The 126,950-nt window shown below is 47.0% G+C and overlaps 1 protein-coding gene across 2 annotated transcripts; it reads right to left on the bottom strand.

The window, feature by feature from the left end:
• Positions 1 to 52,026: 52,026 nt before the first annotated feature.
• On the bottom strand, positions 52,027 to 125,050 carry LOC141173063 (guanylate-binding protein 2-like). Of its 2 annotated transcripts, none has more exons than XM_073657701.1 (11): positions 124,986 to 125,050; positions 117,755 to 117,972; positions 101,564 to 101,691; positions 101,192 to 101,301; positions 79,316 to 79,503; positions 78,108 to 78,350; positions 68,653 to 68,936; positions 67,053 to 67,265; positions 66,210 to 66,312; positions 53,791 to 53,984; positions 52,027 to 53,371 (listed from the first exon to the last, which is right to left on the bottom strand). In XM_073657701.1, exons 2-11 carry the CDS (start codon positions 117,945 to 117,947, stop codon positions 53,261 to 53,263), a joined length of 1,767 nt encoding a protein of 588 aa, XP_073513802.1. In that variant the 5' UTR covers positions 117,948 to 117,972; positions 124,986 to 125,050; the 3' UTR covers positions 52,027 to 53,260. The 2 variants fall into 2 exon arrangements, with proteins under 2 accessions (XP_073513802.1, XP_073513801.1); XM_073657700.1 differs by having other exon boundaries at positions 52,028 to 53,371; positions 124,974 to 125,047.
• Positions 125,051 to 126,950: the final 1,900 nt, after the last annotated feature.

Raw genomic sequence — 126,950 nt, 5'->3', positions numbered from 1 at the left:
CTGCAAATTGTTTGAAGCAGCGAAATATTATATGTAATTTAAAATGGACAACGCACGTGGTAAGGTACAGCGAAGTGGATGTGATGCTGATGATGAGCACAGAGGCCGAGGCCTTGGGCAAGGTGAAACTGTACCTGCTGCGGGAGCACAACAAACATACACTTCATGTTGACCTAGCTTCCTGTCCCACTTTTTAGGGTCAGCACGAAACACCACTCTTGGAGCCAGACCAGTGTGAAAAGGTTATTAGTTGGATAGCAGATAATGCTTCCAGTCAGTTGCCACCACCACCACCCTGTCTTCCACACGGTCCAGTCTCAGTAGCCGTGAGTCTGGACCACATATTCCTCAGCCTGATGCTTCTGACGCGCCCCCTGGGCCAGTGTTGTTGGGGATACCCGGAGCCGGATCAGATGGGGGTTGTAGTCTCCGAGTGGCGGTGACCCGGTCCGTGCCCAGGGTGTCAAGCTCAGTGTGTGGCAGTCCTTATGATGTTACTAGATGTTCTTTTGTGTCGACTACGCCACCCGTTGAATTGCGGTCAATACGGCCGCCGCTGCAGCAGAGTCCACTGAGGCTGATGATGTGAGTGCAGCTTAGGTAGTATAACCCCCAACGGGAGGGGTATAGCCTCAGGGGGTCAGCCGTGGAGGATGGTGGTTGTGAAGGTGCAGCAAGGAGACTCAGAGGCATAAAATGCAGTTCCAGGGTTTTACTTACTGGTGTTGCTCGGGTCACTGTGTACAGCAGTGACCACCCAAGCCGTGCTGCGTCCACCAGGTCCTGGACTCGGTCAACTCCCAGGCAACTCCGGAGTGTGGTCCTGAGCTCCTTTCTGTCTCTCCCTTCTTCTGGCCGTTCCCACCAGGGATCCACCTAAGTCCGGCTCCCTCGGGCCTCTTGTTGGTCAAGCCTCCTCTGGGCTCCCTGACCCTATTCTTGGTCTGCCTTCCGGGTGGATTTAGTGGGTGTTCGTGGCAGATCCTGCCCACGACCTCCGGTTCCTGGCTAAGGTGTGCTGTAGCCTCTGCCAGCTTGGGATCCGGTACCCTGTTGCCGACCCTTCACCCTATTAGCTCTCTTATGGGCTCTTGGGGTCCCCTCTGCGCCTCTGGGTCTCTCTCTCTTCTCCTCTGCTCTGCTTCTCAGGCTCTCAGACAGGCTGACTGACTGACTGACGTCTCACAGACTGACAACTGACTGACCCTGATCTAAGATGGTGCCCACCTTAAATACTCCCTCTATGTGTGAGCTCAGGTGACCAGCACCCAATGAGCTCCTAACTTTACCCAGGCTGCTCCCCCTATCTGCCCCTACACTACTGGGATGTTCCACCCCCCTCCCACTCCAGCCAGGAACAGACACTGTCGTACCTGCACATTTCTCTAGTGGGAGTACCATCGGTCTGTTCCCCGGAAATGGGATGTGTGTAGTGCATGCAGCCTACTAGCTCAGTTCCACACTCCATCCTTACCCGGGAGTGGAATATCACACCTCTGGGTTGAGGTGCAATACCCCTGTAGCAGCCGAATCCTCAGGGTGCTACATTCCCCCCTGGTAAATCACAGCACGTCCTCGGGCTGTAAAATATAAACATCCAAAACATACAATTTTTTCATAAACATAAACATAGAAAACATCATATAGATATATCAGCAATAAACTTTTCATATAAATAACATTCTTGTTTCTGGTTCCTCCGGTCACGGTGCAACTTGTGACCGGGTAAAGTGCTACAGTCTCTCTTGGAATAAAACAGTTCCCTATAAAACCGGTAGGGGGCGCTTTAGGAAGCGCAACTATATACAAGGGGAATATGGCCGCTCTCAGTCCTCGGCCAGGTATTAGGAACTAGGGACACACGGGCATCAGTTCAATTGACTGGTCCCAACGGGGACTATATTTTAACTAGAACAGTTCTTATACCCTGACGGGTAACTATGTACAGTCTCTCTCTACCGTACTTCAACGACGGCGTCCTCCTGCTCCTTCTTTAGATTCTTCAGACCCGTCCGGATCCTCTTGCTCCTCCTCACACCGCAGCTCCTCCTCCGTCAGGCGATGCACATGGAGGGCGTAGGGTCCTTTGGCACACTTGTGCCGGGTGAAGGTGACCTCGTCCCCTACGTACAGGTCACGACCTCTGTGTCCCTCCGGCAGATGGCTTTCTAAGTCTCTGCGGGTTACAAAGATGTCGCCGGGGGTCTGATGGTCTCTGATAAAGCCCCATCCGTGCTGCATGTTGAATTTTATCACAGTCCCGGTGGAAGGGGGACCATGAGCTGCACGGGGATTCCTCCTAGTCCGGCTCTTCTGCTCCGCGCTCCTTATCTGCGCTTGCTGTTCCCGGACCCGCCTCTCTCTCCGCTCCCTCTCGAAGACCTCGAGCTGCTGGCGGCAGCACTCTGCACGCTCCGCTGCGGCCGCCCGAGTCTCCTGAGTGAACCCCATGAGGTCTTCTCCAGTGGGGTCCCACTCGAACTGTGCCTCCTCCAGCGGGGGCGAGGTCCTCTTTACGGGCTTCGGAGCCGGAATCAGGGGCTCGCACATGGGCCTTGCTCTCTGGAGTTCCAGCTGAATGTACTCCTGGGGCCATATGAAGGGCTGCCCATCCGGGCACGTATGCTGGGCAAATAGATTTTCACCCAGGTGCGGCACTCTAGATGTTGAGGGTGCGTTGATGGTAGCGGCGCCCGGGTTAACCAGGCCTTGCGACCAGGCCTGGGGCACCTTAAAGGCAAAGGGCACCGTAAGAACGGCGGCGCCCTGGGTTATTCGGCCCTGCGACCAGGCCGGTGGCTCCGCGGAGGTAGGGGGCGCTGTTGGAATAGCGGCGCCCGGGGGTACTAGGCCTTGCGACCAGGCCGATGGTATTTCCTGCTTTGCCGCGCTCAGGGTCGAAGCGCGTGACGTCACAGGGGTCGCGGCCGCGGCTTCCGGTTGAGGCCTAGTCTGCGGCGGTGACGATGCAGCGACGGGCACGGCAGGGGGAATTTCGGGCTCTGCGACGGGGAGCTGGGGCAGGCACGCGGTTTCCCGGCTCGGGGTAGAGACGTCCCCTTTACCTGCCTCCGTCCGTTCAGCTCCCTTCTCGGTGCCGTCTCCTGCCTTCATTCCTCCTGCGCCATCCTCAGAGGCGGTCTGTCTCCTCGTCTCAGGTGGCGTGCTCCGCTGACGGGTTCCGGTCTGCTGGGCCATCTCTCGGCTCCACTCCGCCAACGTCTCCCGCTGCACCCGGGCCATCCTCCGTGCGAGGCCCTCCAGCGCGGTCTGTGCACACTCCCGGTCTCGGGGGAGCTGTGCCAGGACCTCCACTAGGCCTAGTGGAGTTGTGGCTTGTAGCAGGCTCCTGACCACTGGGTCGGTGCTGCCTGACTCTCCCTCCATCTCCGGGTAGGCTTTCTCTGGACTCCTCTCCAGACTTCTTGTCTCCGGGTGCGCTCTCTCCAAACTGCTCCAGGCGACACCCATCTTTGTTCTCTTCTTCTGTCTCCGCCCACATTGAGGGTGGTCCCGGGGCAACTTAGTGATTGTCAGTTCCAGGTGCAGTTCTCTCACGCTGATGGACACTTCCAGCATCACAGTCTCTGTTGGTGGGCGCGGTTTCCGCTTTTGGCGCCATTCTTCGACCTGGCCCACGATGGGAGGTGGCCTCTTGCCACCCTCTGGCACGCCCATAATGGCGTCCGCTCTTCCAAGGCGGGAAATCTTTGGAAATGGCGGGAATCGTCTCCCAGTGGCGGGAAACTCCATGGATGGCGGGAAAAAGCTGCAAATGGCGGACAACCGGCGGGAAACGACCTGTGATGGGGTCCGTTGGCGGGGACCCTCCTGAACCGGCGGGAGACTTCTTTTTGAGGTAACGGTGAACTTTTCTTCAGGCACGCAGTACCCGGTTGTTGCGGGCACGTTATCCTGCCGACTACGCCAAAGTTGACGCGCCCCCTGGGCCAGTGTTGTTGGGGATACCCGGAGCCGGATCAGATGGGGGTTGTAGTCTCCGAGTGGCGGTGACCCGGTCCGTGCCCAGGGTGTCAAGCTCAGTGTGTGGCAGTCCTTATGATGTTACTAGATGTTCTTTTGTGTCGACTACGCCACCCGTTGAATTGCGGTCAATACGGCCGCCGCTGCAGAAGAGTCCACTGAGGCTGATGATGTGAGTGCAGCTTAGGTAGTATAACCCCCAACGGGAGGGGTATAGCCTCAGGGGGTCAGCCGTGGAGGATGGTGGTTGTGAAGGTGCAGCAAGGAGACTCAGAGGCATAAAATGCAGTTCCAGGGTTTTACTTACTGGTGTTGCTCGGGTCACTGTGTACAGCAGTGACCACCCAAGCCGTGCTGCGTCCACCAGGTCCTGGACTCGGTCAACTCCCAGGCAACTCCGGAGTGTGGTCCTGAGCTCCTTTCTGTCTCTCCCTTCTTCTGGCCGTTCCCACCAGGGATCCACCTAAGTCCGGCTCCCTCGGGCCTCTTGTTGGTCAAGCCTCCTCTGGGCTCCCTGACCCTATTCTTGGTCTGCCTTCCGGGTGGATTTAGTGGGTGATCGTGGCAGATCCTGCCCACGACCTCCGGTTCCTGGCTAAGGTGTGCTGTAGCCTCTGCCAGCTTGGGATCCGGTACCCTGTTGCCGACCCTTCACCCTATTAGCTCTCTTATGGGCTCTTGGGGTCCCCTCTGCGCCTCTGGGTCTCTCTCTCTTCTCCTCTGCTCTGCTTCTCAGGCTCTCAGACAGGCTGACTGACTGACTGACGTCTCACAGACTGACAACTGACTGACCCTGATCTAAGATGGTGCCCACCTTAAATACTCCCTCTATGTGTGAGCTCAGGTGACCAGCACCCAATGAGCTCCTAACTTTACCCAGGCTGCTCCCCCTATCTGCCCCTACACTACTGGGATGTTCCACCCCCCTCCCACTCCAGCCAGGAACAGACACTGTCGTACCTGCACATTTCTCTAGTGGGAGTACCATCGGTCTGTTCCCCGGAAATGGGATGTGTGTAGTGCATGCAGCCTACTAGCTCAGTTCCACACTCCATCCTTACCCGGGAGTGGAATATCACACCTCTGGGTTGAGGTGCAATACCCCTGTAGCAGCCGAATCCTCAGGGTGCTACACTTCTCCCTCCCACCATGCCGACTGCCCGGAGACAAGTGATCCAACACTTGGACACTCCGAAGAGCTGTTCAGATTTCCATTTATAGATTCTGGGCTCTCGCCCTGCCCACTTCACACGGGACATGAGGAGACTGCATATAGAAGAAGGCGACAGTAGGAAACTGCAATTACTGTTGCAAGAGGTGGATGATGATGATGAGACACAATTGCCAGCCAGTCAGGAGGAGGACCAGGGTGCAGAAGTGGAAGATGAGGTGGTGGACGATGAAGTCACTGACCCAACCTGGGAAGGTGAAATGCATAGCGAGGACAGCAGCGCAGAGGGGGAGGGATCCATAGCACCACAACAGGCAGGAAGAGACAGTGGGGTGGCCAGAGACACAAGGCAGGCAACTGTTCCCCAGAGCACCAACATGAGGGAATTTTTTAGTCCAAAGGTTAGGTCTTCTCGAGTCTGGCGCTTTTTTAAAAACTGTCCAGTTAACCCCAAAAAAGGCCATTTGCAACATTTGCCATGCCAGCATCAGCATGGGCAGCAAAACTACCAGCCTGACCATCACTAGCATGCTCAGGCACATGACAGCAAAGTACCCGACTACTTGGGCCAAACGCCAGGGTCCAGATACAGTGTTTGCGGGTGAGACCACTGCCTCTTTTCCTGTTGTACTTGTACTCCAATTCCCTGTCCATGATGCAGGCGAAGATGCCTCCCTGCACCTGTTGTTGCACACTTGCAACCACTATCAGCAACCATGTCCACGTCCTTATCCCAGTGCAGAATTCAGTTGTCCCTACTCCAGTCCTGCGGAAATACGCAGCCACCCACCCACAGGCCACAATACTAAATGGTCCCATTTTCAGACTGCTTGCAAAATGTTTGCAAAATTGGAGACTGCTTGGAAATGTTGCCATTGTATTCTTGTACAGACAGAAGCTTTCTGCAATCTCATGGCGAAGGCCGGCCGGCCGTCCCTCGGTACTCAGACCCCAGCCGCCACTATTTCTCCTGGTGTGCTGTCCCCGCCTTACACAAGCAAGTGTCCCATAACATCAGCCGTGACCTGACCAATGCTGATACCGGGAAGGTCCACTTAACCACGGACACATGGACAAGTGCTTGTGGCCAGGGACGGTACATTTCCCTGATGGCACACTGGGTCAATATTGTGGAAGCCGGGACCCAGTCGGACCCTTGGACGGAACACGTGCTACCAACGCCAAGAATTGTGGGCCCTGATTGTCACGCAGGGTGTGGGAAAGACTTAGTGCAACACAGAGGGTAGAGGGAAAGGGAGCCCAGACACTAGGAAAAGGGGGAAGTGAAGACCTCCTAGTCTGGTCTAGTGTCACCCTGTCTCAACTACCGGCCCTATATTGGCTCTTCACCAATCGCCACATGTGAGCCTCGCCCTGACTTTCCCTGGTGTATGGCTAAGGCTAGGGAAGGGAGGAGATAAACACTAGTCAATCTCCACTAAACTCTATAGACCACAAGGGTAGACAAACAGGGGGGGATTGCTTAGCTTTAGACAACTCCAGCCAAATGCGCACACGGCCTCAAGCTCCAAAGAGGACGAAGTTCTACTCTTGCTTAAGCCTCACAAGTAGTAATGAATATCGCCGGCACCTCCCTCTCAGAAACACCAGGTATTTATACACTCAGGACAGGGAGCTAATTAGCTAGAGGGAGGTAGCCATTGTGTCTTAGGGACAGCCAGCCTCTAAGAAGCTGTCTGTAATGCCAAACGTAGAGATCTCCTGCAACCAACTGCAGGGCGACTGTCTTTCTCCTCTGACATACCCGTGACACTGGTTCAATCAGGGTTGCCTCCACCTTCTACAGCAGTTCCTGCACCTCTTCCTCAGCCTTCATCTTCGAAATGACAACATCCGTTGCAAGCTGCAAGCAAGTGTAGCACTGCTTCAGCCAAGCAGCATCAGGCTCTGCAGAAGCTAATCTGCTTAGGTAACAAACCATATCAGGCTCTGCAGAAGCTAATCTGCTTAGGTGACAAACCGCACACTGCCTTAGAGTTGTTGAAAGCTGTAACAGAGCAGACAGATCTGTGGCTCTCGCCCCTGAACCTACAGCCAGGCATGGTCGTGTGTGACAATGGCCGTAACCTGGTGGCGGCTCTGAAGCTTGGCAACCTCGCCATGCTTAGCCAACATGCTCAACTTAGTGGTTCAGCGGTTTCTCAAAACCTACCCAGATCTGCCTGAACTACTTGTGAAGGTATGTCGCATGTGTGCCCATTTCCACAAGTCAGCTACAGCTGCCGCTGCTTTGGTGTCACATAAGGTATGGGAAAGACTAAGTTCAACACAAAGGGAAGAGGGGAAGGGAGCCCAGACTCTAGTGAAAGGGTGGAGTGGATACCTCCTAGGCTGATCTGATATCACCCTGTCTCCCCTACCGTCCCTATGTTGGTTTTTCACCAATCGCCACACAGGAACCTATCCCTGTATTTCCCTAGCGTTTGGCCCTGGATAAGGAAGGGGGGGGTGAGCACTAGTTGATCCCCACTAACAACTAAAGACAACAAGGTAGACAGACACGGGGGAAAGATAACTTAGCTTGAGCTGACTTCAGAGAGATAACACACACGTCCTCTTAGCACCAGAGAGGAAGTAAACAGACTGCACTTGCTCCAGGCTTTGACAAGGAAATATGTGAATATCACCGACACCACCCTGTAGCAAAGTGAAACTATTTAAACACCCAGGCAAGGATGTCAATAAGAGCAGGAGGGAGGTAGCCGCTGGGTCCTAGAGTGAAACAGCTAAGAACGTGTCTGTAATGCCAAACAAAGAGATCTTCTGCAACAAACTGTCTGTCACATTTGAGACACCCGTGACAGCACTCTCCCCATCTACGAGTGGCCTCCAGACACTCAGGACCAGGTTACTCAGGATAAGAGGTATCGAATGAACGAATCAACCTGGGAGCGTTTACCTCAGATACTGAAACCCACATCCTCTCCTCTGAACCATAACCCTTCCAGTGCATCAAGTATTGTAGAGAATGACGTTGGAGACGAGAATCTGAAATCCTCGAAATCCGAAACTCCAGATTACCATCAATCATTTCCGGGTGGCGACGGTAGGGATGAGGGCTCAAGAGGTTCCACATATTTCTTGAGTAAGGACCTGTGAAAAACATTGTGGACCTTAAGGGCCTGAGGAAGCTCAAGACGAAACGCTGCTGGGTTAATGACGGCGGTTATTTTATAGGGACCAATAAACCTAGGTCCCAGCTTCCAGGAAGGGACTTTCAACTTAATATTCCTTGTAGACAACCACACAAAGTTATTCACATGCAGGTCCGGACCTGGCAAGCGTTTTCTGTCAGCCATGCATTTATACTTGTCTCCCATGATCTTTAAATTACTCAGCACCCCCTGCTACACTGAGGAGAGAGACGAAGCAAAATGTTCCTCCTCAGGAACTCTCGAAGCTCCTCCCCCACTAAAGGTACCAAACTGAGGATGCACCAAAGAACGGTGACCTGCCAGTGGATTCTTGACGATGATTATTAATGGCAATTTCTGCCAGCGGTAAGTAGGATGCCCAATCCTCCTAATTTTCAGAGACGAAACACCGGAGGTAGGTCTCCAAATTCTAATTGACACTCTCGGTCTGTCCATTCGACTGAGGGTGGAAGGCAGAGGAAAAGGACAGCTGCACCCCCAGTTGAGAACAGAATGCTCTCCAGCATTTAGAAACAAACTGGGTCCCCCGATCTGACATCACATCAGAGGGAACCCCGTGAAGCTTCATGATCTCATTTATAAACACCTGAGCAAGTGTCATGGCATTTGGAAGTTCAGGTAATGCGCCAAAGTGAACCATTCTACTGAACCTATCTACAACCACCAAAACCACCGTTTTGCCTGCAGAAACCTTTAGGTCAGTAATAAAATCCATGGACAAGTGTGTCCATGGCCTACTACAGATAGGTAAAAAGAAAAATGTCTGACCTAGCACCACAATTTATCTAACTGCATGTTTGTGCCAAAGTCCCCATATAACCAAGCAAAAAAAAAAAAAGGAGGACATGGGACATAAAAGGCACCAAACACACCAAATAATTCAATAGGTACGTAATATCGTGAAAAATTCATACAAAATTTATTATTGTTCTCTACTACGGATAGGTAGCGGAAGAAGAGTACCAGACGGACGGGTAAGCGAAACCTTAGAACGCACGCAAATACTACAAGCAGATACGTGATCAATCACATCCTGATGCAACCCCGGCCACCAAAAACGATGAGAGAAGAGGTCTGCGATTGCCTTACCACCTGGATGACCAGCAAGCACAGAGTTATGATGTTCCTTAATTACTTTGAGGCGCAGATTAGATGGTACAAATAACCTTCCTGGAGGGCAGGAAGCAGGCACGTCCCCCTGAGCCTCCAACATCTCAACCTCCAGTTCAGGATATAATGCCGAAATGACTACCCCTTCTGTAATATCGGTGCAGAGTTCTCATTGTCACCGCCACCAGGGAATCTCCAGGACAAAGCATCAGTCTTGACGTTTTTGACCCCTGGACGAAAAGTGACAATAAAATTTGAACCTAGTAAAAAACAGGGAACATCTGGCTGGCCTAGGGTTGAGACGTTTAGCTGACTGGAGATATGACAGGTTCTTATGGTCGGTAAAAACAGTAATAGGATGGACAGCCCCCTCCAACTAATGTCACCATTCTTCGAATGCCAATTTGATCGCCAAAAGTTTCCTATTACCCACGTCATAATTTCTCTCAGTCGAAGACAATTTTTTAGAAAAGAAGGCGCATGGACACCATTTACCAGGGGATGGACCCTGAGACAACACAGACCCAACCCCCACATCCGACGCATCAACTTCCACAATAAATAGTTAGGAAACATCGGGTTGACTGAGTATAGGAGCAGTGGCAAAATAATTCTTTAAGGAAGAAAAAACCTGGAGGGAGGCATCCGACCATTTGGAAAAATCAGACCCCTTTTTAGTCATGTCAGTAAGGGGTTTCACAATTACTGAGTAATTTTGGATGAATTTCCAGTAAAAATTAGTAAAACCCAGAAAACACTGCAGAGCCTTCAGGTTCTCGGGACGGTCCCAATCAAGGACAGCACGGATCTTCTCTGGATTCATCCGAAAACCCGAAGATGACAGCAAGTACCCCAAAAACTGAACTTCCTTAATGGCGAAAACACATTTCTCTAGTTTGGCATATACAGTACAGACCAAAAGTTTGGAAACACCTTCTCATTTAAAGATTTTTCTGTATTTTCTTGACTATGAAAATTGTACATTCACACTGAAGGCATCAAAACTATGAATTAACACATGTGGAATTATATACTTAACAAAAAAGAGTGAAACAACTGAAAATATGTCTTATATTCTAGGTTCTTTAAAGTAGCCACCTTTTGCTTTGATGACTGCTTTGCACACTCTTGGCATTTTCTTGATGATCTTCAAGAGGTAGTCACCGGAAATGGTCTTCCAACAATCTTGAAGGAGTTCCCAGAGATGCTTAGCACTTGTTGGCCCTTTTGCCTTCACTCTGCGGTCCAGCTCATCCCAAACCATCTCGATTGGGTTCAGGTCTGGTGACTGTGGAGGCCAGGTCATCTGGCGTAGCACCCCATCACTCTCCTTCTTGGTCAAATAGCCCTTACACAGCCTGGAGGTGTGTTTGGGGTCATTGTCCTGTTGAAAAATAAATGATGGTCCAACCTAACGCAAACCGGATGGAATAGCATGCCGCCGCAAGATGCTGTGGTAGCAATGCTGGTTCAATATGCCTTCAATTTTGAATAAATCCCCAACAGTGTCACCAACAAAGTACCCCCGCACCATCACTCCTCCTCCATGCTTCACGGTGGGAACCAGGCATGTAGAGTCCATCCGTTCACCTTTTCTGCGTCGCACAAAGACACGGTGGTTGGAACCAAAGATCTCAAATTTGGACTCATCAGACCAAAGCACAGATTTCCACCGGTCTAATGTCCATTCCTTGTGTTCTTTAGCCCAAACAAGTCTCTTCTGCTTGTTGCCTGTCCTTAACAGTGGTTTCCTAGCAGCTATTTTACCATGAAGGCCTGCTGCACAAAGTATCCTCTTAACAGCTGTTGAAGAGATGTGTCTGCTGCTAGAACTCTGTGAGGCATTGACCTGGTCTCTAATCAGAGCTGCTGTTAACCTGCGATTTCTGAGGCTGGTGACTCGGATAAACTTATCCTCAGAAGCAGAGGTGACTCTTGGTCTTCCTTTCCTTGGGCGGTCCTCATGTGAGCCAGTTTCTTTGTAGCGCTTGATGGTTTTTGCAACTGCACTTGGGGACACTTTCAAAGTTCTCACAATTTTTCGCACTGACTGACCTTCATTTCTTAAAGTAATGATGGCCACTCGATTTTCTTTACTTAGCTGCTTTTTTCTTGCCATAATACAAATTCTAACAGTCTATTCAGTAGGACTATCAGCTGTGTATCAACCTGACTTCTGCACAACACAACTGATGGTCCCAACCCCATTTATAAGGCAAGAAATCCCACTTATTAACCCTTACAGGGTACACCTGTGAAGTGAAAACCATTTCCGGTGACTACCTCTTGAAGCTCATCAAGAGAATGCCAAGAGTGTGCAAAGCAGTCATCAAAGCAAAAGGTGGCTACTTTGAAGAACCTAGAATATAAGACATATTTTCAGCTGTTTCACACTTTTTTGTTAAGTATATAATTCCACATGTGTTAATTCATAGTTTTGATGCCTTCAGTGTGAATGTACAATTTTCATAGTCATGAAAATACAGAAAAATCTTTAAATGAGAAGGTGTGTCCAAACTTTTGGTCTGTACTGTAGTTTGCTATCCCTAATATCTGGAGCACCTGTTTAACATGCCCCCGATGTGTCTCCAAATCAGGTGAGTAAACCAAAATATTGTCCAGATAGACCACCACAAACCTCCCCACCAAATGATGGAAAATATAATTTATGAAATGCTGAAACACCACAGGTGCATTGGTCAAACCGAAAGGCATGACCAGACTCTCAAAATGCCCCTCAGGGGTATTGAACGTCGTTTTCCATTCTCCCCCTTCTCTGATTCTAACCAGATTGTAGGCTCCCCTTAAATCCAACTTGGAGAATACCTTAGCTCCTACAACCTGGTTGAACAAATCTGGAATCAGAGGAAGAGGGTATGGATCTCGCATGGTAATTTCATTTAATTCCCAGAAATCTAAACAGGGATGTAGACCGCCATCTTTTTTCTTCACAATGAAGAACCCTGCCACCACAGGCGAAGATGAGGACCTAATGCGTCCCTTCTCCGGACTTTCCGCAATGAAATCCTTCATGGCTTGTCTCTCAGGGCCAGAAAGATTATACAGTCTGGACTTCGATAGTTTAGCTCCGGGGGTCAAGTTAATAGGACAGTCATAAGCACGATGAGGAGGCAAATCCTGACACCCCCTCTCAGAATAAACATCCTCAAAACCAGACAGAAAAGCAGGTAATATTTCCTTAGAGACAGTAGCAAGGGAAATATCCAAACAGTTTTCATGGCAGTAATCTCTTCATTCAATAATCTCCCCGGCTTGCCAGACCACCAACGGATTATGTTTCACCAGCCAGGGAAGACCCAAAACAATTGGGGTGGAAAGACTGTCCAGGACATAGCAAGGAATTATCTCCTAATGAAACGATCCCACCCTCAGTTTTACATTATGTACAATCTGAGTAAGGCTATGTGCCCACGATGCAGAAATGCTCCGGATTTTTTCCTGAGCGTTTCTGCATCTCCCTGGCAGAAAAAAACGCATGCGGATTGTACATGCGGATTGTACATGTGTTTTTTCTTCCAGGGACATGCGGATGTGAAGCGTTCTTCACATGCATTTCCGCATGCGGGTTGTCAAGCACTTTCCAAGCGATTTTAGCATCACTTGGAAAGTGTTTGACAACTTGGTCACACTATATAAATCCATGCAAACGGCATGGATTTATATAGTGTGATCGTAAAGAATGGTAAAAAATAAAAAAATAAATATATACGTACCTTCTGATGGCCCCCGGTGTCTTTATTTGATGCGTCCTGGCTTGCCGGCAGCTCGCGGTACACTAAAGGACCTGCCGACGTCAGCGGTTGCGTAACCCGTCGCATGACTAAATGACGTCATGGCAGGTCCTTTTCAGAACATCCAGCAAGCCGAGACGCATCGCTATGGAGACTGGGGGGGCCATCAGAAGGTAAGTATAATATTTATTTTTTATTCTTTTTTTACAGGTACTATGGTACCCGGGTCCGGAGGAGAGTCTCCTCTTCGCCAAACCCGGGTACCATTCGCACATTGAAACGCATGGATTCCGCATCTGCAGATGCAGTGATGCAGATTCCATGAATTCCAATGCAAGTCAATGGCGGCGAAAACACCGCGTTTACGCAAAATAATTTTTACGTAATGATAATCTGCAGCGGAAATTTCCGCAGCATGTGCACAGCACATGAGGATTATCATTGGGGAACATGGCAGACCTTCTACCAAGCGTTTTTTAAGCGTTTCTGCAGCGGAATCGCCGCTGCAGAAACGCTTAAGAAACGCAGAGTGGGCGCACAGCCTAAATGCTTTCTGTGCAAGTGGCGCCGAGTCAATGGAGAAGATGGAAACAGGCCTAGCTAAAGCACAGCAAGCAAGACCATGAGTTTTCACAAACTTAGCATCAACCATGCTGACTCCGGCTCCACTGTCAACAAACACAGAAATTTCCTCAATTTTGCTCTCTAGCACCACCTCTGCTGTCAGGACAAACCAGGAACTGCAGGTTGGTGACAAATGCACTCCTTGCTTATCCAACTTCAGTCTACCAAGAGTTAATTGAGTCTCCTTTTGTTTAGGCATTGAAGGACAGATCCCAATATAATGTCCCTTTTTCCCACACAAAAAATATGCCTTTTTTCTTGTGAATTACTGGGGAAATGTATGATACAGAGGCATCCCTTAACTGCATGGGTTCCTCTACCTCCCCCAGTAATGACCGTTCCCCCGGCAGAGGTACATTATCCTAACAAGAAGGCCTTGGAGAAGGTGTTCTCAGCCGTCTATTCCAAAGTCGTCTATCAAGACGTATAGCTAACAACATAACAGCCTCCAAGGACTGAGGGGTTTCATTTACTGCCAAAGCATCTTTCACCCTTTCAGTAAGATCCTCACAAAATTGGCTTCTAGGGGCTGAGTCATTTCAATTAGAATCCGTTGCACATCTACCGAATTCAGAACTGTACGTTTCCACTGACCGATTCTCCTGCAGTAGACGACATAGCCTAGACTCTGCCAAGGCGGCTCAGTCAGGGTCATCATAGATGAGGGTCAGGGCCCCAAGAAACCCCTATACGGACAGGAGACAAACCGAATCCTGCGGTAAAGAAAAAGCCCAGTATTGTGGATCTCCCTGCAAGAGTGAGATCACAATTCCTACTCGTTGCTCCTCACTTAAGGAGGAGTAAGGACGAAGTTTAAAATACAGTTTGCAGGCCTCCTTGAATGCAAAAAACTTGTCCCTACCTCCTGAAAACATGTCTGGGAGGGCAACCTTGGGTTCAGGCTGGATAAGCCTACCTGTAGAGACCCCCACATTAGCGCCCTGTAGCCGCTGATGCTGTTGCTGAACCTCACAACGGAGGTCATTCACCTCCAGAGACAGACCGCATAGCCGCTCTGCAACTGAACCCAAACCAAGGTGAAAAAAAAAACCCACCCGAAAAAAAAGAAAAAAAAACACACAATTAAACCCAAGAGTCAGGGGTTTTTTTGTTTCTTTTTTTCTCTAAATGTGCACGGCCGGTGATAATGGCACGCAAGGTGCAGGAAAGACTAAGTTCAACACAAAGGGAAGAGGGGAAGAAAGCCCAGACTCTAGGGAAAGGGAGGAGTGGAGACCTCCTAGGCTGATCTGATATCACCCTGTCTCCCCTACCGTCCCTATATTGGTTCTTCACCAATCGCCGCACAGGAACTTATCCCTGTATTTCCCTAGCGCTTGGCCCTGGATAAGGAAGGGGGGGTGAGCACTAGTCGATCCCCACTAAAAACTAAAGACAACAAGGTAGACAGACACGGGGGTAAGATAACGTCGCTTGAGATGACTTCAGAGAGATAACACATATGTCCTCTTAGCACCAGAGAGGAAGTAAACACACTGCACTCGCTCCAAGCTTTCACAAGGAAACATGTGAATATCACCGGCACTGCCCTGTAGCAAAGAGAAACTATTTAAACACACAGGCAAGAGTGTCAATTAGGGAAGGAGGGAGGTAGCCGCTGGGTCCTAGTGTGAAACAGCTAAGAAGGTGTCTGTAATGCCAAACGAAGAGATCTTCTGCAACCAACTGCAGGGAGACTGTCTGTCACATCTGACACACCCGTGACATTTGGCAGAGCTACAGCAATGTTTGCAACTTCCAGCTCTCAGACTGGTGTGCAATGTCACCATGCATTGGAACTCAACGTTAAATATGTTGTTGGTAAGGCTTTATGAGCAGCAGAGGGCAGTTAATGAGTACCATCTCCAACACGCCTGTCGATATTCCAGTCAGCCTCCGCACATAAGAGCTGATCAGTGGGCATGAATGACTGACATCTGTGTGGTTGTCCGAAACTTTGAGGACTCCATCAACATGGTGAGTGCCAATGACGCTATAATCAGTGCCACCATCCCGCATCTCTGTCTACTGAAATGCTCGCTGCTCACAATTAAATAGGAGGCTTTGCAGGCGGAGGAAGTTGAGATGGAGCAAGAAACTATACAGGGTGATGCTACACAGCCCAGCCTCATCTCTTCTCAATGCGGATTGGGTGATAATGAGGAGGAGAAGGAACAGGAGCTGGTTGCCTGCGCTACAGACGGTACTACCCACACCACCTTCATCCCGTCTGTTCAGCGTGAATGGCCTCAAAACGAGGAGGAGAGGGAGGACAAGGAAGAGGATGGAGAGGAGAACATGGGCAGTGGAGCTCTTGGTGGGGACAGGGAAATCTTGGCTATTGGCAGTCTGGCACACATGGCTAAGTTTATGTTCCGCTGCCTTTCCCGTGACCCTCACATTTTACGTATTTTAGCCAACATTAATTACTAGTTGGTACCTTGCCAACCATACCATTGTCTTCAGTGATTCCTCTGTGCCTTACAGCTATTGGGTATCTAAGCTGGACATGTGGCATGAGCTATCTCTCTACGCCTTGGAGATCCTGGCCTGCCCTGCTGCTAGCATTTTGTCAGAGCCAGTTTTTATTGCTGCCGAGGGTGTTGTAACTGATAGGCGCATCCGCCTGTCAACTAAAAATGCTGACAGGCTGACTCTTATCAAAATGAACAAGGACTGGATTGGGCCAGACTTCTCAACACCACCGGATAACAGCAGCGGAACATAAACTCAAATCCAATGTTTGTTTGTTTTTTCTGGTCTATTCCCATGCACCACTTTTCACCCAAACATGGGTATACGCTTCAGGAATTTGTTTTTTTTATGTAGTCATCCTCTTTCTACTCCTCTTCCACCACATCAACAGGATGATCATCATGCAACCCCCATATTAATTTTTTTAAGGGTGTGTATGATGCCCACATTAATAATTTTTAGAGGCCCACCTCTAAAAATTTTTCATATATACAGTACAGACCAAAAGTTTGGACACACCTTCTCATTTAAAGATTTTTCTGTATTTTCATGACTATGAAAATTGTACATTCACACTGAAGGTATCAAAACTATGAATTAACGCATGTGGAATTATATACTTAACAAAAAAGTGTGAAACAACTGAAAATATGTCTTATATTCTAGGTTCTTCAAAGTAGTGACCTTTTGCTTTGTTGACTGCTTTGCACATTCTTGGCATTCTCTTGATGAGCTTCAAGAGGTAGTCACCGGAAATGGTCTTCCAACAATCTTGAAGGAGTTCCCAGAGATGCTTAGCACTTGTTGGCCTTTTTGCCTTAACTCTGCGGTCCATCTCACCCCAAACCATCTCGATTGGGTTCAGGTCTGGTGAATGTGGAGGCCAGGTCATCTGGCGCAGCATCCCATCACTCTCCTTCTTGGTCAAATAGCCCTTACACAGCCTGGAGGTGTGTTTGGGGTCATTGTCCTGTTGAAAAATAAACGATGGTCCAACTGAACGCAAACCGGATGGAATAGCATGCCGCTGCAAGATGCTGTGGTAGCCATGCTGGTTCAGTATGCCTTCAATTTTGAATAAATCCCCAACAGTGTCACCAGCAAAGCACCCCCACACCATCACACCTCCTCCTCCATGCTTCACGGTGGGAACCAGGCATGTAGAGTCCATCCATTCACCTTTTCTGCGTCGCACAAAGACACGGTAGTTGGAACCAAAGATCTCAAATTTGGACTCATCAGACCAAAAGCACAGATTTCCACTGGCCTAATATCCATTCCTTGTGTTCTTTAGCCTAAACAAGTCTCTTCTGCTTGTTGCCTGTCCTTAGCAGTGGTTTCCTAGCAGATATTTTATCATGAAGGCCTGCTGCACAAAGTCTCCTCTTAACAGATGTTGAAGAGATGTGTCTGCTGCTAGAACTCTGTGTGGCATTGACCTGGTCTCTAATCTAAGCTGCTGTTAACCTGTGATTTCTGAGACTGGTGACTCGGATAAACTTATCCTCAAAAGCAGAGGTGACTCTTGGTCTTCCTTTCCTGGGGCGGTCCTCATGTGAGCCAGTTTCTTTGTAGCTCTTGATGGTTTTTGCAACTGCACTTGGGGACACTTTCAAAGGTTGCCCAATTTTTCGGACTGACTGACCTTCATTTCTTAAAGTAATGATGGCCACTCGTTTTTCTTTACTTAGCTGCTTTTTTCTTGCCATAATACAAATTCTAACAGTCTATTCAGTAGGACTATCAGCTGTGTATCAACCAGACTTCTGCACAACACAACTGATGGTCCCAACTTCATTTATAAGGCAAGAAATCCCACTTATTAAACCTGACAGGGCACACCTGTGAAGTGAAAACCATTTCCGGTGACTACCTCTTGAAGCTCATCAAGAGAATGCCAAGAGTGTGCAAAGCAGTCATCAAAGCAAAAGGTGGCTACTTTGAAGAACCTAGAATATAAGACATATTTTCAGTTGTTTCACACTTTTTTGTTAAGTATATAATTCCACATGTATTAATTCATAGTTTTGATGCCTTCAGTGTGAATGTACAATTTTCATAGTCATGAAAATTCAGAAAAATCTTTAAATGAGAAGGTGTGTCCAAACTTTTGGTCAGTACTGTATGTAAAACCCTCAGGGGTAAATGTTTTCCTGCCCATGCACTTAGTGCATTCTCATTACCAGTCTAGGATACCCACTCCTTAATAATGGAAAAAATGTTTTCTGAGGCCCTCCACTATGTCTCTTCAAAGGGGTATTGGAGTGCCTCCTTCTAATTTTTGGCATACGCTTTACCAGTCTAGGAGACTCACTCCTTAATAATTTAAAAAAAAAATGATAAGGCCCTCCACTACATCTCTTCAAAGGGTTATTGCCTTGCCTCCTAATTTTTGGCAGCCCTTGCACTTACTGCATACGCATTACCAGTCTAGGAGACCCACTCCTTAATAATTAAAAAAAAATTCTAAGGCCCTTCAATACATTTTTGAAAGGGGTATTGGAGAGCCTCCTAATTTTTGGCAGCCCTTGAACTTAGTGCATATGCTTTACCAGTCTAGGAGACCCACTCCTTAGTAAGGGGTAAAAATGCTTTTTTGAGGCTCCACCTTCTAGCTGAGGGAACATTTCTTGAAACCAAAAGAGCCAGTGGGTTCTATTATTATATGATCCAGTGCCTTGTTGTGGTCTGTCAGGTGGTCGTCACACAGGGAATTCTCATACTGAAGACAGGATTTCACAGCCGGGACAGGAGACTTCATACAGTAAGTACAGAAAATCCTGGTCTCCTCCATATCAGGCTGAGTAGATGTGAAACTCTCTGCTATATTCCCCAACCAGATTTATGAAATAACAGTCCTTGGTCCTTCTACGTTAAACTAATAATAGCTTTTTCAAATAGATTCTATTCTCTAATAATACTGCTGTTCACTGAATAATGTATTACAGGCATCCAGTCAGGGATTATTGACTTATAGTCCTTGCTGCTGCAACCGATCAAAAAAAAGGCTATTCTATTCCCTATGAATACCACTGTAAGCTGCATTTAGTATAGGGACAGGTGCTAAGTGGTAGCATCTGCTGGAAATGAGTGTACATTCTGGTCGAATACATCTCTTCCACTGTTTAGCATAAACATGTCAGCCCTATATATGCAGAAAGCAAAACAAAAATTTTTTTGCTAATGAGCCTGGACCATGCCAGCATCAGCATGTACATACCAACCTCAAATGCATAATTGATACAGGAGAAAAGATAAGGGGCATAGAGGTAACAACAGGTATATATAAGTTTATTAAATAATTACTTATAAACAATGAGTATCACATAGTAATCAAACACTTAAATGACACATAATAAATACATACATAGAAAAGGTCACAGCTTGGGCCGTGACATATATCCCAAGTCCACAAGGTTCCCTCCCTTGTCCTTGAGTCCGGCAGTAGAAATTTTTGTGCGGTTAGTGGCTGGTGACTTTGAGAAGTTATCCACTCGCAGGAAATATGATTATCTTACCCACCGCCAAAGACTAGCCATTGTACAGCTCCAGTCCTATACGGACCTTGTCATCAAGCCGGCTGACAAGGGGGGGGAACATTGTGGTTTGGCCTTGCGTGAGTTACGAAAAGGAGGCCCTTCGCCAATTAAGGGATGTTGAAACCTACACTAAGCTGTCATTTAATCCCACGGCCTCTTTCTCTGCGACACTCCAGGGGATCCTGGGTCGCGCATGCGATCAAGGCATTATTAACAAAAAACCTTAGAGGCATTAACCGTTCGGTAACCAAAGACAGCTACCCTGTATCTCCTCCCCAAGATCCACAAGGATGCGGTCAGCTTTCCTGGACGTCCGATCGTGTCAGGTATAGGGAGTCTATGTGAACCGATATGTAAGTATATCGATAGCTATTTAAAACCTCTGGTCGAGACTCTCCCTTCCTTTGTAAAAGACACGACGGACGTCCTTTCGCGGGTTGACGTCATCCTTGTGGAGGATGGCACTCTCATGTTCGCGGCGGATGTTGAGAGTTTATATACATGTATCCGCAACGACCTGGGCATGGAGGCGGTCCGCTTTTTCCTCGGGACCTCCGACCTGGACGGCCCTTCATGTGAACTCAATATTGAGCTCCTCCACTTCGCCCTCTCACATAACTATTTCCTATTTAAGGACACGATATATCTGCAGAGACGTGGCACGGCGATGGGGGCGGCTTGCGCGCCCTTGTACGCTAATCTCTTCCTGGGGGCCTGGGAAAGGGAGATATTTGGCGATGAGGGCGCGCTCGCCGCGGACCAAGTCGTGTCATGGATGCGATATATCGATGATATTTTATTCTTCTGGCGGGGGACGGTGGGGAGCTTGATGAGTTCATGATGCGACTCAATACCAATTCGCGTGGAATTCGATTGACCTATGTGTACCACACCACACGTGACGACTTCTTGGACATCACTCTGGAGGTGGACTCCCATTCCAACATCCAGACTGATGTCTTTAGAAAGTCGACATCGGTCAATGCCTTAATCCACGCAGAGTCGGCACTTTATGCATCAACCATTCGGGCCGTTCCGGTCGGCCAGTTCCTGAGGATGAGGCGGATCTGCTCCACAAATCAAAAATTTGAGGCCCAGGCGTGTGGTTTAACAACACATTTTAAACAGCGCGGGTACAGTAACCGCAGCATCTCGCGTGGCTATGAGATGGCTCGTAGAACCCCTCGGAATAGTCTTCTATATACCAACCAGACTAAACGGGGTATGGAGACACAGGGTAAAATCCGCTTCATCTCATCGTTTAACCACGAGTGGGATGCGATGGGTCCTCGATCGTCACTGGAGTATCCTTAATACAGAGCCATCTTTACGTGGCCATTTAGGCAACTCACCACTCATGACGACACGCCATGCGAGAAACCTCGGGGACCTCTTAGTGTCCAGTCATTATGTTCCCCCAAGGCCTAATCCATTTGGGACCTGTGGGCCAACCGTTGGCTGCTTTCCCTGTGGTCGTTGTCTTGCCTGCGCCAATGTCTCGCGCAGTGCTTCTTTCACGTCCTCCGATGGTTCACGTCAATTTAAGATCGTCCACTACATTTCTTGTGGCACAAGTAATGTTATTTATTACGCCACCTGTGGATATGGTCTGATTTATGTAGGCTTGACATCAAGGGAACTTCGGGTGAGGGTACGTGAGCACGTGCGGGACATTACTTTTCTTATTTATATAATTGATGTTCTCCTGCCGACTCTGTGTTACGTTTTTCGTGGTATTTGTATAATTAGTCTACCATCTATATGCCTTTTTGGCATCTTTTGTTATTTTTGTTTGTAACATTTGTTTTTCTTCTTCAGTGGATATCCTTCATGGAACTTTATATTTGCTATCATACGGACTTTAATTGGGAGATATATATGGGACCTTACTCTTATTATTCCATCATCTGGACATTGGATGAAGACCTTCATAAATGTGACTTGGACTGTGTTGATCATAATATTTGACATATGTGGATGACAATTATGTTAATGTCAACTATATGTATGCTACAGGTCAGCATTTGCAATTAGCAGCTTTAATATACTGCTACACACCTGTTATACACTGTCATGCACTTTCAATATACTGCCATGCTGGGCCTGTTAGATTTACATTGTTTAATAACATTCACTATCTGTGCTTATGACAATTTCTGATACTTACTTTTTTTATTGTCTCATGTCATGATGACTCCAGCGTTAGGCTCTCTACTCTCTGTCTGCCGCTGTGCGCATCCATTTTGCTGGTCTCCCTCTCTCGGCGCGTGCCCGGGTTATCTCTGGCCCTCCGCTCATTTGCACTTCTGCGCATGCGCGGACGGCGTGACGGCCTGGCCGCGCGCACGGGGGGCGAGCTCCTGCGGCGCATGCGCCATCGATAGCGCCAGACTTTCCATACATACAGCCTCACTCCCCAGTGGTGGTCATGTGCTACGTCACGTGACCGCATGTGATAACATATTTAAGATCCTTACATCCCCACAGCAATAGCCTCTTGAGAAAGCCTGAGTGCTGAGGGCGAAACGCGCGTTGAGGCATTTCCTTCAACGGAACCCTTCTCATTATCAGCGTTACTTTACATTCTAGGTAAGGCATTTCCCACTGTCTCTATGGGCATCTGTCATTCCAGTTGACACCATGTCTTGGATTACTTACTACTATAGCCCATGACTTATATCTATTGGTATATGCCTTGCCTCTTTTTCCCCCCTCCCCCTATGCCCGTTCTATTACCTTCTCAAATTACTAATGGCATAGGGATGTAGGGGGCTTGATGTACGCTGTATACTCCTGACCATATACACCTGATCACCCAAGCTGTGACCTTTTCTATGTATGTATTTATTATGTGTCATTTAAGTGTTTGATTACTATGTGATACTCATTGTTAATAAGTAATTATTTAATAAACTTATATATACCTGTTGTTACCTCTATGCCCCTTATCTATTCTCCTGTATCAATCTCTTCCACTGTCTATAACTTGATTGCTTTTCTCAAAACACTCATTGACAGATTCATAATTTTTACATTGATCTGTACTCAGAAATTCATCACAGTAGGCAGTGTTGCTTGTGTTCCTCCACAGTTTGGTGCTGCCACATAAAAAAAAGGCAGGGCCAATTCAAACCTATTCTATTTTCTACAATATTACTATATTACTTCTCTTATCTGCAATTCATGTACGGTGAGTAGTGATGAGCGAGCATGCTCGTCACTACTCGTTACTCGCCCGAGCATCACAGTGCTTGAGCTGCTCGTTGCTTGGCGAGTATTTTTTGAATCTTCGGGCAGGAGCTCGAGTCCCTGCCCCGCATGTTTACCGCTTATTATGCAGTCAATTAACATGCAGGGATTGCCTGACGGTCACTGTAATGGCGTAGCCATGTTGGTTGTGCCATTACAGTGATTGGCTGGCCGCATAGCGTCATCGGGTCTATACATGACCCGGGACCCTATGGTTGTCACAGTCTACCCGTCAAACAGGCAGAGTAGGGAGAGCTGCTGCTGAGTGAGGGAGAGAATTGGCGCTTATTTTAAGCAGTGATTCCACACCACTATTATTAATTTCATCTACACTAACAGTCTTTGTAAGGGCTCATTCTGATGAATATTAATACTGCTGATAGCAGTAGTTAGGCAGAATTTGTGGAAACCTAGTATAGTACAGAATAGGGTCCATTGCATGTTCTTTCAGATGCTGGAACTCCTATCAATAGCCCTAGATATCAGGGCTAATAATATTCTTTTTGCTCTTATTCCTGACAATTTTGGTGAAAAGAAATATAATACACCATTTATACTGCTCCATTTGCTTGCTAACAGCATACAGCCTGATTTTGTTGATTTGAATAGCATTGCTGTATTGTGGAAGCAGAGAAACTTGTCCATCATCTCAGGTGGTCAAACATTACTGCAGTATTAATCATGAAATTTTTTGGATGCTACCAAATATTATACTCCATTTAAAGTGAAGTAGTTCAAAACATACCTAGACTTAGCTGCTGACCAATAGTATCGGTATACTGCCACTGCATGAAAATTTGGTCATCAGACGTGACCAAATATTACTGCAGTAATAATCCTGACATTTTTTGCAAGCTGAAATATATTATACTCCATTTAAAATGGGTAAGGGACAGGGAAGTGATCGTGATGCTGATGGTGCATGCAGAGGCCGAGGCTATGGGCAAATGAAACTGTGCCTGCTGAGGGAGCACAAGCACCCTTATCATGTTGGCCTACCTTCCTGTCCCACTTTCTAGGGGGCCTTGGAACACCACTCCTGAAGCCCGACCAGTGTGAAAAGGTTGTTAGTTGGATAGCAGATAATGCTTCCAGTCAGTTTGCCATCACCACCACCCTGTTTTCCACACGATCCAGTCTCCGTAGCCATGAGTCTGGACCACATATTCCTCACCGTGATCCTCCTTCCTCCCACCATGCCAGGTGCCCGGAGACAAGTGATCCCACACTTGGACACTCCGAAGAGCTGTTCAGATTTCCATTTAAAGATTCTGGCCTCTTGCTCTGTCCGCTTCAAGCAGGGCATAGGGAGATTGCATGTAGCAATGCCCAAATATTTGAGCAGCCACGGTCATACGAAGGCGATGGTGGGAAAGTGCAATTACTGTTGCAAGAGGTGGATGATGATGAAACACAATTGTCAGCAAGTCAGGAGGAGGACTAGGGTGTGGAAGTGGAAGATGAGGTGGTGGATGATGAAGTCACTGACCCAACCTGGGAAGGTGACATGCATAGCGAAGACAGCAGTGTAGAGGGTGAGGGATCTTAGCACCACAACAGGCAGGAAGAAGCAGTGGGGTGGCCACAGACACAAGGCGGGCAATGGTTCCCCAAAACACCAATACAAGGGAAGTTGCCATTCCAACTGTTAGGTCTTCCCTGAGTTTGGCTCTTTTTTAAAGATTGTCCAGTTAACCTAAAAAAGGTAATTTGCAACATCTGCCATGCCAGCATCAGTAGGGACAGCAAAACTACCAGCCTGACCACCACCAGCTTGTTCAGGCAAGGCAAATGACAGCAAATCACCCGACTACTTGGGCCGAACGCTAGGGTCCAGCAACAGTGTCTGCGCATGGCACCACAGCCTGTTCTGCTGTTGTGCATGCATGCCTATTCTCTGTCCATGACACAGGGAAAGATGCCTTCCACCCTGCACCTGTCGTTGCACACTTGCAACCATCACCATCAGCAACCACGTCCACGTCCTTGTCCCAGCGCAGCGTTCAATTGTCCTTACCACAGTCCTTGGAACGCAAGGGCAAATACACATCCATTTACCCACAGGCCACAATACTAAACTGCCACATTTCTCGACTTCTTGCACTGGAAATGTTGCCTTTTAGGCTCATGGAGATGGAAGCTTTCCGCAACCTCGTGGCAGCGGCTGTCCCTCGGTACTCAGTCCCCAGCTGTCACTATTTCTCCCGGTGTGCTGTTCCTGCCTTACACAAGCACATTTCCCAGAAAATTACCAATGCTCTCACCAACACAGTTACTGGGAAGGTCCACCTAACCATGGACACGTGGACAATTGCTTGTGACCAAGGACGGCACATTTCACTGATGGCACACTTGGTTAATATTGTGGAAGCCGGGACCCAGTCAGACCCTGGGACGGAACACGTCCTCCCAATGCAGAGGATTGCGGGCTCTGGGTCAATCAGGGTTACCCCCACATTCTACAGCTCCTGCACCTCCTCCTCCTTCTCTTCAGCCTCCATCTCTGAAATAACCACATCAGTAGCAAGCTAGAAGCACTGCATCACTGCCTCGGCCAAGCGGCAACAGGCTGTGCTGAAGCTAAACTGCTTAGGTGACAAACCGCACACCACTGCAGAGTTGTTAAAAGCTGTAACAGAGCAGTCAGATCTGTGGCTCTCGCCGCTGAACCTACAGTCAGGCATGGTCATGTGTGACAATGGCCGGAACTTGGTGGTGGCTCTGAAGCTTGGCAACCTTGCACACATACCATGCCTGGCCCATGTGCTCAACTTAGTGGTTCAGCAGTAGTGTTGAGCCACCCCCGTAGTGTTCGAGTTCGGTTCGGTTCGTCGAACACCCGTGTGTTCGCCGAACTGTTCGTCGAACTGTTCGTCGAACACCTTCGAACACCGTTAAAACCAATGGCAGGCAAACAAAAACACATAGAAACACATAGAAAACACCTGACAAACTGCTCAGAAGACATAACTAACACATGGAAAAGTGACAAGTACATATAGTCATGCGAAAATAAAAGAGGTGGAGGAGTAAAAGGAGGGGGAGACACAGATATAGGCATGTCATGCCCTTCTAAAATCCAAAAAGTGAGAAGCCGACACGGCCAGTCCGCTCCTGCCTGTGCCACCTCCGTGTCGCCGGGTTTGTGCCAGAGCCGCGGTGAACCCTGACGGCCAGCCCCCCTCTCCCAATACTGGTGCCTGTCCGCTGGTGGGTCGAGCGAGCCCCCCTGTGGTGGAGGCAGCTCTAAGCTTTTTAATTTAAATTGTCTCTCTAATTTGAATGAATACACTTTAAATCCATTTACAAGGATCTATTGGAGGGCAAGTCTCATGCCAGCAGCCGCGGTAATTCCAGCTCCAGTAGCGTCCACTAAAGCTGCTGCAGTTAAAAAGCTTTTATAAGGATCGAGCTCGGCTGTCCACCGCAAGGCATCCTACTGCCAGTCCCAGCCCCTATGCCTTGGGGTGCCTCCTGATGCTCTTCACTAAGTATCCCATGGTCCCGAAGCATTTCCTTTGAAAAAATTAAGTGTCTAAACTACAGGTGGTGCAGCTTGCTTAACAGCCGGGATAATCCGCTCACTAGCAGACACTGCTACTAGGCACAAAGTATTTCCTGGGCTAGATGCAGTTAAAAATTTGTAATTAGATACTCTCGTTGGATGCTGAGAAAGCATTCCATAGAGTCTCCTGGCACGCCATATATGATTCTCTTAAAAAGCTTGGGGTAGGGGTCTAGGGGACCCTTTTATAGCCAAAATCACGGCCCTGTATCGCAATACGTCACCTAGGCTGAAGATAAATGGAACTGTAGCACCCTGAGGGCTCGGTTGCTACAGACGTATTGCACCTCACCCAGAGGTGTGATATCTCACTCTCAGGTAAGGATGGAGTGTGGATCAGGACCCGACACCTGCATGCATTACACCACATTGCCGTGGGGCAGGGCGACCAATATGCCCCTGAGATGGGCATGACAGTCCCTGTCCCTGACTGGAGTGGGGGGAGGGAACACTGAGGAAGGGGAACCCTGTAGTGCAGGAGCAGGGAGGAAGCAGTTCCTGGGTGCATTGAGAAGGGAGTATAAAAGGTGGGCACCATCTTAGTTCAGTGCAGAGAAGTCTGAGCAGAAGTGGCAGGGAGCAGGGGCTCTGCATGAGCTCTGCTCCGGAGGTGGGCCTAGTAAGAGAGGCCCAGGCCTGGAAGAGGGAGAAGGAAGGAAGAGGAGCGGAGAAGGCTCCAGGAACGAGGAATGAAGGGATCCCAGGGGTGCGGACGGGCGAGTCGCCACCGCACGCCCGAATCCACCTGCGTGGAGGGGTCAGGCCAAAGGGGGAGACCGGTCCCCGAACTAGTGGAGGCAGGAAACGACCCTCAGCTAGAAACCGGAGGCTCTGACATTTTATGTGGCGCAGCCCCTCGCTACACCTGCTAGGAAGGCACCACATAGGGTCAGGGAAACTGGCGCCAAGTTTACCAAGAGGAGGCCCGAGGCAGCCGGACAGAAGTGTTGGTAAGAAAGGCCAGACAAAGGACACACAAAGGGGGTCCTGTGAAGTGCTCCAAAGTTATCTGGGAGTTGTCTGAGCCCCTCACCTGGTGAGCACAGTACGACGTGGGCAGCCGTTACCTGCAGACGTGGTCTGGATAATAAGAACTGTGAGTAAAGGCCCTGAACTGCATCACTGACTCCGTGTCGTTACTGCTGCTGCCCTGCACCATCACCCCCATCCTCCGCATACACTGCCCTGAGGCTATACTCCTCCCGTGGGGAGTTATGCTACGCTCTGCTGCACCCACAACACCAGCCTCAGTGGTCTGCCCTGTAGCGGCGGTTCACTCTGACCGCAATCCACGGGTGGTGTAGTCAGACATTTAAACATCAAAACCACATAAATAGTTCCGCCACTGGTTTGACCGCCCTGAGCCACGGAACTGGGTCGCCGCCACGAAGACTACAACCACCAGCATCCACCAAAAAGGGTCCGGCTCCGGGTGTCCCAAGGCCCAGGGGGTGCGTCAGAACATTTTCATCACCTTTCACAATCACCAATGGGACAAGGCAGTGATGTCCTCTGTCCCCTCTCTTATACATCCTAGTGACGGAGCACCTGCTCTCATCAATTCGCCATAACCCCAATATTAGGTGGATTGAGGTGGGAGGCACCGAGTACAAGTGCTCTCTATTTGCTGATGATGTCCTAGTATATATCACTCAATCACATATATCCATCCCTGCTGTTATGGCTGAAATAGATCACTTTGTTACATGGTAAAATTTTAAAATCAATGCAGCGAAGTCTGAGGCCCTCGATGTCTCCCTCCCCAAATCCATATAGGATTCCATCCAGTCCAACTTTCCCTTTGCCTGGCCCTCACAGGGTATCAAATACTTAGGAATTCCTATTCATAGAGACCTCTCCCATCTATGTTATCTTAATTTTGGGCCCTTTATTGAACAACTCCATACAGACCACGGTTGGCAAGTTAGAACTGTAAGATTCACTACGTGAACCACTGGTGTTTTGTGGAAAAGCACATGTACACCGCGTTCCAAATTATTATACAAAAAGTGTTTAGGAGTGATAAGGGAAGAATTTGTTTGTTTGTCAGTTAAACTCATTGATGGTGATGTGTGTCAGGGCTCTTTATATCACTGTAAGCAATTGCAGACACCTGTGCTAATTAGTTTGGCAGGTGTGTCCAATGAAAGGCAAGACTACTTAAGAAGGCTCTCTCACATTATTAAGCAGCCTACATTTTCTGCCAAAATGGGAAAGAAAAAGGATGTGTCGGCTGCTGAGAAGCAACAAATTGTGGAGTGTTTAGGTCAAGGCATGACTACAATCAACATTGTGCGATGATCAGGATGAAGTGTCTTGGCAATCAAGAAGTATGTAGCTGATTCACAGTACACACGTGTGCGTGCTGATAAGGGCAAATTGAGGACTCTTTCCTACAGGCAATTACGTCAGGTTGAAAGAGCAGCGGCAAAAAAGCCTTGTCATAGCAGCAGACAAGTTTTTGAAGCTGCTTGTGCCTCCAACGTCCCCCGAACAACAAGATGCAGGGTCCTTCAGAGGTTTGCAGCTGTGCATGCGCCATCCTGTCGACCTCCTCTATCCACTTCACACAAGCAGAAACGGCTCCAGTGGGCCAAACATTACATGAAGACTGATTTCAAAACTGTTTTGTTCACGGATGAGTGCCGTGCAGCGCTCGATGGTCCAGATGGATGGAGTGGAGGATGGCTGGTTGATGGACACCCCACGCAAACACGGCTACAGCGCCAACAAGGAGGAGGTGGAGTAATGTTTTGGGCTGGAATCATGGGGAGAGAGATTGTCGGCCCCTTTAGGATCCCTGAAGGCGCTAAAGATGAACTCCATAATGTATGTGGATTTTCTCAAACAGCACTTCCTGCCATGGTTCAAGAAGAAGAACCGTGTATTTCACAGCAAGATCATTTTTCTGCATGATAATGCACCATCTCATGCTGCACATAAAACATCTGCATCTCTGGCTGATATGGGCATAAAAGGGGACAAACTTATGGTGTGACCCCCATGCTCCCCTGACCTCTACCCCATTCAGAACCTTTGGAGCATCATTAAAAGGAGTGTCTATGATGGCGGGAGGCAGTTCACATCTAAGCAACAGCTCTGGGAGGGTATTCTGTCCTCATGCAAAACAATTGAAGCAGAAACCATCCAAAACCTGACAAATTCAATGGACGAGAGAGTTCAGAAGCTCCTTTCGAACAAGGGGTCCTATGTGAAAATGTAACATCACCTAGAATAAAGTTTTGAGTTGAAAACTGTTTGATTTCAGTTTCTAACAACCTGCTAATGCTTATAATTTCAAAAATGACCATTTTTTTGGTCTTTATTAAAATGAAAAGGTTGATCGAAAAGTTTGGGGGATCTAAGAGTGTGGCAACCCAGTAGTCATGATTACTTCGAATTCTGACAATATGAGGGTCATGCTGCAGGTAGTGCAGCAAGAAGGCACTTATGTGCCTTGCGCATCTCGGAGCCCCAAAATTATTTTCCGGGCTAGATGCAGCTAAAAATTATTTTTAATTTTAAATCTGGTGGAGCTTATTATAGATGGCCTAATAGGATCAGTGCTGCACACTGCTACAAAGCCCAAATTATTTTCCAGTCAAGATACAGATAAACATGATTAGTAATTTGAAAGCTTAAAACGGTTGGTAGGGTGATTTTAACCAATCATCAAGCTTTTACTCTCCCCAGGATGACACAGGGGTAGAAAAGTCGTTTCGGATCCATGATTTGTTCATCTTTATGAACGTGAGTCTGTCTACATTATCAGTGGAGAGCCGCGTGCGCTTATCTGTCAGCACACCACCAGCAGCGCTGAACACACGTTCAGACAGAACGCTGGCTGCGGGGCATAACAAGATCTCCAAGGCGTAAGTGGCTAGCTCCGGCCATTTATCCAGATTGGAAGCCCAAAAAGAGCAAGGGTCCAGTGACACAGTCGTGGCTTCAATGTTTACTTGGAGATACTCCTGTACCATCGTCTCTAGGCGTTGACTATGTGTCAGACTTCTTGTCTCCTGTGGCCTTGCAAAGGATGGGCTAAAAAAGTGGTGAAATGATTCCGCAAAATTGATGTTACCAGCAGATACTGTGGTTCTGTTACGGTTTGAGTGCTGAACACTTGACGGTCCCACGGTTGGCAAGTTGGAACTGTGAGATTCACTACGTGCACCACTGGTATTTTGTGGAAAAGCACATGTAAGATTCTGCAACAGTCTCTGCTGATACTCCTGCATGCGTGCATCCCTTTCTATGGCAGGAATAATTTCTGCAAATTTACTTTTGTACCGGGGATCTAACAGTGTGGCAACCCAGTAGTCAGGATTATTTCTAATTCTCACAATTCGAGGGTCATGTTGCAGGTAGTGCAGCAAGAAGGCACTCATGTGTGTTGCGCATCCAGGAGCACCAAGTCCCTGTTGTGTTGGTGGCGAGGTAACAATCATGCTTCCTTCCTCTGTCCTCTCCCCCCAACCTCGCACAACAGAAATGTGATCAAGGTCTCCCTCATCTGATGAGTCTTCCATCAGTTCGTCCTCCACTTCTTCCTGGGCTCCTGCACCTTCCTCACTAGTTTGGCTGCTACCATGCGCCCTGGTAAAACCATCTCCCCCACCCTCACATGCCTGCCGCCTTGGTGCTGCCGACCGTCTGGACCTTGCAGATGTTAGCCCTTCCGCATACAACTCCTCCTCCTCTACTTCCTCCACCTCCTCTTGTGCCACCACCTGACTCCGAATTCTGTTTAACATGTGCTCCAGCATGTAAATCACCGGAATAGTCATGCTGATAATGGCATCGTCAGCACTAAACATCTTCGTCGCCATTTCAAAACTGTGCAGAAGGGTGCATAGGTCCCTGATCTGAGACCACTCCTCCAGCGTGATTTGCCCCACCTCTGAATCTCGTTGGCCCAGGCTATACGTCAGAACGTATTGCACCAGGGCTTGTCGGTGCTGCCACAGTCGCTGCAACATGTGCAGAGTTGAATTCCACCGGGTAAGCACATCGCATTTTAGCCGGTGAAGTGGCAGGCCCAACGACTTCTGTAGAGATGTAAGTCGCTGAGCTGCGGGATGCGAACGGCGGAAGTGAGCACACAGCGACCGTGCCCTCTGCAGAAGGCCATCTAGTCTGGGATAGTGGGCTAAAAATTGCTGGACAACCAGGTTCAACACGTGAGCCATACAAGGCACGTGTGTGACATTGCCCCGGCGAAGGGCCGCACCCAGGTTTGCAGCATTGTCGCACACGGCCTTCCCTGGTTTCAGGTCCAGTGGAGACAACCATTCATGAAATTGGTTCTCCAGAGCTGACCACAACTCCTCAGCTGTGTGACTCACATTTCCCAGACATTTCAATGTAAAAACCGCCTGATGACGTTGAGCCCTACTGCCAGCATAGTAAGGAGGTGTGCAGGATCCCTTCTGCGCAGTTAGAAAGCGTATGGCATGACCAGACAGGCTTTGGGTGCAGGTGGAAGACCAAGAGGAGGTTGAGGAGGCAGAAGCAGTGGAGGAACTTTGACATAAAGAGGATTGACGCACAACTCGTGGAGACGGCAAGACTTGGACAGCAGCCCCTTGTCCTGCTGTCACCATAGTTACCCAGTGCCCAGTCAGCGACATGTAACGCCCCTGTCCATGCCTACTCGTCCAAGTGTCTGTGGTGAAATGCACCCTGTCACACACAGAGTTTCTCAAAGAAGCGGTGATGTTGTGTGCGACATGCTGGTGGAGCGCAGGCACACCTTTCTTTGAGAAGTAGTGCCGACTGGGCATCTGGTACTGGGGCACTGCGACGGACATAAGGTCTCGAAAATCCTCTGTGTCCACCAGGCGGAAAGGCAGCATTTCTGTAGCCAAGAGCTTGCAGATGGTGAAATTCAACCTCTTAGCTTTCTCATGGCTAGGAGGAAATGGTCTTTTACTTGTCCACATCTGAGGGACCGAGGGCTGGCTATTGTGCTTAGACGGGGTTGATAAGGGTGTCCCCGGCAAACTGCCGGTCTGTGAGGAAGATGCAGGCGGACATGTTAGGTTGCCTTGATCCAAAGGTGGTGCTATCGATGTCGGACAGCGCTCAACACCAGCTGGTGTTACCACCTCCAAAGAAAATGATGACCTGCCAATCACGCTGGCTGTTGCGGGTAAAGAGGTGGCAGGTCTGCGCCCCAAAACAGGTGTGACTGCTGTCCCCCCAGTCACAGAGGATGAAGAGGCCGCGGATGCACAAGATATGGCAGACGGTGGTTGGCCCGGCCGGCTAGGCCGCATTGTAGCACACTGAGCTTCCCACTGCAACTTATGCTTCATGTCCATGTGCCGGTTCATGCATGAAGTACTCAAACTATGTATTTTTTGGCCTCTACTTAGCTTTTGCTGACAAATGTTACAGATAACACGAGTTGGGTCATCTTTATCGATCTGAAAAAATGCCCAGGCTATGCAAGGCTTAGCACCCATGCGACCTGAAGAGCCACCACGACTTGTGGTGAGAGGCAGAGTTGTGTTTGAGGATGCAGTTGTTGACGTGCTTCCAGTACTACGTCTCTGTCCAGGAAGGCGCAACCTGACCTCGTCGTCACTAGCATCTTCCTCCACCTCCTCTGCTGACCTCATCTCTTGGCTGACTGTGGGTTGACAGTAAGTGGGATCTCCGACCTCATCATCATCACCCTGTGCGTTATCACACCCGTCGTCCTCAGAGCCAACCTGTTCCTGCCCTGACAAAAAACTAAAGTTGTCGCTCCAATCAGGTATTTGAGTCTTATCATCGTCTTCCTCATTGTCTCCACCAACAGGAGTTACAGTTTGGGAATGAGGGTCTACATTATGGTCAGAACCTTCTGCGTCTGGTCCTGGATCCGACTCATAAAGATTCTGGGCATCAGTGCAGATCATTTCCTCGTCTGGATTCACAGAAGCGCTGGAGTCGACCTCTGATTCCCAGGCTATAGTATGAGTAAACAGCTCTGCAGACTCAACCATCTGTTCTACCTCATACTCAGACGGGCAGCTGGAGATTTGGGAGCTGTGAGGAAGCAAGTGCGATTTGGGTGACACCTTTGAGGACTGGAGTATTTGTGATGTTGAAGTTGATGTGGAGGAGAGCCCACTTAAAGGAGCACTTGATATCCGTTGAAGCACCTGCTGTTTTTGTGCCTCATCTGGAATTTGTAGCGATTGGCGTGGCCGTAAGAAAGGGATCTTATCACATTGTCCGCTAAAAGAAGTAGACATTTTAGTTTGGCTGGAAGATGGTCTTTCTTCTGCAGATGTTACTGTTGCTTTAACACCTACCCCACGGACACAACCTTTTTTCCCCTTCCCAACACGCCTATTCCCCTTTCCACCAGCAGCAGGCCTTTTTCCACTCATTTTGGTGGTTAACTAATTCACAACTCTGGAGTTGTTTGCACAAAAAAACAATGGATGGTAACCGAGCAGAGCTGAGTGGCCAAACTGTGGTATTAGGCCAAAACTATTGGCTGGGTTAGATGCAGAAAAAAATTATTTTGAATTTGCAACCTGATGGAGGTCAGTATAGATGGACTAATACAAATAGTCCCACACACTGCTAGAAGCCCAAATATATTTTCAGAGGTACTGTAGATGCAGATAAAAATTATTTTGAATTTGCAACCTGATGTAGGTCAGTATAGATGGACTAATACAAATAGTCCCACACACTGCTAGAAGCCCAAATATATTTTCAGAGGTACTGTAGATGCAGATAAAAATTATTTTGAATTTGCAACCTGATGGAGGTCAGTATAGATGGACTAATAGACCAAGTCCCACACACTGCTAGAAGCCCAAATATTTTTTCAGAGCTAGATGCAGAAAAAAATTATTTTTAATTTGCAACCTGATGGAGGTCTGTATAGATGGACTAATAGACCAAGTCCCACACACCGCTAGAAGCCCAACTATTTTTTCAGAGCTAGATGCAGAAAAAAATTATATTCAATTTGCAACCTGCTGGAGGTCAGTATAGAAGGACTAATAGAACAAGTCCCACACACTGCTAGAAGCCCAAATATTTTTTCAGAGCTAGATGCAGAAAAATATATTTTTAATTTGCAACCTGATGGAGGTCAGTATAGATGGACTAATAGACCAAGTCCCACACACCGCTAGAAGCCCAAATATTTTTTCAGAGCTAGATGCAGAAAAAAATTATTTTTAATTTGCAACCTGATGGAGGTCAGTATAGATGGACTAATAGACCAAGTCCCACACACTGCTAGAAGCCCAAATATTTTTTCAGAGCTAGATGCAGAAAAAAATTATTTTTAATTTGCAACCTGATGGAGGTCAGTATAGATGGACTAATAGACCAAGTCCCACACACCGCTAGAAGCCCAAATATTTTTTCAGAGCTAGATGCAGAAAAAAATTATTTTTAATTTGCAACCTGATGGAGGTCAGTATAGATGGACTAATAGACCAAGTCCCACACACTGCTAGAAGCCCAAATATTTTTTCAGAGCTAGATGCAGAAAAAAATTATTTTTAATTTGCAACCTGATGGAGGTCAGTATAGATGGACTAATAGACCAAGTCCCACACACCGCTAGAAGCCCAACTATTTTTTCAGAGCTAGATGCAGAAAAAAATTATATTCAATTTGCAACCTGCTGGAGGTCAGTATAGAAGGACTAATAGAACAAGTCCCACACACTGCTAGAAGCCCAAATATTTTTTCAGAGCTAAATGAAGAAAAAAATTATTTTTAATTTGCAACCTGATGGAGGTCAGTATAGATGGACTAATAGACCAAGTCCCACACACTGCTAGAAGCCCAAATATTTTTTCAGAGCTAGATGCAGAAAAAAATTATTTTTAATTTGCAACCTGATGGAGGTCAGTATAGATGGACTAATAGACCAAGTCCCACACACTGCTAGAAGCCCAAATATTTTTTCAGAGCTAGATGCAGAAAAAAATTATTTTTAATTTGCAACCTGATGGAGGTCAGTATAGATGGACTAATAGACCAAGTCCCACACACTGCTAGAAGCCCAAATATTTTTTCAGAGCTAGATGCAGAAAAAAATTATTTTTAATTTGCAACCTGATGGAGGTCAGTATAGATGGACTAATAGACCAAGTCCCACACACCGCTAGAAGCCCAACTATTTTTTCAGAGCTAGATGCAGAAAAAAATTATATTCAATTTGCAACCTGCTGGAGGTCAGTATAGAAGGACTAATAGAACAAGTCCCACACACTGCTAGAAGCCCAAATATTTTTTCAGAGCTAAATGAAGAAAAAAATTATTTTTAATTTGCAACCTGATGGAGGTCAGTATAGATGGACTAATAGACCAAGTCCCACACACTGCTAGAAGCCCAAATATTTTTTCAGAGCTAGATGCAGAAAAAAATTATATTCAGTTTGCAACCTGATGGAGGTCAGTATAGATGGACTAATAGAATGATGCTATGCCCAAAAGATTTTACTTCACTAGGTGCAGTAAAAAAATTGGTATTCTATACACAGGTGTTATATCTTGCAACACAGATAGGCTACTCCACTGACTAACACACTCTGCAATAGGCCAAAAAGGATTAGCTTTGCTAGATTCAGCCAAATGCTGTGAAAAAAACTTGCACAGCACTGGCACAGACCTGCCTGGCAAAAACTGATAGGAACTGATGTAACCTAGTCCTGAAAAGGACTCCAATTACAATTAGTCTTTACTCCCACAACCTATCTATTTAAGAGCACAGACCTCCCTGATAAAAGTCGTAGGAAATGCTGTAACCTAGTCCTTAAAAGGACTGCAATCACAACTATTCCCTACTCCCAAGCTATCTGTATATTTGTGCGAAAATTGGCTTGAAATTAACAAGGTATAGCGCACACAGCAACAGCGGTGCCGTCTAACACGCAGCTGCAGCAGTGAGAAAATGGTGGCGACGGGGAAAATGGCTTGGTCTTATAGGGCAAGGACATGTGACATACACTGCCAATGACACATGCCCTTGCTTGTGTGAAAAAAAGCACTTCGCTCCGTGTGTGCGCTGCTGATAGGCTGACAGATTGCACCTCCCCACTGCAAATGCGGGAAAGAGAAAAAAAAATGGAGATCTTCATTGTTCCTGCAGAGATCCATCCCCTGCCCCTCCCCCCACCCCGCTGTACACTCAAACTGCGTATTAACATTAATTTTCATCATTACTGAGAAAAAATCCAGTTATGATTTTGGTGCACGAACAGTTATCGAACATAACCTCGAACAGCCGAATTTTTCTCAAATTGTTCGTGTTCGCCGAACGGCTCGAACACCGCCCAAAACAGCTCGAATTTGAGATTGGCGAACAGTTCGAGTAGAACAACGCTCATCTCTATTCAGCAGTTTCTCAAAACCTACCCAGATCTGCCTGAGCTGCTTCTGAAAGTACACCATGTGTGTGCCCATTTTCGAAAGTCAGCTACAGCTTCTGCCGCCCTGGCAGTGCTTCAGCAGTGTTCGCAGCTTCCAGCTCACCGACTGGTGTGCGATTTCACCACGCGTTGGAACTGCAGATGTTGGGAAGAATTTGTGAGCAGCAGAGGGCAGTTGTTGAGTTCCAGCTTCAACATGCCCGTCGGTATTCCAGGCAGCCTCCGCACATAAGAGCTGATGAGTGGACATGGATTTCTGACATCTGTGCAGTTCTCCAAAACTTTGAGGACTCCACCAAGGTGTTGAGAAATGACGCCATAATTAGAATTACCATCCTGCTTCCCGGCCTACTGAAATGCTCGCTGCTCACATTTAAAGAGAAGGCTTTGCAGGCGGAGAACAATGAGATGGAACAAGGAACTACATACAGGGTGATGCTACACAGCCCAGCTTCATCTTATCTAAACGCGGATTGAGTGATAATGAGGAGGAGGAACAGGTGCTGGTTTCCTGCACTACAGACGGTACTACCCACACTACATTCATACTGTCTGTTCAGCGTGGATGGCCTGAAGAGGGGGGAGAAGAGGGAGGATGAGGAGGAGGACCAGGAGGAGAATGAGGAGGAGAACATGGATAGTCATCCTCTTGGTGGGACAGGGAAGTCTTGGCTGCTGGCAGTCTGGCACACATGGCTGAGTTTATGTTCTGCTGCCTTTCCCGTGACCATCGCGTTGTATACATTTTGGGCACCAGTAATTACTGGTTGGTCACACTTCTAGACCCACGCTACAAGGAGAACTTTCTAAAAAATTAGCATCTGACAACGCTGTCAGCAGAGGTCACAGTTTCTTGGACAACCAGGAAGTATAGGCTAGGGAGACACAAACCAGATGCAGCAGAGGCAGGGGAACACTGTCAAAAGTCTGGGACAGTTTTCTCAGACCCTCCCAGTGCCCAGGCCCTGATGCGCAGGGTAATCTGACAAGGAGGAAAAAGTTTTGGAAGATTCTGAAGGAGTACCTTGGCGACTGTACCAGCGTCTTCCGTGATTCCTCTGTGCCTAACAGCTATTGGGTATCTAAGCTGGACATGTGGCATGAACTGTCTCTCTACGCCTTGGAGGTCTGGGCCTGCCTTGCCGCTAGCATTTTGTCAGAGCCGGTTTTTAGTGCCACATGAGGTATTATAACTGATAGGCGTATTCGCTTGTCAACTGAAAATGCTGACAGGCTGACTGTTATCCAAATGAACCAAGGGTGGATTGGGCCAGACTTCACAACACCACTGGATGAAAGCAGTGTTTTTTTATAGGGAGTCTATTCCCATGCACCCCTTCACACCCAGACATTGGTATGGGCTTCAGGATTTCATCTATTTTATGTCGTCCTCCTCCTTCTCCTCATCATTCACCACCATATCAATAGAGTGTCCATCATGCAACACCAACATAATTTTTTTTTTAAGTATTTATGATGCCCTTAGGAACTATTTTTAGAGGCCTATCTCTAACATTCTATAAAATATATATGCATACCCCCCAGAAGTAAATGTTTTTCAGCCCATTCACTTAGTGTATAAGCATTACCAGTCTAGGACACCCACTCCTTAACAACAGGCAAAAAAAATTTGACTGCTTCCCTCCACTACGTCTCTTCAAAGAGGTATTGGAGTGCGTCCTAATTTTTGGCAGCCCTTGAACTTACTGAATATGCAATATCAGTCAAAGGAGACCCACTCCTTCATTTTTTATACAATTTTTCTGAGGCGCTTTATTATGTCCCTTCAAAGCGGTATTGGAGTGCATGCTAATTTTTGGCAGCCCTTGCACTTATTGCATATGCAATAACAGTCTAGGAGACCCACTCCTTAATAATTTTTAATACAATTTTTCTGAGGCTTTTCACTACATCTCTTCAAAGTGGTATTGGAGCGCGTCCTAATTTTTGGCAACCCTTGATCTTACTGCAAAAATCTATTCTATTCTGTATTGATACCATTGTTAGCTACATTTACAATAGGGACAGATGCTAGGTATCATCAGCTGGAAAAAGCTGGTCACATACATATCTTCCACAGTGCATAACTTGATTTATTTTTTCCATTCACTCATTGACCGATTCATAATTTTTAACAGTAATCTGTACTCAGAAATTCACCAAAGCAGGCAGGGTTGCTTGCGTTTGTTCAGTTTAGTGCTGCCACGGACTAAAAAAAAACCTTCAGGGCTGGTGAAAGTCTATTTTATCTTCAACAATATTACTTCTCTTATCTGAAATTTGTGTACGGGTGAGCTATCGCACTATGGATAGCGTATTACACGGATCTAGCAAAGGATTATTGCCTTATACTGAGTGCTGCAAAAAAAAAAATCTATTCTATTCCCTGTTGATACCACTGTTAGCTGCATTTACAATAGGGACAGGTGCTAGATCTCATTAGCAGGAAATGAGTGTTCATTCTGGACACATACGTCTCTTCCACAGTCCATAACTTGATTGCTTTTTTTCCAAAAATCATTGACAGATTCATATTTTTTAAAACAATCTGCACTCAGAAATTCATCAAAGCAGGCAGGGTTGCTTGCGCTCCTCCACAGTTTGGTTCTGCCACACAGCAAAAAAAAAACCTTTCGGGGCCGGTTAAAATCTATTTTTATTCTAAAATATTACCTCTCTTATCTGCAATTCATGCATGGGTGAGCTATTGCACTATGAATAGCGTATTACATGGATCCAGCCAGGCATTATTGCCTTATACTCCATGCTGCAAAAAAAAAAATCTATTCTATTCTCTATTGATACCACTGTTAGCTGCATTTATAATAGGGACAGGTGCTAGGTGCTAACATCTGCTGGAAATGAGTGTTCATTCTGGTCATATACATCTCTTCCACAGTCCATAACTAGATTGATTCCTTCCATAACTGATTCATAATTTTTAAGGTGATCTGTACTCAGGAATTCATCAAAATTGACAGAAATGTATCATAGTTGACAGAAATTCATCAAAGTTGTCAGAAATATTTCAAATTTGACAGAAATTAATCAAAGTTAACAAAATGTAATTTAATGTGTCCATTCACAGTTTCTCTGTATCTTTGGTATGTAAGTGGTGGGAGACTTGATGCTAATTGAGCTGGAATTACCACTTCAGAACTCTCCAGTGTTTTGTTTCCATCCATTTCTGGGTGCTTCTTGAAGTATGTTTGGGGTCATTGTCCTGCTGAAAGACCCATCACCTAGGATGCAAACCCAGCTTTCTGACACTGGGCACTACATTGTGACCCAAAATCCTTTGGGAATCTTCACATTTCATGATGTCTTGCACACAGTCAAGGCACCCTGTGCTAGAGGCAGCAAAACAACCCCTAAATATCTTTGAACCTCCACCAGTTGAATTATGTGCTTTACCAAAAAGCTCTATCTTAGTCTCCTCTGTCCCCAAGATGCCTGCTGGCTTTCTAAATATAATGGAGGCCACTGCTGGCACTCTATAAATTGTGAGGGCTGCCTGCTGAACCTCCAAGTTTCAAACTTTACAAAACATATACGAAAAAGAAAATTTGACCACCTCAGATGGATGTTTTATTGCACTAGCAATATATGGCCATGCAAAGAATAGCCGCCTGCTGGCCCTCCAAGTTTAAAATTTTACAGTATTAATACGAAAAAAGAAGATTTGCCCACCTCAGATGGATAAATTATATTGCAGTAGCAATATACGGCTATACAAAGCATAGCTGGCTGCTGGCCCACTAACAATAGTGAGGGCCGACTGCTGGCCTTCTAACAATAGTAATGGCCCCTCATGGCTCTCTACAAATAGTGAAGGCCACCTGATGACCTTGTAAAAATAGGTTTTGTGTCGAAGATGGACCCCATATGCGCGTCAGGGCAGACGAGCTGCCAGTGGAGCTTCACTCTCTCTCTCCCATACACTCCTGTTATCTATTTTGTTGGTAAGACATGACATTGTTGTGCTGCATATGTTAATGTCACTCTGCCAGTGTATGATAGTATCCCATATTATTAAGCCCACTGGGCAATGACTACTTTGGGGAATGTCACCAATTGTTGGATAGGGGTGATATATATACTATGTACTATGTGGCCATGATTCTACGACATGAGAGATATATATTTATACTTGTATTATATTATGGACATTCTAAGAATCTGTAGCTCCATTGTTGTACGCTTTATGTTTGCATAACCACTTGCATGATTGCACTTTCTTCTATTTTCCTGTTATTGATAATAACGAATAATCTGTTTGAGATAAAAAATATATTGTGGCCTTTGATCATCCTTTTTTGCATTGTATTCCATGTATGTCTATGACGATTGGCCCCTTATAGTTCAATTATTGGGTAGCTAATATCTTTATTTAATTTCTATACATTGATATATGGATTGTACTGCTACCATTCATATGAATCACCTTTATGGCCAGATAAGGTAGTAAAATATTAAAACTGCATTTACTGGTGGATGTATTTTTCACTGTTGATAGCAATGCGAATGTGCAAAAACCCAGCAAAAGCACTATGTGTGAACATAGCCCAAGGTGTGGAGGAGCATTTTTTAATCTTATTTATTTTGCCTGATATACAGGTCATTATCCTGGAAAGAATGTTTCTTAACATTTTTTTTCAAGGAAAATCCATGTTATTGTCATTTTTGTATACTTTATTGTCAGTCCGTAAAAATGGCGTAATACTCTGACAATATTGTTGACAGCAGTGACCTGGGATTCAGAGATACTTCCAGGGGTCTTCTGTTATGACCTGCAACGAGTACTAAGGAAAGAGGGGAGAAGCTATCCTTAAAGTAAGGCTAAGCTGAGTCCCTACGATGTAGTGGGCTGCCCTTTCCTAGCGAACGGACACACCTTAGTCCTTGGCTAGTCTGAACGAAGACCTATAGAATGAAGGGAGGGAATCCCTACTAGAACTAAGGACTGGGACAAAAATGGGAGACCTCCTAAACAGAAATAATTGTTGCAGAACACCAAAGGAGAAACTGACAAAAGTATTAAAGGTCCCAGAAGGACCAACGAAAAACTGACAGAGATAGGCACCGAAGCACCTGGCTAGCAAAACAGTCTAACAACACTGAAGTCCAGCAAAGCCAGAAGGGTGGAGCTGGAATATATAGGCAGATGGTCACGTGACCGCAAAACACAAGATGGAAAAAACAAACAGGAGGGTTCTAACATCTTCCCCATGCTGTTCTCTTGCCATTTGAACCCTGTTTCCATCGATTTTCACCAATTTTTAGACCCCCTCCAGACATCCGGGGGGGAGTCCGCCGGAAAAATGCTAGATTCTTCCATTGACCTCCATTATACTCATTACTCGGGTCGAGAACCTGAGCATTACAATTTGCTCGAACCGAGTAATGAGTACCCCAGCATCTTAGTGCTCGCTCATCACTACCTATCACCTTTCGGGTGCAGCTTTATATTCTTTTTCCCCCTGTCATTTCCTGCTGGTGGTAGTTTCATTTGGATGTTCATACATTCTGTTGTTGTTTAAAGACAGTCAGTGAAATTTCCAGCTAGGGAAACTATCACACAGTTACCACTCTCTAGTCTTTACAGGAACCAGCAGGGTCAGTTGCAGTTTTTAGTGTGTTACTTATTTTCCTGAGTGAATTGCTACATTAGCATAACAACAGCACATCACTAATTATCACGTTGTGTAATGCCTAGTGACTAGGCTTCACGTGATGTTATGATGCGTGGTGAACATACATGTAAGACATATCAACTTTCAATCATCCCTTTATGGGAGGTACTTTTCTCTTTTAACGTTACAGGTATAAAACATTACGGAAACATTATCAGACTTTCTTCACACACTTATAAAATACCATTAACTCTTTTAGCATCATATAAAACTTTTTCATATAAAACATTCTTGACCAACACGTTCTTGATCTCTGGCCACCGTGCAACTTGTGACCAGGTAAAGTGCAACAGTCACTAGTTCCAAAGTAGAAAAGCAGTTCTTCTATAAAACCAGTAGGGGGCGCCTCAAGAAGCGCAACTATTTACAGGGTGTTGACCGCTCTCAGTCCTCGGCCAGTGGGAATAGGGGAATGGCTGCTCACAGTCCTCAGCCTGGTTGGGGATTAGGGCACACAGGTAACAGTTCTTTAATAGTTCCATACTAGTCCCAACGGGGACCACACTCTGATTAGCAGCATGACAGGTACCCTTACGGGTAACTATATACAGTCCCAGTTACCGTTCATTAGTAACGATGTCCTCCTGCTCCTTCCCGAGGGTAGTCTTCAGACCCGTCCGGGTCCTCTTGGCTTTCCTCGTACTGCCACTCCTCCTCAGTCAGCCGGTATACATGAAGGGCGTACGGTCCTTTAGCACACTGATGCCGGGTGAAGGTGACCTCGTCACCTGAGTAGAGGTCACGTCCTCTGTGTCCTTCTGGAAGGTGGCTCTCGACATCCCTGCGGGTAACAAAAACGTCGCCGGGGGTTCGGTGGTCCCGGATAAAGCCCCAGCCATTCTCTAGCTGGAATTTTATTACGGTCCCGGTGGCGCGGGGACCGTGGGCCGCACGGGGGTTTCGTCGGGCCCGGCGTTTCTGCTCCGCGCTTTGGGCCTGCAGCTGTTCCTCGCGGATCCGCCTCTCTCGCCGTTCTCTCCCAAAGGCCTCTAGCTGTTGACGGCAGCACTCCTCACGCCGGGCTGCGGCCGCCCGGGTCTCCTTGGTGAACCCCATGAGGTCCTCACCGGTCGGATCCCATGCGAATTGGGCCTCCTCCAACGGGAGCGGGACAATTTTGGCGGGCGCCGGTGCCGGGATCAGAGGCTCACACAGGGGCCGTTCCCTCCGGAGTCGGGGGTTGATGTACTCCGGTGGCCACACGAAGGGCAGCCCGTCCGGGCTAGTATGCTGCGCGAAGAGGTCTTCGCCCAGGGGCAGCACTGTGGAGGTAGAGGGCGCTGTAGGGGCAGCGGCGCCCGGGGGTGCTCGGCCTTGCATCCAGGCCGGAGGCATCCTATCTGGGTCCAAGTATGGCACCTTCCGGGAGGAGGGTGCTGTGGGGGCCGCGGCGCCCGGAGGTACTCGGCCTTGCGACCAGGCCGGGGGCATTTCCTGTTTTGCCGCACTCCGGGTCAAGGGGCGTGGCGCAGAAGGGGGCGTGACTGCGGCTCCGGCCGCTTGAGGCCTAGTTGGGAGCAGTGGCGGTGCGGCAACGGGCGTGGTGAGCAGGACTTCGGGCTCTGCGACGGGGAGCTGGGGCAGGCTTGCGGCTACTGGGCTCGGGGTGATGACGTCCCCATTACCTGCTTCCATCCCTGCGGCTCCCTCCGCGGCGTCGTCTCCGGCCTTCGTCCCTCCTGCACCATCCTCAGGGGCGGACATGCTCCACGTTGCGGGTGGAGCCTCCTGCTGGCGGATCCCAGCCTGCCGGGCAATCTCCCTTCTCCACTCGGCCAGCGCATCCTGCTGTGCTCGGGCCATCTTCCGGGCCAAGGCCCCCAGCGCGGTCTGTGCACGCTCCCGATCTCTGGGGAGCTGTGCCAGGATCTCCACCAGGCCTTCTGGGGTGGCGGCCTGCAGCAGGCCCCGGACCACGGGGTCGGTACCGCTTGTCTCTCCTCCATCCCCGGGTGCGATCTGTCCAGACTCCTCCAGGCCGCACCCATCCTCTCAGTTTTGTTCCCTATCCGCCCCCATGGGGAGTGGTCCCGGGGCAACTTGGTGACTGTCAGTTTCAGGGGCAGTCCGCCCACTCTGATGGACATCTCCATTATTGTACTCTCGGCTGGTGGGGGCGGTCTCTGCTTTTGACGCCATTCTGGGGCCATGCCCACGATGGGAGGTGGTCTCTTGCCACCCTCTGGCACGCCCACAATGGCGTCCGCTCTGCCAGGGCGGGAAACCGTCTCAGATGGCGGGAATCGTCTCCTGATGGCGGGAAACTTCGCTGATGGCGGGCAAAGGCTGCAGATGGCGGGCAAACGGCGGGAAACGACTCCGGACGGCGTCCGATGGCGGGAACCCTCTGGAATTGGCGGGAGACTCCTTTTTGAGGTAAATGTGAACTTTTCTTCAGGCACGCAGTACCCGGTGGTTGCGGGCACGTAATCCTGCCGACTACGCCAAAGTTGACTCACCCCCCCGGGCCATGTTGTGTAGCGTTGCGCACGCGGGGAATACCCGGAGCCGGATCCGATAGGGGTAGTAGTCCTCGTGGCGGTGACCCGGTCCGTGCCCAGGGTGTCAAACTAAGTGGCGTTATTGGTATGATGGTATTAGTGTCCGACTACGCCACCCGTTGAATGCGGCTATGAAACCGCCGCTGCAGGGCAGTCCGCTGAGGCCGGTGGTACGGATGTGCAGCGTGGATGGTATAACCCCCAACGGGAGGGGTATGGCCTCAGGGCAGAGGATGAGAATGATGTTGGGAGAGATGGTGTGTATGTCCCAGCACTGATGGTGCCCGTGCGACGAGGAATCACTGAGACGTGCAATTGCAGTTTTCACAGCTTTACTCACAGTTCTTTATCAGGTCCCTTGTGCACAGTTAGGACCACCCGAGCCGTGCTGCGTCCACCAGGTGCGGGACTCGGCCATCTCCCAGGCAGTTCCAGAGCGTGGTCCTGAGCTCCCCTCTCTTCCTTTCTACTGGCCGTCCCCACCAGGGATCCACCTTTGTCCAGCTCCCTCGGGCCTTCTGGTGGTGAAACCTTTCCCGGTTTCCCTGACCCTATATGGTATGCCTTCCTGGTAGATATGGCAAGGGGTCGCGCCAAAACTTGTCCACGACCTCCGGTTCCTGGCTAAGGATAATTGGCCTCCACCAGTTTGGGATCCGGCACCCTGTTCTGCCAACCCTTCACCCGTTATTCCGTGGGATCTTAGGGTTCCCTCTTTTCCTGCGTCTCTGGGCCTTTCCTGGTGTTTCTGTTCCTTCTTCCTCTTACTTCTCTCTCTCTCTGCTTCAGGCCTCCTCTCCAGGCCTGGCTCTGGAGCTGGGCCCAGACTGAGCCACAGCTCCCTGTCAGCCCTCTCTGGCTGAGCTCCTCTCTGAACAGACCCGGACTGCACCCTGATCTAAGATGGTGCCCACCTTATATACTCCCTCTGACACCCGAGCCCAGGTGACCAGCACCCAATGGGCTCCTACCTATGCCCAGAGTCCCTCCCCTGTCTGCTCCTACACCACTGGGATGTTCCTCCCCCCCCCACTCCAGCCAGGGACAGACGCTGTCGTACCTGCACATCTACAGTTATATGAAAAAGTTTGGGCACCCCTATTAATCTTAAGCTTAATGTTTTATAAAAATTGGTGTTTTTGCAACAGCTATTTCAGTTTGATATATGTAATAACTGTTGGACACAGTAATGTTTCTGCCTTGAAATGAGGTTTATTGTACTAACAGAAAATGTGCAATCTGCATTCAAGCAAAATTTGACAGGTGCATAAGTATGGGCACCTCACCAGAAAAGTGACATTAATATTTAGTAGATCCTCCTTTTGCAAAAATAACAGCCTCTAGTCACTTCCTGTAGCTTTTAATGAGTTCCTGGATCCTGGATGAAGGTATTTTTGACCATTCCTCTTTACAAAACAATTCCAGTTCAGTTAAGTTTGATGGTCACCGAGCATGGACAGCCCTCTTCAAATGATCCCACAGATGTTCAATGATATTCAGGTCTGGGGACTGGGATGGCCATTCCAGAACATTGTAATTGTTCCTCTGCATGAATGCCTGAGAAGATTTGGAGCGGTGTTTTGGATCATTGTCTTGCTGAAAGATCCATCCCCTGCATAACTTCAACTTTATCACTGATTCTTGAACATTATTGTCAAGAATCTGCTGATACTGAGTGGAATCCATGCGTCCCTCAACTTTAACAAGATTCCCGGTGCCGGCTTTGGCCACACAGCCCCAAAGCATGATGGAACCTCCACCAAATTTTACTGTGGGTAGCAAGTGTTTTTCTTGGAATGCTGTGTTTTTTTGCCGCCATGCATAATGCCTTTTTGTATGACCAAACAACTCAATCTTGGTTTCATCAGTCCACAGGACCTTCTTCCAAAAAGAAATTGGCTTCTCCAAATGTGCTTTTCCATACCTCAGCCGACTCTGTTTGTGGCGTGCTTGCAGAAACGGCTTCTTTCGCATCACTCTCCCATACAGCTTCTCCTTGTGCAAAGTGCATTGTATAGTTGACCGATGCACAGTGACACCATCTGCAGCAAGTTGATGCTGCAGCTGTCTGGAGGTGGTCTGAGGATTGTCCTTGACTGATCTCACCATTCTTCTTCTCTCCCTTTCTGATGTTTTTCTTGGCCTGCCACTTCTGGCCTTAACAAGAACTGTCCCTGTGTTCTTCCATTTCCTTACTATGTTCCTCACAGTGGAAACTGACAGGTTAAATCTCTGAGACAGCTTTTTTTAACCTTCCCCTGAACAACTATGTTGAATAATCTTTGTTTTCAGATCATTTGACAGTTGTTTTGAGGAGCCCATGATGCCACTCTTCAGAGGAGATTTAAACATGAGAACAACTTGCAAGTGGCCACTTTAAGTAGCTTTTCTCATGATTGCATACACCTGTCTATGAAGTTCAAAGCTCAATGAGGTTACAAAACCAAAAAAAGTGCTTTAGTAAGTCAGTAAAAAGTAGGTAGGAGTATTTAAAACAAGAAAATGATAAGGATGCCCATACTTATGCACCTGTCAAATTTTGTTTGAATGCAGATTGCACATTTTCTGTTAGTACAATAAACCTCATTTCAAGGCAGAAACATTACTGTGTCCAAGAGTTATTACATATATCAAACTGAAATAGCTGTTGCAAAAACACCAATTTTTATAAAACATTAAGCTTAAGATTAATAGGGGTGCCCAAACTTTTTCATATAACTGTATCTGGTGGGAGTACCGTTGATCTGTCCCCCGGAAATGGGGTGAGTGTGGTGCATGCAGCTAACTGAGCCCAGTTCCACACTCCATCCTTACCCGGGAGTGGAATACCACACCTCTGGTCTGAGGTGCAATACCCCTGTAGCAGCCGAGTCCTCGGGGTGCTACATTCCCCCCTGGTAAACCACAGCACGTCCTCGGGCTGGAAAAGAGCAAAAGCAAAATAAAACATACAAAAATTTTAAAGTGTACACTCACATGTAAGACATATCAACTTTCAATCATCCCTTTATGGGAGGTACTTTTCTCTTTTAACGTTACAGGTATAAAACATTACGGAAACATTATCAGACTTTCTTCACACACTTATAAAATACCATTAACTCTTTTAGCATCATATAAAACTTTTTCATATAAAACATTCTTGACCAACACGTTCTTGATCTCTGGCCATCGTGCAACTTGTGACCAGGTAAAGTGCAACAGTCACTAGTTCCAAAGTAGAAAAGCAGTTCTTCTATAAAACCAGTAGGGGGCGCCTCAAGAAGCGCAACTATTTACAGGGTGTTGACCGCTCTCAGTCCTCGGCCAGTGGGAATAGGGGAATGGCTGCTCACAGTCCTCAGCCTGGTTGGGGATTAGGGCACACAGGTAACAGTTCTTTAATAGTTCCATACTAGTCCCAACGGGGACCACACTCTGATTAGCAGCATGACAGGTACCCTTACGGGTAACTATATACAGTCCCAGTTACCGTTCATTAGTAACGATGTCCTCCTGCTCCTTCCCGAGGGTAGTCTTCAGACCCGTCCGGGTCCTCTTGGCTTTCCTCGTACTGCCACTCCTCCTCAGTCAGCCGGTGTACATGAAGGGCGTACGGTCCTTTAGCACACTGATGCCGGGTGAAGGTGACCTCGTCACCTGAGTAGAGGTCACGTCCTCTGTGTCCTTCTGGAAGGTGGCTCTCGACATCCCTGCGGGTAACAAAGACGTCGCCGGGGGTTTGGTGGTCCCGGATAAAGCCCCAGCCATTCTCTAGCTGGAATTTTATTACGGTCCCGGTGGCGCGGGGACCGTGGGCCGCACGGGGGTTTCGTCGGGCCCGGCGTTTCTGCTCCGCGCTTTGGGCCTGCAGCTGTTCCTCGCGGATCCGCCTCTCTCGCCGTTCTCTCCCAAAGACCTCTAGCTGTTGACGGCAGCACTCCTCACGCCGGGCTGCGGCCGCCCGGGTCTCCTTGGTGAACCCCATGAGGTCCTCACCGGTCGGATCCCATGCGAATTGGGCCTCCTCCAACGGGAGCGGGACAATTTTGGCGGGCGCCGGTGCCGGGATCAGAGGCTCACACAGGGGCCGTTCCCTCCGGAGTCGGGGGTTGATGTACTCTGGTGGCCACACGAAGGGCAGCCCGTCCGGGCTAGTATGCTGCGCGAAGAGATCTTCGCCCAGGGGCAGCACTGTGGAGGTAGAGGGCGCTGTAGGGGCAGCGGCGCCCGGGGGTGCTCGGCCTTGCATCCAGGCCGGAGGCATCCTATCTGGGTCCAAGTATGGCACCTTCCGGGAGGAGGGTGCTGTGGGGGCCGCGGCGCCCGGAGGTACTCAGCCTTGCGACCAGGCCGGGGGCATTTCCTGTTTTGCCGCGCTCCGGGTCAAGGGGCGTGGCGCGGAAGGGGGCGTGACTGCGGCTCCGGCCGCTTGAGGCCTAGTTGGGAGCAGTGGCGGTGCGGCAACGGGCGTGGTGAGCAGGACTTCGGGCTCTGCGACGGGGAGCTGGGGCAGGCTTGCGGCTACTGGGCTCGGGGTGATGACGTCCCCATTACCTGCTTCCATCCCTGCGGCTCCCTCCGCGGCGTCGTCTCCGGCCTTCGTCCCTCCTGCACCATCCTCAGGGGCGGATATGCTCCACGTTGCGGGTGGCGCCTCCTGCTGGCGGATCCCAGCCTGCCGGGCCATCTCCCTTCTCCACTCGGCCAGCGCATCCTGCTGTGCTCGGGCCATCTTCCGGGCCAAGGCCCCCAGCGCGGTCTGTGCACGCTCCCGCTCTCTGGGGAGCTGTGCCAGGATCTCCACCAGGCCTTCTGGGGTGGCGGCCTGCAGCAGGCCCCGGACCACGGGGTCGGTACCGCTTGTCTCTTCCTCCATCCCCGGGTGCGATCTGTCCAGACTCCTCCAGGCCGCACCCATCCTCTCAGTTTTGTTCCCTATCCGCCCCCATGGGGAGTGGTCCCGGGGCAACTTGGTGACTGTCAGTTTCAGGGGCAGCCCGCCCACTCTGATGGACATCTCCATTATTGTACTCTCGGCTGGTGGGGGCGGTCTCTGCTTTTGACGCCATTCTGGGGCCATGCCCACGATGGGAGGTGGTCTCTTGCCACCCTCTGGCACGCCCACAATGGCGTCCGCTCTGCCAGGGCGGGAAACCGTCTCAGATGGCGGGAATCGTCTCCTGATGGCGGGAAACTTCGCTGATGGCGGGCAAAGGCTGCAGATGGCGGGCAAACGGCGGGAAACGACTCCGGACGGCGTCCGATGGCGGGAACCCTCTGGAATTGGCGGGAGACTCCTTTTTGAGGTAAATGTGAACTTTTCTTCAGGCACGCAGTACCCGGTGGTTGCGGGCACGTAATCCTGCCGACTACGCCAAAGTTGACTCACCCCCCCGGGCCATGTTGTGTAGCGTTGCGCACGCGGGGAATACCCGGAGCCGGATCCGATAGGGGTAGTAGTCCTCGTGGCGGTGACCCGGTCCGTGCCCAGGGTGTCAAACTAAGTGGCGTTATTGGTATGATGGTATTAGTGTCCGACTACGCCACCCGTTGAATGCGGCTATGAAGCCGCCGCTGCAGGGCAGTCCGCTGAGGCCGGTGGTACGGATGTGCAGCGTGGATGGTATAACCCCCAACGGGAGGGGTATGGCCTCAGGGCAGAGGATGAGAATGATGTTGGGAGAGATGGTGTGTATGTCCCAGCACTGATGGTGCCCGTGCGACGAGGAATCACTGAGACGTGCAATTGCAGTTTTCACAGCTTTACTCACAGTTCTTTATCAGGTCCCTTGTGCACAGTTAGGACCACCCGAGCCGTGCTGCGTCCACCAGGTGCGGGACTCGGCCAACTCCCAGGCAGTTCCAGAGCGTGGTCCTGAGCTCCCCTCTCTTCCTTTCTACTGGCCGTCCCCACCAGGGATCCACCTTTGTCCAGCTCCCTCGGGCCTTCTGGTGGTGAAACCTTTCCCGGTTTCCCTGACCCTATATGGTATGCCTTCCTGGTAGATATGGCGAGGGGTCGCGCCAAAACTTGTCCACGACCTCCGGTTCCTGGCTAAGGATAATTGGCCTCCACCAGTTTGGGATCCGGCACCCTGTTCTGCCAACCCTTCACCCGTTATTCCGTGGAATCTTAGGGTTCCCTCTTTTCCTGCGTCTCTGGGCCTTTCCTGGTGTTTCTGTTCCTTCTTCCTCTTACTTCTCTCTCTCTCTGCTTCAGGCCTCCTCTCCAGGCCTGGCTCTGGAGCTGGGCCCAGACTGAGCCACAGCTCCCTGTCAGCCCTCTCTGGCTGAGCTCCTCTCTGAACAGACCCGGACTGCACCCTGATCTAAGATGGTGCCCACCTTATATACTCCCTCTGACACCCGAGCCCAGGTGACCAGCACCCAATGGGCTCCTACCTATGCCCAGAGTCCCTCCCCTGTCTGCTCCTACACCACTGGGATGTTCCCCCCCCCCCCACTCCAGCCAGGGACAGACGCTGTCGTACCTGCACATCTACAGTTATATGAAAAAGTTTGGGCACCCCTATTAATCTTAAGCTTAATGTTTTATAAAAATTGGTGTTTTTGCAACAGCTTTTTCAGTTTGATATATGTAATAACTGTTGGACACAGTAATGTTTCTGCCTTGAAATGAGGTTTATTGTACTAACAGAAAATGTGCAATCTGCATTCAAGCAAAATTTGACAGGTGCATAAGTATGGGCACCTCACCAGAAAAGTGACATTAATATTTAGTAGATCCTCCTTTTGCAAAAATAACAGCCTCTAGATGTTCCTCCCCCCCCCCCCACTCCAGCCAGGGACAGACAATGTCGTACCTGCACATCTATCTGGTGGGAGTACCGTTGATCTGTCCCCCGGAAATGGGGTGAGTGTGGTGCATGCAGCTAACTGAGCCCAGTTCCACACTCCATCCTTACCCGGGAGTGGAATACCACACCTCTGGTCTGAGGTGCAATACCCCTGTAGCAGCCGAGTCCTCGGGGTGCTACACTTTGCATTCAAGATTTTTATTTTTTATAGTTAACCTATTTTTCTTGTATTCTATTTTATATCTTGACCAGTAATAGTACATCAAAAATTAATATATTTGTTGTGTGTTATTTTACATTACAAAAAATGCACATAAATCAATCCTTGTCCTGATGGAACCAAAGGGAATTTCACCATGTGCATATTAAGGACCATAATGCCCGGACTGACCATGTGTCATGCTTGGTGTAGGAAAGACTTAGTGCAACACAGAGGGAAGAGGGAAAGGGAGCCCAGACACTAGGGAAAGGCGGGAGTTGAGACCTCCTAGTCTGGCCTAGTGTCACTCTGTCTCAACTACCCTATATTGGCTCTTCACCAATCGCCACATGCGTTCCTTGCCCTGACTTTTCCTGGCTTATGGCTAAGGCTAGGGAAGGGAGGAGATGAGCACTAGTCGATCTCCACTAAACTCTATAGACAACAAGGGTAGACAAACGGGGGAGATTGCTTAGCTTTAGATGACTCCAGCCAAATGTGCACACGGCCAGAGAGGACGAAGTACTGCTCTTTCTAAAGCCTCACAAGTAGTAATGAATATCGCCAGCACCTCCCTCTCAGACACATAAGGTATTTATACACTCAGACAAGGGAGCTAATTAGCCAGAGGGAGGTAGCCGCTGGGTCCTAGAGACAGCCAGCCTCTAAGAAGATGTCTAGAGATCTCCTGCAACCAACTGCAGGGCGACTGTCACCTCTGACACATCAGTGACACTATGGGTCTCCTGACCTTAATTTATAGCTTCATATGAGACTTTAAGTTCAGGTCAGGAGATTCATGGTCAGTCCGGGTATTGACGCACATATACGGTCCATGAAATATGTCCGTTTGAACCAGTCTTACAAATATTCAGACAATTTACTGATTTTCTAACAGTACATATATCTCCAATGTCAAAGTTTTTAAAAATTACAATCTAATGAGTTTTAGAGTAGAGGAACAATGCTGTATTCATATCTTTAACCTTTACAAACAGGTTTTAATTTATTTTAATCAAATATGTTTACATCACACTACACTTTGTTTTTTTACAGTTCTGACTCTCTAAGGTAGCAATTTCTTGACATAGGGCTGAAATTTTGTCTTCATTGATTTCATTCATCATTTCTTGCTCCTAAAATGGACACAAAAACAGAAGTAAAAAGAGGCAAAGATTTATCAAAACTGGTGCAAAAAATAAAACTTAAAATGTTGATGAATTGAGATGATATCTTTCAAAAGTTGTTATTGACTCTAATTATATACTTTTACATGTAAGAGTTTGCTCTTTTTTTCACGAGTCTTATAGACATTGTTGGACACAAAGTAGGGGACATTATCTCACTCGAGAGAGCTTCAAAGTCATTGCTGACATTTTTAATGGAAGCACCATAAGGAATCACCAAAAGATGTGATGGGTGAGCAACTAGTACTTCGGTAAAACTGTATCCTGCAACCACCAAAAAGATGATGCAAAAATATTTCCATTTTATGAATCTCATGCAACAGAAAGGACAGTTTGGGGAAATCCAGCTGAGCTTTCCAATACTCTACCTTGAGCTTCTGAGCTATAACCAATTCATTTTGCTGAACCATCATCTTTCTTTCCTGTTCCATCTTGTCCATGAGCATTGCCTTATGCTGCTCATTACTTCTTTCCTGATCTTCCATACGTTCTTTCAGATATTTGTTATTTTGCTCCATAATTTGTTTTTCTCGCTCCATGTTTTCGGCTTCAGCATGTTCCTCTAAAACAGGCACAAGATTGCAATTACCAATCAATAATACTAAATACATAACAGACAGTATATCACAATGCCATAAATCCCATCAATGTGAAGAATGAAGGGGTTAATTTTCCAATGTGGCCCCTTCACTGTGATACTGTACATCCAGCCACCTGTGCTGCCGGGAACTGATACAGATTTATCAGGTGGTGCCGCAGTTATCCGCACAGCAGCGATCCTGGCCATTAACTTTGTCAAAATTTTGCAGGATGCAGCAGTAAGGGGTGTAAGTACTTTCAGAACAAGGGATCTGTAACTGCCAGGGCCGTGCCTCTGGTTGCCTCTGGTTGCAGGGGGAAGACAGACTGCGAGTACAGGAGTCAGGTGACCGGGAAGCTGGGGGCGTTGCCAGAGCTCAGGCGTCAGGTGACCGGGGAGCTCGGCGCGTGTCTAGGAAGAGAGAGAAAAAGGAGATTTGCGCGGGAAAGCAGAGGGTTGACTGTTGGGGTCAAGCCCCACCAGAGGGAGAAGAGATGCAGGGTACGTGGAGCCGAGCAAGTGAGGTGCAATGTTATGGACTAGGGGCTCAGCGGGTCAAACCGGAGACCGCCCGCTGCCGCCAGAAGACGGAGCATTGTTTAGGCGGGGAAGCCAGTAGAAAACAACACTGGCATCAGCCGGCAACTGCCTTGTGGGGAACAAGAGTCAGCTAAGTGTAAAAACTACTGATTACAACCGTGTCGACTCTGCTACATCTAGCCAAACTGTGGATTGTCGGTTATAGTCTGTTACCTGCTACTCCGCTTGTTGTCCCCATATTTCCCCTGTTACTCCCTGCGTGGAGATTGACCCTGTTACACTAAACCCCCCCCTGTTTATTAACCCTGTACTGGCTGCTCTGTGTTTCTGTGTCACTGCATCTAAAGTACCTGTGTTACATTTGGCGTAGTCGGCAGGATGCAGTCTTTAGACTCAGACACTGCAGATCAGTCCATCCTGGGAGCCCTAGATCTAGATTGCCGCTGGGGGCCATGCTCAGCAATCTCCCAAAGTTCACCGGGGACAATATGATGCTTTGGGACTGGGTTGAGAGAGTTAGGAGTATGTTACGTATGCATACGTATACCCCAGCTATGCAAGCCGAAATAGCTCTACTGGCCCTGGACGGCGACGCCCGGCATTCCGTGATGTACCGCCCTCCTCATAACTGGGATACTGTAGAAAAAGTGGTGCGGATATTCGAGGAGATGCATGGGGATCTCACCAATGTAGGAGATCTGAGGATACGGCTGTTTCACCAAGTGCAGCAGGAGGGGGAGACTGTGACGCAGTATGTTAATGCATTACAGAGGGTGCATGCCTATATCACTAGAAAAGATGATATGGGGAATTTGGGAATGGGCCCCCCTGACGTGATCTTAAGGGACCAGTTTGTGGCAGGCCTCAGGGATGTGCAGCTGAAGCAGGCCTTGCAGGAGCACCTGCGCGCTAACCCACGTATGACTTTTCTCGAAGTGAGGGCGGAGGCACGTGTGAGAGAGCAGGAGATGGGGGTGACGGCCCTGGCAGGGATGGTCGGGAGTAACGAGATACCCACCCCGCCTGCAGCTGAACCGGAATGGGCTCGAGAGATGTGAAAGGAGATACAGGAGATGCGGGATGAATGGTCCATTCTCAAGAAGACCCCTGCACCGACACCAGAGATACCCGGATCGATTGCCCCAGTTAGGGAAAGAATTGAATTCAGGCCCCGCCCGTTAGGAGAGTTCCGTAGAGAAGTGAGGCAGCCCTACACAGACAGAAACATGACCTGCTGGAAGTGTGGAGGCGCAGGACATTACGCCAGGGGCTGTGCTAGCTGAAGACGGCCCCTATCGCGGCAGCCGTTAAACTAACAGGCTCCGTGTTTGGGGGACACAGCCCGGAGCCTAAGGCAGAGGAAAGATAAAGAGGGAGTCCCAAGGACCTAGTTTCCACCAGCCCGACTGTCTGGGCCGAAATAAGCGGTCGGGCTGTCCACTGCCTGATTGACACGGGATCCCAGGTGATTACGATGACAAAAGCCTACTTTCAACAGCGATTTCCAGAGATAGCGCGGCCTAAAAGGGGACCAGTAATTAGACTCGTGGCAGCTAATCAATTACCCATCCCGGTCGCAGGGGTGGTGTGGATGAAGATCCGAGTGTGTGGAAAAGATGTGTGAAAAAAAGGGGTTGTCTTGGTCGCAGGGGGAACCGGAAGTGGACCCCCGGTGACCCTCGGAATGAATGTGCTGAAAGAGATCGGGCAAATCCTGATTATTGCACCGAAGGAGATTCCTCTAGACCGGTGGGATCCACGAACCCCCCCAAAGGAGGGTTTTTCAACAATTAATCCGAGACGCCCAGGCTCAGGAGACGTCGAGTGAAGGGAAGGTCCTGGGGAAAATAATAGTACCAGCAGCTACGGCGCTCACCTTACCGCCAGGACAAACGGCACTCACATTATCCACACGGGCCTGCACACCTCTTGAGGGGGTCGAGGTTCAGATAGAACCAACATCGATGGACAAAGTACCCCCTGGACTCCTGTTGGCTCGGACACTGGCCACGGTCAAGGGTGGCAATGTTATAGTGCGGTGTGTTAATCTGGGCGAAGGTGATCTCACACTGCCTCCCAGGGCGGATATAGCCCAGATTCTGGAAATGCCAGAGAAGTTGGTGCGAACTGATGTGGTACAGCTGGACGAGGAGCCCCTGGACTCTGGCGGTCATCGTGCCGCCAGAATCCCACCGTGCTAGTGCTAAGGGGGGACGAAGAATCCTAGAACAAATGCGGGCTGAATTGACGGGACTTTCATCTCGACAGGTGCAGCAGGTTGAGGAGGTACTGGAGCGGTACTAGGAAGTTTTTGCTTGCCATGAGGATGATTTTGGTTGCACTGAAGCCATTACCCATGAGCTTCCCATGGGGAGCAATGCCCCAGTGCGGGAGAGATACCGGCAGATAAATCCCCAGATGTATAAAGAGGTTAAGGAGATGCTAGCCCATATGTTACAGAATGGTGTGATACGGGAGAGTCAGAGTCCGTGGGCAGCCCAGATTGTCCTGGTCAAGAAGAAAGATAGGATCCTGCGGTTCTGTATGGACTATAGACAACTGAATGCCTGTACAGTACGAGACTCTTACCCACTATCCCAAATCGAAGAGTCCCTGTCAGCCTTAGGGAAGGCAAGATACTTCTCCACCTTGGATCTGGCCAGCGGGTATTGGCAAGTGCCCGTGGCCGAACATGACCATGCAAAAACGGTGTTCATATTACCCATGGGACTGTTCGAGTTCAATCGGATGCCCTTCGGCCTGACTAACTCCCCCGGGACATTCCAGCGTCTGATCGTGAGGTGCCTGGGCGATTTGAACTTCGATGCGACACTGATTTATCTTGACGACATAATTGTCTACTGGAGCAAGTACTGAGTCGCCTACAGAGTCATGGCCTAAAGGTGAAGCCCCAGAAGTGCCACCTCTTCCGCAAACAGATTGAATATCTTGGTCATACTGTGTCCGGTGAAGGATTCAGGCCACCCGGGAAAAGGTGGCCGCCGTACAGGAGTGGCCTACCCCGAAGACAGTAAAGGACGTTCGGGCCTTCCTGGGACTTGCCGGGTACTACCGAAGATTCATGAAGAACTTCACCCGCATAGCCAACCCATTGCTGGAGCTACTTAAGGGAGTGCCGGCGGGCTCCAAGAATCAGGCAATTCGGTGGGGAAGCACCCAGGAAGAGGCCTTCCGTGCCCTAAACATGGCCCTGACCGAGGCCCCAATACTTGCCTATGTGGATTTCTCCCAACCATTCATACCCCACACTGATGGGAGCATACATGGTGTGAGGAGCTGCCCAATTCTTCCCTGGGAGGGGACTGATCACAGTGAAAAAAGGAGAGACATGTTTTATGTTTTAGATAGAGTCGTGTGGAAGGATTGAAACCCATGGACTGGCCAGAAGAGGAACGGCAGGGAGTTCGGACTTCACAAAGAGGGGGAGGTTGCCCAAGCCCCCAAGTACGTCCCGTGTTGGGGCGAGGAAGGCTTAACTGCCATCACTGTGGACGCATGGGACACTTTGCCAGGGAATGCTGGGAACGTTCTAGCCCACATCACAACCTAGGATGAGGATTGGTGTGCCACTGGGCAAATGTCATAACCCAAAACCAAAGACCGGTTCGCAATGCTTCAGCCGAGAGGGAGCGGCACTATCTGCAGACTAAACCCCCACCTGTGGTGAGTAATACACAAAATACAATAACTGCTACCATGAAGGAATGTGACCTGGGGGAGGAAAATGACATCAGGGAGGAGGGCCAGGGACTTCGGGACACTGGTTCTACCATCACTCTGGTCAGCCCAGGAATTTTCCCCCCAGAACACTATTTTCAGGCCACCAAGTGACCATCCCCCTAACTGGGTGTCAGCACTCTGGGGTTGGTCTCAATGGATACAAGTTTGGTTCTCATCGGGCACGTGTGGAGTTTCCCAGGACAAACCGGGACCAGGAACAACCACATGAGGAGGGCAGTTCAGTCATGGATGAGGGACAACAGCCCAGGGCTGTCATCCAGATGGTGGAGTCTTGAAACTATGACATAGTGGGAATAACCGAGACATGGTTAGATGAAAGCTATGACTGGGCAGTTAACTTACAGGGTTACAGTCTGTTTAGAAGGGATCGAAGAAGTCGGAAAGGGGGTGGAGTCTGTCTATATGTAAAGACGTGTCTAAAGCCTACAATACGGGAGGATGTATGGGAGGGAAATGAGGAGGTCGAGTCCTTATGGGTGGAGATACATGGGGCAAAAAACAATAATAAAATTATCATAGGAGTCTGTTATAAACCACCAAATATAGCAGAAGCCACGGAAAGTCTATTAATGAGACAAATAGACGAAGTAGCAAAAAATAACGAGGTGATTATTATGGTGGACGTCAACTACCCCGATATAGACTGGGAAACCGAAAGCTGTAGATCTCAGAAAGGAAACAGGTTTCTGTCAATTATCAAAGACAATTATTTGTCACAACTTGTGCAGGAGCCAACTAGAGGGACGGCCCTTTTAGACTTAATATTAACTAACAGGCCAGACAGAATAACTGAGGTGCAGGTCGGGGGGCACCTGGGAAATAGTGACCACAACATTATACAATTCCACATGTGCTTCAGTAGGGTGCCCAGCAAGGGAGTCACAAAAACACTGAACTTCAGGAGGGCAAAGTTTGATCAGCTAAGAGATGCCCTTCACCTTATAGACTGGGATAGTATCTTTAGTAATAGGAGCACGGATAGAAAATGGGACATTTTCAAAACAGTCCTACATAGTCACTGTAGAAGGTACATACCTTATGGGAATAAAAGGGCTAGGAATAGGAGGAAGCCAATGTGGCTAAATAAGGAAGTCAAGAGGGCAATGAAAAACAAAAAAAGGGCTTTCGGTAAACTTAAACAAGAAGGCAGCGAGGAAGCGCTAATATCTTATAGGGAAAAAAACAAAATCTGTAAGAAACAAATAAGAATAGCAAAAGAGGAGACAGAGAGACTAATTGCCAAGGAAAGTAAAACGAATCCCAAACTGTTCTTTAACTATATAAACAGTAAAAGGATTAAAACTGATGGAGTTGGCCCATTGAAAAATAACCTGGGTAAAATCATAGAGGGCGATGAGGGTAAAGCAAACCTACTCAATAGCTTCTTCTCCACTGTTTTCACAAAAGAAAACAATTTATCGGAGGAAATGCAGAGTGATAAAGTAAACCCTCCCCTAAATATCACCCACCTAACCCAGGAGGAAGTTCAGAAACGCCTAAATAATATCAAAATAGACAAGTCACCAGGCCCAGATGGCATACACCCCCGGGTACTAAAAGAATTAAGTAATGTGATAGACAGACCGCTGTATCTTATATTCAAGCACTCTTTATGGACAGGGACTGTCCCACTAGACTGGCGCCAAGCAAATGTGGTACCAATATTCAAAAAGGGGTCTAAAAGTGACCCTGGGAACTATAGACCAGTAAGCTTAACGTCTGCTGTGGGTAAATTGTTTGAAGGATTTCTTAGAGATGCTATTGTAGAATATCTTAATGATAATAACTGTCTAACTCCATATCAACATGGATTCATGAGGGATCGCTCCTGCCAAGAAACCTGATCGCCTTCTACGAGGAGGTGAGCTCACAGCTGGACCGGGGAGAGTCAGTGGATGTTGTATACCTTGACTTCTCCAAAGCGTTTGATACCGTGCCACACAAAAAGTTGGTCTATAAAATGAGAATGCTTGGTCTGGGGGATAATGTGTGCAAGTGGGTAAATAGCTGGCTGAGTGATAGAAAGCAGAGGGTGGTTATCAATGGAGTAAGCTCAGGGTGTGTCAGGGTTACTAGTGGGGTGCCTCAAGGGTCTGTCTTGGGCCCTATATTATTTAATATATTTATTAATGATCTAGTGGAAGGGTTGCATAGTAAAATAGCAATATTTGCAGATGATACTAAACTTTGTAAAGTAGTTAATACAGATGAGGATAGGGCACAGCTACAGGAGGATTTAGATAAATTGGGGAGTTGGGCCAAAAAATGGCAAATGGGGTTCAATGCCGATAAATGTAACGTCATGCACATGGGAAAGAAAAACAGCAGTCACCCATACATATTAAATGGGAAACCGTTGGGGAAATCTGACATGGAGAAGGACCTGGGCGTCTTGGTTAATAGCAAATTAAATTGGAGTGCCCAGTGTCAGGCAGCAGCTGCGAAGGCAAATAGAGTCATGGCATGCATCAGAAGAGGAATAGGGGCATATGATGAGAACATTGTTATTCCTCTGTATAAAGCGCTGGTAAGGCCGCACTTAGAATATTGTGCACAGTTCTGGGCTCCGGTGCTCAGGAAAGACATATTGGAGCTAGAGAGGGTACAAAGGAGGGCGACTAAGGTAATAAAGGGAATGGAGGGACTAGAATACCCAGAGAGGTTGTCAAAATTAGGCCTATTTACGTTGGAAAAGAGAAGGCTTAGGGGAGACCTCATAAACATGTATAAATACATCAGGGGGCAGTACAGAGATCTCTCCCATGACCTGTTTATACCAAGGATGGTGACAAAGACGAGGGGGCACACTATGCGTCTGGAGGAAAGGAGGTTCCTGCACCAGCATAGAAGGGGATTCTTTACGGTCAGAGCCGTGAGACTCTGGAACTCTCTGGGAGAGGAAGTGGTGATGTCCAACTCACTTAATGAGTTCAAGAGAGGCCTGGATGCCTTTCTTGAGAACAATAAAATTACATCTTATGCTTAGTTAATTAATCCAGCGATTTAATCTGACTGCCAGATTGGTGTCGGGAAGTGAATTTTTCCTCAATGATGTAAATTGGCCTATACCGCATGGTTTTTTGTTGCTTTCCCCTGGATCAACGCTGCCGAATAGCTGCAGTGCACAAGAAATAGGCTGAACTGGATGGACGCTTGTCTTTTTTCGGCCTTATAAACTATAAACTATGTAACTATGTAAGATTGGCTGATGATTGGTCTGCTAATTGACCAGGGCAATGTGGAAGTACAGCCCCAGTGAGTCGGGAACAGGAGTTTACAGGGAGGCCATTGAAACCCATGGACTGGCCAGAAGAGGAACGGCAGGGAGTTCAGACTTCACAAAGAGGGGGAGGTTGCCCAAGCCCCCAAGTACGTCCCGTGTTGGGGCGAGGAAGGCTTAACTGCCATCACTGTGGACGCATGGGACACTTTGCCAGGGAATGCTGGGAACGTTCTAGCCCACATCACAACCTAGGACGAGGATTGGTGTGCCACTGGGCAAATGTCGTAACCCAAAGTCAAAGACCGGTTCGCAGTGCTTCAGCCGAGAGGGAGCGGCACTATCTGCAGACTAAACCCCCACCTGTGGTGAGTAATACACAAAATACAATAACTGCTACCATGAAGGAATGTGACCTGGGGGAGGAAAATGACATCAGGGAGGAGGGCCAGGGACTTCGGGACACTGGTTCTACCATCACTCTGGTCAGCCCAGGTATTTTCCCCCCAGAACACTATTTTCAGGCCGCCAAGTGACCATCCCGCTAACTGGGTGTCAGCACTCTGGGGTTGGTCTCAATGGATACAAGTTTGGTTCTCATCGGGCACGTGTGGAGTTTCCCAGGACAAACTGGGGATCAGGGGGAGAATATGGAGGACCCCGTGGAAGGGACAGACCACTGATCCAGCGAACTAAATACAGAGTCCTCATCTCAGGGCTTCCCCCATTGGGAAGTTGGCAGAATCTGAAAGACCATATGAGAGAAGCTGGAGATGTCTATTACAATGACGTATACCAGAGTGGAATGGGGACTGTGGAGTATATTCACAAGGGCAACATGGAATATGCTTTGAGGAAACTGGATGATACAAAGTTTCGTTCTCATAAAGGAGAGACCTCTTACATTCATGTCCGTGCTGAAAAAGTGGGGGAGGTATGTGAGGAGCTGCCCACTTACTAAAGACTATGATACTTTTCCAGCAACGGACCACCATTTTTGTCAATATTATTATTGTGTATTATTAGTGATTTACTTGTTATGTGTTATATAGTTCTGCTTACTTGTCAGTATGTAAGATTCCCTTGTAAAATGTCCAGCATTCCACTAATCTCATCTTTATCTCAGGAGTCCATTGTTTCAACAGCCGTCACCACATGGGGTCTTACATGCAGTCTCAGATGAAGGCTTCTAGAATATTTTTCATTGTTTTAGGGAACAGTGAATGTTTAAGGGGGGAGGGTGTGATCAATTCTTCCCTGGGAGGGGACTGATCACAGTGAAAAAAGGAGAGACATGTTTTATGTTTTAGATAGAGTCGTGTGGAAGGATTGAAGGAAGAGGATGGAGACCGTGGACTTGGAAGGATGAATGGATAAACATGTTACCATTATGGATTATGTCGTTTGGATTTACACTTTCTTAAAAGGACTGCTGCTACTGGATACCTGTGCTTTCATCATTTTATCTGCTGTCTAGAGGATCATGGACTGTGGCTACAGACTATACTGGCTGGAGGTACGAAATCTGTGGGCCAACCAAAAGTTGGGAGACAGTATGGCCTTTTACAAAGCCAGTGGAACTACTGAACCCAGATTGAGAATTTGAGGACTGAGAGAACTGTTTTTTGTCCATTTACCTGGAATTGCTTTATTACCATGGCTGTGATCAATAAAATATTGTTGCATCGTTAACCTGCCTAGGTGATTACTTACAACCCACAACCTCAGATCTTTACACATGGTCTGGGAGCCATGTTATCCCAAGTACAGGAGGAGAAAGAGCGCATGATTGCGTATGGCAGTCGCTCTCTTCACGACTCTGAGAGGAACCCAGATAATTATAGCTCTTTCAAATTAGAGTTGCTGGCTCTGGTTTGGGCAATGACCGAAAAATTCGCAGAGTATTTGTCCGGGTCCGAAGTACTGGTGAGAACAGATAACAACCCGCTGGCTCACCTGGAGAATGCGAAATTGGGGGCCCTGGAGCAGCGATGGGTGAACCCGCATGGCCAGGTACTGGTATAAGATCGCCTACCGGTCTAAGGCAGACAATACTCACGCCAACGCCCTCTCCAGAATGACATATGAACGGCCTGATCATGACAGCGATGAAGATTTGGAGGCGGATGAGGTCCCTAGCTTCCGAAGCTTCGTGGGACCGCTGGTCGCGGCGCAGGGACAGATTGGAGAAACGTTGGAAGAACAAGTGCTAGGGCAGCCAAGAGATGACTGGGTCCGACTTCAACAGACTGGCAAAGAAGTTGCCCAATTACGTCAATGGGTGGCTTTGAGACAGGTCCCCAGTCGAAAGGAGAGGAGTACCCTGTCCCCGGGGGCCCTGAAAATGCTGGGACAATGGGAGAGACTTTGGTTGCGAGATGGGCTGCTGTACCGACGGGTACAGCTACTGCGAGAGTTCGGGATCACTTGGCAAGTGGTGATCCCAGAGAAGTTGGTCGAAGAAGTGGCTAAGGAGGCTCATGAACGAGGGGATCACTTCGGACCAGAGAAGACATTTCAGTGGTTGCAGAGGCTGGTGTATCACCCCCGACTGCGAGCAACAATAGAAGACACTTGTCGAAGATGTCGGAGCTGTGAGCTGGTTAAGGCCCCGGAAAAGCGGGTCCCTATACAAACCATTGTGACTTCTGCCCCCTTGGAGGTGCTGATGATCGATTATTTGACTGTTAGATCAGAGCATCTCGAGTATGAACATTGCCTGGTGATGACAGACCACTTCACAAAGTTTTCGGTGGTGACCCCGACCAGAGACCAGACCACCAAATCAGCTGCGCAGGCCATCTGCAGAGACTTCATTCGGGTGTATGGCTGCCCAAAGAGGATCCATTCCGATCAAGGCGCCTGCTTCCAGGGACGGGTGATGGAATAGCTGCACCAGTTGTACAGGATTGAGAAGTCAAGGACTACTCCTTACCACCCTAAAGGAAATGGGGCCTGTGAGCGCTTTAATCGGACACCGATCCAAATGCTCCGCACGTTGGAGGAAGATCGGAAGGTACGATGGCATGAGTTTGTGGCCGAGCTGCTGTGCGTATACAACAACCGAGTGAATAGTATGACGGGGTTCACTCCCTATACCTTACTGTTTGGGTGAAAGGGGCGAGAGATTACCGAGTTAGAGCTGGACCCCGAGGAGGACTACCCACGGACGGGGATGTCTTCCTGGGTCCGGAAACACTGACATCGACTGCAGACCCTCCGACGGTTGGTACAACAAAAGTTTCGGGAGCTCAAACATCATGAGACATTGCCTCTTCGAGGGACAGCTCTGAGGCCCGGGGGAGTGGGTGTTGGTTCGAGACAGGCCGCCCCGAGGCAAATTTGTTTTGGCGGTGGGAACGGACCCAGCACCGAGTAAAGCGCACGGTTGGCGCTGAAGGGTATGAAGTTCAACCCGAGGGGGCTGAAGGAGCCCCTACCAGAGTGGTTCATCGTAGTATGCTGCGGCCCTGTCTGTCTAAAGATGACGAAGATGAAGAAGGATTACCTGCTTTTGGAGAGAGTCCTGTCACAGTTGCCCCAAGCCACGATGTGGATGAAGAAGAATTGCTGATTCTACTTCCGAGCCCCAGCACTCAATTACCTGCAGTCCCCAGTGCAGGCGGTGAGGGAACACCATCGGTTGAAGCCACGGGGCAGACAGAGATTGGGAATCCAAGTGTCCCTGCACCCCCCATCGGTCAAACTGAGTTACGCCGGTCAGAACGGACAACAGCAGGAGTGCCTCCTCACCGTTACGAATAAGATCAGTTTATATGGCAACGTATCGTCCAGGAAGTCCATGAATGTGAACGTTTGGTGAAGGAACTCTCGCCCGTGGAATGGCGAGTTAAAGGAGAGCGGAAGTGTAAGGGGGAAGACCGGGGTGTAAGTACTTTCAGAACAAGGGATCCGGAACTGCCGAGGCCATGCCTCTGGTTGCAGGGGGAAGACAGACTGCGAGCACAGGCGTCAGGTGACTGGGGAGCTGGGGGCGTGTCTAGGAAGAGGGAGGAAAAGGAGATTTGCGCTGGAAAGCAGAGGGTTGACTGTTTGGGTCAAGCCCCACTAGAGGGAGAAGAGACGCAGGGTCCGTGGAGCCGACCAAGTGAGGTACAGTGTTATGGACTAGGGGCTCAGTGGGTCAAACCGGAGACCGATCGCTTCCGCCAGAAGACGTGGAGCCGAGCAAGTGAGGTGCAGTGTTATGGACTAGGGGCACAGCGGGTCAAACCGGAGACCGCCCGCTGCCGCCAGAAGATGGAGCATTGTTTAGGCGGGGAAGCCAGTAGAAAACAACACCGGCATCAGCCGGCAACTGCCTTGTGGGGAACAAGAGTCAGCTAAGTGTAAAACTGCCAATTACAACCGTGTCGACTCTGCTACATCTAGCCAAACTGTGGATTGTCGGTTATAGTCTGTTACCTGCTACTCCCCTTGTTGTCCCCATATTTCCCCAGTTACTCCCTGTGTGGAGATTGACCCTGTTACAATAAATCCCCCTCCTGTTTATTAACCCTGTACTGGCTGCTCTGTGTTTCTGTGTCACTGCATCTAAAGTATGTGTGTTACACAGCCACCTAATAATTTTCCCAGTATTTGGTTTCAGAAACATCAGTGGGTCAAACATTGTGACAATGTCCATGACATTTGCTCAGGTTTTAATACAACAGCCCATCTCTCACCTGCTAGCTGTCTCTGCTTCTCTGTCAGGGTCTCATCTGCTTTAATGATGGCCGTGTCAACGTCCTTCTTCTGAGAGATATACTCCTGCATCACCTCAAGAGCCTTTGGGTGCGAAAAGTGAAATTAGTTACAAGGCAGATAGGGTCATCTGACATAAATAAACCTGCCCTTAATTTTAACAAAGATGTGTAAAATTACCTTTAAGAGATATTCCTATTTAAGACACAAAAGGCATCAGAAACATCTGATAGGAGAACTTCTCAATGGTGGAATCTGGCATCTGTATCTACAGAATAGGAGGCTGCTGTAAATGTGGAGGTGGCGGCTCATGTTCATCTCTCTCCATTCACTTCTCTAAACCTTCAGGTTTCCCATTACGTAGTTATTTGGCCCTACGTTTTGCTAAGCAGTGTCCCAAGTCTGGCTATCCCTTCTTCTGCAGATCTCTATGTGGTGGTAACCAATCTCCATGCTCATATGAAGATCTTTGCAAGTGCTAGCTATGACCAGTCAATAGGAGAAGATTGGTTGACTCACTACAAAACTGGAGAGCTGATATCTTGGCAGAGGTTCGAAGGGGTCTTAATGTGCCAGGATTTGTCAGCTTTTAGGCAATCGCCTTCCAAATTGCAGTTTCCCTCAAAACAACAAGTCAAATGTAAATATTCTACTGTTGAAAAGTTGACTACAAAATCAACTGAAGGAGGTAATGGATGAAGGACATCACATAATTCGATAGTGGTATGCAATGGGTTGTCCACAGAATACAACCCCTATAAAGCATTTTCAATGACAAGAATTTTTATACAAATTTTGCCTTTATCGTCTTTGCAAAAACTCACCTTTATACCTTTTCCAGGACGTTTGTTATAAGCTTCCATAACCTTAAGTTTATCCATTAAATACAGTTTGTGTCCTCCAGGTACAGAATATATTCCCGCCAATATATTGTTCTCCAAAGGGACACTGAGCTTCTGGAGAAGCTTCCGGCAAAAATTTCTTGAAGCTTTTTCATTCTTTGTAGAATATTTATTCATTTTATTATCAATTAGATCCTGTTATACAAGGGAAATAATGTTTGAAAATTCTCAATAATCTTCATCGAAACTGTAATAATTTTCTATTGGGGAAAAGAGAACGCTTATGTTCCCTGAAATTGAAAGGATCGGGTATTAAAATTACCACTGCTCAATCATTGTCTCCCCCAACTTTATTTGTGAAGGTGGAAGCTGCCACACACACACTAGATGGTCGGCCAGTCTCAACAAAGTTGGCAAGTTTGGCCAACTTTCTACTAATGTGTATTAGGCCTTACGTGATTTAGCTTTTCAATTATATGTATTAATATAATCCAGGGCAAGAACATTCCAAAGTGTTTGGTTCCTCACCTTCACAGACTAATGATCTAGACTAAACAAAGATGACACAGTATCAACTATTGTCATTACTGATATAAAAGTTTGTGTTAGACAAAGAAAATTGGAGCCTGGATGAACTGCAGAAGTGTGCAGAATCTAAGGATGGCCATACACATTATATAGCTGTTGACTGAAAAATGCTTCAGCTTATCATTCAGCCGACAGCCTTTCTCAGCCCACTCTCCCACCACTCATTTGGGAGAATAATGCGATTGACAGTCCTAAATTGGACATGTGCAATCAGCTATGCATGAACCTTGGTTCTGTTCCTGTATCTATGTAATAATCTTGGTTCTGATCGTGTATCTATGTAATAAGCTTGGTTCTGTTTCGTTATCTATGCAGTAATCTTACTTCTGTTCCTGTATCTATGTAGTGAGCTTGGTTCTGTTCTTATATTTAGGTTTTAAGTTCAGTTCTATTCCCGTATCTATGTAGTAAGTTTGATTCTGTACTGTATCTTTGTAGTAAACTCAGTTCTGTTTCTTTATCTATGCACTACGCTTGCCTCTGTTCCCTTATTTGTGTAGTTAGCCTCGCTCTGCTCCTATTTCTATGTAGTTAGCTTTGGTTCTGTTCATGTATCTATGTAGTAAAATTGGTTCTGTTTGCATAGCTATGCAGTAAGTTTTGTTCTCTTCTGTATCCATGTAGTAAGCCTAGTTCTGTATCTATGCAGAAAGCTTGGTTCTGATCCCTTATCTATGTATTAAGCCTTGCTCTGTTCCTTTGTATGTATAGTAAGCTTGGTTCTGTTTGTGTAACTATGTGGTAAGCCTCGTTTTCTTCAAGTATCTATTAGCATGTTTGGTTATGTTCCCGAATATATGTAGTAAGCTTGGTTCTGTTTCTGTACCTGTGTACCAGCCACCGTTATTTTTAAAGTTTTTTTTTTACCCCTGCTGCTTTAATTCAGCAGCCAGATGTAAGCAGGCTAAAAATGGGCCTCCGCAACTCATGGGCCAGTGCATTCTAATTGCCCCCACGGTGAAAGTTTGCCAGTCAGCCCTGGCTAGCGACTTACCTTCAGCTTGCGTTGAAATTTTTGATCAGTGTCATTAAGTGAACGTCCCATGAAGACTTCAATGGCCTCTTTCTCACATTTCATGTGCATTTTCAGGAACTCTTGTTGAGTCTCCGTTGGAAACTTCAGGACATGTTTGTCCATCTCACATTGATATTTGGACATTGCGTCTTCTAAAGCTCCGGTGTTTTCACTCTTGGCCATAACCAGGACCGCGTTCTCCATACAGGGAACTGTTCCGCTCTGGATTGCCGTCACATATGAAGCCGTGAGAATGGCTAACACTGAGACATACAGACAAAATTCCTATATTTAGCTTTGTATAATCATCGTGTTATTTCTTCTTTGATTATAAAGGCTCCTCTGAATGTGCAGATGTAGTTCTATGCAATTCTGCTAGTTTAACATTTTCAGAATGTGATAATATAGTGCAAAGTTAACATTTGGTCACATAAGTTCTATTGGTTATACAGCAGACTACCTCTCCTTGCTCCACAGACTTGTCTTAGGTTATTTCCACCTGCTCTTGTAAAACCATTTTTAGACCACACAAAAAAGCATACATTGTAAGATAACAACATGTAAGGAGGAAGGGGGGAATGTAAAGGAAAGAGACTGTAATTTACATTCCATAGTATATTGCTGCATTCATTGTATAAGTACTGCATCCACATGCCAACATTCAGAGAAAATGGTATTTAAAGTGTAATTGGCATTTCACACAAAACCTGTATGGCTGCATTCATGCTCTGTAAGAAGTTAAAATTGCACATACCAGTCTTATAAATATATTGTAAGATGGCTGCCGGACAGGTCCTTGAGGAGAGATATGTATCATCAAGGATGGTAGGTTTGGTGATGTAAGCCCGGGAAAGCATGCTCCAGCAAGTATAGTGCTGGGAGGGTTCATAGGGCATTTCAGGGCGGGGTTTTACGAGCAGTCATAAGAGATGGGTGAGAATGGCTGCTCACGTATCCCAACCCCAGGGGTGTGATTTGGTAAATAAAATGGAGACCAAGTCTGTCTGTTCAGGGTCTGTGTCTGGAGATGTGTGGATCTCCAGTGTGTTGATCTGTGCTAAGGACTTGAGAACTGGACACTGACCTGAGCGGGCGAACCCGCAAAATTGTATGGACATTTTACTTTGGGTTTCCACTTTGTGCCAGAAAAGGCTGTTTATTTGTTTTGCTTCCTGAGTGGTTTATGCTGTCTTAATAAACCAGCCAGGATATTCCAATGAAAGTTGCCTACCTCAACTGCAGCCGAGTGAATACAAGCCCTGCAATATATATAGGAAGGTTTCCGTCTCTCATAATCTGTAACTTACCAGTTACTTTTTTCAGTGGGTGGTTCTTTATCAACATTCTACAAGCATTAAAGGTGTTGGACCTACCTTTCCCTCATTTTGTCAGCATACATTGCTTTTTCCATTGCCCAATAGCTTGCCTGTGATAAACTGGAAGCCTGCCTGCTTGTTATGCCAGTATTCAGTTTGACAGGCAGTAGAACAGGAGCAGAAAGACAAAGACCCACCCTCACTTTCAGTAAAGAGACAAAGACCAACCCTCCACTTCCTGTAAAAATACAAAGGCCCACCACTTCCTGTAAAGACACAAAGATGTACCCCTCTTCATGTAAAGAGACAAAGCACTACCCCACTTCCTGTTAAGAGACAAAGACTCATCTCCACTTCCTGTACAGAGATAAAGACCCACCCTCACTTCCTGTCAAGAGACAAAGACCCATCCCCACTTCCTGTCATGAGACAAAGACCCACCCCCACTTCCTGTATAGACATAAAAACCCACCCCCACTTCCTGTATAGACATAAAGACCCACCCCACTTCCTGTATAGAGATAAAGATCCACCCTCACTTCCTGTAAAGAGATTAAGACCCACCCATACTTTCTGTATAGAGATAAAAAAAACACCTACACTTCATGTATAGAGACAAAGACCCACCCCATTTCCTGTATAGAGATAAAAATCCACCCCCACTTTATGTATAGAGAGAAAGATCCACCCCCACTTCCTGTACAGAGACAAAGACCCACCCCACTTCCTGCAATCTGTGTCCGCATCACTGCTGATAGGGATAAATTACACTTGACAAGAGACAGTGAACTGCATAGGTGCAATCAACTTTCTGCAAAGTGCTGTTGCAGCCTAATTTTGAATATCCGGGGATTATAAGAAGACCACACCGGGGATAGTGAAGACAAAAAGGAATACACCCTGCAGATGCTAATTAAAAGTTAATTCTCCATACTTTAGTGTTATAAATACAAGATATACAGTTAAAAAAACAGCCCATCAGATAAAACATTAATTGCACATAACCTGACCGACTTCGCCTCATAAAGCTTCTTCAAGGGTCTATATCAGAAACATCCACATCGGGTATTTAAATCTTACTATAAGTAACAACAACAAAGGAAACAAAATAACTATTAAATACACATGAAGTGTGTGAATATTCACTGATTAAATACATAGACCCTACCAAAAAAGTGAATATATATTAGAATATTCAATATAGAACATATTTTTTATTAATGCATAATAATCAAACTCCTTGTGAAAGCCATCTGGCGAAACGAATGTTGTAACTGCTGGGTGCTTATACTCTCTTTCCCTGTGTTATTTATATTTATTGTGGTATATTTGCTGTGGTGTCTGTATATAATCATTTATTTATTAATCCAATTGGGCTTACTTAGTAACATAATATTTATTTATAAATTGACCCTGCTGCTATATCTACATGTAATCTTATATTTCTCAGGGAAAATACTATTTATTTATCATATCGACTTTCTATACATTTTACTTGTGATTTCCCTTTGTAGGATTGAATCCCCTTTATATGTTCTTTCATCCCTTTTGCTAATATGTAATATTACCTTTATGCATTAATCAAAAAATATGTTTTATATTGAATATTCTAGTGTCTATTCACTTTTTTGGTAGGCTCTTACTGTAAGTTATATAAAGGTCAAGGTTCATAAAAAGAGGGAAAAAAACAAAAAAAAGTCCACAAAAAATACAAAAAAAAAAAAAGTAAAAATCAGGAAAAAGGGAGAAAAAAATTATACATTGAATTTACAGTTGGTGATTCTGACATCGTCAAAGGGTTTTAAAAAAAAATTATATTTTTAATTTATAACACAATTTACAATCTCAATATTTAATCCTTCTGGTGTTAGCGTTTTTAATTCGTAAATAATTTTAGTCTTCTTTTGTGATCGCTTTTTAAATATATTCCCCCTTTTATACTACAAATGGTCATTTCTAGCATTAAAATGTGCCAACAATCTACGGGTCATTAAACCTTTCTTAATCTTTCTTATATGTTCATTTATCTTTGTCCTAATTTTTTTCTGTTCTTCATATAACCACAGCCACATTGTAGTGCATAAACCACATTATCACAGCTAATATATGCCCTAATTCCATTGACTTTCGTACTGTTCCTACCATTATATGTTTTTTTCCTACAGGCTTTGCATCTTGTACATGGAAAAAACCTTTGATATTTGTGTTTCCTGTTTTTTTTTATATTTTTTTATGGGTTTTTTTTTGGGGGGGAGGGTTGTTTCCTTTTTTATGATATGAACCTTGACCTGGATATAATTGATAGTGAAGTTTAAATAACAGGTCTAGATGTTTCTGATCTAAACTCTTGAGAAAGCTTAATGAAGCGAAACCATTTGGGTTATGTGCAGTTGATCTTATATCTGATGGGCTGGTTTTAACAGTATATCCTATAAGTATAACATTAAAGTGTGGAGAAGTAACTTTTAATCAGGATCTACGCAGCGTATTTTTTTCTATCCTCTTTATGCCCAATATGGTTTCCTTATAATCCCCCAGTATTCAAAATTAGGCTGCAACAGCGCTATGCAGAAGTTTGATTGCAACTTTGAGAGCTGAACTCTTACGAAGCAAAGCAGCTTCTGTAGAAGTGGATTGGAGACAAGCGTGTATTGATCTGATGGTGCCAAATTGGACAAGAAGGGAAGGCAGTATTATTTACAATCTAAAATACCTGGTTAAAATAAATAAATTGTTCCCAATGACGAATGTTGAGAACTGGGGAGTGAAAACAAAAACTGTTGCCGCAGGAGATTTACTATGGTTAACTATTTAATAAAGGGGTTGTCCACTACTTGGAGCTTTGTAAATAAAGTATCCCCTTTGTAAAATAAAAACATTGTACTGGTACCATTAAAGTAATGTCAGCTCCAGGCCATCCGGGACTCATGTGGTATTGTTATGTGTGACATGCAGAAGTAGTGCTGTTGCAGAGAGTGACATGCAGAAGTAATGCTGTTGCAGAGAGTGACATGCAGAAGTAGTGCTGTTGCTTTAAAAGCATTCAGCAACTATTAGAAGTAACACAAGCACAGGAGACAGGAAGTGTTGTGCTCCAGAAGCATCCAGCAACTAGAGGGGTTAACACAGTCACAGGAGAAGGGGAGTGTTTAAGCAAAGCCCCAGGGGGATTGTGGGGACATTGTTTACTGTCTGACTGGAGCAGAAGAGAAAGGTGGTGTGTGTGTTCTGCATCTGACAGAAGCGCCCCTGCAAGTGAAAAGGATTCAAGTCAGGAATGAAGCTAAGCACAGGTCAGGTAGAGTTCCTGAACTAGCAGTGCGGGGTATTGACAAGCAGAAAGATAAGGACTGTGAGGAATAGTGTCACAGGAATCATCTCCCCCAGCAAACCCTCCCCCCTCCTCCATCTCACTGTGCTGTAAAGAATGCTGTGTTCATTAATGTGCCTTTGAATTAGAACTGTGCTGTCCTGAACTACTGGGAAGACTGTGAATTGCCGTACTGCTAAGGAAACTGTACTGTTTGTCTCTGGAGCCTGTTGCTCATCAGACTTAGCTTGCACTGGCTGTGCGGCTTCTTATTAAATGCTACTGTTCTACCGTTTATGAGGACTCTTGTCAAGTGTGTCTGGTCAGCAAGTGAAACAACCTACGTGTCTATGCCTGAAGGTCAATACCCCTGTGTGCCTGAGAGAAGCTGCAGCACATGGTCTATGGTCGCCCTGAGTAACGGTTCCCCCAGGATTCCAAAGAATTCATGTAACCTGTCTTCCCCCTATCTGAACCTAGCGTCATGCATGTAACATATGTCATGTGAGCCCTGTGGCCAATCAGTGGCCGCTTTTTGGCTGCTGTGCTCTAACTTCCTTTAGACATGTGTCAGACAAGCAGTAGTGAGAGCTCAGCAGTCCAATAGCAGCCGGTGATTGGCTGCAGGGCTGACGTGACATAACAATGCCACGCGAGCCCTGAAAGATCCGGAGTCAACATTGCTTTAATGGCACCAGCACCAGTGTGGGAGTTGAGTAGATATTTTTTATGTTATAAGGGGGACTACTTTTTTAGAAAAGGGGTTGTCCAAATAATGGATAATTGCTTTAATATACTTTCCAACTAAAGCACCAAGCTTATAAGTTGCAGTGTTGTTTAGTTTGTTCTGTACTACCTTTTGGATAGTGGGGTTTTTCTTTTTCTTTTCTTCTTTCGTTAATGTCAAGGAGAACAGCCAGGGGATCCTGCAGATATCCCCCCGCTGTTACCAAGTTGTCACATACCAGCACTCTGCTGCCTCCAATCATTAGGACAATTACACAATTGACTAACGATTGACGGACGAGGCCAAGGCTGCTTTTGTCACTAGGCCAGTTATTATGCGCTTCCCAGTGAATGTATAGTACAGTATACAGTACAGACCAAAAGTTTGGACACACCTTCTCATTTAAAGATTTTTCTGTATTTTCATGACTATGAAAATTGTACATTCACACTGAAGGCATCAAAACTATGAATTAACACATGTGGAATTATATACTTAACAAAAAAGTGTGAAACAACTGAAAATATGTCTTATATTCTAGGTTCTTCAAAGTAGCCACCTTTTGCTTTGATGACTGCTTTGCACACTCTTGGCATTCTCTTGATGAGCTTCAAGAGGTAGTCACCGGAAATGGTCTTCCAACGATCTTGAAGGAGTTCCCAGAGATGCTTAGCACTTGTTGGCCCTTTTGTCTTCACTCTGCGGTCCAGCTCACCCCAAACCATCTCGATTGGGTTCAGGTCTGGTTACTGTGGAGACCAGGCCATCTGGCGTAGCACCCCATCACTCTCCTTCTTGGTCAAATAGCCCTTACACAGCCTGGAGGTGTGTTTGGGGTCATTGTCCTGTTGAAAAATAAATGATGGTCCAACTAAACGCAAACCGGATGGAATAGCATTTCGCTGCAAGATGCTGTGGTAGCCATGCTGGTTCAGTATGCCTTCAATTTTGAATAAATCCCCAACAGTGTCACCAGCAAAGCACCATCACACCTCCTCCACCATGTTTCACAGTGGGAACCAGGCATGTAGTGTTCATCCGTTCACCTTTTCTGCGTCGCACAAAGACACGGTGGTTGGAACCAAAGATCTCAAATTTGGACTCATCAGACCAAAGCACAGATTTCCACTGGTCTAATGTCCATTCCTTATGTTCTTTAGCCCAAACAAGTCTCTTCTGCTTGTTGCCTGTTCTTAGCAGTGGTTTCCTAGCAGCTATTTTACCATGAAGGCCTGCTGCACAAAGTCTCCTCTTTAACAGTTGTTGAAGAGATGTGTCTGCTGCTAGAACTCTGTGTGGCATTGACCTGGTCTCTAATCTGAGCTGCTGTTAACCTGCAATTTCTGAGGCTGGTGACTCGGATAAACTTATCCTCAGAAGCAGAGGTGACTCTTGGTCTTCCTTTCCTGGGGCGGTCCTCATGTGAGCCAGTTTCTTTGTAGCGCTTGATGGTTTTTGCAACTGCACTTGGGGACACATTCAAAGTTTTCCCAATTTTTCGCAGTGACTGACCTTCATTTCTTAAAGTAATGATGGCCACTCATTTTTCTTTACTTAGCTGCTTTTTACTTGCCATAATACAAATTCTATCAGTCTATTCAGTAGGACTATCAGCTGGGTATCCACCAGACTTCTGCATAACACAACTGATGGTCCCAATCCCATTTATAAGGCAAGAAATCCCACTTATTAAACCTGACAGGGCACACCTGTGAAGTGAAAACCATTTCCGGTGACTACCTCTTGAAGCTCATCAAGAGAATGCCAAGAGTGTGCAAAGCAGTCATCAAAGCAAAAGGTGGCTACTTTGAAGAACCTAGAATATAAGACATATTTTCAGTTGTTTCACACTTTTTTGTTAAGTATATAATTCCACTTGTGTTAATTCATAGTTTTGATGCCTTCAGTGTGAATGTACAATTTTCATAGTCATGAAAATACAGAAAAATCTTTAAATGAGAAGGTGTGTCCAAACTTTTGATCTGTACTGTATACAAATCAGATTCCAACTGATAGAATATATATATAAACTTCGGTAGTGACACTGCCAAGCTCCCCAATAATCAAGAAAATCAGCTGCCACAACCAATTGTTTATATAGTCCATGTCATGCTCCTGGATTCGATCCCTTGAGCTTGTGTTCTGTGGTTGGCCTCTTTTTATGACGAGCCACAGCGGGTGCACCTTTTCTCTGGGTGTTTGGGTTTTTCTATTCTGGCTGCAGTCTGTCTAGCTTAACAGAAGTGTTTTCATTTGTCTGCCTCTCACCTTTAGGGTGCAGCTTTATATTCTGTTCCCCCCGCTGGCATTTTCTGCTGATGACAGATTCAATTGAATGTTCTGACATTCGATTGATGTTTAGAGCCAGTCAAGATTTTCGCCTTGCTGTTTCTTTGCTATATGTTGCATCTATCTTCCGTTTATCTTTAGGAAGTAGGCAGCATATTTGTTAACAGCACTTGCTTTATTCTTTGTTTGGTATTTTGTTAATTACTTTACTCACTCTGTTTTCTTTCCTTTGTTCAGCACACTTCTCCTCTTGTAGGTAATTCACACTCTGCTCTGGCCTCCGGTTCTTTAGGAGGAACATGAAGCAATTGATGGCCGTTTAGGGAGTTTAGGTCCGAGTTGCCATCTCCTACCCTGTGGTTAAGGCTATCTCTGCACCCACAGGCACCACTAGGGACTGCAAAGTCAGAATATCTAGTCTGTACAGGAACCGGCAGACTCAGTTGCAGCTTTTAGAGTTTAACCTATTTTCAATAGTGAGCTGCTACCTAGGCATAACAAGCCAATTGGACACCCGTTCTGGCAGTGTACAGCCTCATAAGGCTTTAGAGATGCAGTTTATAGAGCAAGAGAAGCGAAGCTATTACATTTTAAATATTTAATCTGAAATCCCCTATATTAAAAAAGGGGACAAAATAATACAGTATATACAATTACATAAAATAAAAAGGAATAGTGAAAAAGAAGTACTAAACCTGTGATCACAGGAATTGCTCTGATCTTTATGGAGGGAAGCACTCCAATTAGGAAAATGGACACTCTCACAGCGAACTGTGTCTTCCAGAAATAGACTATGACAATAATTCAAAGTCTACTTTTATTAGATAAAGGTTATGCTCAGATACCTCCTCTTGGTGGGCTCATATGAGGGCTGGTCGTTGATTGTGGCTAAGTCACCAAAAATTATGGGATCCCTGGTTTTCAGGATATCTGCTCAGCTATATGTCCCAGTTGGGAGATATTAATGCAATATTTCATATCATGATTTTAGCTGTTCATAGATAGATGGCAAAATTTATGCCATGTTACCTATCTGAATTATATTAATTTGGGCTGATCGAAAGGCCGCACAGTGAATGTGTAAGTAATTGCATTACGTTCGCCACTTTGTTACGACACCAAAAATATGTCTCCCATAACTGTAGGACCTATGTCTGTCACAAAAAAAAAACATTATTCATAATTGGACTTCGGCTCCAAAATCTCTAAGATAATTCCATTGAAGACCAGAAGATTTTTCTCCAGAGGTGATAAATTTGTCACTTCTCAGCCTCTTGAATATACTGAGACCAAAGACTTGGTGTCTGGTGCCAAGCAGATATCCTACTTTAATTACCTGTTCACAGCAGGAGGTCATAGTTAGGTCATCTGTGTGACAGTGTGGCAAATGAGGGATGTTCATGGGCGGAGCCGATTTTTTGGTGCAAACAAGCCGGAACCCGAACACGAACCCGAATTTGAAATGCCGAACAAATTCGCTCAACTCTAGTCATAGTTGAATAGGAATTGGAATGACGTGCGAGATCTTTTTCCCTTCCCAGGTTATCATTAATCCTCAATATGAGGATGACATGTCCTCTCTCAAGAGATGGCTATATAGATTTTACAATTACATCTATGACAGTTAAGTTATACATTTTAACCTCTACAAATGTTTATGTAGTTTTGCTATGTATTGAATATCATTTTGAAATCAAATAATTTGTTGATTCTCTATTTATCTAATAAGGTGAGATTGTCTGGAAGTAAAGAAGGGTGTCCTTACTTATTCATGCCATAATATGTAACTTACTTCTTCCAGTTACTTCAGCTCCACCACCAAGGGCTTTAACACGATTGTGATGTATCATGTAGCTGTAGAATCTTGTAGCCTGTTCCACAAACTCTTCTTCCAATTCACTTTCTTCTAATTCTTCTAGTTTCTGAAGTTTTTTCCTTGATGCCGGTCGGTCAAATACAAAACATTTGTGTGTGTGGAAAAAGTGCAGAATGCACTCGCGGGGTAAATTATACTCCTTAATTTTTTTGTCAGTACCTTGAACAGATAAATGAATAGTGTTAGTATAGATTAAGTGACAATTTAGGCTGGATGTGATCTCGGTATCTACCCAGGGTACAGCCCCCTTCAATGTCTTCACTTGCTTCCATTACTGTACTTTCCATTCAATGTGCTTTCCTACTTTCCAACCACCTATTTCTCTGCTCTCCATAAAACTTGAGATCATTTCCCTCCTGTCCAATGTGGATCTGTGTACCACCATCTAATCACTGCTGCTATCTCTAACTTGGAGAGAAGGGTAGTAGAGAAGTGAGAGCTGTCAGATCCAGGAGCATGAGTTCTGATGGATTTGTATCCTTTTTTGCAGCTTCCTCAGCTATATAAATGACTTACAGACACTCAAAAGCTGCAAAATGATAGAAAATTGTTATTGAAGACTATTTAGGAAGGTTCCTGAAAGTGTTGTCTATCACTCAACAACCCATTATAAATAGGTTCAGGGATGCAGAGACTGATACTCATCTTCCAGGAATGGCGCTGTAGCCAATCTCCAGATGTTGACCAGCGACAGTGCCAGTCTGGGAGGTATATATTAATCTTTTTTTCACCTCCGTAGAACCAATAATAAGAAGTTTTCCAGTATTGAACAACCTTTTTACCTTTTTCATGTCCAAAGCAAATAGACAATAAAAACAATTCTATGAGAAGGGGTACATATAGCTTTTAAGAAAAAGGAAATCTTTGCAATGTTTCCTAAATGCCAATAAATGGCAATAAAATCTGAACAACTTTCTACAGTTCAGTTCTCAGAACTGTAAGGGAACCTAGAAATGATTGATAAAAATAAACAGGAATTAAACTTGCCAACATTATCAACGTTCCTGTAGAATATAGTCTAATGTAATTCTTCAGAAGTAGTATCGAAATACAAGTCTCCTGTTCTTTCCTCAACCACACCATTCTTCTACAGTAAAAAAAAGTGCTAAAATTCTATCTGTTACCTTTCTTGAGCTCCAGAGAAGACATCAGATATTCATCTTCTGTTATTGCTTTTCCATCTTTCTCCAATATCAGAGTGAAGTCTCGGACGCACCAGGTAAAAGATGGCATGTACCTCTTATATTCTCCGGTATTGTCTTCCTCAGTAGACGATTTCAGCTTGATTAGTTTTGTCAGTTCCGTCACGTAACTATGAGATGGTGCGGTTAAGGAAAATGTGACTATGTGATAGATTTTATAAAAATATAGAATAAGGAGAATTCATTTGTGGATTTTGCCTCAATTTTTTGCCACGGATTTTAGCTCTTGCATTACAAAGGGTGGAAGTACAGTAAAAATCCATGCAAAATAATAGTCATGCTAAAAAAATGTTTTAATGTGAATGGGGTTTGGTTAAACACAACACATGTATCGGAAGCATCATAAAGAATCATCTTCCTGCTGGAACGGCGACTCTTGTGAAAATGGCATGGAATCTACACTGAGAAGAGATCTGCCAAGTCATTGGTCAAAGTTTTACCAACTCAGCTTCCAGTTACCAAGATGGCTGGTATCAGAGATAGAATAAAAGTGGATACTGGGCTTTCATCATTGCTTGTACCATCTGTAGCAGCAGCTGAAGCACGAGCAGTATCAAGTAAATGAAAAAGTGCTGCCGCTACACTGTGAAGGTGTAGGACCATGGGATGAAGGTGGCCCATAGGCTTTTTTTGGAAACTTTTCTCTGTCTTCTATAGAATGATGTGATTACAGCACATGCTGCATAAATATTCCCCTGGTTTATTGAGGTACTGCATAAACCAGTGCAGTGTTAGTAAAATAAACATGGCCTAACAGGAAAAACAAAACATAACAAATAGCAAAGTACTTGTTTCTGCGGTGATCCGCCCTTCAGGAAACAAATACAAGTTTCTGCTTTCTTTAACAAGAACACAGCTCTGGAAATCTCATCTCCAGAGACACCGAACACTGAATGTGCCAGAAGTCTGTGTATTTATCCTCTGGACTGCAATCTGGGGTGGAGATATGGTGAACAGCCTCCCACCCACTCTACAGATGTTCGCTAAACCTAGCCCTTAACATGGCCGATTAACCCCTCTCAGCACTTAGTGTGCTGGAGCATTTTCCTAGGTTCATATCACAGGAGCTAAAAACCTCAATGATACATATTTCCCTTCCAGTACTTTGCCAGTGACTTTGTCACATATCTCCCCCTTTGACTAAAGCTGGGGGTTTTGGCACTTTCAGTAACATAACAGGGAAGTCTAGACAGGGCATCTGTATTACCATGAAGCTTCCCAGGCCTGTGCATGAAAGTTGAAGTCCTGTTACTCTAAACACTATACAGTCACCTGGGCATTCTTCCCCTTCCTTTCCCTCATCATTTTCCATCTCACGGGTGCATGATATGACACTAGCCTGAACTACCGGCCAAATATGTAGTACTGTGACACCCTGCTGTGCATGGAGCCACTGATCCTGGAGGGGTGCATTTCAGGTTTTCTCCACAAGAGGCCCTCAGAGCATACACACACCTCCACCTTCCACCTCAGACCACCAGAGGGAGCCTGATAGGGATATAAATAGGGATGGTGGAGCTAGGCAGCCCAGAGAGTGATTCAGCAGTTTCTGCTCAGACACAGAAGGAGAGAGTCTGTGAGTGAGTTCTCCTCAGGAAGAGAGTGGAGACAGAACAGTCTAGAGTCCACAGCCAGTTTCTGCAGAGTGAGACACAGAGAAACAGGTCAGTCTGCAGTGGAGCTCAGTCAGACTCAAGCAGCTCGAGTTAAGTGAGCTAGGAGCGTTGCTGACGCTCAGAGAACAGCAGAAGAGGCAGCCACCTTACTTCCAGTGTGTATAGCCTAGTGAGGGCCCTAGTAGGCCGAAGGCTAGAGGAGTGAGTAGCATTGGGCAGAGGAGCCTTACCAGCTCACCCCAGAAACCATATCCCGGACACTGTGTCCGAGTCTGCAGGGATTCTTTATACCCAGCAGAAGACAACCAGAACCCCTGGCGAACTACAGGTCCCAGGAATACCAAAGGCTGACTGTTATACCAGGGAGTACACCATGGCAAAGGATTTACTCTCATTAACCCTTGCACGCAGTCTCCTGTCCACCCGTATAGATAATTACATTGCCTCCTGCAAGTTTCCAGGTGTAGGATAAGCAATAAGCAGATCCTTAACCCTTTCACCTAGCCCAGCAAGAAACAAACTTTTCAGAGCTGAATCGTTCCACCCCACCTGAGCAGACCACCGACGACGGAAGTGAGTACAATAATTTTCCACATTACCTGATCCCTGCCTCAAAAGTCTCAATTCCGTCTCAGCTGATGAGACACGATCAGGATGATCATACAACAACCCCAAAGCAGAAAAAAAACTATCCACTGATCTAAAGCACGGATCACTAGGTTGGAGAGAAAAGGCCCATCCCTGAGGTTCTTTGCGCAAAAGTGACATTATGAACCCTATGCGCTGTGATTCATCACCAGAGGATCTGGGTCTCAAACGAAAATACAATAAACAAGCATTTTTAAAGGAAAAAAAATCTTGTTGTTCACCAAAAAATAAATCAGGCAATCGTACCTTTGGCTCCACAAAATGCGCTCCAGAACAGCTACTCACGTGTTGTTGGAGCTCGGCCACCTCCAGAGAGAGTCCCTGCAGGCGTTGAGCCAAATTCTGAACCGACACCATGATGGAAACTGGAGGTCTTTCCTTAGAGATATTTTTGGGCTGGACTTACTGTTATGATAGGCTACAAGCTGTAACGGGTCTGGGAGGCGGAACCTCTGAGCAACTATACAAGGGGGCGGTCCTTGTAAGGAAGCGGGTGGCGCCCAGGGAAGACGGGCAGGTAGTCACAGCAAGTGACAGGGACAGTCTCTGGGTAAACGGGCAGGTGGTCACGGCAAGTGACCGGGACAGTCTCTGGGTAAACGGGCAGGTGGTCACGGCAAGTGACCGGGACAGTCTCTGGGTAAACGGGCAGGTGGTCACGGCAAGTGACCGGGACAGTCTCTGGGTAAACGGGCAGGGAGTCACAGCAAGTGACCGGGACAGTCTCTTGACAGGCGGGTGGTCACGGCAAGTGACGGCAGAGCCTCCAGGTAGGCTAGCAGGCTGGTAGCAGGTGGACGCTCCCAGATGAGCGAGCAAGAGTCTCTGGACAGGCAGGTGATCACAGCATGTGACGGCAGAGCCTCCAGGTAGGCTAACAGGCAGGTAGCAGGTGAGCGCTCCCAGGTGAGCGGGCAAGAGTCTCTGGACAGGCAGGTGGTCACAGCACGTGACGGCAGAGCCTCCAGGTAGGCTAACAGGCAGGTAGCAGATGAGCGCTCCCAGGTGAGCGGGCAAGAGTCTCTGGGCAGGCAGGTGGTCACAGCACGTGATGGCGGAGCCTCCAGGTAGGCTAGCAGACAGGTAGCAGGTGAGCGCTCCCAGGTGAGCGGGCAAGAGTCTCTGGACGGGCAGGTGGTCACAGCACGTGACGGCGGAGCCTCCAGGTTGGCTAGCAGGCAGGTAGCAGATGTGCGCTCCCAGGTGAGCAGGCAGAAGGATCCATAGACAGACTGGCAGGGCAGGTAGGCAGACTGTCGGACCGCAGGAATAGTAGCAGGTAGACACGAGACTGGCAGGTATCAGACAGGAAACTGGCAGGTAACTGGCAGGTAACTGGAAACGGGACCTGAGGGCTGAAGCAGAGTGATGAACTGTGCTACAACATTGCTCGGGCACCTCCATTTTGGAGGAGGTGCCTTATATATGGTGAAGTCCTCCGGCCATTGGCCGGGGACTCCTTAGGACGGCGCGCGCAGCCCCTTTAAGAGAGGGGGAGCGCGCGCGCGCCCTAAGCACCGTGGCCGGGAAGGAGCGTGCGCTGCCAGCAGAGCGGGAGGAGGACGCCGGGCACGGAGCGGAGAGGTGAGGGGAACAGCGTCCCTGCCTAGCAGGAGGCAGGGACGCCGACGCTACAGTACCCCCCCCCTTTAGGCCCCCCTTTTTTAGGCCAGACAGAAATTTAGCTAGGATGAGAGGGGCATGGATGTTCTCCCGGGACTCCCACGTTCTCTCCTCAGGACCAAACCCTTCCAATCTACTAGAAAAAAGGTCTTTCCTCTTACCCTTTTGGTGGCCAGAATGTTCTCTACCTCAAACTCGTTTTCAGCGGAAACCGGAGCAGGAGGCGTACCTGTAGACTTGGAAAAAGAGTTAAATACCACGGGTTTGAGGAGAGATACATGGAAGGAGTTAGGGATCCGCAAGTTGGCCGGGAGTTTCAATTTATAGGCCACCGGGTTGATTTGTTTGATAACTTCCAGTGGGCCGATGAACCGAGGCCCTAACTTGTAGGAAGGAACCTTGAGCCGGACATACTTGGACGAGAGCCAGACTTTATCTCCAGGACGGAATTGTGGAGGATCCTGGCGTTTTTTGTCAGCGTGTTTTTTCATCTGCTCGGACGACTGAAAGAGTGCGGATCGGGTACTCTCCCAAATGGAGGAAAATTCGCTAACGAGAAATTCCGCAGCCGGATTATCCACCGAGGTGGAGACGGGAAATGGGATCCGAGGATGCTGACCGAAGACTGCAAAAAACGGGGATTTGGAGGAAGATTCGCTCTCGTGATTGTTGTAAGAGAATTCGGCCCATGGCAGGAGATCCACCCAGTCTGAATGGTGGGCATTAACGAAGTGCCGGAGGTAACTGGTCAGGATCAGATTGATCCGCTCCACTTGACCATTGGACTGTGGATGGTAAGCGGAGGAGGAGTCCAGGGTGACGTCTAGCAGTTTACATGTTGCTCTCCAGAAGCGTGAGGTGAACTGAACCCCACGATCCGACACGATGTGGAGGGGCAGGCCATGAAGACGGAAGATGTGGTGGATAAAGTCTTTAGCCAGCTCGGGTGCAGACGGGAGGCCTGGCAGGGGAATGAAATGGGCCATTTTGGAAAAGCGGTCAGCGACCACCCAAATGACTGTACAACCGGCAGAGACAGGGAGATCAGTTATGAAGTCTATAGCTATATGCTGCCAGGGGGCAGCAGGTACAGGAAGTGGAAGGAGGCGCCCGGCTGGCAGGTGTCTCGGAACCTTGTTGCGGGCGCAGGACACACAGGCAGAAACAAAGTCTATTACGTCCTTGTGCAGGGTAGGCCACCAGTAGTGCCGGGTAATACGCTGGAGGGTCTTTTTCTGACCGGCGTGGCCAGCTAGTTTAGACGAGTGACACCAGTGTAGGATCTTCTCCCGATCAGGTACCGTTACGAACGTCTTACCGGGAGGGAGACGATTTAGACTCACGGGAGCCACCTGCATTACTCTGGCGGGATCGATGATGTGTTTAGGTTCCTCCTCGAGATCAGACACCAGAAAGGATCGGTACAAGGCGTCCGCTTTGATGTTTTTGTCAGCCGGGCGAAAATGAAGAACAAAATCAAAGCGAGCAAAAAACAAGGACCACCGGGCTTGGCGCGGGTTAAGTCTCTGGGCACTCTGGAGGTAAGCCAAGTTCTTGTGGTCAGTGTAAATTATTACCGGGTGAAGAGCCCCCTCGAGCAGGTAACGCCACTCCTCCAATGCCAGCTTAATGGCCAATAACTCTCGGTCTCCTATAGAATAGTTGCGCTCAGAAGAGGAGAAGAGTTTGGAGAAGAAGCCGCAAGTTACCATTCTCCCGGAAGACGATTTTTGGGTAAGTACCGCTCCGGCTCCAGAGGAGGAGGCATCAACTTCCAGGAAGAACTGCTTGTTGCCGTCCGGGCGATGCAGCACCGGGGCGGAAGAGAAAGCCTGTTTTAAGGAAAGAAAGGCTTCCTCTGCTTTGGGCGGCCATTCTCTGGGATTAGTGCCCTTACGGGTGAGCGCGGAAATTGGGGCAGTCCGGGAAGAGAAGTGCGGTATGAAGAGACGGTAGTAGTTGGTGAAGCCCAGGAACCGCTGAATAGCCTTCAACCCCTCTGGTCGAGGCCACTTCTCGATGGCAGACAGTTTCTCAGGATCCATTCGTAGGCCGGTCTGAGAAATTATGTAGCCCAAAAACGGAAGCGAGGTCTGCTCAAAGAGGCACTTCTCATATTTAGCGTAGAGGTGGTTCTGCCTGAGCCTGAGCAGGACCTGATGAACATCCCTCCGGTGAGTCTGGAGATCCGGAGAGAAGACCAAGATGTCGTCCAGGTACACCACTACGCAGGAGTAGAGAAGGTCCCGGAAGATGTCATTGACCAACTCTTGAAAGACGGCGGGAGCGTTACAGAGACCAAAGGGCATTACCAGATATTCATAGTGGCCGTCCCGGGTGTTGAATGCCGTCTTCCATTCATCCCCCTGACGGATACGGACCAGGTTATACGCCCCACGGAGGTCCAGTTTGGTGAAGATTCTAGCCCCCCTCAGACGGTCAAATAATTCCGGAATGAGCGGAAGGGGGTATTTATTCTTCACCGTGATCTGGTTAAGGCCTCTATAGTCTATACAGGGACGGAGAGAGCCGTCCTTCTTTTTAACGAAGAAGAAGCCTGCTCCCGCCGGGGAGGTAGATTTCCGGATAAATCCCCGGGCCAGATTCTCCTCTATAAATTCAGACATAGACCGGGTCTCAGCAGCGGACAATGGGTAAATACGCCCACGGGGAGGAGTAGTACCGGGTAACAGGTCGATTGGGCAGTCGTATGGTCTGTGAGGGGGTAATGTCTCTGCCTCCTTTTTATTAAAGACATCAGCATATGACCAATAAGGAATCGGAAGTCCAGGTAGATTAGCTGGGGTAGGAGAAGGACGGACGGGATGGACGGGAACCAAACAAGTCTTATGGCAGTCCTGTCCCCAGCGAAGGACTTCTCCGGTCTGCCAGTCAAGAACGGGTGCATGTTTCTCGAGCCAAGGTAGGCCTAGCAAGAGGGCGTGAGAGAGTCCAGGCAGAACATGAAAGAAGATGCTCTCAGAGTGCAGCATTCCCACCTGCAGAGTAATGGATTCGGTGATGAGTTGGATGGGACGTGGTAAGAGGCCCCCATCCACGGCAACGACAGATAAGGGTACAGCCAGAGGTTTGGTGGGAATGCGGTATTTTTCTACCAGGGACTGAGAAATGAGATTCCCGGCAGTTCCAGAGTCAAGTTGGGCTAGTTCAAAATAACGGTTCTCCCCGCAGATGATAGAGACTGACAGCAGCAGAGATGGAGAGGGTTTATTCTTGTCTAGGACGACCTCTCTGAGCGATCCTAGACACAGGCGTTTCCCGACCTCTCCGGGCAGGTACGGATCTGGTGCTCCTTACTGCCACAGTAGAAGCAGCTCCCCTCGGCACGGCGTAAGTCTTGACGGGTCTTGACCATCTTGGTCTGGTCGACCTGCATAGGCTCAGGTGAGTGTGCCTGGGGAGTAACGGAGGGAGTGACGGGTTTCTGGAAGGTGGGGGCTAGACGTGGAAACCTCCTCTCATGGGTGACCTCTTGGGCGCGCTCCTGGAACCGGATGTCAATCCGGGTGGCAAGTGTTATTAAGTCGTCGAGAGTGGTAGGAATGTCCCGACCGGCGAGTTCATCTTTAATACGGCCGGACAGACCCTCCCAGACGACAGACAACAGAGCGTCGTTATCCCAGGCCAGCTCCGAAGCAAGGGTACGGAACCGTATGGCATATTGGCCCACGGTGAGATTTCCTTGACGGAGGCGTAGCAGAGACGATGCGGATGAGGTCTTCTGTCCGGGTTCGTCGAAGACTTTCCGGAAAGCCGTGAGAAAGGCTGGCAAGTCGGACACCAGGGGGTCTCCTCTCTCCAATAGAGGATTTAGCCAAGCCAGAGCCTCCCCCGTGAGGTGGGACATGATAAAGGCCACTTTGGACCGGTCGGAGATAAACTGGTGGGACAAGAGTTCAAAGTGCAGGGTGCACTGGTTTATGAAGCCCCGAGCGTGAGCGGAGTCACCTCCGAAGCGAGGAGGTGCAGAAAGCCGGGGTCCAGGACTGGATACCATGGTATTGGTGGGCAGCGGCGCAGCCGGATTGCGAGTCATAACACTAGCGGTGGTTGCTGGTGGAGCAGTCAGAGTGTCCAGGCGAGAGTTGACATTCCGCAGGTGACCCAGGATGGACTCCTGTTGGGACCTCTGACGGGACAGTTCATGACATAGGTCCGAGAGCGAGGGAGCTTGGGTGCCACCGGGTTCCATGGCCCGAGCAAACTGTAACGGGTCTGGGAGGCGGAACCTCTGAGCAACTATACAAGGGGGCGGTCCTTGTAAGGAAGCGGGTGGCGCCCAGGGAAGACGGGCAGGTAGTCACAGCAAGTGACAGGGACAGTCTCTGGGTAAACGGGCAGGTGGTCACGGCAAGTGACCGGGACAGTCTCTGGGTAAACGGGCAGGTGGTCACGGCAAGTGACCGGGACAGTCTCTGGGTAAACGGGCAGGGAGTCACAGCAAGTGACCGGGACAGTCTCTTGACAGGCGGGTGGTCACGGCAAGTGACGGCAGAGCCTCCAGGTAGGCTAGCAGGCTGGTAGCAGGTGGACGCTCCCAGGTGAGCGAGCAAGAGTCTCTGGACAGGCAGGTGATCACAGCACGTGACGGCAGAGCCTCCAGGTAGGCTAACAGGCAGGTAGCAGGTGAGCGCTCCCAGGTGAGCGGGCAAGAGTCTCTGGACAGGCAGGTGGTCACAGCACGTGACAGCAGAGCCTCCAGGTAGGCTAACAGGCAGGTAGCAGATGAGCGCTCCCAGGTGAGCGGGCAAGAGTCTCTGGGCAGGCAGGTGGTCACAGCACGTGACGGCGGAGCCTCCAGGTAGGCTAGCAGACAGGTAGCAGGTGAGCGCTCCCAGGTGAGCGGGCAAGAGTCTCTGGACGGGCAGGTGGTCACAGCACGTGACGGCGGAGCCTCCAGGTTGGCTAGCAGGCAGGTAGCAGATGTGCGCTCCCAGGTGAGCGGGCAGAAGGATCCATAGACAGACTGGCAGGGCAGGTAGGCAGACTGTCGGACCGCAGGAATAGTATCAGGTAGACACGAGACTGGCAGGTATCAGACAGGAAACTGGCAGGTAACTGGCAGGTAACTGGAAACGGGACCTGAGGGCTGAAGCAGAGTGATGAACTGTGCTGCAACATTGCTGGGGCACCTACATTTTGGAGGAGGTGTCTTATATATGGTGAAGTCCTCCGGCCATTGGCCGGGGACTCCTTAGGACGGCGCGCGCGGCCCCTTTAAGAGAGGGGGAGCGCACGCGCGCCCTAAGCACCGTGGCCGGAAAGGAGCGCGCGCTGCCAGCAGAGCGGGAGGAGGACGCCGGGCACGGAGCGGAGAGGTGAGGGGAACAGTGTCCCTGCCTAGCAGAAGGCAGGGACGCCGACGCTACACAAGCACTAAGGAAAGACAGGAGATCTGTCCCTACAATAGAACTAAGCTAGATCCCTACAATGTAACGGGGAACCTGATCCTGCAATCACACCCGCTAAAGTCCTCAGCTAGTCTGAACGAAGACCTATAGATGTGAGGGAGGGATCCCTACAAGAACTAGGGACTGGGAGAAAAATGGACACCTCCTAGCAGAAATTGTAGCAGTAAAAAGACAAACAAACAACATAGAACAAAAAGGTCAAAAGACCTAGCTAAACTGACTGAGAAAGGTTACAAAGCACCTGGCTAGCTTAAGAGAAGAAATTACAATGAAGTCCAGCATGGCCAGAAGGGCGGAGCAGGATTAAATAGGCAAAAAAGGTCATGTGACCAGCAAAATAGAAAAAACCTAACAGAAGAGTTCTAACAGTACCCCATCTTCTATGAGGATCCTCCGGATCCCCTAGGCCCAGGCTTATCAGGAAACCTCTTGTGAAACGCACTGACAAGTCTGGAAGCAGAAGCATCATCCGCCGTCACCCATGAGTTATCCTCGGGACCGAAACCCTTCCAAGCGACGAGATACTGCAAACTCCCCCTATACCGTCTAGAATTAAGGATGCGGGAAATTTCATATTCCCCGTCCTCCACCACCGGAGGAACAGTGGCAGTGGCGTCTCTATCTGATACATCAGCTTTTTTCAATAGAGAAACATGAAACACCGGATTAATCTTCCAGGAGGTAGGAACCTCCAACCTAACAGCAGATTGGTTAACTACCTGAAGCACCTTAAAGTGCCCTACAAACTTGGGACCCAATTTTTTAGAAGGAATCCTCAACTGCAGATTCTTAGAGGACAACCAAACCATGTCACCAACCGTAAACAAAACCTCTTGACGTTTCCTGTCAAAGTACCTCTTAGATTTTTTGTTAGCCACCTGAAGATTACCACGCACATCCGTCCAAACTCTCTACAAATCACCGAAAAAACTCTCCTCCTCAGGCACAGCCGATACCAATTTGGAGAATGACCCAAAAGACGGATGTCTCCCAGAACAATAAAAAAAAAGGCGAACACCCAGCAGAAGAGGATGTATGGTTGTTAAGAGCAAATTCAGCAAGCGGCAGAAACTCAGACCACCCCTCTTGATTGTCTGCCACAAAACAATGCAAGAACTGCTCAACATCCTGATTCTTCCTTTCTGTCTGGCCATTAGACTCAGGATGATATCCGGATGAAAACGACAAATGAACTCCCAACCTGTCACAAAAGGCACGCCAAAAACGAGCCACGAACTGAGGTCCCCTATCAGAAACAATGTCAGTAGGAACACCACAGAGTCTGACAATTTCCTTGACAAAGGCCTTAGCGAGTGTCTTAGCGCAGGGCAGTTTGATGAAGGGAACCAAGTGACACATCTTGCTAAAATGGTCCACGACCACCCAGATGACCGTGAAACCCTCAGAGGAGGGAAGGTCAGTAATAAAGTCCATAGCCAGATGTGTCCAAAGTGCACTAGGACCCTCCAGAGGGCAAAGCAACCCCGCAGCAGGAGTATGAGAAGACTTAGATCTAGCACACACAGTACATTGACGCACCCACTTAATGACTTCCTTCTGCCATCCAGGCCACCAAAAACTGCGACCCACAAGTCTCTTGGTCTCAGAAATTCCTGGATGACCTGCCAACCGAGACTCATGACACTCAACAAACAAATCTCTCCTAAAGGTCCTAGGCACAAACAACCTCCCATGGGGAGTGTTAGATGGGGCATTCTCCTGAGCTTTAAGAATCTCATCTTCCAAAACGGAGTCCAATGCAGCAATCACAACACCTTCTTGTAAAATGCTCTCCTCCTCCTCAGCACCGACCATGGGAGAAAAGCTGCGAGACAACGCATCAGCTTTAACATTCTTGGTACCCGGGATGTAAGTAACGGAAAAATTAAACCGCGAAAAAAAAAGTGCCCACCTAGCCTGACGGGCATTCAAGCGCTTGGCAGCATCAAGATAGATCAGATTTTTATGATCAGTGAAAACCTGAATGGGAAATTCAGCACCTTCCAAGAGATGACGCCAGTGTTTAAATGTGAGTTTAATAGCCAGCAATTCCCGATTACCAATATCGTAATTAAGTTCAGTCTCAGAAAAATTTTTTGAAGAAAAGGCACAGGGATGTACTCCATCCTTGTTTTCCTGAGACAACACCGCACCGACCCCCACAGAAGAAGCATCAACCTCAACCAAAAACGGCTTAGTAACATCAGGCTGCATAAGGATGGGGGCAGAGCTGAACCTCTCCTTTAGAAACACAAACGCTTCAATGGCCTCAGTAGTCCACTGAACCGTATTAGCACCTTTCCTGGTGAGATCGGTCAGTGGTTTAACAATAATAGAAAAATTTTTAACGAATTTTCTGTAATAATTGGCAAAACCCAAAAACCTCTGTATCGATTTCAAACCAATAGGCCTAGGCCATTCCTGCACAGCTTGAACTTTCACTGGGTCCATCTCAAAGCCCTCGCTGGAGATAATGTAGCCCAAAAAACTAATTCTCTGTACAGCGAACTCACATTTCTCTAGCTTAGCAAAAAGCGAATTGTCAATTAATAACTGTAATACCTCACGTACGCTCCGCCAATGAGACTCCAGATCTGGCGAATAAATCAAAATGTCATCCAAATACACAACCACATTTTTGCCGATCAAAGGTCTAAGGATGTCATTAATAATATGCTGAAAAAATGCTGGTGCATTGGTAAGACCAAAAGGCATAACAAGATTCTCAAAATGACCCACAGGAGTGTTAAAAGCAGTCTTCCATTCATCACCCTCCTTCATGCGCAACAAATTGTATGCCCCCCGGAGATCAATTTTAGAGAACCACTTGGCCCCCACTAACTGGTTAAACAAATCAGGAATCAATGGCAGTGGGTAGGGATTACGTACAGTAATTTTATTAATCTCGCGAAAGTCCAGACAAGGACGTAAACCGCCGTCCTTTTTGTTAACAAAAAAAAATCCAACAGCCACAGGTGACTTAGAGGGTCTGATATGACCGGCGGCCAAGCTCGTCTGTATGTATTCCTCCAAAGCCTTTCTCTCAGGAATAGTAAGATTAAATAAACGACTTTTAGGAAGAGTCGCTCCTGGGACAAATTCAATGGTACAATCATAGTCTCTATGGGGAGGCAAAATTTGCGACTCCTCCTCAGAAAAAACTTTCAAAAAATCCTGAATAGGTACAGGTAATTCCCCTTTATCCACAGCAGCAATGCGCCCGTTACAACACTTGTCATAACACTTAGGGCTCCAGGACTTAATTTCATTAGTAGACCAATCCAGTACAGGATTGTGCAATTTTAACCAGGGTAACCCCAAAATTACTGGAGAAGGCAAATTATTTAATACTACCAAATCCAAATTTTCTTGGTGAATACCATTAATAGTGAGGGAAAATTCATAAACCTTGTGAGTAACACATTTCAAGGGAGAGCCATCGACAGAAACCACGGCAATAGGGGATGACAAAGGTTTGGGTTTTAATTTAAGTTTTTCCAAGAATCCCCCATCAATCACATTCAGAGTAGAACCACAATCCACAAATACCCGAAATTCAATTAATTCTTCCTGAGCTGCAGTAGTAGCAGAAAGAAATACCCCCTTAGTGTTTAAACAGGCTATACGGGCGTAACTGACCTTTTTTTTTTTTGTTTGTTCATACGAAGCACACAGTTCTTAATGAAATGGTCAGATTTTCCGCAATAAAAGCACAAACCTTCAGAAAACCTGCGGTCTTTTTCCTGAGAGCGGGGTGACATCGCACCAATCTCCATCGGCTCTCCAATGTCAGTACAGACCCTCTCAAGACTAGGAGCTGACATGGCAAAGGATTTACTCTCATTAACCCTTGCACGCAGTCTCCTGTCCACCCGTATAGCTAATTGCATTGCCTCCTGCAAGTTTCCAGGTGTAGGATAAGCAATAAGCAGATCCTTAACCCTTTCACCTAGCCCAGCAAGAAACAAACTTTTCAGAGCTGAATCGTTCCACCCCACCTGAGCAGACCACCGACGGAAGTGAGTACAATAATTTTCCACATTACCTGATCCCTGCCTCAAAAGTCTCAATTCCGTTTCAGCTGATGAGACACAATCAGGATCATCATACAACAACTCCAAAGCAGAAAAAATACTATCCACTGATCTAAAGCACGGATCACTAGGTTGGAGAGAAAAGGCCCATCCCTGAGGTTCTTTGCGCAAAAGTGACATTATGAACCCTATGCGCTGTGATTCATCACCAGAGGATCTGGGTCTCAAACGAAAATACAATAAACAAGCATTTTTAAAGGAAAAAAAATCTTGTTGTTCACCAAAAAATAAATCAGGCAATCGTACCTTTGGCTCCACAAAATGCGCTCCAGAACAGCTACTCATGTGTTGTTGGAGCTCGGCCACCTCCAGAGAGAGTACCTGCAGGCGTTGAGCCAAATCCTGAACCGACACCATGATGGAAACTGGAGGTCTTTCCTTAGAGATATTTTTGGGCTGGACTTACTGTTATGATAGGCTACAAGCACTAAGGAAAGACAGGAGATCTGTCCCTACAATAGAACTAAGCTAGATCCCTACAATGTAACGGGGAACCTGATCCTGCGATCAGACCCGCTAAAGTCCTCAGCTAGTCTGAACGAAGACCTATAGATGTGAGGGAGGGATCCCTACAAGATCTAGGGACTGGGAGAAAAATGGACACCTCCTAGCAGAAATTTCTAGCAGTAAAAAGACAAACAACATAGAACATAAAGGTCAAAAGACCTAGCTAAACTGACTGAGAAAGGTTACAAAGCACCTGGCTAGCTTAAGAGTAGAAATTACAATGAAGTCCAGCATGGCCAGAAGGGCGGAGCAGGATTAAATAGGCAAAAAAGGTCATGTGACCAGCAAAATAGAAAAAACCTAACAGGAGAGTTCTAACACATGGAGCCACAGATCCTGGAGGCGTGCATTTCAGGTTTTCTCCACAAGAGGCCCTCAGAGCATACACACACCTCCACCTTCCACCTCAGACCACCAGAGGGAGCCTGATAGGGATATAAATAGGGATGGTGGAGCTAGGCAGCCCAGAGAGTGATTCAGCAGTTTCTGCTCAGACACAGAAGGAGAGAGTCTGTGAGTGAGTTCTCCTCAGGAAGAGAGTGGAGACAGAACAGTCTAGAGTCCACAGCCAGTTCCTGCAGAGTGAGACACAGAGAAACAGGTCAGTCTGCAGTGGAGCTCAGTCAGACTCAAGCAGCTCGAGTTAAGTGAGCTAGGAGCGTTGCTGACGCTCAGAGAACAGCAGAAGAGGCAGCCACCTAACTTCCAGTGTGTATAGCCTAGTGAGGGCCCTAGTAGGCCGAAGGCTAGAGGAGTGAGCAGCATTGGGGGCAGAGGAGCCTTACCAGCTCACCCCAGAAACCATATCCCGGACACTGTGTCCGAGTCTGCAGGGATTCTTTATACCCAGCAGAAGACAACCAGAACCCCTGGCGAACTACAGGTCCCAGGAATACCAAACACTGACTGTTATACCAGGGTCAGGAGTTACCGAGACCCCATATACCAGGGAGTGTGTACTCCAACAGAAGGCCCTACCACAGGATCAGCCGGTGCAGAACAGAGACTAAGTTAGGCCTAGCTCCAGGCAGGCCAGAGACTAACACTAAGCGGCGAAGAAATAGGAGGCCCTACACCTGCTCACTGGGGAGAGTCCTGCAGTGCACCCCTCACCCTACAGTGCTCCAGACGGTACCTGCATTCCCACCAGTAAAAGGTACAGAAGCAAACCGTGTGTGTGTGTCCCCTGTTCTTCCTTGGACCCGGCTGGGTCACCGCCATATCGTGCACCTCGTCAAACATCACTGCCCTGAGGCCTAGCTCCACCTGTGGGGAGCTACACCATCAAAGCTGCCGTAACACCGGCCTCAGTGGACTGCCGCAGCACTGGTGATCCTCACCAGACACCACAGGTGGCGTCACAAACTTTGACATTTTATTTTCCCCTTTTTTAAGAGAGATCCCAGGGTACGGGCCCGGGAGCCGACCACCGCGACGTCCCCCAAGACCACGCATTAAGGCCCGGGCGCCGAGTAGTCCCCATCCCCTGGGCGCCACAGTACCTCAGGGTGTTAATTGCCTATTTGATGGCCAAGCATTCTTTTAATGTAATGGCATAGTTTTTCTCACAGGAGGAGATTTCCTACTTACAGTAAATACAGGACTGGATGTTCCTCCTCGTTTACTTCCTGGGACATCACTGCTGCCAACCCGACCTCTAAGGCATCCTTCTGGACCACAAATTCCTTACTGAAGTCAGGTGCAATCAAGACCAACTGCTTACATAGGGTGAGATTCAATTCTTGGAATGCGATCTCTATTTCAGGAGACCAGTTGGCCATCGATATCTTCGTGCCCTTAAAAAGGTCAGTAAGGGGTGCGGCTATCATGGAAAAATTTGCATAAACTTCCGATAGTATCAAACCATTCCCAGAAATGTCCAAGCGTGGTACTTGGAGATCAGTTGCGGCCAATTATGGATTGCCTCCACTTTATTCACTTGAGGCTTTATTTCACCTCTTCCGATGATGTAGCCCAAGTATTTTGCCACCTCTTTCCACATGGCACACGTCTTTGGGTTTATGGTAAACCTCCGCCTTCCTCAGTGCATCCAGTCCGGCCTGGACCTTCTGCAGATGACTTCCCCAATGCAGGCTGAATATCACAATATTGTTGAGGTAAGGTGTGGCGTACTTCTTGTGTGAGGCTTGGATCTGGTCAATGGCTCTCTGGAAGGTAGCTTGGGCTCCTTACAGCCCGAACGGCATTCTGATATACTGGAAGCAACCATCAGGTGCAGAAAAGGCTGTCTTCTCCTTGGCATTTTGAGAGAGGAGGATTTGCCAATACCATTTCATTAGGTCCAGAGTGGTGATGTATCTGGCAGACCCTGCCTCGCTATGAGTTCATCATTGGATTTTCGTTGATTTTAGACAACTCATTTAGTTTGGTATGAGGACAATGGGGCTGGACCAGCCGCTCTTTGATTCCTCCATAACGTCCAGGCTCAATATTCTCCTCACCTCCTTTTATATCACCTCGCAGGGGGCCTTGGGGTTTCTATACAGCTTTTGGTTTTGGTTCACCCGCACATGTGGTTCCGTCAGGATTTCGTGCTCCACAACCTGAGTACATCTTGACAACTCCCAAAACAGGTAATGGATCTGCTGAAGCAGTTCTTGGCACTGTTTTTTCTGGGCAGGTGACAGTGTCTCTGCCACTGACGTCCTCGACCTTGGCCTCAGGGTTGGCCCCAGAGCATGTAGCTTCCATCGATTCCCTGTCTAGCCACGGTTTAAGCAGGTTGATGTGGTACACTTGGTACAGCTTTCTTCTCCCTGGCTTGTGGAACCTGTAGTTGACAGCACTCAGGTTTTCGACCAACTCGTATGACCTCTGCCACTTGGCCAGAAATTTACTTCCAACCGTGGGAATCAACACCAACACTTGGTCTGCAGGGCTAAACTGTCTCAGCCTCACTAACCGACTGTAGACCTTTGCCTGGACCTCTTGTGCTTGAAGGAGGTTTTCCTTCACGATTGGCATCACCCTTATGATCCTGTCCTGAATCTGGGCCACATGCTTGATGATACTTCGGTGGGATGTAACCTCTGCTTCCCAGGTCTCCTTTGCAATATACAGAAGTCCCTGAGGGTGCCGTCCGCATAACAACTCGAACAGTAAAAACCCTGTAGAGACTTGTGGAACTTCCCTAATAAATAATAGAAGGTACATGAGCAGGCAATCACAGTCTTGGCCATCCTTTTCCACAACCTTCTTAATCATGGACTTCAAGGTCTTATTGAACCTCTCCACCATGCCCTCCATCTGGGGATGGTACACGGACATCCTAAATTGTGTAATCTGGGGAGCCTTACATAACTCTCTCATTACCTTAGACATGAATGGCATTCCTTGGTCCATCAGGATCTCCTTTGGCAGGCCCGTCCAGGAGAAAATATAAACTAGCTAGGGCTATACTCCTGGCGGAGGAGTTTCTTAGTGGTACCGCCTCAGGGAGCAATTTAGCATAGTCCGGGACCAACAGGATATATTGGTGCCCTCTGACGGACTTAACTAGGGGCCCGATAAAGTCCATGGCAATCTGGTCAAAGGTGACCTCTATAATGGGTAACGGCAATAGTGTACTGCAGAAGTGGGAGATGGGAGCAGTTTGCTGAAAGGTAGGACAGGACAATCTCTCTGTGACACCCAGGCCAGTAGAACCTTTGAAGTACCCGCTCCTTGGTTTTGTCTATGCCCAGATCCCCACCCAAGACATGAGAATGGGCCAGGTTTAGTACTCTACGCCTATAGGGTCCCGGTACTAACCGCTGCTCTAATACTTCTCCTCTCAGTTTAGTGACCTGATATAGCATATCCTCATTTACTGCGAAATATGGAAACATGGTGTCGGCCCCAGGCTCTTGGGTAACCCCATTTATCACAGTTACATTGTCCCATGCTCCTTTTAAAGTAAGGTCCTACATTTGAGCAGTCCCAAAATTCTCCCCAGAAACCCCCAACTCAGGAATCTCAGCCTCATGGGTCTCTGTCTCGTCCTCGTCGCCAGCAAGGACACACGGGGGAGAACTCATCCAGTTCTGACTGCGATGCAGATTCTTCATAGCTAAACCGACTCCTATCTGAGTAACCTGGCATCCCCGCCTTTCACCATAAGTCCCAGAACAAGCTAAAGACCTTCCCTATTAGTACTGGGTATAGCAGGTCTTTAGCTACTCCGACCTCATGGGTCTCAGTGCCACAGTTCATGTTTCCACACTGCAGGCTGGATAGGCATAATACAAACAGTGCCTCCCCATGATGGAGTCCATCTGTTCAGCGGATATAGGATAACGGACAGCTATGTGCCCCAGAATGTGACATCTCCAACAAATTAAGTCCTTAGCAGTGGCATTTGGCAACCCCTCAGCGAGCCCTTGGGATCTCGGACTCCCCCTAGTTGTGGCTCCACTATCCTTCTTTTGAGAGCCAAGCTCCTTCTAGGTACCCCAGTAATGGGATGCAACACTGCCTAGTGTCCTTAAGGACTTCTCGACCACCTGGTACCTTTCCAGTAAGCCAACCAGGTCATCCGCATACTGGGGGTCTCCCTGGGCAACCTAGGTCTGCACCAGCCTAGGAAGGGAGTAGATTAATCTGTCCATAACAACTCACCTTCTGGGCTGAAGTGGAGGACTTGAGCTACAACCACTTTTGTACAAGATGGAGCAGATCAAACATGTGACAGCGAGGGGGTTTGTCACCGCAATACGCCCAGTGGTGAACCCTTTGAGCTCTAACAGACAAAGTCACTCCTGAGTATGCCAATATCTCAGTTTTTAATTTGGCATATTCCTGAGTTTATTGTAAGGCCAGGTCATAAATAATAAGCCTTCTGGGGCTTGCCAGTTAGATAGGGGGCCAGCATCTCTGCCCACGCCCACGGCAGCTTCTTCCGCTCTGCTACTCTTTCAAACACAGTCAAAAATGCCTCAACATCATCACCTGGGGTCATCTTTTGCATGGCTTGTCTTATCGCCTTCCGGACATATGAGACATCACATGGACTTGGGGGCGGGGCGATTTCTATGCTGCAGAAATCCCCCACCAGGAGTTCCATCTGCCATTACTACTGTTGGATCTGCTGCATCAGGAGTTTAGTTGTCTCCTGCTGGGCTTGCTGCTGGTGCTTCTGCTGATGCTTTTGAAGCTGCTGCTGGTGCTACTGCTGGCTTAGGATCAGGTTCTTGATCGGCTCTTCCATTTTGTCTGACTGCTGTTCCATTCCTATAGCGGGCTTAACTCAGGACATGCAGTTTGTCCACAGCTGTCACAATTGCTTCCAGGAGATCTTGCCCGCATTTCTAGCACCAACTGTGGTAGATAAGCTCACTCAGCTGCACATAGAGGTAGACACAGGAACACTGTCTCTTTAAATATTCCCCTGGTTTATTGAGGTTCTGCATAAACCAGTGCAGTGATAGCAAAATAAACATGGCCTTTCTGGCCTAACAAGAAAAACAAGACATAACAAATGGCACAGTCTGTGTTTCTGCGAGGATCCGCCCGCTCAAGAAACAAACCCAAGGTTAAGCTTTCTTTAACAAGAACACAGCTCTGGAGATTTTGACCCCATAGACACTGAACACTGAATGAGCCAGAAGACAGTGTATTTATCCTCTGGACTCCACCAAGGGTGCAGATATGGTGAACATCCTCCCACCCGCTCTACAGCTGTTGACTAAACCTAGCCTTTAAAATGGCCGATTAACCCCTCTCAGCACTTAGTGTGCTAGAGAGTTTTTCTAGGTTCATATCACTGGAGCTAACAACCTCAGTGATACATACAGTACAGACCAAAAGTTTGGACACACCTTCTCATTTAAAGATTTTTCTGTATTTTCATGACTATGAAAATTGTACATTCACACCGAAGGCATCAAAACTATGAATTAACACATGTGGAATTATATACTTAACAAAAAAGTGTGAAACAACCGAAAATATGTCTTATATTCTAGGTTCTTCAAAGTAGCCATCTTTTGCTTTGATGACTGCTTTGCACACTCTTGGCATTCTCTTGATGAGCTTCAAGAGGTAGTCACCGTAAATGGTCTTCCAACAATCTTGAAGGAGTTCCCAGAGATGCTTAGCGCTTGTTGGCCCTTTTGCCTTCACTCTGCGGTCCAGCTCACCCCAAACCATCTCGATTGGGTTCAGGTCTGGTGACTGTGGAGGCCAGGTCATCTGGCGTAGCACCCCATCACTCTCTCTCTTGGTCAAATAGCCCTTACACAGCCTGGAGGTGTTTTTGGGGTCATTGTCCTGTTGAAAAATAAATTATGGTCCATCTAAACGCAAACCGGATGGAATAGCATGCCGCTGCAAGAGGCTGTGGTAGCCATGCTGGTTTAGTATGCCTTCAGTTTTGAATAAATCCCCAACAGTGTCACCAGCAAAGCACCCCCGCGCCATCACACCTCCTCCTCCATGCTTCACGGTGGGAACCAGGCATGTAGAGTCCATCCGTTCACCTTTTCTGCGTCGCACAAAGACATAGTTGTTGGAAGCAAAGATCTCAAATTTGGACTCATCAGACCAAAGCACAGATTTCCACTGGTCTAATGTCCATTCCTTGTGTTCTTTAGCCCAAACAAGTCTCTTCTGCTTGTTGCCTGTCCTTAGCAGTGGTTTCCTAGCAGCTATTTTACCATGAAGGCCTGCTGCACAAAGTCTCCTCTTAACAGTTGTTGTAGAGATGTGTCTGCTGCTAGAACTCTGTGTGGCATTGACCTGGTCTCTAATCTGAGCTGCTGTTAACCTGCGATTTCTGAGGCTGGTGACTTGGATAAATTTATCCTCAGAAGCAGAGGTGACTCTTGGTATTCCTTTCCTGGGGCGGTCCTCATGTGAGCCAGTTTCTTTGTAGAGCTTGATGGTTTTTGCAACTGCACTTGATGACACTTTCAAAGTTTGCCCAATTTTTCGGACTGGCTAGCCTTCATTTCTTAAAGTAATGATGGCCACTTATTTTTCTTCACTTAGCTGCTTTTTTCTTGCCATAATACAAATTCTAACAGTCTATTCAGTAGGACTATCAGCTGTGTATCCACCAGACTTCTGCACAACACAACTGATGGTCCCAACCCCATTTATAAGGCAAGAAATCCCACTTATTAAACCTGACAGGGCATACCTGTGAAGTGAAAACCATTTCCGGTGACTACCTCTTGAAGCTCATCAAGAGAATGCCAAGAGTGTGCAAAGAAGTTATCAAAGCAAAAGGTGGCTACTTTGAAGAACCTAGAATATAAGACATATTTTCAGTTGTTTCACACTTTTTTGTTAACTATATAATTCCACATGTGTTAATTCATAGTTTTGATGCCTTCAGTGTGAATGTACAATTTTCAAAGTCATGAAAATACAGAAAAATCTTTAAATGAGAAAGTGTGTCCAAACTTTTGGTCTGTACTGTATCTCCCCTCCAGTACTTTGCCAGTGACTTTGCCACAGAAGAAACAAAAGACTGATCAAGTGCAAGTGCATAGCAATGTCATTTTTAAATTACACTGCATTATGATGAGTTTTTGCATCGAAATCTGCCTGAAAAAGATGTTGTGTGCGCATACCTCAAAGGGACTACTTTTTATCTGGTGTTTAAGCTGTTTTCCTGAATCCAGTGTTGTTTTACTTTTGTTGATGCGCCTCTCCATTCCTGAGATACAGCCTTTTCTTCCCTGTATATAAATGTAGTCTTTTTAGCCAAATGGGCATGGCCATCTACTCTTCTCTGTGAGTGTGTTTTGGACCTTGCCCAGTTACCTAAAAAGACTACATTTATATACATATGAAATAAATACATATTTATGGCAAGTGAAAGGTTCCCATTAAAGCAAAAAAAAACTTGTTCTAAATAAAATGAATTTTGGATACTGCAACTGTTCTAGAGATTGTTGATCGATAGTTCCCAAGTTGTTAAACACCAAGGAGCTGCTCAACATGACGGCCAAGGAGAAGATCCAGGCATCGTTCTTACAGTCGCCCTGAAGAAGAAGAAGAGGAAACTTTTACTGCTGATCCTCAACGCCGGACAGGGAAGGGGGCGACAGAGTAGGAGACTGAGCAATGTCTGAGGCTCACCAAACAAAAATGTATTAATTTAAAATATAACTTTTAGCTATATTTTCAATTAGTAAATTTTTTTGGTTAAGACTCATATATAGATTATGTACTATGTATATATATTTCTCTTTGATTGTGATCAATGTCTGTCAGATAGAAGACGAGACAGAGGCTGTAACTCACCTTCTCCACATCCCCGAGTCCCTCTGTGTCCAGGAGAACAAGTGTTTGTCCGGAATTCTGAGGGTGAGGAACGCACCACATCCAGATCCCTTTGGTTTCTGACTGGATGCTGCAACCCAGAGCAAAACCTGGAGAGATTCACAAAGAAACACTGTATGACATTACTGAGGATTTTTGATCAAATCACTTATTTTTGCATGCAGAATACCAGCAGAATAGTGAGTACAGCTCTGGAGAATAATACAGGATGTAACTCAGGATCAGTACAGGATCAGTAATGTAATTAATCTAAACAGTGACTGCACCAGCAGATTAGTGAGTGCTGCTCTGATCAGCTGTTGCTCACTGTGGTGATTGTGGGTGTGGTGGCTGCAGATCCTGCTGTTTGCTCCTGAGGTCTGTGGGAACCAACACCTCTCCACCTGGGGATCTGCTCTCTCTCCTACCCAGGGAGGGAGTGGGATTCCTGGGATGAGTGATGGAGCCAAGTCCCAGGCTTCTGCTTCCCGAACCAGGCCGGCGGGGGGCAGGAGAAACCAGCAACCGGCCTGCACATCGGAGGACTCGGGGGTGAGACGTTCCACCAGGAGTCGCAGCAATGTGGCTCCTACTCCCCCCGGGACTGTGGAGACTCCTAGAAACCGCAAGGCTTCCAGCATGGAGGGTAAGCCTGACAGGGTGCATGATGGCGCTCCTTCCGGAGGAAAGCTGAGTGCTCACGGAGGTGAGGCCGACCTCACTGAGGAAGGCTGGGGGCTGCAAAGTCCCCGGGAGTCTGTGTCCACCTATGCCTACCGGGTCATGAGCCGCCTCCGTGAGTATGAAAATGCGAGTAAGCTCGTCAGGAGGCTTCGGGAGGAGCTGCGCTGCCCAAGCGCCAAGCTGCAGGGGCCTCCAAATCGAGGAAGGCTAAACTCCAGGAGAAGGTAAAGAGGCTCACCAGTGAGATTCATGTGCTGGAACTAAGGAAAGCTACCATCAGAGAGCAGAGTGGTCCATTTAAGGAAAAACTAATTAATGAAGACCGCTTCAGAGAAATGGCTGATAACAGAGATCAAAAGCAGATGGGGCTGCAGCCTGAGAGCCAGGTGGATGATGAGAGTGATGATGACCAGCAGAAAGCCCCACCTGGCAGCCTGCAAAATCACCCGCAGGCCACGTGCTGCGAGCTCCCTGCAGGACAGGCGACAAAGACATCCGGTCGCAGTTCTGCCGGCTCTGGGGAGGACAGTGACAGCAGCGGCCAGGGAGGGGCGCTAATGGCCGAGACAAAGCTCCTGGAGTCCCCAGTGTGCCTCCAAAACTTCCATCTTTGTGACGATCTACCAGAAGAGGCACCTGGGGGCCACAAAAAGGCTAAGAAGATCAAGCCAAAACTGCAGGAAGCGGTAAGCTATGTCTATGCCCCCCTCCCTGTACCCCCTGAGTCGGCGGCAGGCTCAGCTCGCTGTATAAGCCCCGTTGCCCAGCCCAGCGCGGGTTCTGTTGTGGATCCGGTGTAAAGGCGCGGGGAGATTACACAGCGTGGTAGTGAGGCACAGAGCTCCGTCTCTGCTTTTAGTACCAGGATCGCAGCAGAAGGTGCATCAGCCGAGAGGCTGGACAGTGAGGGCAGCCCACGATGCTGTGGTGCGCTCCTCAGTGGGAGGGGGGAGCAGCCCCGTGTCGGGGGCAGCTCCGGTAGCCTCGGCATCTCTGAATGCTGTTGCCGCTGATCACTTTGTTGAGAAGCAGCGGCAGTGTGAAAGGGCTGTCGGGGCTGAGCGTTCCAGTCCTCCCACGAAAGTGCTATTTTGTGTTGGCGTCACTGGTCCGGAGGATCCTGATGCTAAAGATCAGCGGCGCCCCACAGCGGCTAAAGATCAGCAGCGTATTATACCGAATGCTAAACAGAAATTACCGACTGATGATGTGGAGGGCACACGTAAGACCAGGGGTGAGGTCGCCTCCAGTTCTATGGAGGTGACTGAGCCCCTTGTGCCTGATGATGCTGAGGTCAAAATGTCATCCACCATTGTTACTGGTCCAGCAGGAATGAATGTGGTGGTGGGTGTGAATGAGGCCAATTTATTGTCTAGTGGTGTGGTTGCTGGTTTGGTGGAGGGTGAGATGGAGGTGGGTAATGGTGATGCTGTTGGGGCTGATGTAGTCACTGGTCCGGTTACCCCCCCGGTGGTGGCAACACCTTTCCAGAGTTATGCCAATGTCACCTCAGGGGCAAATAGGGTATCCTCCTCCTCCTCGTCTCCAGGCTTTGGGTACGGCATGTTGCAATGGCGCCTTCTGGAGGCTCTAAAGAAGGGGGAGAGATCACTAATGGTAGAGGGTCGAGAGGTTTATCTATCCTTCTGGATAGAGAGGCATGGCCTCGGAGCCTTCCGAGAGCAAAAAGGGGGGGATACAGTGTGGTCCCTCCCAACAGCCGGGCCAGGCAGTGTGCGTAGGAATGTGGTCCGTCTTCGGTGGAGGGGCAGTGATGCATGTCCTCCAAGATCTAAAGTTGTGGAGCTCCTGCTGAGGATGGGCTTCAAGGTGATTGACATCTACGCCTTGATACCTCCCTATTCCACGCCTGAGTTTGATGTCAGCTTTGTTCGGCCGGAGGGGCTTGAGCTCTTCTGGACAAATTATGAGTTGGCAAAAAATGAGCCCGGCTGGCGAGACTTTGCCATTCAGGTAGTGTCTCGCCAAAACCAGATCAAGAAAGTGACCATGATGACTCGTAACGAGTCGCTTTCTTGTTATGACATCATGACGTGGCTTGATCAGTATGGAGAGGTGGTGGAGATGCCAAAAAAGAGCCGCGACGTGTTTGGTATCTGGTCAGGGGCCTGGACGTTTATGGTAAAACTTAAGCATTCAGGTGGTACGGTTGCCCACTTTCCATCATCTGCCTTCTTGGGTAGGGATCGTATCCTGGTCTTCTACCAGGGGCAACCGAAGCTCTGTCACAGGTGCGGTGACCCCACACACTTCAGTGCAAACTGAATGTGCGTTGTGTGGGAGTGTCGGCCATCTTGCTGCCTCTTGTGTGGAGATTAGGTGCCACCTGTGTGGTGAGTTAAGTCACCCATTCAGCCGTTGTCCTCGCTCCTTTGCTAATGCAGTCGAGACCCCGGTGGGAGAAAGCTGTGAGGCCGATTCTGCTGGGGAGAGGACTAGCAGGGGTGGGGGAGCTGAGGGGCCAGGGAAGAAAAGCAATAAAGACGCCTGTCCAGCTGAGGCGTCTAGACAAACGCAGACAGGAGAGAGAGCGGGACGAGCCCCGGGCTACTGGGGCAGCCCCGGTCCTGGATGCCTGTCTTGCTGCTGAGGCCCCGAGGGATGATGAGTTGAGTTGGATGAGGAGGTCAGGAGGATCCACAGGGAGGAAACCGCCTCTGCCTCAGAATCCTCCCATTATGAAAGTATGGATGAGGATAATAAGCGGTGGCTAGAGGACAAGCGTAAGCTTGGCACCAAAAAGAAAAGAAAGAAGGTACATAAAACATCTTCTCCCGCTCTGCCCAAGGTACCTAAGGAAGGTAAAACTGACTCCCCTCTAGTTGGTCTTACTAACTGGTTCCAAGCCCTTGATAACATCTCTTCCTCAGAAGAGGAGGCTGAGGATGAGGTTCCGGCTTCGGCGGAGCTTACAGGGGGCACTGAGTCTCCTTCTCCTGGGGATGCAAGGTCCTTGGGGGGAGGGACTGGCCCAGAGTCCGGAGACGAGGACGAAAAAGAAGGAAAAATGTGGGAATGGACACCTCTGTGTCATTAAAAAGGGGGAAGGATTCCTTGTCTGAGGCAGAGGATAAGGGGAGTGGGAAGAAGAAAGCCATCTAACTCAATCACCAATGATGGCGGTACCCACTCTGTTGACGCTGGCGTCCATTAATGTCGCCAGCATTAAGTCAAATATGGCTAGATTTGCGGCCCTTGATTTTCTCAGCTGGGTTGAAGCTGACATTTTCTTTTTGCAAAAGACCAGGCTGCCAAATATGGCAGAGGTGTTTATCGCTAAGAGGGAGTGGAGACTCGGGCCCTCCTATTGGTCTCTTGCGGCCGAGCCATATGGCGGAGTGGCGGTCCTTTTTACCGCACCGGTAGAATGCCGACAGGTTATTGAGTTAGAAATGGGGAGGTGCCTGATATTAGATGTCCTCATGAAGGGACAAGAGCTCCGGCTCATTAACATCTATGGTCGTCCCCAATCTAAGTGGGACCGGAAGTGTCTCTTTATGAGGATCAAGCCCTACCTTTTTGCGAGTCGGCAGGTCGTCTTTGGAGGGGACTTTAACACTGTCCCGAGGCCCCGGGATAGAGGAGGTTCCAGAGACAAGCTGACTTATGATAGCGTCGCCCTTAATAGTATAGCTAGTGAGGCTCGCCTGGTGGATGTCCACATCCGGCACACTGCAGGCCATGAGGGGTTCACCTATCATAGAGGTAACTATAGGTTCAGGATAGACAGCTTTTATTTAAAGGAGGAAGCCGTCTCTTCAGCAGTATCTGTTGTTGAGGTGGAGTTCTCCGATCACTGTTTGATAATGTTTTCCCTGACTGTTACAGAGACTCCCCCCCCGGATGGGAAGAGGTTTTTGGAGGCTCAATTCGTCTCTCTTGGAAGAAGCTGAGGACAGTTCTTTGAGGATTTTCTTCAGAGCCAGGTACCCTTACTGGATCTTTGTAGTAGTAAGTCAGAGTGGTGGGAGATGTTCAAGAAAAGGGTGGCGAGATTCTTCTGCCAGCTCTCGAGCCTCAGGAGCCTGGACAGGTACCGCCTGTATCAGGGCCTGAAGAGGAAACTCGAGCATATGGTCTCAGCTGGAGGTAGCCGCGAGGAGATCTCCAGAGTGAAATCTTTGCTAATGAGGTGTCAGTATGATAGACTCTCATGTTTGCTTTTTGAGAGGAATTATGGGAAGTACCGCTCACCCGACCCTTACAGAAACTGCAAGATGTCAGTGAATAGTAAAGTTCCTGAAAAGATCCAGATCAGGGATCCTGAAGGTCGTCAGATCTTTCTACTCGCACCTCTTGGGGAAGAGGGATCTGGATTGGGATGATATGTCAGCTTTTCGGGTTGAAGCCATCCCCGAACCAGGGGTAGACCCCTCTCTTGGCGTTTTAACAGAGATGATCAGGGAAGAGGAAGTTAAGTTGGCGATTGAAGGGCTTGCCCTCAAGAAATCTCCCAGTCCAGATGGCTTAACATATGAATTCTATAAGACCTTTAAGGACGCCTTGGTTCCCCTCTTGACTGAGGTATTCAATGAGTGTCTTTCCTCGGGCACTCTGCCAAAGTCAATGAGGAGGTCTGCCCTGATCATCTTGTCAAAGGGTAAGGACCCATCTTGCATTGAGAATTGGCGCCCCATAGCGCTTCTCAATGCAGACAGGAAGGTTTTGGCAAAGGTGCTGTTTAATTGGCTGGTGAAATTGTGCCCCGACTCCTTTCGGGAGCCCAGCATTGCTCTATTCCGGGCCGCAGTATAATTAGTGTTGTACTCTATGTCTGAGAGGCAGTGGAGCTGGGTAGGGCTGACCACTGGAAGGGATACATGCTGTCATTGGACCAGGCAAAAGCGTTTGATCGGGTTAATCATGAGTACCTCTGGTCTGTCCTTCTGAGGTATGGCCTGCCGGGGGGGTTTGTTGATTGGCTTAAGACCTTGTACGGTGGGGCAGAGAGTTTCCCGCTTGTGAACGATTGGATTGGCAGCTCTTTTGAGGTTGGATGTGGTGTTCACCAGGGTTGTCCCTTGAGCCCGCTGCTGTACGTGTTTGCGATTGACCCACTTCTTAGGAGGGTGGAGCATGGACCGTTGGCTGGGATCGGGATGGACCGGGCAGCACCAGAAGCCACTCTGAGAGTGGTGGCGTATGCCGATGACGTCACCGTTTTTGTTTCCTCTGATGGGGAGGCAGAATGGCTGATGTCAGAGGTAAATCGCTACTCAGAGGCATCTGGGTCTAAGATTAACCCGGGATAAGTGTGAGCGTCTCGGGCTGGGAGGAGGATATCCTGGTTTTGATCTCCCGGACACCCTTCCAGGACCGAAAGTCTCTGCAAAAGTTCTTGGCATCGAATTTGGCCAGGGGGATTACCTCAAACAAAATTGGGACAGCAGGCTAGAGATCGCCACTCAGAAGGTGAACCAATGGAAGGGTTGGTCTTTGACCCTAGGGGAAAGAGTAAACCTGATCAAAACTTACCTGCTCCCTTTGCTGATCTATCTGGGCAGTCTGTGCATCTTGCCGGAGCCTCTCTGGACTCAGGTCTACAGTTTGTTCTTCCAACTGTTATGGGGGAATAGACTGAACCTGGTCAAGAGGGAGGTTACTTACCGTACGAGCAGACTAGGAGGGTTGGGTATGGTCAACCCTGTGGTATTCCTTGTGAATGCCTTCATTAAGATCAATATTGCAAACCTCTGGAAAGAGAGGGCTCCTCCGTGGGTATTCTCCTGTAAGGGATGGTTTCAGCCTTTCTTCCAAGAATGGGAGACTGGAGGGCAAGTGAAGGATCTACGCACACCGCATGGACATCTTCCGGCTTACGCTACCGTGGTTCTGAAGGTAATTCGCCGGTGGGGTCTGGGAATGTGGGAGGTCAGGACTCTGCCAAGGAAGCTCCTTGACAAAAGGGTTCTGTTGACCCATTTTCAGAGGCCTCTGGCGCTCAGGGATTGCCCAAGTCGGGATCTTGTGGTGGGTCTGCATCTTTTGAATTCTATCAGGATCCCCTAGAAGTTTTGGGACTTGGCTTGGCACTGCTTCCATGGGAAACTGTGTGTGAGGGACAATCTGAAGTGTAGAAGCTCTGAGGACAGGAACTGTCCTCGGGAGCATTGGGGTACCATGCTGGAAAACATGGACCACTTCCTGCTTCGTTGTCCCTTTAACACAGAGGTGTACAACAGGGTGGGCGCCTCCATTGGCTGGCCCCGGCTGGCTGGTCTCTCTTATGCGGAATGGGCCTATGGAGCATTCGGGGACCTGGGTGGTCGGGACCGCTGCACCTTATTTCTAGTTAGCACAGTGGTTAGGTATCACACGTGGAACGAACGGTGCTTAGTGACTCGCCCCCTGGGCCGTGGGGCACCCGGAACCGGGCTTCTATGCGATGCTGGGGGTAGTAGGGGCAACCCGATCCCGGGGCTCAGGGTGGTCAGACCAAATTGTGGCAGTCTATTTATCAGTGTTTTGAATGTCTGACTACGCCACCCGTGGATTGTTGTCAGAGATAACCGCCGCTGCGAGGCAGACCACTGAGGCTGGTGTTGGTGTGCAGCACAGGGGTAGGACAACTCCCCACGGGAAGAGTGTAGCCTCAGGGCAGTGTAGGTGAATGCTGGGGGTGATAGTGCAGGCCGCAATAGTAAGAGTTCAGAGTCCGCTTCAAACAGTCCCGGGTCTTTATTGCAGATGTTATTACTGACCCAACAGGAGTACCGGTTAGGAATGGGCCTGGGTATCTGAGAACATTCGGGCGAGCCCCACTGGTCAGGGTGAGTGTGTAGGCCTACAGTTCTCTCTCTATGCTCTTGCTGACTATCCCCCTTTTCGTGGTGTAATAGCCCACGTCCCTGAGCTGGCCGTGTAGTTTGCCTGTATGGCTTGCGACTCGGGCCTTGGGTACCTTTTGCTTCTCCTTGCTGTACTGGTCCCTCTGTGTGGCGGAGCCTCCAGGTTTCTTAGGCCAAGGGACCTGAAATCCCTCGCGGGTTGGTTCTCTGCTGCTGGGCTTGCAACCCTGACAGCCTCGGACCCCAATGTCCGGTTGTGTACTTCTCTCAGCCAGGACCGGCTCTCGTCGCCTCTGTCCCTGGCTCGCAGTCTCTCCTCTGCCTCACGGACTCCTCAGCTGCTGCTGACCTGTCCCTCTTCTCTGAGAACCCTTCTGGACACTTCAGAAGTGGGTTCTGGTCTCTCTAACCCTGCCCCAGTTCCAGCTTTTATAGGGGCAGCCTGCTCCCCCTACTGGCCTGGGACAGGAGGTGCTGCAGGCTAATGGTGCCTGACCAGGGACCCTCCCTCCTGCTCTCAGACACAGCCTTTAATATTTGTGGCATCCAGGCCTGGGGTGACACACTTAGTATCGACGCAACGGAAAATCCTCCCAGTGGACGATGTGTTTAGGACCATACTCGGTGACCTAGTGAAGGTGCGTTCTCTGGAGTATGAGAGACTGGGTACACGAAGGGCCGCACTCCTCTGGAGGGGCTTTTCTTTTAGTGTGCCCTAGTCTGGTCATCTCCTCTCCTGGTGGGGGGCTGCTGCTGACACCATAGATTTTTGTTTTGTTTTGAGTAATAGACAGTGATGTAGGGCTGCAGGCACCAAACTTGGGCTTTGTTAGTTATTGTATTGTTTGTTATTGTATTGTTTGTTTCTGTATATTTTGTATATAAGGATATGGATTTGGGTGTAGGTGTTAGGTTGGGTGGTGGGAAAAGGGGGGAGGTGGGTTCATCTTGTGGGGCTTTGGGGCACTGGGTATTTGGGTGAAAAACTGGGACTGCCTGATCTGGCCTATGGACGCTGGACATGGACTGAGGCATGAGACGCAGGACCAGCTCTCAGGTCAGTGCCGGGGAGGGACTGGTGGGCTCGAGTGTGGGGTGTTTTGTTTAGTCTTGTATATATTTGTATAGTTAGCATTTATTTTGTATTAATTTTAAAAAAAAGTTTGTATATATTTGTCAGCTACTGTTTATTTTGTTTATGTTTATTTTATTTATTGTTTGTGGTTATTATTTTCTTTGGTAACCGGACCAGATGTCACAGTGTAAGTAGTTATTATTGTGTATATATGTATAATATGTGTGTGAGGAGAGAGGGAGCGGCTGGACCAGTTTCATTACATTGTTTATTTTCTGGTTATTAATTTTGTTATATTTCTGTTATTATTATTGTTATGTTTTTCATTATTATAATAAAAAGATCTACAGGATGTAACTCAGGATCAGTAATGTAATGTATGTACACAGTGACTGCACCAGCAGAATAGTGAGTGCAGCTCTGGGGTATAATACAGGATGTAACTCAGGATCAGTAATGTAATGTATGTACACAGTGACTGCACCAGCAGAATAGAGAGTGCAGCTCTGGAGTATAATACAAGATGTAACTCAGGATCAGTACAGGATCAGTAATGTAATGTATGTACACAGTGACTGCACCAGCAGGATAGTGAGTGCAGCTCTGGAGTATAATACAGGATGTAACTCAGGATCAGTACAGGATCAGTAATGTAATGTATGTACACAGTGACTGCACCAGCAGAATAGTGAGTGCAGCTCTGGAGTATAATACAGGATGTAACTCAGGATCAGTAATGTAATGTATGTACACAGTGACTGCACCAGCAGAATAGTGAGTGCAGCTCTGGAGTATAATACAGGATGTAACTCAAGATCAGTAATGTAATGTATGTACACAGTGACTGCACCAGCAGAATAGTGAGTGCAGCTCTGGAGTATAATACAGGATGTAACTCAGGATCAGTAATGTAATGTATGTACACAGTGACTGCATCAGCAGAATAGTGAGTGCAGCTCTGGGGTATAATACAGGATGTAACTCAGGATCAGTACAGGATCAGTAATGTAATGTATGTACACAGTGACTGCACCAGCAGAATAGTGAGTGCAGCTCTGGAGTATAATACAGGATGTAACTCAGGATCAGTAATGTAATGTATGTACATAGTGACTGCACCAGCAGAATAGTGAGTGCAGCTCTGGACTATAATACAGGAGGTAACTCAGGATCAGTAATGTAATGTATGTTCACAGTGACTGCACCAGCAGAATAGTGAGTGCAGCTCTGGTGTATAATACAGGATGCAACTCAGGATCAGTAGAGGATCAGTAATGTAATGTATGTACACAGTGACTGCACCAGCAGAATAGTGAGTGCAGCTCTGGAGTATAATACAGGATGTAACTCAGGATCAGTAATGTAACGTATGTACACAGTGACTGCACCAGCAGAATAGTGAGTGCAGCTCTAGAGTATAATACAGGATGTAACTCAGGATCAGTAAAGGATCAGTAATGTAATGTATGTACACAGTGACTGCACCAGCAGAATAGTGAGTGCAGCTCTAGAGTATAATACAGGATGTAACTCAGGATCAGTACAGGATCAGTAATGTAATGTATGTACACAGTGACTGCACCAGCAGAATAGTGAGTGCAGCTCTGGAGTATAATACAGGATGTAACTCAGGATCAGTAATGTAATGTATGCACACAGTGACTGCACCAGCAGAATAGAGAGTGCAGCTCTGGAGTATAATACAGGATGTAACTCAGGATCAGTACAGGATCAGTAATGTAAAGTATGTACACAGTGACTGCACCAGCAGAATAGTGAGTGCAGCTCTAGAGTATAATACAGGATGTAACTCAGGATCAGTACAGGATCAGTAATGTAATGTATGTACACAGTGACTGCACCAGGAAAATAGTGAGTGCAGCTCTGGAGTATAATACAGGATATAACTCAGGATCAATAATGTAATGTATATACACAGTGACTGCACCAGCTGAATAGTGAGTGCAGCTCTACAGTATAATACAGGATGTAACTCAGGATCAGTACAGGATCAGTAATGTAATGTATGTACACAGTGACTGCACCAGCAGAATAGTGAGTGCAGCTCTGGGGTATAATACAGGATGTAACTCAGAATCAGTAATGTAATGTATGTACACAGTGACTGCACCAGCAGAATGGTGAGTGCAGCTCTGGAGTATAATACAGGATGTAACTCAGGATCAGTAATGTAATGTATGTACACAGTGACTGCACCAGCAGAATAGTGAGTGCAGCTCTGGAGTATAATACAGGATGTAACTCAGGATCAGTACAGGATCAGTAATGTAATGTATGTACACAGTGACAGCACCAGCAGAATAGTGAGTGCAGCTCTGGAGTATAATACAGGATGTAACTCAGGATCAGTACAGGATCAGTAATGTAATGTATGTACACAGTGACTCCACCAGCAGAATAGTGAGTGCAGCTCTAGAGTATAATACAGGATGTAACTCAGGATCAGTACAAGATCAGTAATGTAATGTATGTACACAGTGACTGCACCAGCAGAATAGTGAGTGCAGCTCTGGAGTATAATACAGGATGTAACTCAGGATCAGTAATGTAATGTATGTACACAGTGACTGCACCAGCAGAATAGTGAGTGCAGCTCTGGACTATAATACAGGAGGTAACTCAGGATCAGTAATGTAATGTATGTTCACAGTGACTGCACCAGCAGAATAGTGAGTGCAGCTCTGGTGTATAATACAGGATGCAACTCAGGATCAGTAGAGGATCAGTAATGTAATGTATGTACACAGTGACTGCACCAGCAGAATAGTGAGTGCAGCTCTGGAGTATAATACAGGATGTAACTCAGGATCAGTAATGTAACGTATGTACACAGTGACTGCACCAGCAGAATAGTGAGTGCAGCTCTAGAGTATAATACAGGATGTAACTCAGGATCAGTAAAGGATCAGTAATGTAATGTATGTACACAGTGACTGCACCAGCAGAATAGTGAGTGCAGCTCTAGAGTATAATACAGGATGTAACTCAGGATCAGTACAGGATCAGTAATGTAATGTATGTACACAGTGACTGCACCAGCAGAATAGTGAGTGCAGCTCTGGAGTATAATACAGGATGTAACTCAGGATCAGTAATGTAATGTATGCACACAGTGACTGCACCAGCAGAATAGAGAGTGCAGCTCTGGAGTATAATACAGGATGTAACTCAGGATCAGTACAGGATCAGTAATGTAAAGTATGTACACAGTGACTGCACCAGCAGAATAGTGAGTGCAGCTCTAGAGTATAATACAGGATGTAACTCAGGATCAGTAATGTAATGTATGTACACAGTGACTGCACCAGGAAAATAGTGAGTGCAGCTCTGGAGTATAATACAGGATATAACTCAGGATCAATAATGTAATGTATATACACAGTGACTGCACCAGCTGAATAGTGAGTGCAGCTCTACAGTATAATACAGGATGTAACTCAGGATCAGTACAGGATCAGTAATGTAATGTATGTACACAGTGACTGCACCAGCAGAATAGTGAGTGCAGCTCTGGGGTATAATACAGGATGTAACTCAGAATCAGTAATGTAATGTATGTACACAGTGACTGCACCAGCAGAATGGTGAGTGCAGCTCTGGAGTATAATACAGGATGTAACTCAGGATCAGTAATGTAATGTATGTACACAGTGACTGCACCAGCAGAATAGTGAGTGCAGCTCTGGAGTATAATACAGGATGTAACTCAGTATCAGTACAGGATCAGTAATGTAATGTATGTACACAGTGACAGCACCAGCAGAATAGTGAGTGCAGCTCTGGAGTATAATACAGGATGTAACTCAGGATCAGTACAGGATCAGTAATGTAATGTATGTACACAGTGACTCCACCAGCAGAATAGTGAGTGCAGCTCTAGAGTATAATACAGGATGTAACTCAGGATCAGTACAAGATCAGTAATGTAATGTATGTACACAGTGACTGCACCAGCAGAATAGTGAGTGCAGCTCTGGAGTATAATACAGGATGTAACTCAGGATCAGTAATGTAATGTATGTACACAGTGACTGCACCAGCAGAATAGTGAGTGCAGCTCTGGAGTATAATACAGGATGTAACTCAGGATCAGTAATGTAATGTATGTACACAGTGACTGCATCAGCAGAATAGTGAGTGCAGCTCTGGAGTATAATACAGGATGTAACTCAGGATCAGTACAGTATCAGTAATGTAATGTATGTACACAGTGACTGCACCAGCAGAATAGTGAGTGCAGCTCTGGGGTATAATACAGGATGTAACTCAGAATCAGTAATGTAATGTATGTACACAGTGACTGCACCAGCAGAATGGTGAGTGCAGCTCTGGAGTATAATACAGGATGTAACTCAGGATCAGTGCAGGATCAGTAATGTAATGTATGTACACAGTGACAGCACCAGCAGAATAGTGAGTGCAGCTCTGGAGTATAATACAGGATGTAACTCAGGATCAGTACAGGATCAGTAATGTAATGTATGTACACAGTGACTCCACCAGCAGAATAGTGAGTGCAGCTCTAGAGTATAATACAGGATGTAACTCAGGATCAGTACAAGATCAGTAATGTAATGTATGTACACAGTGACTGCATCAGCAGAATAGTGAGTGCAGCTCTGGAGTATAATACAGGATGTAACTCAGGATCAGTACAGTATCAGTAATGTAATGTATGTACACAGTGACTGCACCAGCAGAATAGTGAGAGCAGCTCTGGGGTATAATACAGGATGTAACTCAGGATCAGTAATGTAATGTATGTACACAGTGACTGCACCAGCAGAATAGTGAGTGCAGCTCTGGAGTATAATACAGAATGTAACTCAGGATCAGTAATGTAATGTATGTACACAGTGACTGCACCAGCAGAATAGTGAGTGCAGCTCTGGAGTATAATACAGGATGTAACTCAGGATCAGTACAGGATCAGTAATGTAATGTATGTACACAGTGACTCCACCAGCAGAATAGTGAGTGCAGCTCTAGAGTATAATACAGGATGTAACTCAGGATCAGTACAAGATCAGTAATGTAATGTATGTACACAGTGACTGCACCAGCAGAATAGTGAGTGCAGCTCTGGGGTATAATACAGGATGTAACTCAGAATCAGTAATGTAATGTATGTACACAGTGACTGCACCAGCAGAATGGTGAGTGCAGCTCTGGAGTATAATACAGGATGTAACTCAGGATCAGTAATGTAATGTATGTACACAGTGACTGCACCAGCAGAATAGTGAGTGCAGCTCTGGAGTATAATACAGGATGTAACTCAGGATCAGTACAGGATCAGTAATGTAATGTATGTACACAGTGACAGCACCAGCAGAATAGTGAGTGCAGCTCTGGAGTATAATACAGGATGTAACTCAGGATCAGTACAGGATCAGTAATGTAATGTATGTACACAGTGACTCCACCAGCAGAATAGTGAGTGCAGCTCTAGAGTATAATACAGGATGTAACTCAGGATCAGTACAAGATCAGTAATGTAATGTATGTACACAGTGACTGCACCAGCAGAATAGTGAGTGCAGCTCTGGAGTATAATACAGGATGTAACTCAGGATCAGTAATGTAATGTATGTACACAGTGACTGCACCAGCAGAATAGTGAGTGCAGCTCTGGAGTATAATACAGGATGTAACTCAGGATCAGTAATGTAATGTATGTACACAGTGACTGCATCAGCAGAATAGTGAGTGCAGCTCTGGAGTATAATACAGGATGTAACTCAGGATCAGTACAGTATCAGTAATGTAATGTATGTACACAGTGACTGCACCAGCAGAATAGTGAGTGCAGCTCTGGGGTATAATACAGGATGTAACTCAGAATCAGTAATGTAATGTATGTACACAGTGACTGCACCAGCAGAATGGTGAGTGCAGCTCTGGAGTATAATACAGGATGTAACTCAGGATCAGTGCAGGATCAGTAATGTAATGTATGTACACAGTGACAGCACCAGCAGAATAGTGAGTGCAGCTCTGGAGTATAATACAGGATGTAACTCAGGATCAGTACAGGATCAGTAATGTAATGTATGTACACAGTGACTCCACCAGCAGAATAGTGAGTGCAGCTCTAGAGTATAATACAGGATGTAACTCAGGATCAGTACAAGATCAGTAATGTAATGTATGTACACAGTGACTGCATCAGCAGAATAGTGAGTGCAGCTCTGGAGTATAATACAGGATGTAACTCAGGATCAGTACAGTATCAGTAATGTAATGTATGTACACAGTGACTGCACCAGCAGAATAGTGAGAGCAGCTCTGGGGTATAATACAGGATGTAACTCAGGATCAGTAATGTAATGTATGTACACAGTGACTGCACCAGCAGAATAGTGAGTGCAGCTCTGGAGTATAATACAGAATGTAACTCAGGATCAGTAATGTAATGTATGTACACAGTGACTGCACCAGCAGAATAGTGAGTGCAGCTCTGGAGTATAATACAGGATGTAACTCAGGATCAGTACAGGATCAGTAATGTAATGTATGTACACAGTGACTCCACCAGCAGAATAGTGAGTGCAGCTCTAGAGTATAATACAGGATGTAACTCAGGATCAGTACAAGATCAGTAATGTAATGTATGTACACAGTGACTGCACCAGCAGAATAGTGAGTGCAGCTCTGGAGTATAATACAGGATGTAACTCAGGATCAGTACAGTATCAGTAATGTAATGTATGTACACAGTGACTGCACCAGCAGAATAGTGACTGCAGCTCTAGAGTATAATACAGGATGTAACTCAGGATCAGTATAGGATCAGTAATGTAATGTATGTACACAGTGACTGCACCAGCAGAATAGTGAGTGCAGCTCTGGAGTATAATACAGAATGTAACTCAGGATCAGTAATGTAATGTATGTACACAATGACTGCACCAGCAGAATAGTGAGTACAGCTCTGGAGTATAATACAGGATGTAACTCAGGATCAGTAATGTAATGTATGTACACAATGACTGCACCAGCAGAATAGTGAATGCAGCTCTGGAGTATAATACAGGAAGTAACTCATGATCAGTAATGTAATGTATGTACACAGTGACTGCACCAGCAGAATAGTGAATGCAGCTCTGGAGTATAATACAGGAAGTAACTCAGGATCAGTACAGGATCAGTAATGTAATGTATGTACACAGTGACTGCACCAGCAGAATAGTGAATGCAGCTCTGGAGTATAATACAGGAAGTAACTCAGGATCAGTAATATAATGTATGTACACAGTGACTGCACCAGCAGAATAGTGAATGCAGCTCTGGAGTATAATACAGGATGTAACTCAGGATCAGTAATGTAATGTATGTACACAGTGACTGCACCAGCAGAATAGTGAGTGCAGCTCTGGAGTATAATACAGGATGTAACTCAGGATCAGTAATGTAATGTATGTACACAGTGACTGCACCAGCTGAATAGTGAGTGCAGCTCTGTAGTATACGGTATATAACATATGTGGATCAGTGGCGCTCTCTCCTGATCAGTGACTGGACCCACCCGATCATACATTCTTCATATATAGGACATGTTTGGCGCTGGCCTTCATCACTCACCCGTTCTGCTCCCGGCCAGTTTGTTCATCAGATAAGATTTTCCTGTCCGGTATTTTCCTACGATTGCGATCACCACCACCGGCTGTGAGATTTCCAGAAGGATTTTCTCGGCTTCTTTATTGAGAACCAGCGTATTCCCATCAACATTTTCTATCAGGCAGATCGGCCGCGGCATAGGAAGGAGCGAAGCCATTGTCAGTGGTGGTCTTCTTCTTCTTCTGTAAGAGAGAAACTAATTTCCTATAGGACATCGCAATTATCAGAGACTCCAACTCTGCTGCACTGTCCATAGGGAGTCTGCACTAGTCTGAATTCTTGCTAGAGGATCAGGATTATGTTCTGTTTCCCCCATGCTTTACACTGAAGATCTGATTGCTCATATTGGTTGCTGAATAAACCACAATCCTAACACAAATACACATGCTGTGAAGGATGGCACCCGAGAGATCACGCAGTATCCCACCGCTGCCACCACATGTGAAGGATCCGCACTTCGAAACCCCACTATTACGTCAGACAGATCACATAATGGAGTCTCCCCACTTTCACCAACGTGGCACGGTTTTACATAGACATCCCCTGTCCATATGGGACCAGGGAGGCACTGGGAGTGAGAGGATGTGGTCCATGTAGTCACTGACGTGGCACCACACTCACTCACACCCTGACAGGCAGAGAGGCCCCTTTCATTAGCACCAGTGAAATGGCGCCTGGACAGCCCAGTAGGACTGTCATCAGTTCCTCGTTCGATATATGCCTGGTCCATTAACAGGGTTATATTGGGCCAGAAATCAGCCCCGGTAGCATGGAAAATTAAACCGAGAAATTGACGTGTGGATTTGTGGATCGAGATAAAAGAGCAGCCCATGGTTAAATTATATATTTAATCACCTCTAGGGTACACTACACAATACACTATGTACACAATGGTTATGCATATACAATGGTCAGATATGCAAATACAGGTGATGGTACAAGGGATGCAGAATATAGACAGTTACCAGTCAGATGGAAGGCCTGCTTGTGGGGAAGGGGCTGTCACATGGGAGGCTTGTGGACCCTTCTGTCCCTGGACTTCTCCCCACACGATATGTCATTGTGTCCTCCCCCAAAAAAAAGCACTAGGCCATGCTTTGCAGGAGCATTTAACCCCTTGGTTGGCCACCATCTCCTGCCCCCTGGGATGGACCTGAATCCACTTTCCTTGCCTCTGGCAGCTAAAGACTCCAAAACCTAGGATGGGTTGTAACTCCTTAATGGACAATCCTAGGGCGGTGATTCTAGTGCCAACGGATCTGGCCGGGCCTCTGCTACGCATTGAGATCAAACAAAGCTTTGCTACCTGGTTCCTACCAGCTGTTCTATGTATCTCCATACCCCTGAGTGCTAGAACAGATCAAGACCCTGCAAGAAGTCCGGTCCAGTCTGGGGATCTCGGAAATATACACGATGTACAGCTAGGATGTATAGTATCTCCATAACTCCTTATGAAACCATAGCTGCCTTAACAAAGCAATTTAGACTGCATGATATTCACATGGCAAGCAAGACCTTTGTTCTGAGCTAAGCTGGCTCAAGGTGTGAGATCTGTCACTCAGTCTTTTGACTCTGGACTTCCCCTGCTAGCTGTTCTGTTACATACTGAAAAGGCTTTTATAATCCCATGCCAAATAGGACACAAATAATTGACATGGAATTATATCTCCAATATTCTTCACACATTCTTCACACATACCATACAATTTATTATGAAAAAAAGCCATATAATAAAGTACAAAGTCAGGTGATGATCACTAAAGGCAATAATTTGTACATGTGTTATAATACTTTCTGTTTAGTTAAGCTCAAGTCTATTTCTTTATCCTACTATGTGATCTTCGACGGTTGCTCTTTAACTGCTTAGAAGTCACTGTAAAACTCTGACAGCAGCATCTAAAGGGGTTGTCCGGTGAAAATAAGTTATCACCTATCTGGAGGATGCAAGATAACTTACTGATTGCTGAGGTCCGACCACCGGGATCTCCAACGATTGGCAGGATGGGGAACGTGTTTCACTAATGGGGCTCGTTTATCCCAGTTACAAAAATGGATGTCCAACACCATTCCATTCATTCGTCAAGGGGCTGCTGTAAACAGCCAAGGACAGCGCTCAACAGTCCCATAAGGAATGAAGGGAGAGGCTGTCGAGCATGCACACTGTCACTTTATTCTAATGGGGATAAAGGTGCCCCGTTCTGCTAATTGGGTGCCGCTACGGCAAAATTACAAAGGGGCCAATGGGTTGCCTTGACCAGTCATTAACTGAGCTTCTTAAGAGACCATGATTTTTTACTGTATAATTTAATACTGAAGAAATAAAACAAGCAAATCCCAGATTCAAGTTCCCTTTGGAGACTGAAACATATAGTGAAAATTAATTGAAAAAGTTTTTAAAACTATTTAAAAAAATGAAAAACATAAAACTTTAAACTTTGTTCTCTCCATCCAAAAATAACGAAAAATGAAAAAAATAAGAATATTTGTTACAGCCACATCGGTAAAAGTCTAATTTATCAAAATCTATAAATATTGAACCTAAACAGTAAATGCTATAAGAAAAAAAAATTGAAACACCACAAATGCTGTGTTTAGCAGCCACCCTAAAATGCAATAAAATATGATAGTCCCCTAAATGGTATCAATAAAAATTACAGCTCATCATGTAAAAAGCAAATCCTTACACAGCTCTATTGACGGGAAAAAAAACTTACAGGTCTTGGAATATGGCGATAAAATTTTTTTTCAAAAATTCGGATTTTTTTTAAGCCCTTATAATAATTAAAAAACATACATAATATAATATATTGGGCATATCCGTTATTGTTCGGACCGGAAGAACCGTTTTAGCAGCTCATTCTTGCTATACAACAATAACAGTGCCATAAAACACCCATATAACAGTGCCCTTTTAATAACAGTGCCATATAGAACCCATATAACAGTGCCCACATAATAACAGTGCCATATAGAACCCATATAACAGTGCCCACATAATAACAGTGCCATAAAACACCCATATAACAGTGCCCTTATAATAACAGTGCCATACAGCACCCATATAACAGTGGCCACATATTAACAGTGCCATATAGCACCCATATAACAGTGCCCACATAATAACAGTGCCATAAAACACCCATATAACAGTGCCCTTATAATAACAGTGCCATACAGCACCCATATAACAGTGCCCACATATTAATAGTGCCATATAGCACCCATATAACAGTGCCCACATATTAATAGTGCCATATAGCACCCATATAACAGTGCCCACATATTAACAGTGCCATATAGCACCATATAACAGTGCCCACATAATAACAGTGCCATAAAACACCCATATAACAGTGCCCTTATAATAACAGTGCCATATAGAACCCATATAACAGTGCCCACATAATAACAGTGCCATAAAACACCCAAATAACAGTGCCCTTATAATAACAGTGCCATACAGCACCCATATAACAGTGCCCACATATTAATAGTGCCATATAGCACCCATATAACAGTGCCCACATAATAACAGTGCCATATAGCACCCATATAACAGTGCCCACATAATAACAGTACCATATAGCACCCATATAACATTGCCCACATAATAACAGTGCCATATAGCACCCATATAACAGTGCTCACATAGTAACAGTGCCATATAGCACCCATATAACAGTGCCCACATGATAACAGTGCCATATAGCACCCATATAACAGTGCCCAGATAATAACAGCACCATATAGCACCCATATAACAGTGCCCACATAATAACAGTGCCATATAGCACTCATATAACAGTGCCCACATAATAACAGTGCCATATAGCACCCATATAACAGTGCCCACATAATAACAGCACCATAAAGCACCCATATAAATGTGCCCACATAATAACAGTGCCATATAGCACCCATATAAATGTGCCCACATAATAACAGTGCCATATAGCACCGATATAACAATGCCCACATGAGAGTGCAATATAGCACCCATATAATAGTGCTCACATAATAACAGTGCTATATAGCAACCATATAATAGTGCCCACATAATAGCAGTGCCATATAGCAACCATATAATAGTGCTCACATAATAACAGTACCATATAGCACCCATATAACACAGCCCAAATAATAACGGTGCCATATAGCATCCATATAACAGTGCTCACATAATAAGTGCCATATAGCATCCATATAACAGTGCCCACATAATAACAGTGCCATATAGCACCCATATAACAGTGCCCACATAATAACAGTGCCATATAGCACCCATATAACAGTGCCCAGATAATAACAGTACCATATAGCACCCATATAACAGTGCCCACATAATAACAGCACCATATAGCACTCATATAACAGTGCCCACATAATAAGAGCACTATATAGCACCCATATAACAGGGCCCATATAATAACAGTGCCATATAGCACCCATATAACAGTGCCAACTGAATAACAGTGCCATATAGTACCCATATAACAGTGCCCACATAATAACAGTGCCATATAGCACCCATATAATAGTGCTCACATAATAACAGTGCCATATAGCACCCATATAACAGTGCTCACATAATAACAGTACCATATAGCACCAGTATAACAGTGCCCACATAATAACAGTACCATATAGCACCCATATAACATAGCCCACATAATAACAGTGCCATATAGCACCCATATAACAGTGCCCACATAATAACAGTGCCCACATAATAACAGTGCCATATAGCACCCATATAACAATGCCCACATAACAGTGCCATATAGCACCCATATAATACTGTAGTGCTCACATAATAACAGTGCTATATAGCACCCATATAATAGTGCTCACATAATAACAGTGCCATTTAGCACCCATATAATAGTGCTCACATAATAACAGTACCATATAGCACCCATATAACAGTGCCCACATAATAATGGTGCCATATAGCACCCATATAACAGTGCTCACATAATAACAGTACCATATAGCATCCATATAACAGTGCCCACATAATAACAGCGCCATATAGCACCCATATAACAGTGCCCACATAATAACAGTGCCATATAGCACCCATATAACAGTGCTCACATAATAACAGTGCCATATAGCACCCATATAACAGTACCCACATAATAACAGTGCCATATAGCACCCATATAACAGTACCCACATAATAACAGTGCCATATAGCACCCATATAACAGTGTCCACATAATAACAGTGCCATATAGCCCCCATATAACAGTGCCCACATAATAACAGTGCCATATTGCACCCATATAACAGTACCCACATAATAACAGTGCCATATAGCACCCATATAACAGTGTCCACATAATAACAGTGCCATATAGCCCCCATATAACAGTGCCCACATAATAACAGTGCCATATAGCACCCATATATCAGTGCCCACATAATAACTGTGCCATATAGCACCCATATAACAGTGCCCACATAATAACAGTACCATATAGCACCCATATAAACAGTGCCCACATAATAACAGTACCATATAGCACCCATATAATAGTGCTCACATAATTAGTGTCATATAGCACCCATATAACAGTGCTCACATAATAACAGTACAATATAGCATCCATATAACAGTGCCCACATAATAACAACAGTGCTATATAACATCCATATAACAGTACCCACATAATAACAGTGCCATATAGCACCCAGATAACAGTGCCCACATAATAACAGTGCCATATAACATCCATATAACAGTGCCCACATAATAACAGTGCCATGTAACATCCATATAACAGTGCCCACATAATAACAGTGCCATATAGCACCCATACAGCAGTGCTAACATAATAACAGTGTCATATAGCACCCATATAACAGTGCCCACATAATAACAGCGCCATATAGCTCCCTTATAACAGTGCCCACATAATAACAGCACTATATAGCACCCATATAACAGGGCCCACATAATAACAGTGCCATATAGCACCCATATAACAGTGCTCACATAATAACAGTGCCATATAGCACCCATATAACAGTACCCACATAATAACAGTGTCATATAGCACCCATATAACAGTGTCCACATAATAACAGTGCCATATAGCATCCATATAACAATGCCCACATAATAACAGTGCCATATAGCACCCATATAACAGTACCCACATAATAACAGTGCCATATAGCACCCATATAACAGTGTTCACATAATAACAGTGCCATATAGCATCCATATAACAGTGTCCACATAATAACCCATATAACAGTGCCCACATAATAACAGCACCATATAAAACCCATATAATAGTGCCCACATAATACTAGTACCATATAGAACCCATATAACATTGCCCACATAATAACAGTACCATATAGCATCCATATAACAGTTCTCACATAATAACAGTGCCATATAGCACCCATATAACAGTGCCCACATAATAACAGTGCCATATAACACCCATATAACAGTGCCTACATAATAACAGTGTCATACAGCACCCATATAACAGTGCCCACATAATAACAGTGCCATGTAACATCCATATAACAGTGCCCACATAATAACAGTGCCATATAGCACCCATATAGCAGTGCTAACATAATAACAGTGCCATATAGCACCCATATAACAGTGCCCACATAATAAAAGTGCCATATAGCACCAATATAACAGTGCCCACATAATAACAGTACCATATAGCACCCTTATAACAGTGCCCACATAATAACAGCACTATATAGCACCCATATAACAGGGCCCACATAATAACAGTGCCATATAGCACCCATATAACAGGGCCCACATAATAACAGTGTCATATAGCACCCATATAACAGTGTCCACATAATAACAGTGCCATATAGCATCCATATAACAGTGCCCACATAATAACAGTGCCATATAGCACCCATATAACTGTACCCACATAATAACAGTGTCATATATCACCCATATAACGGTGTCCACATAATAACAGTGCCATAGAGTATCCATATAACAGTGCCCACATAATAACAGTGCCATATAGCACCCATATAACTGTACCCACATAATAACAGTGCCATATAGCCCACATATAACAGTGCCCACATAATAACAGCACCATATAGCAGCCACACAGCCAACATAACAGTACAATTTTAGAGAAAGCAGAAGGGTAATGTCGGGATTACGGTGTACCTTGACCCTCACCGTACAGCACAGCTCCTTCACCGGCCTCCTCTTGTCTGTTTTTTCCTCTGATTGCATTTTCTTTTATAGCAATGAGTCAAAACTGAAAGTAAAGTAATTATATGACTCGGAAAAGTAGTAAAGTGTATGCTGAATAGACTAACGCTCCGATTTTAATATATACAGCTGCAATAAGTCACGCCTTAGCTGCTTTTATGGCCTTTCTGGCTTGAAAAAAAGTGGTCCCGAAAAAGGGTTTTTAGTGATTCCACTCCAAAAGACTCCTAATATTGACTGATAGTGGTTGACACTTAGTCACCATTTAGAGAACGTGTCATTGATAGCAAGAATCAGGTCTACGCGCGCGCCTATTAAACATTTAATCCTATAGATAACCACCAAATATAATGTAAAATATTGCACAATTCCTCATACCAAAATCATATTCTAAGTTTATAAACATACGATAAAAACACAATTACAAAAAACTTTAAAAAATCCCCATAAAACCTGAAAAAAGGGCAGATGGAAAACAGCATAAATAAACAGTCAAAAAGACAGAGATTAATAAAATGGGTATAGATACAGTACAGACCAAAAGTTTGGACACACCTTCTCATTTAAAGATTTTTCTGTATTTTCATGACTATGAAAATTGTACATTCACACTGAAGGCATCAAAACTATGAATTAACACATGTGGAATTATATACTTAACAAAAAAGTGTGAAACAACTGAAAATATGTCTTATATTCTAGGTTCTTCAAAGTAGCCACCTTTTGCTTTGATGACTGCTTTGCACACACTTGGCATTCTCTTGATGAGCTTCAAGAGGTAGTCACCGGAAATGGTCTTCCAACAATCTTGAAGGAGTTCCCAGAGATGCTTAGCACTTGTTGGCCCTTTTGCCTTCACTCTGCAGTCCAGCTCACCCCAAACCATCTCGATTGGGTTCAGGTCTGGTGTCCTGTTGAAAAATAAATGATGGTCCAACTAAACGCAAACCGGATGGAATAGCATGCCGCTGCAAGATGCTGTGGTAGCCATGCTGGTTCAGTATGCCTTCAATTTTGAATAAATCCCCAACAGTGTCACCAGCAAAGCACCCCCACACCATCACACCTCCTCCTCCATGCTTCACGGTGGGAACCAGGCATGTAGAGTCCATCCGTTCACCTTTTCTGCGTCGCACAAAAACACGGTGGTTGGAACCAAAGATCTCATATTTGGACTCATCAGACCAAAGCACAGATTTCCACTGGTCTAGTGTCCATTCCTTGTGTTCTTTAGCCCAAACAAGTCTCTTCTGCTTGTTGCCTGTCCTTAGCAGTGGTTTCCTAGCAGCTATTTTACCATGAAGGCCTGCTGCACAAAGTCTCCTCTTGACAGTTGCTGTAGAGATGTGTCTGCTGCTAGAACTCTGTGTGGCATTGACCTGGTCTCTAATCTGAGCTGCTGTTAACCTGCGATTTCTGAGGCTGGTGACTCGGATAAACTTATCCTCAGAAGCAGAGGTGACTCTTGGTCTTCCTTTCCTGGGGCAGTCCTCATGTGAGCCAGTTTCTTTGTAGCGCTTGATGGCTTTTGCAACTGCACTTGGAGACACTTTCAAAGTTTTCCCAATTTTTCGGACTGACTGACCTTCATTTCTTAAAGTAATGATGGCCACTCGTTTTTCTTTACTTAGTTGCTTTTTTCTTGCCATAATACAAATTCTAACAGTCTATTCAGTAGGACTATCAGCTGTGTATCCACCTGAATTCTGCACAACACAACTGATGGTCCCAACCCCATTTATAAGGCAAGAAATCCCACTTATTAAACCTGACAGGGCACACCTGTGAAGTGAAAACCATCTCCGGTGACTACCTCTTGAAGCTCATCACGAGAATGCCAAGAGTGTGCAAAGCAGTCATCAAAGCAAAAGGTGGCTACTTTGAAGAACCTAGAATATAAGACATATTTTCAGTTGTTTCACACTTTTT

Source organism: Phyllobates terribilis, unplaced genomic scaffold, assembly GCF_046119375.1.
Source record: "Phyllobates terribilis strain yellow unplaced genomic scaffold, ASM4611937v1 Scaffold_12__6_contigs__length_324123572, whole genome shotgun sequence".
In the NCBI taxonomy this organism is placed as follows: Eukaryota; Metazoa; Chordata; class Amphibia; order Anura; family Dendrobatidae; genus Phyllobates; species Phyllobates terribilis.
This window is presented reverse-complemented; position numbering and strand designations above follow the sequence as displayed.

Bases quoted from the DNA above. Each gene is read 5' to 3' on its own strand.
- LOC141173063 (XM_073657701.1), bottom strand. From the start codon at position 117,947: ATGGCTTCGCTCCTTCCTATGCCGCGGCCGATCTGCCTGATAGAAAAT. The intron at 68,937-78,107 runs GTAAGTTACATA...TGTATGTCTCAG, and splicing joins AGCTGAAGTAACTGGAAGAA to TGTTAGCCATTCTCACGGCT. The intron at 53,372-53,790 runs GTAGAGTATTGG...TGTCCATTTTAG, and splicing joins TTATAGCTCAGAAGCTCAAG to GAGCAAGAAATGATGAATGA.